Below are 143338 nucleotides of genomic sequence, written 5' to 3'. Positions count from 1 at the left end.
CGCTGTAGAACGAAAACGTCGTAATGCGAAAATAAAAAGCCCATTGAAACGCATTGAAACCCCTTCAATGCATTCCAATGGGCTGGAAACCCACCGTCCAGCGAAGATCCTCCATAGGGCAGCCACTTTCGGTGCCTGTGCAGCGAGGAATCCGTCCCAGAAAACAGCGGGGAGCCATTTTATTTACCCGGCAGCCATTTTGAAACCACCAATCAGCTGGAGGAAAATCGTCGTTTTGTGAAGAATCGGTTCCCAAAGCAGGGAACCGATCATCGCAAAGCGAAAAAAAACCCATTCAGACCATCGTTTTGTGATCGCAATTGCGATCGCAAAAAAGATCGTCGCAATGCAGTTTCGTTGTAATGTGGGGCAATCGTAAAGCGAGGCACCACTGCATGTCCGATGAAGTGGACTTGTCCACAAAACCTCACATTAAAATATAATAGTCTTCAAGGTGCCACATATTTTTGTTTTATTTTGGTTTGGTTTCTTTGGATTTTGCCCAAGACGCTTGCACGGACTAATGCTGCCTCTTCGAAAAATACAAAATGCAGACACTCCCTCTGTTCAATTAAGTGCTCGGTGGCTGATGCCTCTGGCTGAAGAGCCAGAGGCTGGGAATTCGAATCCCCCCACTGTGCCTCTTTGAACAGGGACTGGACTCAAATGATCCACAGGGTCCCTTTCAGCGCCGGAGTTCTCAGATTTATCTGCTCCAAGTTATTCCCCATTTTCCTTGGAATGGACGTGAGAGCGGGCTATAATCAGTGGCTCCCAATAAAGGAGAGGTTGGGCTACAGGGTGTCCGCTCCATTCTTAAAAAATGGAGCCCACCCCCACCAAGGGAGAGGAGGCAAAATGAAAACGAGAACTGGACATGAATGGCAACTAGCTCTGAAGGTGCAAGAAATAGGAAACAGGGAAAGGAAGGAAGGAACGGTTACACTCCTGTCTCACATTTTCTACTTCCAAAAAAGGTCGGCTCTCTAGCGAGGAACCTTCCCGGCCTTTCTAGATCATCGGCCCAAAGCCCAGGGTTATCTTGTTTTCAATAAACCAGACCACTCATTACCTGCCCTCTGGGCATGGGGAAAAAAAACCATCTAGCTTAGTTGCCCAGCTGGAATGGCACAACCTGGAGTAGAGGGAGTGCCCAGAATCTGGGCAAGCCACGCCAGAAGGCCAGTGAACGCCACCTGGATCGGATCAGATCTATAGCCCAAGAAGGGGGATCTACGTGCCGTGACGGGAGGAGGAAGGCAGACACACACACACATGACTTTGTGCAAATAGCATCTTGGGATCTCCTTCCCTGGAAATTTTGATGGCCGCCCGTCAAGGGATCTCCGAGCTGTGCATGTCTGCATCGGCAGGGATGGGATCAACGGCCCCTCGAGATCCACGTCAAACTTTATCATTCCATTCCAGGGGAAGGAAAGAGTTTGCCAAAAATGGAGCCAAATCAACCGTGGATGTGTGTGGCCCACCGGGGGTGACGGTTCAAGGGCAGAGACCACCACCACCACCCCGAGCAGCCTCACCGGAGTTCGTCCAGCTTCTTCCGCGTGATCTCGTTCAGCCGCTCGCTGTGTCGCCGCGCCTCCTCCTTGAGCCGCTTGCTCTCCTCGAAGATGGCCGTGCGCTCCAGGATCTGCTTCTGCTGCTGCTCCCGCACCTGGCGCCGGATCTCGTCGGCGTGGGTCCGCTGGAGAGCCATGCGCCGCTCCAGCTCCTTCCGCTCCTTCTCTATCTGCTCCCGCTGAATCCTGTGGGCGGAGAGGCCGCAGGCGGCGATGCACGCATGGATCAATCATAGGGATTCGCTTGAAATCCATCTGGTGAGGGGAGGTCTAAGATAGATGATCTACAACAGTGATCCCCAACCTTGGGGCCTCCAGATGTTCTTGGACTTCAACTCCCAGAAATCCTGGCCAGCAGAGGTGGTGGGGAAGGCTTCTGGGAGTTGTAGTCCAAGAACATCTGGAGGCCCAGGGTTGGGGACCACACAAGACTCCTACTGACTCTACAAAAAAGGGCTCGCAGAGGACTTTAAAAAGTCAGATACCCTCCTCTTTTGGCCCAATCCTCCCCAACTCTGCCTTCTGCGGTTTAACCTGCGGCGCCACCACGTCCCACAAATTAAACAAAAGGTGGGCTTATTCTGGCTTTACTGCGTCTCCGTGAAAGCACGCCGGGGTTTCAAACACCCAAAGGACCACTGCTGGTATTCCCACCTGACAATTCTTTCGAACTCGGCCCGGTCCCGCTGGACTTGGACAGCCAAGCTGTGCTCTTTCTGGGCCACCTGCTCCAAGCGGCTCTGCTTCAGCATGGCCTCCGTCTGGGCTTTCTTCTGAGCTGCGTCTTTCTCTTTCCGGCGCCATTCCCGCTCCGCCGCTTCCTGGTTCCTCTTGGCCCTCAGAGCATCCTAGAAAGGTCAAAAAGGAAACAGGAAGGGCTTGAGGGATGAGCATATAGTGGGGATGAAGCCGTCGTGTAATACAGTAGGACCCTCTGCGAGTTCAGTATCCACTGATTCATTTATCCACTGATAAATTCAGTATCCACTGATTCATTTATCCACTGATCTCATTTATCCGCTGCCTGAATATACTAAATTAAAAAAAATCCCGCAAACACATATTTTTATGTCGTTCCGGGGTTTATTTACCAGAACTGCCTACTAGAGAGAACCAGAGATAAAGTATAGGGTTCAACTCCTTTTTTTCCAGCATCTGCGGGCTTCATGGGCACATCAGATTGTGCAACAGCAGCTCTGAAGAATGCGGATTTGGAACGACAATTTTTCTCATCTCCTGTGTCTTAAGATCCTGTCTTAGCTATTTGTAAGGGAAAGGTAAAACAAATCATATTTACGACAGCGTGATAGATGACTCTCTAGTGGGGCTCCCCACCTAGCAACAGAGTTCTGTCCTTGAAATAAGAATTGTGTTCGGGGAGCTGCTTTGAAAAAGCTGGTTTGGAAGACGCGGCATGAGATGAACACCCTTGAAAGGAGATGAACACCAGTGAGATGCCCCATGACCCTTTAAGCCAGGTTGGTGTTGCTTTACAGAACTCCGCGCTGAGCGATACCTGCTCAGCTTGGTGATCCCGGGCTTTCTCCTGCAGTGCCCGTAGGCGAGCGGTCTCCATTTCCTTCTCCTTTCGGATCCTCTCCTGCTCTGCCTCAAACTCAGCCTCTCGTTCCTGTACCGGAGAAAAGATCATTAGTGGCTGCGGGGGGAAAATGCTACCTGTCGTTACAGGAGGCCAGTTCTGTCCTCTGTGATAACAAGATCCTAAAAGCAAATGTACTTTGGGTAACTATATACTGTAAAGAACAGTCTAGAGCAGTGGTCCCCAACCTTGGGGCCTCCAGATGTTCTTGGACTACAGCTCCCAGAAGCTTTCATCACCAACTCTGCTGGCCAGGATTTCTGGGAGCTGAAGTCCAAGAACATCTGGAGGCTTGCAGTCGTGGCTGAGAAGAGGCTGGGCTCGTACAGTTGGGAGGGGATTCTGGGCATGCGGATACTTATCATGAGATGTTCATTTGGTATAGCTGATAGAAGAGGCATAAGGCCATGGAGCGATTGTTCCTCCACCTTAAAAGAAGCCGAGTTAGCATATCCAAAAACATTCTTCTGCTTAGTTTTTAATTGTTTTATATTGTATAACATACACACACATACATATAATCAAGGACAGAATTTGTCTCACCTCTTTTGGTGAGGGTTGAATTGGTGTAGTTAACCAAAGAGGGTCTTGTTTTATTGCACGTCAATTAACCACCCCATTTACTGGTGGTGGGACATGTAACTAGAGCTCTAAAGATGAATTTTCAGGTCATTTTATGAACCCTTCCTGGAGGAGATTCCTTTCTTTCCAAACAGCCCAAATGACTCACCATCTTTTTCTGCTGGTACTCCAGCACCCGCCTGTCCGCCATCTTCTCATGCTCCATCATCTCCTCTTTCCGTTTCTGATTCTCATCGTTAATGCGCTTAATCTCTGCCTGGATCCTCAACTGTTCCAGCCGCTTGCGCTCCATTTCCTGGAGAAAGCCCAAGGAGAGAGCTAACTATTGGCCCAATTCCAGGTGTATGTTCTCCCCTCCCCCCCCGTCCAAACTCTGAAGGGTGTTCTTGCTGCTGCTTCCTCCTCCTCACCCTCTCGTCTTCAAACTGGAGTCGCTCCAAATAGTCCAGCATCTCTTGGGCCTCCTGGTCTCGTTGCTCGGCCTTCATGGCCCGCGATTCCTCATTCTTCTCTATCTGCTCCACGATGTGACGCCTCCCCCTGGCAAAATCAGGGAGCAGAAAGGGTCTCCTTGCAGCAAAACCGTGGGTCTGTCCGCACCTGTTGAACTAACTGCTATCCAACTGAGATCTTTTTACGAACGGGCAAGGAACTTCATAATGAATCCACCACTGGTTGACTCCTGATTGAAGCCCGTGGGGGATACACTCTAATTCTGGATTTAATCCCCTTGTGGGCGACAGACAGCCCTATAAACTATGCCCCTCCTCAGTGGACTCTGAACACGTATTGAGAGAGAAGACTAAAAACTCAAAAAACTCAGAGTTACAGTCGTGCCCCGCTTAATGATTGCCCCGCATTACGATGAATCTGCTTTACGACGATGTTTTTGCAATCGCGATTGCGATTGCAAAACGATGGTCTAAATGGGGGAATTTCGCTTAGCGCTGATCGGTTCCCTGCTTCGGGAACCGATTTTCACTTTACGACGATCAAAAACAGCTGATCGCGGGTTTTCAAAATGGCTGCCGGGTGCTTAAAATGGCTCCCTGCTGTGCTTAGGGACGGATTCCTCGCTATACAGGCACCGAAAATGGTCACTGTATGGAGGATCTTCGCTGGACGGTGAGTTTTTAGCCCACTGGAACGCATTAAACGGTTTTCAATGCGTTTCAATGGTTTCTGAAATTTCGCTTTTTGACGTTTTCACTTAACAGCGATTTTCCTGGAACAGATTATCATTGTTAAGTGAGGCACCACTGTATAAGAATTCTGTCAGACCATGGAACAGGACAGAATTTAAACCAGTTTCTAGTCCCCTGTGGATATGAAGAAAACTCAAGTTTACCATGCCCTGGGACAGACATGGGTTTGAAATTAACCAAGCTTGGAATTCCATCATGTTAACACTCGAGATCAAAGAGCTTACATCAATTTTTATCAATTTGGCATTTTCCCTGCTGCTCCATAGGATTCAGGGGGTAGGGGGGAAACACCAGGAACCGTAAGATTGGAACTACTACTTTGTTAAAGAAGACGAAAAAAAGTTTCTTTTAGACCCATGTTCTATCGCCACTCCAAAGCACCCAAGCAGAAAGGAAGATTATCTCCCTCCTTCCCTGTGCGTCCCCTTTCCACAAGAGAAAGCCTGCTCTTGAATACAGGACTCTCCTTCGTAGCTATCACAATCAACAGAAGTTTTAAAAAAGTTCTTCTTTAATAATTAAAAAAAACACACAGAACAACTCCAACCAAACTGTTTTTGGGGTGATAGAGAATAATAAAAGTAATATTATTTAACATTTGTATAGAGCCTTTCAGTGTTCGGAGGGCTCCACGTTGTGCGCGCTATCTAGTTCGAATACTTGCAACAGCCCTGCAAAGTCCGAATTAGAGACGGCCACGATCCACCGATTCAGCAGTTGGCCGAGAAACGAACCAGCCCGAACTGGCAGTCGGTGTCCATCTCTAGCCAGAATCACTATCATTCATACCGTGGATGCAGAGCCTTAGGCTGGCAGCAGGAGTGACTGGCTTAAGAGACCGAATGAGGTCAAGATTCAACCGAGAGCATCCTTGTTCTTAGCTCAATTCCGACAGGGTTTCAACATTTGGAGGCCCTACTTATTTTTGGTTTGATTTTGATTTTTTTAAAGGTCTTATTTTGTCAAACTTACAGGCCCTAGTCAGTTTTTCCCCCAATACGTGTTGTTGTGACCGGAGGAGAGAAAAGGAGAATGACACGGCCCAAGGAAGCAATTTATTCTGCTTTACTTCTTTGACATGTATTTGTAGTAACATCTGGAGGCTCACCAAAAACATTTCTGTCGTACGTCTCCTCCTGAACCCCTGCAAGGATTCAGTCCTTCATGGGACTCAAGAAGAGGGTACTAGAGCATGATGGCAGCCACATGAAAATATCTTTTCCTAATAGTTTCAAGCTGAACAAGGTCAAAACGTGGGCACCTTTAAAAGGGTAGCCCAGACAACCTCAGCTGGCACAGGGTCTTCTTACATATGGTGCTTGCGAGGCCAAGGGACAACGCGGCTATCACTTGTCCGAAGACTTAGCCAGCGTGTAGAACAGCCTTCCCCAAAACAGTGCCTTTCAGATACAGTGGTGCCTCGCTTAACGAGCGCACCGTAGAACGAAGAAATCGCATAGCGATCCCTTTTTTGGGATCACTAATGCGATCGCTTACTGATGTCCTGAATGGGTGAAAATCGCTTTGCAAAGATCGGTAAGCGTTTCACTTACCGATCTTCGCAAAACGAAGCCGCACGAAGCTGCGGATCAGCTGTTTGGCAGCTAAAAAATGGCTGCCGGAAGCCCCGAAATGGCCACGCGCAGTGTTTTCGCGCCCTCCCCTCGCTTAACCAGGGCACGAAAATGGCTGCCGGCCATAGGAAGCACCACTGAACGGTGAGTTTTTGGCCCATTTGGAACGCATTAAACGATGTTTAATGCATTCCTATGGGTTTCCCTGTCCTGTTCAGCGATGCTTCGCCATAGCGAAGGTTAATCCGGAACGGATTAACCTCGCTATGCGAGGCACCACTGTATATTTTGCGCTACAACTCCCCTCAGCTCACTACCATGACCAGCAGTCAATGACTGGGAGAGTTGTCGTGCCAAAGAGAAGCTTGCTCTCCGGGTTATGAGACAAGTGTATACCCTTGTAGGCAGGACATGGTGGCGCTGCGGGTTAAACCACAGAAGCCTCTGTGGTGCAGGTTCGAAAGACCAGCTGTCATAAGATCGAATCCACGTGACGGAGGGAGCTCCCGTCGCTTCTCCCAGCTCCTGCCAACCTAGCTGTTCGAAAGCATGTAAAAAAAGGCGAGTCGATAAATAGGTACCACCTCGGTGGGAAGGTCACGGCATTCCGTGTCTAGTCACGCTGGCCACGTGACCACGGAAACAGTCTTTGGACAAACGCTGGCTCTATGGCTTGGAAACGGGGATGAACACCGCGCCCTAGAGCTGGACACGACTGGACTCCATGTCAAGGGGAACCTTTACCTATACCCTTGTAGAAGCTGGATGTCTCGATTTAGGATGCAAGGACACAGCAACGGAAATGCAAAGTCACTTGCTGTGAAGTTGCACAGGGGAATATGAGCTTTCCTGGTCTGTCTGCATTAACTGAACCACAAAAGGAGGACGAAATGAGCTGAACAGCCTTCTTTGCAGCTTGTTAATGTGTGGCTCTTGTAGTCTTGTAGGGGCACAGTTACAGAACTGCCTTAATAAGGCCGTTTAGCCAACTTCCTCCTTTCGTTTCCTCCTCTCATTCTCTTTTCTAATTATTATTATCCGATTGATTCATTGATTGATGGATGGATGTCTACTAGGTGCCCTTGGCACCAAGCTGATTAAAAAACTAGGTGCACTGGCACCAAGCTGATTAAAAAAGTGAAAATAAATGGCATTATTTGCAAAGGTCCAGCACTCTAAGGCTGGCTCTTTACCTCCCTCCCTTGCCTTGCCACATCATCACAACCGACACATCACACACTTTTCTGCATTGGTTCACGCCTCCTGCAGAAAAAAAGAACAGAAGAGGGAAAACTACAGATTCGCGGCTGATTTCCATTTTCTTTTTAACCATCATAAAGCAAAGAAAGAAAGAAAAAGCGGAGTGTGGTTTATAATTTAGTTATGCAGGCAACACTTAGGCCCTCCGCCAGCAAGCTGGATGCTCAATTTGCTGACCTTGGAAGGATGGAAAGCTGAGTGAACCTTGAGCCCCAGATACCTGGGATTGAACCCCAAGCCGTGAGCACAGTTTTGGCTGCAATGCGGCAGCTTAATGACTGCACCACAAAGGGTGTGGTCAATGCAAAAAAAATATGTGAATTCCGATCATGTAGCAATTCCTGCAAATTTTGTCAACGCCGTCTCAGCCTTACCTGAACAACTCCTCTTTCCTCTTCCGTTCTAGTTCCGCTTGCATCTCGTTTGCTTTCTGTCTCTCTACTTCCATCATGTGGGCCAGCCTCTTCTCCTCCTCCCCCAGCTCCTTCTCAATCTGTTTTTTCTCCAGAATCTGGGCATCCCGGATGGCATGGCACTTGGCTTCCAGGATGACCTGGGGGGGGGGAAATATGAGCAGAGGGGGAAAAATGATCACTGGGTGAATATTCATTCCTCACCACTAGTTAGGATGGCTACGGTTGCTTAAATTTGCAGCCCAGACATTTCTTCGCCTCTGATTTAAATATACAGATCCATGGGATCAATGCCCACTGATTCACTTGTTCACTGCCTGAAAATACTAAATAAATAAATAAAAAAAGAAATATCCATCTATATGAATTTCTGGGGTGTTTTTACCAGAACTAGAGGAAGCCACAGACAATGCAATGTATAGCATTCAATACTTCTATGTTTTTGGCGTGGGGGGCACTTGGAATTGATCCCATGTGGATATACCCTGTTTCTCTGAAAATAAGACCTAACCTGAAAATAAGCCCTAGGATGGTTTTTTCGGGATGCTCGTCATATAAGCCCTACCCCAAAAATAAGCCCCAGTGAAGTGAGACCTCTGCTCTCCACCCTTGTGCAGCCACCAGAAGAAGACATGACGGTAACATAAAACATCCCCTGAAAATATGGCAGTGTCCGGGGAGGTGTTCAGAGTACCGCCTAATGTGGCTTTTTGGGTTTAGAATCAACGGTTGCAGATTAATAGGTGTGGAGAAGACACTTAAAGAGGTCTGTCCCCACCTCTCGTCAGCTCAGTCTGAGATCTAGCACGGGCGGTTCCACTGGGTGGGTCCAAATGCCTCATTAGGTCTGGAAGTGCCTAACCACATCAGAAGTGCCAGCACCACATGCTCTCCACAGGAGATCTTCCCTAGATGAGATCACCAAAGGTTTTTGATCAGTCAGCGGAAATGGCGTTTGGATGGCAGAAGGTGCTAGTCGAGGGACAATAAGTTCTCCACCTTTTTTTTTAAAGCCTCCCAAGGTTTGTGCCCCAGAATTGAAATATATCCCTGGAGTAAAGAGGAAACCGTTCCCTTCTAAATACGCCCTTGATGTTTCCAGGTAACAGAACTTGTTTATTAGGTAGAATGGCTCCTGATTTCTGCAAAGAGAATGAAAGGAGACAGGGGGAAAAAAAACCAACTGCAATCTCTTAGCAGGCTAGGGAAAAACCAGCCCTCTCTCAAGATGGACGGGCAGAGGAGAGAGGGTGATTTGTACATTCCTCGGCCAGTTTGCTTCTCCCTTGTGCCACTCTTTCCTCCATAGCTAGTCTGGAAACAAAGCAAACTGGTGAAGGAGGAAGACAGAACGTCCTTGCCCACGGCCCTTCCACGCCGTATACCAGGTAGGTCAAATTGGTCACGCCCAAAGAACTCACAGGCTGCACTCCCTCGATCCTTTTCCTACCTTGTTGAGTGTTTTGATCTCGTCTTCCTGCTCCAGGCGCAGGTCGGCAGCTCTCTCCAGCAGGTACTGCGCCCGTTCCTTGGCCTCCTCTTCTAGATCGTTCAACTTCTCGTTCTTCTTCCGCAAAATCTCCTTGAGCTTCATGGATTTCTTTCGCTCGTTCACAGCAACCTGGCATGGGAAGATAAGAGGGAGGTGCCATGTGTTCATACGGTCATGAGTTCCTTAGTAGTACACTTTGAGTGATAGTTGTTTAGTTGTTAAGTCGTGTGTCCGACTCTTCGTGACCCCCACGGACCAGAGCATGCCAGGCCCTCCTGTCTTCCATGGCTTCCGAAGTTGGGTCAGATTCACGTTGGTCGCTTCGATCCTGCTATATCACCTCCCGCAGTGATACAGCAAGATGAAAAAGCCATGGTTTTATTTATTTGCTCTGAAGATCTATACATTACTATTCAAATAAATACTTCCATTTTAATTTTATTTCTATTTATTTTATTAGAGTTATACCCCGCCCGTCTAGACCTATAGTCAAAACTATGGTTTTTCCTGTAGCGATGTATGGAAGTGAGAGCTGGACCATAAAGAAAGCTGACTGCCGAAGAATGGATGCTTTTGAATTTGTGGTGCTGGAGGAGACCCTTGAGAGTCCCCTGGACTGCAAGGAGAACAAACCTATCCATTCTGAAGGAAATCAACCCTGAGTGCTCACTGGAAGGACAGATCCTGAAACTGAGGCTCCAATACTTTGGCCATCTCATGAGAAAACTCCCTGGAAAAGACCCTGATGTTGGGAAAGTGTGAGGGCAAGAGGAGAAGGGGATGACAGAGGACGAGATGGTTGGACAGCGTCATCGAAGCAACCAACATGACTTTGACCCAACTCCGGGAGGCAGTGGAAGACAGGAGGGCCTGGCGTGCTCTGGTCCATGGGGTCACGAAGAGTCAGACACGACTAAACAACGACGATCCAGACCTGGATCGTTTCTCACAGACATATATCATCAACAGGAAACCTAGTTCTTTGGCAAGACTGGGCTGAGGTTCCCTCTCTCCACCATGCACGGACACCAGAAAAGCTGGAAGTGCTTCATTCATCCACTATTTCCAGCATCCACAGGAGGACCTGGAACTGATCCCACTCAGAGACCATGCTCCTACTGTCAGGATACAGACGGGACTACAGTAACATGCTCCACATGGATACTTCTGCACTCCCAACCAGTGGAGAATACTGCCACTTGTTTACTTATGCGGATTTACTGGCTGATGGTCTCAGGTGAGGACTGGCTCAAATGCTTTAAAGAGCCACTGGGCTACTCTACGTAAGGTAAAGGTTCCCCCTGACATTTAGTCCAGTTGCATTTGCATGCTTCCGAACGGCTAGGTTGGCAGGAGCTGGGACAAGCGACGGGAGCTCACTCCGTTGCATGGATTCGATCTTATGATGGCTGGTCTTCTGACCTTGCAGCACAGAGGCTTCTGTGGTTTAACCCGCAGCGCCACCACATCCCTCCACTCTACGTAAGAGTCAGGTGTAATTTATCTGGTGTAAGAGCGGGGAGATCTAGGTTCCACTTCGATCTCCATTTAGTCATGAAGTCAGTTGGGAGCAAGCATTCTTTCCAGATCTAACCAGCTTACTTCACCAGGTTACTGTGAAGGCAGAACGGGGGGGAGGTAGGGAAAACCAATGGATTACTTCCTTGAGCTCCCTAGGAGACAGGAGGCACAGAACGATAACTACTGCAGAAGTAAATAAGAAAGAATCTCTGCTCTGCAAAGAAGGGAGCATGCATACTATGATGGCTTCTCTCTCTGCCTTAAGGGCCACTTGTTGCGCTTCGCGTTCTTCCTTGGTCAGGATACGGGCTGCGTTCTTGATGCGCTCAAATTCCTCAGGGCTGATGATGAGGGACTCTCCTGACGGATCCACGGCGGGTACTCTGAGGAAGACGGAAGAGAGAAAAAGAGCAGCTCAACATTTCGTGCCTTCCAACTTGCAACGGCAATTAGAGCAGGGCTAGGCTGGAATTCTGCAGAAATGTGGGACAGGATGTGAGATCTCACAAGGGTTCCAATTTGCTTCCAAACTATTAATTATTTTTTAAAAAAGAACTGCATAAGAGACAAATAATTATGGTGAGCCTCAGCCGTCAGAAGGTTCCTAACCACCTCTAAGCCTTCCTCTTCCTCAGCCTAGATTAACCATGAAGCAAAATAAGAGGGTTTTTTTTTCAGTGCCAGATTTGCCATGGACCAGGGCGCAGATGGGGCACCCACCTTAACAAACCACATCCACCCATCCTTCACCCTCGGCTCTCCCTCCCTACCTACCTCAGAAGCCCAAAGAAAACCGCCTCCCTACCTAAAGCAATTGAGTATGAACCAGAAAAAACTAAAAAGTATAAAGACTCATGTTTTGAGTAAAATAATCGATCAGTCATCATCGCTTGGTTTTTTTAAACATTATTATTTCTGTATTAAGGGATGTTTGGTGGGGATAAGGATAAAAAGAGGTGCTGTTCTTTTAGCCCCGTGGTCTCTGCATTTTATGTGCAAGCCAAAGAAATGACAGCCGATGTTAAAAGAACCCCACAAGGAGTTTTAAGGCCTTCTTTGAGCTTTTCCCTTTACAGATTCTGACAAAATCTCTCTATATTAATCAAAGAATGAAAGGGCAAGATTTGGCTGGAAGCCGATCATTTGATTGTACGTATGATTTTTGCATACGATACATGGTTCTTTTTAGCCACAGGTTATACAACTAAATTACTGTATTTGCATGCATGTAATGTGAATTAGGGATGGGGTGGCGCTGCGGGCTAAATCGCAGAAGCCTCTGATCTGCAAGGTTGGAAGACCAACCGTCGTAAGATCGAATCCACGTGACGGAGTGATCTCCCGTTGCTTGTCCCAGCTCCTGCCAACCTAGCGTTTCGAAAGCATGCAAATGCAAGTAGATAAATAGGGACCACCTTGGTGGGAAGGTCACGGCATTCTGTGACTAGTCTCGTTGGCCACGTGACCAGGGAGGCTGTCTTCGGAGAAACGCTGGCTCTATGGCTTGGAAACGGGGATGAGCACCGCGCCCTAGAGTCGGACGCAACTGGACTCAATGTCAAGGGGAACCTTTACCTTTTAATGTGAATTATGTGTTTTTTCCCCCAAAGCTTTGGGACCTGCCACATGTTATATTCATAGGGGGGCACCATAATCTTTTCAGGGCCTCTAATGGTCTTAAGCCGGACCTGCGCTTCCTGGCAGAGATGGGTACAAACTGCAGTTCGGGGATTCGTGCCACTTCAGAGCTTCGGGTGCCCAATCAGAGGCAGCAGTGTCACTTCCCAGAGCTGCCCCCTTAGGCGGGCAACCACTTCGAGGCAGTGGCGTGGGTCGTGTGCCCATCTCTACTTCCTGGGGGCGGAGCAACACCCAGAAGGATGTGCGTGGGTGTCTGTGCATATGAGAAAGACCTACAGAACGGCCTGAAGGATAGCAGAACGGCCGAGGGCTTACACGAGGTCCCGGACGAGGTCTCTCGTGATGATGCGGATTTTCTCCGGCTTGCGGCCCCAACCCAGGGATTTCCCTGCCGTTGCGATATCTTGAAGGACCACAAGGGGACTGCCAGAACGGGACAGTCGGACATTCTGCAAAAAAAACAGGGTAGGGGGAAAAAATCAGAAATGCGTAGGAGTATTTACAATATCACTTCTCTTACGACTCTTCCTCAGCTTCTTCCACTGGGAGTACCCACCCATTGCCACAATCCCCAGCTGGAGAGTTAATAACTGCACTATTAGGATCTGGTCTAAACTTTATTGTTGTGGTGCATCAAGAGGCATCGAGAAGTGTGGCTTTTTTTTTTTTTTTTTTGGAGGTAGCTGTGGGTGGCTGGATGGCCCTTTGGAAAGGCACACCGAATGGTTAAATCAGGCTAGGAACTCTTCCCCTGTGCTTTATTTAGTTCAAGAATGTCGCTGCGGGTCAACGAAGGTGGAAGGGAGAAGCTTGCGGCTGCACACAGAACACTGCCCCCCCCTAGTCCTTGAAAGCCATTTCTGTAAAATGACAGTAGGACCTCCCGTATCTGTGGGAGATCAGTTCCAAGCCTACCTGCAGATGCTGAAAAATGCAGCTTATAGCAAATGCTGTTTTAACACCTACATTGCACGGTCTCTTGCGCCCTCTAGCAGCCAATTCTGATGACTTTATTTTCAGAAATACAGTGGTGTCCCGCATAGCGACGATAATCCGTTCCGGAAAAATCGTCGCTATACGGATTCGTCGCTATGCGGAACAAAAAAGCCCATAGGAATGCATTAAAATACGTTTCATGCATTCCTATGGGCAAAAAACTCACTGTTATGCGAAAATCCTCCATACGGCCGCCATTTTCGCTGCCCGGTAAGCGAGGAAAGGGCGCGAAAACACTGCAGATGGCCCTTTTTTTACCTGGCGGTCATTTTTGAACCGCCGATCAGCTGTTAGAAAAAACATCGCTATGCGAAAATCGGTAAGCGAAACAGCTTACCGATCGTCGCAAAGCGATGTTTTAGCATTTGAAACATCGCAATATGATCGCTTCTGTGATCGCAAAAAAGCCATCGCTATGAGGGTTCTTCGTTAAACGGGGCGCCCGTTATGCGGGGCACCACTGTCCAGTGGCGCCCCGCAAGTCGATGTTAATTCGTTTCGTGAAAATTGCTGTTTTGCGCAAACATCGTCTTGAGAAATGCGGTTCCCCATTGGAATGCATTGAAATCCATTTAATGCGTTCCAATGGGGAAAAATCATCATCGTTTTGCGAAAATCGCCCATACGAAAACCGTTTTGCGAAGCACGGATCAGCTGTCAAAATCGCTGTCTTGCGAAAAACGGTCCTGAAAACATCCGTTTTGCAAGTCGCGGACCTCGCTGTCAAAATCATCATCTTGTGAAAAACGGTACTGAAAAAAACCCCTTCTTGTGAAGCACGGACCGAAACATTGTCCAGCGGAAATCGCCCATAGAAAACACCATTTTGTGAAGTGCTATAGCAATTGCAAAAACTCATCGTCTAGCAAATAAACCGTTTTGCGAGGTAATCCTCTAGCAGGGCACTACTGTATATATTTCTAGGATTTTTCTTTTAATATTTTCAGACCGTGGATAAAGGCGAATCGGCAGATACTGACCTCACGGATAAGGGGGTCCTACTTTAAAATCAACCACAGCTTTCCTTTTTTTTTTCTCACCTTGGCAAGCCCGAAGAGACTTTCATCCACCTCCGATTTGACAGCCTTAGTTCTGTACCGCGGGTGAGAGTGGGAGCGGGAACGGACAGAAGAACCATGTGAGGAACCACCCAGGGACCATGCACTGCCTGGCTGAAAGAAAGGAAGGAAGAAGTCCGATTTATATATGTGGTCAAACAGGAATACTTAGAATCATAGAAAAGTGAAGTTGGAAGGGGACCTACAAGGTCATCCAGTCCAACCCCCTTCTCAAGGCAGGAAGACCATCCAAGCAGATCTGCCAGGGGATGATCTAAGTTTTTCTTGAATGTCTCCAGTTGTTGGAACCCCCTCCCACTCCCGAGGTCACCGGTTCCACAGTCGTACTGCTCTAACAGTTAGGAAGTTTTCCCTGATCTTCAACCAAAATCTGGCTTCCTTTAACTTGAGCCCATTGTTGCGTGTCCTGCACTCTGCGATGATCGAGAACAGATCCTGCCCCTCCTCTGTAGGACAGCCTTTCAAATATTTGAAAAGTGTTATCCTATCACCTCTCAGTCTTCTTTTCTAAAGGCTAAATGCATCAAGTTAGTTGATGATTCTGTACATTAACTATGATTTCAGCTAGAAAGACTGCTCTCATTTTGCTTTCAACTGAGGCTTTATCTTGAATGTTACTGAAAGAGGCAAGGGTTTCTATAATTCACAAAATGGTGAGGAACTACCAGGCTTGGTCCTCCCCATAGGACATCCAATAAAGTAGAAGTCAGCGCCATTAGAAGATCAACTTTAGGGCATCTCCAAACGTGATTTTTTTTAATGTGTGTGCATGTGGGTCTGGTCTCTGTGTGACTTTTGCTGTATGTATATACCATGTATAGACTTACAATGACAATAAATTACAGTGGTGCCTCGCTAGACGATGATAATCCATTCCACTGAAATCGCTGTTTAGCGAAATCATTGTCTAGCGAAAAGCATTTCCCCATTGGAATGCACTGAAACCTGTTTAATGCGTTCCAATGGGGAAGAATCGTCGTTGTCTAGCGAAGATTGGCCATAGGAAAGCCGCTTTGCGAACCGCCGATCAGCTGTTTAAATAGCTGTCTTGTGAAGCTTAGGTCCCGAAAACACCCGTTTTGCGAGCGCGGAGGGAGCTGTCAAAATCATCATCTGGCGAAAATTGGTTTGCGAAGCAGGGACCCAACATCGTCCAGCGAAATTCCCCCATAGGAATCACTGTTTTGCGAATCACTGTAGCGATCGCAACAAGCCAATGTCTAGCGAAAAAACTGTCATGCGGGGTAACTGTCTAGCGAGGCACGACTGTACTTTGAATTTGAAATGGGGGACGTGGGGGCCAGACCACCGCGAAAGGTTATTTTTCACTGAGTTCAGCAAGTCTCATCTCCAGGTCTCGACCTTTAAATAAAAATAAATGGCAAACAACCCCCTCCAAAAAAAGTTTGGTCTTGGGTGGCAGTTTAAATATTGTTAAATGGTTAATTGTTAGGTGTGTGATGGCAATAGGACTGAACTAGCTGTAGGATAGCTTTGTGTCTTTTGTTCACTGTGACCTCCATGAGATGAGGATAGTTTTTGTATCTTCGCCGTGGTTCGCTTTAAATATTGCATTTTAAGCTTCTGAGCCGCCCTTGAGTCCTCTTTTGGAAGGAGAAAGGACAAATATTTGAAAATAAAGAAATAAGCCATTAAATATTTTAGCGGAGGATGCCCCTCAAACCTTGTTATTCGCGTCCATCAAAAACAAGGAAAGACTGGTTTTGTCTGTTTGCTTTGTACTGTTTTTTGGAAAATAAATAAATAAAAAAGTTGCAGCAGAAATAAATGCATTAAAATGGTAAAACATAACAAAAAAAATTGAAATACTCCCTATTAACAGTAACGGGGGGGAAGAGATTTTTTTAAACTGGGGAAACAAACAGGAGGATTTTAAATATACCTCTTATGTATTAGATCTCAATTGGGCTTTTTACAACAGCTGTTTATTTATTTTTTTAAAAAGCCCTGCAAAAGAACACATTAAATCCATTCATACATTCAACACTCCGCCCAATGTGCTTTTAAAAAAAAAAATTACAAAGTTTGTTTTGTGGAAAGAGGAGAAGCCTCTCCAGCAAAAATAATAAAAACAATATGAAAAAAGCACAAGAAAAATACAGAATAAAATGCTCCCCCCCACCTTTTAAAATCAGTGACACCCAATGGAGAAGGAGGGGGGAGGGTTTCCAGTTAATTAAATCAAAAGAGCCTCCCCATTACATGGAAAAAGGCTAATAATGTTGTGGTTTATTTATTTATTTATTTATTTATTTATTTATTTATTTATTTATTTATTTAATATTATTTATTTGATGAGGAGGATGGTCTTTGCCTCTTCGCCGTGGTTGGGCTTTAAATACTGCATTTTTAATCCTGTGAGCCGCCCTTGAGTCCTCTTTTGGAAGGAAAAAAAAGGACAAATATTTGAAAATAAGTAAATAAATAAGCCATTAAATAATTACCATCCACCCATCGGAACCAGGGCTCACCATTTTGGACGCCTCCGCCGGCCCGTTTACCCGTCGCTATAGCAACAGAGGACGCGCCCCCCTTCCCCGCCGTCATGGCGACGGAGGACACGCCCCCTCTCCGCCATCTTGGCAGCGGAGGACGCGCCCCACCTCGCCGCCGCCATGGCGACGGAGGACACGCCCCCTCTCCGCCATCTTGGCAGCAGAGGACGCCCCCCACCTCCCCGCCGCCATGGCGACGGAGGACACCCCCCCTCTCCGCCATCTTGTCAACAGAGGACTCGCCCCACCTCCCCGCCGCCATGGCAACGGAGGACACGCCCCCACCCTCTGGCGCGAGCGTTCTCCTGAAGGGCGGGGGGAGGGGGAAAGAGAAAAAGAGACAGGAAGTAACGGGCGGCGTTACTAACTCAGAGGCGGGGAACGCGAGGAACGGCCGCCAAAAAGCTTTCCTGGCGTGCCTTCCATGGACCTTAGCGCACTCTCTCGTGACCCTGTAGTAGCCATGGGTTTTTCTCCCCCACAGGAAAAAAATTACAATAATAACGTAATTAGGAAAACGGAAGTATTTTTCCCCCACCCAGTAACGAATTGCAAGGCCGCATGCGTGCACACATGATGACCCTATAGGGAGGAAATCCTAATTCTCCGCCTTGTGACGTTTGCCTGTCTATAAAGGTCATTTCCCCCCCCCCCGGAGATTGGAAGAGACGTTACATACTTCCGTTACCACGGCGTGGGTTGCGTTACTCAGGAATGGACCGAGGAGGGGAGGCTGCGGCCCCAAATCCTTGCTCGACCCTGGAAAGTGACGGGGGGGGAGGGAGTGGGGCTGATCAAACCACTCCTCAAATCTCTCACATACTTTACTTGTTTCCTTTAAATTAAAATCTTCATCTGCTCCCTTTTCTGCCAAAAGTGGTTTACAATCTGAAAAGAAGCCACTAGTAAAAGCCAAATAATAAATAACACACGGTTCCAATATCTAAAAAGCCTTAAACAAGGGGCATATGAAAAGTCATATAATAAAAGCAACGTGAAAAGCACAAGGAAAACACAGAATAAACCAGCCATTTGAAGCAAAGCCAGGAAGGTTGAATTCCACTGCAACAAAATAATCAAGGATTTTAATAAATACCTCCTTCCATTAACAGAACCGTCACTAAAAAGCGATTTGGGAAATATGTTAATAGAGCAAGTTATCAAAACTCACATACACCACTGAATAATTGTGATTACTTATAATCCCACACCTTGGAAATCTTAATAAAAATAATAATAATGATAGATAGATAGATAGATAGATAGACAGACAGACAGACAGACAGACAGACAGACAGACATGATTACTTATACAGTAATCCCATACCTTGGAAAGTGTAAATAATAATAATAATGATAGATAGATAGATAATGTGCCATCAAGACAGTTCTGAATTATGGCAACCCTTTTCAGGGTTTAATTAGATTAATTAGGTAAATACTCTGATGCTTTTAATATGTAAGATAATTTGGAGAATTGCAATAACTGTTTCTGCATGAGGGCATGTTCGGTCAGAACTGATTTATAGCCACCCTAATAGAGCTTTCAAGGTGAATTAGATATTTAGTGAGTGGATTTACCAGTTCAACTCCTACAGTGAATTTTCCATGGCTGAGATTCGAACCCTGTGCTCCAGAGTCCTCAATTCACCATTCTCTCCACTACAACTTGCTGAGAGTCCTGTTTATACAGAAGATCTGAAAGGGCATTTTAAAGGGACCCGCACTCCCAGCCAGAGGCAGGCCGAAAGCACTTCTGTTCCTGAAGCACAGCATGGTCGGGATTCGAACTCTGAACCTAAATCACCGAGCAGCGTCAGTCATCACTATGCCTCATAAAGGACCTGAGGTCCGTTTTGACCTCTCTTGACCGGTGGCCATTGTGCCACACATTACTAAAAATCCCAGGGGACGGAGAACGGTGAGGTTTTCATAAAGAGATGTTTTTACCAGCAATTATTTTTATTTTTCAAAGCATTGTTTTTCTTTTTCACACTTTATATCATTCAATGAATATGAAATACTTCTTGTGGGTTTCTGTTTATCCCCTATCCGAAATGACAAGAGCAGTGGGCAAAATCGCGTTGGCATAAAATCAATCAGATCCAGCATGGGAAATAATGAGTTCCGATTCATTTAAAACTTGCTATTTCCCCCACCCCTGTTAAGGGTCCGAACCTCCCAAAAAAAAAACCCCCAAGAAACCCTTTTCAGGACAAAAAGGGGGATTAATAGGACGCCGCAGAACCTGAAGTGAAGGAGGTGGAACAGGAAACTTTCCATGACTTTCAGATGATTGTTTCTTACACTGGCTACTGTTTACGTCATCATAACTTTCTGCAACAGCCTGTTCTTTTCTTCGAAGCGGTTGAAAGAACTTGAGTTTATCAAAACAGGGGCGTTCTATAAAACGTTTCTTCATTAGAAGCCATAGATAGACAATATGGGGACTCAATAATAATAATAATAATAATAATAATAATAATAATAATAATAATAATAATAATAATAATAATAATAATAATAATAATATACATTTATTATGTCATTGACCAGCAAAAAGATGGGCACTGTAAAGGCCCCGTCATCCAGCAAGAAGTATCCTCCTACCACCTTTGGGGAGAATTCAAATGGAATTTCTTGAACTCTCACAAGAAATCTATACAAATTAAAAATATCAGCACCCTCTGGATTAATTCTCTCCACCTCTCCGCCTATTGCGCATGTGTGTTGCAATTCCGGCTAGCCATGGGAAGCCAAAGCTGTTCCCCACATTTTATTTTTATTTATTTTATTTATTTCATTTATACTCCGCCTATCTAGTCAATTGTGACCACTCTAGGCGGCTTACAACATGCACTTAAAAAATAAACATATAACATATAACATCCTGGCGGTACGTTGCCCCCTTAACCCTGCTGTGAGAGTGGCTTTATCCAGAAAATAAAACATAACACAATTGCTTTCAGGAATTCAGGGGAAAGTTTGAACTGGAACTGAAGCATCTGTATTTAGTGGCCAAGCCCAATCTGCAAAGGTGTGCAAGAAAGAAAGAAAGAAAGAAAGAAAGAAAGAAAGAAAGAAAGAAAGAAAGAAAGAAAGAAAGAAAGAAAGAAAGAAAGAAAGAAAGAAAGAAAGAAAGAAGGAAAGAAAGAAAGAAAGAAAGAAAGAAAGAAAGAAAGAAAGAAAGAAAAGAGAGTGCCAGAGATCATGTGCAGAGTGACCCTCACTCTTAGTATTTATTTATTTTATTTACTGTATTTACGGTATATCCCACCCATCGGGTCCATTGACCACTCTGGGCGGCTAACAAGAGATTAAAAATAAAACAATTTAAAATATAACAATATGCTCTCGTCTGTTCCCGTAACTTTTGAAACTTGCCTGAAGTTTTGCTTCCTTGACGTTTTTCACCCGCTTTAATAAAAAATATTAACTTTCACAACTCTTGGGTCGTTTGGGACGAAGAGAGTCGGCCTTCCTCGAAACGAGGCCTTCTTTGATCATCTGTTGGGAACTGGTGTATTTGTGGGTTTTTTTTTTAATAGACCTACCTTGCAGGTTTGGCGTAAGCATTAAAGTGCTCAACCTTGCAGGGTTTTTTCCCCGTAACCCCCTGGAAGCACTGGTTGGTCAGAGAGTACTAAAGTGTTAGGAGGTCTGAGGCAGGAAGATTTCCCCAAGCCAGCCATCATCCTATTAGGTCCTCACGGATTTTACCCACACCAGGAATTCAGTGCAACCATAGGAACAGGGAATACCCCTTTATTGGACCATGAAGAAAATAAAAATTTAAAAAATGAAGTGAGCTTTCGATGATGATCATCTTCCTCAGGCTGTGCACCAAGTTCTTGCAGGTAGCTCGAAAAGGATATGTTTATAATAAAGTCCCAAAGTTTAATGGCTGCTTTTCGGGGCCAGATGTAGCTTCTTCCCATCTCCAGCCAGTGGTTTGGAATTGATCACCCATCCAGTACAATGACATAGGTGGACTTACCCCAAATTTCTTCTGAACCAGGAAATTCCGGGTAGTATTGCTGAGTGGTTAGTGTGGACCTCTCTGATCTAGCATCATCTTGGCATGTGTGCTTAATTTTTCCTATGAGCAGCTTCTGCTCTGGCGCAATGTTGGTGAGGAATGCAGTCCGTAGCATGCAGTTTTTTTTGGGGGGGGGGGTGGCTCTACGTATTGCTGTTGCTTTTTCACTCACTTTTCAACACCATGGATGGTTTGTCTGGATTAGGCTAGGACACAACAATATATTTATCCCAACTAAAGGATCTTGATCCCCAAGTCCAACAGTACTACAAATATCAGCCAGTCCTTCAAGGATGGAGAGCTTTTTAATTAGAAATATTTGTATTGCCACTGAGCATGTACAGAACATTTTATGAGCCACTCAAACAACTATGGCCTCCACCTTTATGGAGACAGGAGGGGTCCCCAATTCAAGGGATCAGGTAACCCCAGAATCCTATACCGACTTTTCGTTGCTCTTTGTTTTCTTAGAAAGTGGGCAGTAAGCGTCACAAGTTCAGCCAATTAGTCTGGTATTTTCTCTTTGATAGCAGCACAGAATACTGTACAGTGGTGCCTCGCTTTATGAGGATAATTCGTTCCACTGAAATCGCTGTTAAGCGAAATCCTTGTCAAGCGAAACGAAAAAGCCCATTGAAATGCACTGAAAACCGGTTCAATGTGTTCCAATGGGCTAAATACCTCAGCGTCCAGCGAGGATCCTCTATAGGGGCGGCCATTTTTGGTGCCTGTAAAGCAAGGAATCCGTCCTAAAGCACAGCGGGGAGCCATTTTGCACAGCAGGCAGCCATTTTAGAGCCGCCGATCAGTTGTTTTAAAATCATCATCTAGAGAAAAATCGGTTCCCAAAGCAGGGAACCGATCATCGTCAAGCGAAATTTCCCTATCTAAACATCATTTTGCAATCGCTATTGCGATTGCAAAAACCTCATCATAAAGCAGATTTGTCGTTTAACGAGGTAATCGTTAAGCGAGGCACCACTATAAATGAATTTGAAAGGGTCCTATTAAAGCCACTGAGTCCAACCATCTACTGAAGGCAAGAATCCTAATCAAAGCAGAGAATTGTCCAATTTTCTCTTTAATGCCTCCATCGTTGGAAGCCCTCGCCACCTCCTGAGGTCATGGGTTCCCTTGTCGTACTGCTCTAACAGTTAGGAAATTTTTCTTGGTCTTCAGCCTAAATCTGGCTTCCTGCAGCTAGAGCCCATTCTTATGTGTCCTGCATTCTGGGATGATCGAGAACAGCTCCCGCCCATCCTCTGTAGGACTACCTTTCAAGTATTTGAAAAGTGTTATCCTGTCTCCCTTCTGTCTTCTTTTCTCAAGGCTAAACATGCCCAATTCTTTCTGTCATCCTCCTAGGGCTTGGTTTCCAGTTCGCTAATCCTCCTTGTTGCCCTCACACAAATTAGCCTTCAGTTCCTCATTGCTAAAATGGATGCTGTACCTTGGAATATAAAAAATATAAGGCAATAGAATAATAAAATAACAAAAGGAAAAGGTGCATTCGTGGAAATCTTAGCTTAAAAGAAGGGGAACGTGCAATCCTAGGATGTAGAAAAGATGCAGTAGTACCTCGGTTTACGAATGCCTCGGTTAACGTAATTTTCCGTTTACGAACGAAAATCCATTGAAAATAATGCCTTGGTTTACGTTTTTCCCCACAATACGAAGGAAGTTTCCCAGGATGCATTGGGCCTGGAGGTTTATAGTGCCGCCCCTCCGTTCCTATGGCAAACTGCATTTCGGTTTACGAATTTTTCTAATTACATAATGTCCCGTAGAATGCATTAAATTCGTAAAGCGAGGTGCCAGTGTTAATGTTCTTCATTTCAGTGTAAAATGCCCAACGCGTTTCAGCCCATCAGCCTTCTTCAAGGGCGTGTTTATCAAACTCTTAACAAGCTCTTCCTCCGTTTATTTGGTCCGCAACCGGTTCCATTAAACCAAATTGACCCTGGAATAGCCAGAAAGCTTGCACTGGAGACCGTGTCACATTCTATATTCGCGACCAAGAATATCTCAGAGGAAAGAGGGCTGAGAGCAACCCATCCATGGCTTCAGCAGACCTAGCCCTACCATTAGGGAGAATGAAGCAAAGGGCTCCGCCAGCAGATGCAGAGGGAAACAGCCGCCAACGGTCCCCTGGCTCATTTCCCTCTTTTGGAGAACCGAACCAGCAGCCCTCGAACGCCCTGGAAAGTACCGTGAGGGATGCTATCCCGTTGGCAGTCTCGGAAAAAAAAGAGCCACATCGCCCCAGTCCGATCATCTCCTGCACGTAGAAGGCAATCCTTTATCATTTGGGTCATGCTGATATAGCTTTTAAGCTTGCAACCTACACATTCCCTTTTGCTACCCATTCCTCAACTTCCAGGGTCTTCCTGGTGTGGGAGGAAGTACAGGGTCAGTCACCCCCACCCCGGCGTGCTCCATCTCCCTATACCCCAAATTCAGACACAAGAGGCAGGATTAGAAACAAAGAATTGTGCAACGTTTATTTCTTATCAGTGAAACCGGGGCAGGATATATATTCCACACCTTCTTTAAGACATCCGGTTGAGAGCTGGTCCTTTAACCCAAAATAAGAAAAGACTTTAGGAAGCACAGCTTTCAGCCAGGCTGAGCCAGGAAGCAGTAAAACTCATAGCAAAGGCCAACAAAGCATTTTCCCGCATCACGATTTCTCAGGATTTGCCCAGAGCACCGAGCAACGCCAAGCACGAAGCTCGTTCGAGTAACCGAGGCTCCCGTTTCGACAATCAACCTCACCCTGAAAAAAAACAGCAACCTAAGGAAAGAGTAGGATTTGAGGGACTCTATTTGCAATCTTCCTGGTAGGTGCGTGGGGATGTGCATAGATTGGCGGAAGGATGACTGAAAGTCAAAGATACCGTCAAAGAACGGAGAGTCTAAAGCTATCGGTTCGCCCCTTCACAGGAAAGCTACCTGGAAAAACAGCGAAGAGAAGCGGGGTCTATTTTGGTCCAAAAGAAGCTGCCATTAAAAGGAAAGCTCAAGCAATGCTCTAGATAGTGGAATGTAAACTGTTTTTTAAAGGTGCCTCGGGACTAAGCCTTCGGAATTTGGTCACTGGAACCATGTTTTGGCACAATCCGTGGAGAGTCAAAGGAGTGTGTGTGTGAGAGAGAGAGAAAGGAAAGTTGCTTTGCTTTCTTGATCCCTGTATTATTAGATGTGTTTGATCCATATGATAAACGACAGCATCCCCTAAGTTGGAAGAGGCTTTTGAAATGGTAGGGGGGAGGGGGGGGAGGTCTAGAAAATTCTCGATTAAAAAAAAGAGCAGCCAAAGGAGAGCATCCTGACAAGGACAGTCATAGGGAAGAGAGAGGCTAAACGGGGCAGCAGTGGCTCCACCCGAGCGCCTAACCCTTTAAGGTTTCCGGTAGTAGCACAATTTTGGAGAGATTCTCTTCGGTAAGGCGCCGGGAACAAAAGACGGGATTCCGAGCGTCGCCGGGCTCAAAGGATCTGGCGTGGCATACCATAACCCGTCATGCCCGCCTGAGACGCACCCCGATTTGTGCCCATCTGCAGCCCGATGACGCTTTGGCCCTCCTTGAGCTTGTCCTCTGAAAAGGCACGACGATTCTCCTGGGATTTCCTGGAAGGGGGGAGAGGGGGGGAAAAAGGATGAAGAGAAAGTGAGAAAAGATACAATCATAAAATTTTGGAACGGCAGAGCTGGAAGAGATTCGGTGGATCACGTCAAGGAGGTCCAGCGGGAAATCAAAGCCCCATCGTCCGGCTTTGCAGCCAAAGTGAGCTAAACCAGCAGGCTTAAGTTAGGAACAGCCGCAGGAAGGTCCCCTCTCGTTTTCCCATCACATGTACCTGTGAAAGGAGTGGGACTGCAAGGAAAGTCTCCCCAAAAGATCTGAGAAGCTAAGAAGGTTCGCGTGGGGAGATGTGGTCCTTTACATGCCCGTCTTGCTTGAAGGTTCACCGAACCATACTGATTTTAACCAACTATTTTACTTTTTAGTGGGTGGAACTGTGTTGCTGATTGCAATTAGTCACACTAGAGACAGTAGAGTAGGCCCATTTGACTCAAGGGAATTTACAGGGACATAACTAGGTCATTCTGGGAGCTGTAGTACCAGAAAATTAGCTGGGAGTGGTAGTCTTCTTACCACGAAGAATCTCAACAATTCTCTATCTTCTGTATTCTGTATCCCTTAATTTTTTTTATTTTGGTGCAGTGTTTTCAAAAGAATCCATCTGAGTAGCCACTGCGAATATCAGCCTATCATTTTTATTGGCTGTATGTTTTTAAAATGTCAACTTAATATTAACTTCACTTTTAATAACATTTATGTTTTATGTTACTGTCAGTGTTGTAACACCATGCAAAAGGACCATCGGTCAGATGGGTGGTCCAGAAATGGAAGAAATACAGTGGTGCCTCGCTTGGCGAGGATAATCCGTTCCAGCGAAATCGCTGTAGAGCAAAATCCTCGTCAAGTGAAATAAAAAAAGCCCATTAAAACGCATTGAAAACCGTTCAATGCGTTCCAATGGGTGAAATACCTGTTCGTCCAGCGAAGATCCTCCATAGGGCGGCCATTTTCGGGTGCCTGTGCAGCGAAAAATGCCTCCTAAAAACAGCGGGGAGCCATTTTGAGCAGCCGGCGGCCATTTTGAAAACACGACAATCAGCTGTTTTGATCGTCGTAATGCGAAGAATCGGTTCCCGAAGCAGGGAACTGATTGTCGGGAAGCAAAAAAAAGCCCATTAAAACATCATTTTGCGATCGCAATTGTGATTGCAAAAACATCGTTGTGAAGCGGATCCATCGTCAAGCGGGGTAATCGTTAAGCGGGGCACCACTGTAAAATAAAATAAATAGTATTCTACCCCTGCCACCTTACGTACACCGCACTAACATTTGGAGAAATGAATCTTGCAGCGGGGTGCATTCTTGTGCCAAGAAAGACTGAAAAACTTTGCAAGACACGTCGTCCTCCTTCTGGGAATCAGACTGCACAAGGCCATGCCACATATGAACAAACACACACATTCTCCTTGACTTACTTCGGGAACCAGTTGGGGTCCCCAGTGAAGAATTCGTCTCCCCGAGAGACAGCCAAACCTCCCAGATTCATCAAGGTCCTCTGTACGCAGGCCATGTTTTTACCTGTGTGGGAGAGAAATTTAGAAGCCAAAGAATAACAATGATGCACCGTCCAATCAATTCAGACCCAGGGTGACCCTTTCCAGGATTTTCTTCATAGAGGGTGGTCAGAAGGGGGTTGACCGTTCCTTCCTTCTAGTCCTTGGGATTGCCGCTTTGCTGGGGAAAAAAATCTATACAGGTGTCTCTTCACCTGGAAGACGCCATGGGGAGTTACATTTGAGTAACACTGCAGATCACAAAGCCTAATATCATTCACAGGTGGCATTTAGGGTCACTGGGCTGGGCATAGTCCACCTGGCACGGGAAACAATAATGTACAAAAAAAAGGAAAGGAAAAAAAGGCATATAGTTCTTGCACGCAATCAAAAAATAAGGTGGTTTGATACCTTTATTACACCACTAAAATCTAAAAGAGAAGACTCCCTGGAAAAGCCCCTGATGTTGGGAAAGAGTGAAGGTAAGAGGAGAAGGGGACGACAGAGGATGATGAGATGGTTGGAGAGGGTCACCGAAGCGACTGACATGAATTTGACCCAACTCCGGGAGGCCGTGGAAGACAGGAGGGCCTGGCGTGCTCTGGTCCGTGGGGTCACGAAGAATCGGACATGACTTAACGACTAAACAACGACAACAAAATCTCACAAGCAGGCAAGCTTCGATTCTACCCTTCAATCCCTGCCTTTGATTCACACGTCTCATCCCCACACTTCAATACAGAGAGAGGAATTTTAAAAAATTACGGGACGATGCTTATGCATAGAAGGCAGTGACTGACGGGTTTGTGAGTTATTACCATAGGTGTTGGCAAAGGTATCACCTATAGATTTTAGCAATAGCATCTGCCGCTTTATTTTTTTTGATCGTGTGCAAGCGATGGCTTTCCTCCCTAATTTTGGCTGCTGCTATTGTACATTTACAGCGAGAAACCCTTTACAAAGCACTAGAAACGATGCAAGACGTGAGTCAAGGCTCCCAAATACGGTAATTCGCTCACCACCAGGAAAAAAATGTTTTTGTGAAAAAACTGGGGTGGTCGTTCATTTTAAGGGCATTTTTTTTCCTTCCCACCTTTTAAAGGCCTGAATGACACTTTTTCCTCCCCAAAAACTTTAAGGAGGCCTTTCCCTGACCATTTATATTTGCTTGTTTCACCCTCCGCCTTCACTGCCCAAGCGTTTTGTACCTTCCCAGAGGTCGACGGTTTGGAATATGTCTGTGGCCAGAATCCCATAGTTCTCTGCCGCCTGCAAAAATTTTGAGATCTGCTCCATCTGTTTGAAGGCCATACTGGAAGCTTGGATCTTATCCACCGGCCCTTTTCCTGGGGGGTAAAGGCTGTTGATCAGCTTGGACAGCACCTAAGGAAGACGAGCGACAAGGATAGTGAAACTAAAAATCCCGTAACGGCCTAGCCCTCGTCTCTCTCCGATTTTTTCGTATCAGCTTCAAATAAAGATCATTTTATTTTCGCAAACTCTTTTTCACAAAAGAGCAGAAATAAGTCCTCCCCGCTCTTCCCCTTTTCTCAGGCCATTTCTGCCCCTTAAAAGGTGAATCAGGGATACTGGATTGGCTGTTGCCACACAAAATAATTCATATACAGTGGTGCCCCGTTTAACGACGAATTCACATAGCGACGCGTCGCGATGTTCTCAATGGCCAAAAATCGCATTGCGATGATCAGTAAGTGTTTCGCTTACTGATCTTCGCATTGTGATGTTTTAAAAACAGCTGATCGGCGGTTCCAAAATGGCCGCCTCCCAGCGTTTTCGCGCAGTTTCCCTCGCATACCGGGCGGCGAAAATGCCAGCCGTATGGAAGATTTCCGCATAGCGGTGAGTTTTTCCGCCATAAGAACGCATTAAACGTGTTTTGATGCGTTCCTATGGGGTTTTTAGTCCCACATAGCGACGAATCCGGATAGCGATGATTTTTTCAGAACGGATTATCGTCGCTATGCGGGGCACTACTGTAATATCTTTTAAGAACACAGTGACAGAAGTTTGATGTCACTTGAATTGCAGAGTTTCAATCTATGGAATTCTGGGGTTCGTAATTTATTAAGGAGATCCTTAGAATTTTTTGGTTGGAACCTCCAGGAAAAGACAGAGAATCCTTGGTAAAGGTAAAGGTAAAGGTAAAGGTAAAGGTTCCCCTTGACATTTAGTCCAGTCGTGTCCGACTCTAGGGCGTGGTGCTCATCCCTGTTTCCAACCCACGGAGCTAGAGTTTTTGTCCGAAGACAATCTTCCGTGGTCACATGGCCAGCGCAACTAGACACGGAACGCCGTGACCTTCCCACCGAGGTGGTACCTATTTATCTACTCGCATTTTTGCATTTTGCATGCTTTTGAACCGCTAGGTGGGCAGGAGCTGGGACAAGCGACGGGAGGTCACCCCATCAAATGGATTCGATCTTATGACTGCAGGTCTTCTGACTTTGCAGCACAGAGGCTTCTGCAGTTTAATCACGTCCCCGGGTAACCTTGGGACCTCAGCAAATACGTTATCAGATGGTTACACCAATGTTCTTACACCAATAAGCAACTGGAATTATTACTTTTTAATTACCTTTCTTAAAACATACATGAAAAGGCATAAACTAGTAGGGGCCACCTATCCCCCACTCTGTAAAATGAATTTTAAAAGTTACAGCCATCTTACAAGAGGCATGAACTTCTACTGAATTCTTCTCTTTTTAAAATCATAATGTAAATGAGCTAACTTTTAGTTTTTTGGGGGAGGGAATGGGGGAGAGAATTAAAGACAACTGACTCATTTGCAACAAGAAACTCTGAAGTTCTGTAGGAGGATAGATTGAGTTACAAGAAGGGTATATTGAGGGTTGGGGGGGGGGCAGAATTGGCTGTTTTTGGAAACCTACACAGCCCCTCCCAAGTCTAGAGAAGAGCAAAACGATGATCCACCGAAGTTGCCAACTCCATCACTTAGTGCACGAGGCAAAACGCTTGTCCTTCTTAAGTCAAAGGAGTGCCTTACCGTGCCGTCTTTTAGCCACTTCTGAAAGTTGTCCTTCCCAGGCTGGGGTTGCCCAACCTCTGGGCCACACTGGGCCACGATCCACTGGATGAGAATCTGCTCCAGTTCAGGGTCATACTGCCGGTCAATCTTCTGTTGAACCTCCCGGCTCAGTCCATAAGCAGGCCCCCGGTTTGCCATGACGTCGAGGCTGTGTTCTCCTGTGGACAGCAGGCAGAAGAAGCGTTGATTAAAAGAGACAGAAGATGAGCATCAATTAAGCAGCACAGAACTCCTGAAAAAATTAAAAACACATACAGTGGTGCCTTGCTTAACGACGTTAATTCATTCCAGCGAAATCGCTGTAGAGTGAAAACGTCATAAAGCAAAATAAAAAAGCCAACTGAAATGCATTGAAAACCGTTCAACGCGTTCCAATGGGATGAAAAACTCATCGTCCAGCGAAGACCTTCCATAGGGGCGGCCATTTTCGGTGCCTGTAGAGCAAGGAATTTGTCCAAAAACACAGCGGGGAGCCATTTTGAGCACCCGGTGGCCATTTTGAAAACCCGACGATCAGCTGTTTTGATCGTCATAATGTGAAGAATTGGTTCCCGAAGCAAAGCGAAATTCCCCCATTTAGACCATCGTTTTGTGATCGCAATTGCGATCGCAAAAACATCGTTGTGAAGTGCACTCGTCGTTATACGGGGTGATCGTTAAGCGGGGCACGACTGTATTCCCTTTACTCCCTACGTCAGACCGTTTGTGGTCCTCCCAATGTTGAGAAGGTAATTCCCATCAACCCTAGCTAGATACGACAGAGGGATCGTAGGAGTTGCAGTTCATAACATCTGGAGGGCAAGATGCCCCCCCTTCCCGCACTGTATATTAAGCAAAACTCTGAAGTCACAACAGCAAAATACACGGAGACGAGGAGACTATGTTTTGTCCTCCAGGACGACAAACATTCCAATGTTATTTTCAAAAAGTAATTGTGTTGATTACATTTGGAAAACGAGAAAGTAAAGAATTACTGTAAAGCACAACATCTGTGGTCTTGATCATGCAATGGTAACTAATTATTTTTATGTGCTACTCCTGTCCTATAAAGATGCCGGCCACAGAGGCTGGCGAAGCGTTAGGAAAAACAACCTTCAGAACACGGCCAAAGAGCCCGAAAAACCCACAACAACAGTTTTAGGAGGAATTCATCTTTAGTTCTGTCTAATTCAGACAACGTGGCAGGGTATCTGACTGAACAGAGCAAGACTGAGAGTCAAACTATATGTGAGAGAAAGAACATCAATAGATCTGTGAAGGACATGAGTGTTTCAGGGACACTATCCATGTTTGAGCAGTCAGAATTACAAATAAAGTCCATGTTTACTCATGATAACCAGTCACGAATACAGAAGGAGGCAGAACAAAAGGATCGAAATTACATTTCATCACATTGTGAGCATATTGTAACATACTCATACCTCAGTTAAGACAAAAAGGGGGGAAATGCAAGGTGTTTAATTACAAATATCTCAAACGGCAGGCTTGAGAATATGTTGTTATTCAGATACAGAACTATACAGAGTTCACTATTATCCATGGTTTTCATTATCCATATAGCTCTCTCTCTCTCTCTCTCTCTCTCTCTCTCTGTGTGTGTGTGTGTGTTAATGCATGTGAAAAACCAGAATTTTTTTTTCACATGCATTAACAGACTTGGCCACTAGATGGTCCCAGAGACAATGCTATGTGGAATGTATTCTTCACTAACTGGTATTCATAGCACAGTCTATGGCTCCCTCTAATGGCCAGTTCTGGTAATACATGTGAAAATACTTTTCCTGGTTTTTAAAAATATATATTTTGAATATTTTTCAGACCATGGACAAGTGAAACTGCAGATTATGATCCCATGGATACAGGGGTCCTACTGTAATGCTCTTGTCATTACATGCCTTCACGTTACTATGCAACTATGAATTAATGACCTCCAAAGAATCCTATCGTCAACAATCCTGCACGAGTCTTGCAAACTCCTTTTATGGACGTAATAACCTTTATTGGCATCTGGAAAGAAACATATAACACTATTGTCTCATGTTTTCACAAAGCACAAACTTATTTCCTTCTCCAGTAAGACAGTGTATTTGCCATAAGATCTCTACTGCCATTTCCTGTTCTGAACACAGCTGGAGCTTCTCATTTGCCACCCCATGTATTCTAGAAGGCTTTGTTGCAAAATCTTGAGTATTGCTTTACTTATATGAAAAGATAATACAATGGTTCCAGAGCTGTCATCTTTGGGACTACACATTTCATGTTTCCAGTCTGCTTTGTTGTCCCTTTGTTTGGCATACTCTTGTTAGATTTGCATACTCTTGTTAGTTCTCAGGAGCTTACATATTTGTAACAGTATCTCCCCTCTTCCTGGCAATTTATTTCTTCTAATTGCTGAATCACTCTACTTTTTAAAATTGCAGGTTCTTCCTTATTAGAATATTCTTCTTTAAATGAATATATCATTATCATTGCATCTATTCTGTATAGATGCAGAATATTGTTTCCATCGTTCCTTTAGCCTGACAGGATAAGACATTCTTCTGCTGATCCTTCAAGCATCCCTAATCACAACTTAAAATTTTCTTTGCTTTCTTATATATACAGTGGTGCCCCGCATAGTGATGATAATCCGTTCCAGATAAATTGTTGCTATCTGGAAACGTCACTATACGGGGCAAAAAAACCCCATAGGAATGCATTAAACCCTGTTTAATGCATTCCTATGGGGACAAAACTCACCGTTATGCGAAGATTCCCCATACGGCTGCCATTTTCGCTGCCTCGGTAAGCGAGGGCAGGGCGTGAAAACGCTGCGGCCAGCCATTTTCTTCATCCGGCGGCCATTTTGGAACCGCCGATCAGCTGTTCTGCAAACATCACAATGCGAAGATCAGTAAGCGAAACGCTTACTGATCATCGCAATGCGATTTTTGCCCATTGGAATCATCGCAATGTGATCACTTTTGCGATCGCTAAATCCGCATCGCTATGCGGATTCGTCGTTAAACGGGGTGCTCGCTATGCGAGGCACCACTGTAATGGAATAAATCTCATGTCTTCTCTCCCCCCCACCCAATTTTTGGTTGTTCTTTATTTATTTGAAATAATTATTATTAGAGCTCTGTTTTGTCCAAACAGGCAAATCACCAAATGCCCAGGTATACAATTTTGTGGTGGACCCCTTCGCGCATGGCAGGAGAGGAAGCTGAACACGTTCCATGTGCATTGTCTCCGATGCATTCTTGGGATCACCTGGCAGGACCAAGTTCCAAATAGAGTAGTCCTAGAACGAGCTGGAATTTTAGCATGTACACATTACTGAAACAGCAACGTCTACGTTGGCTTGGGCATGTCGTGAGAATGACAGTGAAGCAGAGAAGCTAATTTTCCCTGCCAAGGTCTCTATCATCTATAGACACTGTATTGTTGCTATTGTTGTTGTTGTTATAGCATCTTTTTCCTTTGAGAAGCAAACCACACAAAAAAAGAGTCATCACGGAACTGATGGGCGGATCAAGAAGGAAACCAACCCTACAGCACTCCTGATCCTTAAAGTGTCTGTGCAAATAAAGCAGCCGCCGCAAGAGTTTGTGCAACTGTAGTTCAAGACCTCTCGAGCGTGCCAAGGAACATCCTGTACTCTCAAATAAAGAGAGAAGAAATATTTTGCAGGGTTTCGTACTTGCATACAACGGCGGACACCCTTAATCGTTATTCTTCAGGAACAACAGATTGTGAAGTCGTGTCCCCGAATTGCCAGACTGTTCCAAACTGACCTCCCATATTTTTCTTGCACGGGGCCGTGTGTTCCATCGAGAAACTCCCGAGGGGGAGCATAACTCTATCAAGACCAGCGGGCAGCTTTTGGCTCCGTCAGCCCAGCCCTCGGTAAGCAAGCCACTCAAGCAAAGCTTCCGGTGGAGGAGCTTATCGGCAAGCCTAGACATTTCCTCGCAAAGGTTTCGCCAAGTTGCACGGCGGTCACGAGGAAAATGTGGTTGCTTCTAGCTGCTGCCCCACCCAACAGAACAGCATGCTGTCTATCCCACAGACTGCCCCAGAACACAGACAGAGTTCTGACTCCTGTCCTCTGAAGAGGCCGGCCACAGAGACTGGCGAAACGTTAGGAAGAACAACCTCCGGATCGTAGCCAAAACAGCCCAAAAAACCTACAACAACCATCGGATCCTGGCTGTGAAAGCCTTCGAGAATACAGCATGTTGTCTCGTTTTCGCAGTGAAAGCTCAGAACCCTACTGGAGCAGAGGGTGGAAGCAATGTGGCCCCAAGATCTCCCCCTGAACCTCTCTTGCAGCTGCTAGAATTGTGACACAACATTGTAGGTGAACACACTAGCTGTAACACTATAGGCCAAACCCTGTTCCATGTCGGTGCAACATGACGTTATCCCTGAACAAACAGGCCAGGCGTATGCCAAGGCAACAAGGAATTGTACCATTACAGTCGTGCCCCGCTTAACGAGCGCCCCGTATAATGACGAATCTGCATTACGTTGACTTTTTGCGATGTTTTAATTGGTTTTTTTCGCTTAGTGACGATCGGTTCCCTGCTTCAGGAACCGATTTTTCGCTTTATGACAATCAAAACAGCTGATTGTCAGGTTTTCAAAATGGCCGGTGGCTGCTCAAAATGGCTCCCGCTGTTTTTAGGAGCCATTTTTCACTATACAGGCACCCGAAAATGGCCGCCCCTATGGAGGATCTTCGCTGGACGGTGAGTTTTCAGCCCATTGGAACGCATTGAGGGGTTTTCAATGCGTTTCAATGGAGTTTTTTCCCGTTTCGTTTCACGTTTTAACTCTACAGCGATTTCGCTGGAACGAATTAACATCGTCAAGCGAGGAACCACCGTAAATAGTCACACGTCCCAGACACGAGAAACCGCGCAATGCGCTGCGGCAGAAGTGTTTCAGCAACAGAAGTTCCTCTTTGGCTCTATTGGAACTGCTGCTATTGGGGGAATTTTTTATATATACAACAGCCTTATAATCAAGTGTCATTTTGGGTCACTTTTCTTGTTAAGTACTTTCCAAAAACGATTAAAAGGAGCATGTCAACATACTAAGCTGTCGTGATGTTCTGTACTAGTTTACAAGTCATTTTTTAAAAAGATAGTAAAATAAACACCCAGCTCTGTTCTGGAAAGAGGCCCTTACTTAAAACGCCGATCACAGTGTGTCTCTGCCAGCCGTAGCAACCACAACACAACCCAGAAGAATCTGGGAACGATCTCATTCTATTTTCCTATACTGCCCCATGCAATGTTACTCCAAGGTATTGCAAGAAACACAACGGCTGGCTCGGAGGCTCAACTACCTAATGGTAGGGTCGGAGCCGACAGTAACGACAACCTAACAACCGCAATAACAAGTCGTCTACTAAATTCTATGGCAGCCAGAATGGCCGAACTTTTGCTCATAGGTCTGGCAAGAGTTTGGCCCCCCAATGGAGGGACTCAACAAGCATTCATGATCAAAGACATATGTGAACCCAATGGATGGCCTTATGGGCCCCCTTCCAACTTCATCATTCTATGGAGGGCCTGCAAAACCAGGTCTCTCTCCACTTTACTTGCGTGGATGATGACAAAGGGTCAAAACCGTTCCCTCAAAAAACAAGACGAGGCTGCACAGGCCTCGCTTAGTGATTGCCTTGTTAAACGACAAAACCACTTGATGACGAAGTTTTTAACGATTGCTTTTGGGATTGCAAAATGATGTTCCTATGGGGAAAATTCGCTTAACGATTATCGGTCCCCTGCTTCGGGAACCGATTTTTCGCTAAACGACGATTTAGAAACAGCTGATCGGCGGTTCTAAAATGGCTCCCCGCTGTGTTTTCAGGACAGATTCCCTGCTTTACAGGCAGCGAGAACGGCCGCCCCTATGGAGGATCTTCGCTGGACGGTGAGTTTTCAGCCCACTGGAACGCATTGAACCGGATTCAATGCATTTCAATGGGCTTTTTCATTTTGCAAGACGATGTTTTCGTAAGACAGCGATTTTCGCGGAACGAATTAACATCGTCTTGCGAGGCACCACTGTACACTGAACCAAAAACTTCTTAGTATGGTGACTGAAGCTTCTGTGTAGGGTCAGAGACTGACTATTAAACTCTATTTTCATGGAGCTCAGAGAATTCCCTTTGAACGGATCCCATTTACAAGCCGATGAGGAAACCACAGAGAAGGCCAAGCCTTCTCTCTGTTCAGGCGGCTGAAAGAATTTATGCATGTCTGATCAGTTATGCCCGTCTCGTAAACACGTATTCACCTTGAGCAACTCAAGTTGCCTTCAAGCAATAGAAACAGAAAACCTATTAAAAAAAATTTTTTTAGCCGTTCTCCTGTTCCATGGAAAACTTTGGGGGTTTTCTTAATGGCTCCTTCTCTCCAACCAGCCATCAAGGACTTGCCGAGTAGGGCAGGAGACGCTCTACAGCGGTGGCTCCCAACGTTAGGTCCCCAGACTTTGAAATCAAAGAGACCCTTGAACTTTGCAAATTCTGCAACCAACTTCAGCATTGATGAGGTTTCCAAGGATTTGGGGGCCCAAATTATAGCATTTGGTTGAGATAATGTTTCGTCTTGTCTGTTATATAAATGCAAATAGGAAGAGGCGTGTTTTGTGAAATGGTATTTGCAAGATTCCTCAAGAGCAGTGGTTCCCCAACCTTGGGCCCTCCAGATGTTCTTGGACTACAACTACCAGAAGCCTTCACCACCACCTCTGTTGGCCAGGATTTCTGGGAGTTGAAGACCAAGAACATCTGGAGGCCCCAAGATTGGGGACCACTGCTCAAGAGGAAGCAAACGGCCTCTGAAAACTTTAAAGGGTTACACTACGGCAGTTGTGGCTTGCTATTTGATGGACTGGAATATACTTGAAAGCGGATCTGCATCTTCTAGCTATTTCATTAAAACAACTAGAATTTTCAGTGACATTTGCAAGCCTCCTGTTCAGTTTCTTTCAAGACAATTGTATTTTTCTCTCTCTTTCTCCTCGTTTATATCTTTGCCTCCCCATTGCTCAACAGTTCTCATTCTGTAGCAAAACATGAGGAGTCCTTATTTAGCTGTGTACCTTCTCCAGGTTCCCCCCCCCCCGCCTATTTTTATAACGATCCCCGAGGTGGTTCTTTCTACGCTTTTCAGAGAAAAGAGTCCAGGGAAAGCCATACCCTCTGTGAGAACTGAAATACAGTAGTGCCTTGCTTGACGAGGATAATTCATTCCGTTGAAATTGCTGTTAAGCGAAATCCTCGTCAAGCGAAACGAAAAAGCCCATTGAAATGCATTGAAAACTGGTTCAATGCGTGCCAATGGGCTAAATACCTCAGGGTCCAGCGAAGATCCTCCATGGGGCGGCCATTTTCAGTGCCTATAAAGTGAGGAATCCGTCCTAAAGCACAGCGGAGAGCCATTTTGCACAGCGGGTGGCCATTTTAGAGCCGCTGATCAGCTGTTTTAAAATCATCATCTAGCAAAAAATCGGTTCCCGAAGCAGGGAACCGATCATCGTCAAGGGAAATTTCCCTATCTAAACATGGTTTTGCGGTCGCTACTGCGATTGCAAAAACCTCATCGTAAAGCGGATTCGTCGTTTAACGAGGTAATCCTTAAGCGAGGCACCACTGTAGGTTTGGTGAGCAAGTATACAGTAATACCTAGCTTAAGGGGACGAGTCTTGCACCAACATTAGGTGGGGAGCAGAAAGAATTTTATTTATTTATTTATTTATTTATTTATTTATTTATTTATTTATTTATTTATTTATTTATTTATTTATTTATTTGATTTATATCCCGCCCATCTGGTATATTTATACCAATAGTATCTCACAATACTATTGAGAGATAATATGTAGAAATCACTTTCCCAGCTTAATCTCCCTTTTAGTTCCTTTTCAGGTATAAGACACACCTAAAATAACTTTGAACACAAGAATTTTCATTTTAAATAAAAGTGAAAAACTGATCCCCCCCCATTTCTTTCCAATGGCACAAATTTCTTTTGCCAATATTAGCAATGTACTCTTTTCCCCCCCTTTCACAAAAAAAGATTCTCAGCTTCTTCTCTGATGGCAGACCCCCACAATTCTCTAAAGAAACCACCGCCTGCCGTGTCTATTGTCTGAGGCTCTCCGGTCCAGACAACAGTGCGAATCATTGTCTCCCTTCCAGACCTCCCCCTCCCCTTCCCACCATCTGGGAAAGGGGATAAAAGAAAGCATCCACTGTTTTTCAAGAAGATAAAAAGTGGGAAAGGTTGTTTAAACAGCCTCCTCAAGCCCGGGAATGCTCCATCTATCCTGTTTCCCCGAAAATAAGACCTAACCAGCTAAAACTACGCAACAAATAAGTTTTAATATGCCATATACATACCATATTAAAAACCAATGAGATCTATATTAAGATTAAAACCGTGATTCAAAATATTTCAAAACCTCTAATAAAGCATTTCCTTTTTTTTTAAAGAGAGGAGATTTCGCCTTGAGCACCTGCATTATACAGACTGCATGGCCACATCTCATTTCTTTAAAACTACGGAAAGGCAAGTCATTTTGAAATATTTATTTCAAATATTTTTATCCCGCCTTTCTCCTGAAAAGGACCCGAGGCTGCCAGTTACGTCTTGGGTCCTTTTTAAGGAGAAAGGCGGGATAAAAAAGAAATACTTGAAATAAATAATACATGAATAAACGAAGGCGATTTGCTTAGGACGAACACGCCTGATCTTTCCAGACTAGCTGAAAAAAACTCAAGACACAACGCATGTGAAATTTAGCAGTGTAGCGACACCCTATGATTCCAGGAAAGGGAACGTGGTGGCGCTGCGGGTTAAACCGCAGAAGCCTCTGTGCTGCAAGGTCAGAAGACCAAGCAGTTGTAAGATCAAATCCATGCAACGGAGGGAGTTCCCATCGCTCGTCCCAGCTCCTGCCAACCCAGCAGTTTGAAAAGCATGTAAAAATGCGAGTAGATAAATAGGTACCACCTCGGTGGGAAGGTCACGGCGTCCTGTGTATAGCCGCGCTGGCCACGTGACCATGGAAACTGTCTACGGACAAACGCTGGCTCTACGGCTTGGAGACGGGGATGAGCATCGTGCCCTAGAGTCGGACGCGACTGGACTCAATGTCAAGGGGAACGTCTACCTTAAGATTCCAGGTCCTTCTGATTCCAAGCCAAAAGCGTGAGAATGCATGGTTGATTTAAACAAGGAAAAAGGGTACGATCTTATCCCACCGCAAACCTCTTGGTCCACCTAGTTCAGTTCTGTCTGCACCAGAACTGTACGAAGGGAAGTCACATCTGGATTACAGTTCTTACAGTCCTCGGACATCCGTTCCGTTGACTCAAGCTGTTGTGGTCTATAAGTTTGAAGAGCTATACTAGCTTCCTTCCTGATTTATGGTCTATAGCAGTGGTCCCCAACCTTGGGCCTCCAGATGTTCTTGGACTACAACTCCCAGAAGCCTTCACCACCACTTCTGCTGGCCAGGATTTCTGGGAGTTGAAGTCCAAGAACATCTGGAGGCCTGAGGTTGAGGACCACTGGTCTATAGTGAGTGACAATAGCTATTCCAGCCCATGTTTGTTTGAGCGTTTTGGACAATTTGTGCTATCCCTACAAGGCTCCAGACTGCCCATTCTGCTGTATCCTTTCTTTTCCAAGATTCCCATCAAAAAGCAATAGTTCTTTCTCCTGAGATCATTGCTCACTGGCCTTCCTCCCTTCTTCCCCCCCTTGAAATTGCTGGGGATGCGCAATAGCTGGGCGTCATCATCCAACATGATCCAGAGAGATGGATGGGAGTGGCAGTCCAGCTATGGGAACTGGATGGTGCCAGGCTAAAGGCAGCTGGCTTTTAGCAATGATTTGGTCTTTTCTCCCTCTGTAAAGCCTGACTCTTCTACAAATTGTCCCTTTCATCCCGCTCGCTGGCTCGCTCCCTCGCTTCCAGACTGTCGGCTTAAAGTCTTGCTTCCCTTTTCCCGGAGAAGCTTCTGTTTGGCCTTTGGAGGGAGGTTTCACGCAGAATGGCACTGGGCGATGAAGCGGAAGGATGGGAAATCCGGCACAAACTGGGGAAGGGCCTTTTAAAAAAAAATCTACCAGGGCTAAGTAAACTATGGAGATGTTGGAACATTTTCCTATGTCAAATCCAGAAGGCAAACGGCACGGTTAAGAACGCAGCAAAGAGCGAAGAACAGATTTTTTTACAGCAAACTATTCAACCTCTCCAAACCACATAAATTTGGGAGTTAATCTCCAAACCAAGAAGCAGGAGAGAGAGAGTAAAAAAAAAATTTTTTTTTCAAGCCCTCCAGGCATCTGGAAGAAGCACAAAGGTGCAACCGCTAAGGATTTTATTGGCCATTTACACACTGATGGAGACCCATCATTTCCTTGCAAAGCAGTCCGGGATCCCTATAAAACGCTGCTGGGGCTTGGACCTTGGCTTGCCTGCACAGCAGATTAACAGACTGCAACAGGAAAAAAAACGAAAGAAAAAGACTTTCTAGCTGTCAAGATGAGCCAAGGACAGTGTAGCTGCCAATAGTTTTAAAAACCAGAAGTCATGGAGAAGAAAAAAAGGTTATTCCTAGTTTGGTGCGGCCGCAGCCTAGCCTGGATGAGCCAAAGATAAGAAAAGCTCAAGAATCAAATCCTGCACGGGTAGCCAGTTATTTTCGTTCTTTCAAGGGCCGCTTCCCTTAATGGTAATCTCTTGGGGACACACGCAGGCGACGGTGGAGGCTGAAGTCAGCAAACATACGCATCGAGCTAAAAGCAACGGCCACTCCCTTGCTTCTCCCCCCACCAGGCCCTTCGCGCCTCTCCAACTAGTAGGCTACTGAAGGAAGAACAGGTTACCGTATTTTTCCGGGTATAAAATGACACTTTCCCCTAAAACAATTAGAGGAAAAACTGTGGGTCGTTTTATACACGGTAGTAAGGAGGGGGGAGGGATCAAAGCGCTTCGATCCCTGCTTTCCCCCTCCACTTTTTGCAAAGAAAGTAGATGGGAGAAAGCAGCTTTTTGTAAAGAAAGTGGAGGGGGGAATCGCTTTCCTCGCAAGAAAATGGAGGGGGAAAGCAGGAATCAAAGCACGTTGATCCCTGCCTTCCACCTCCACTTTCTTGCAAAGAAAGAAATTTTGGGTTAGAAAAGAGGGGTGTTTTATACATGGGAGCGTCTTATACACAGAAAAAAATACGGTATTCTAGCAGAGATCTGAAGTGACAGCCTGCAAAGCCCTTTCGGAATGACAACATGGGCCACAGAAGAGCAATCTGAGGGATGCAGGTTGCTCGCTTCTGTACTACTGATATGTGCTGTCAAACTTTCTCATTTACAATGACACTATCAACTGACAACTGCCAGAAAGTCATGAACTTGCGAACTAACAGCCATGGTTTCAATCTATTTCCTATTTGATCTCCTTTTCCTTCCCCCTCCCCATTTTCTTAGCATAATTGCATTTTCCGGTGAATCTTGTATTTTCATATAATGTCCAAAGTATGATAAACACATACAGTAATTCATTTTAACTTCTAGCATCCATTCATCCATCCATCTCTCTCTCTCTCTTTCCATCCATCCATCCATGCATCCATCCATCCATGCATCCATCCATCCATCCATCCATCGACTAACCCATCCATCCATCCATCCATCCATCCATCCATCCATCCATCCATCCATCCATCCATCCATCCATTGACTAACCCATCCATCCATCCATCCATCCATCCATCCATCCATCCATCCATCCATCCATCCATCCATCCATCCATCCATCCATTGACTAACCCATCCATCCATCCATCCATCCATCCATCCATCCATCCATCCATCCATCCATCCATCCATCCATCCATCCATCCATCCATCCATCCATCCATCCATCCATCCATCCATCCATCCATCCATCCATCCATCCATCTTTATAGCTCAAGTAATCCTACCACTTGAAACAGTTGGGCTGGTGGGAAATGACTCCGTAGAGACTAGATCTTTGATCTTCTCCTCCTATAGTCTTCTTAACCAAAAAGCCCCAACACACGGCCTTTTGCTTTTTGCTCAAGAACCCAAAACTCCTGCAGGCCCAAGAGAGAAGGTGCCCTGGCAGCAGTAGTGTGGCGTGAAGGCTATTTGGCACGTATCGTTTTATTAGCTCCTTTTTGCTTTTTTTTTTTTTTTACCCCAAGGGCCTGGCAGATCACAAAGAGATGAGAAGCACCGACATGTCTCAACCACTACCTTGAAGATTTCTCTGCCATCATGCCAAGGAACCACCGCTTTTCCTTTTAAGTGTAACAGAATCGGGAAGAACAAGCGTTTTTAGAGCATGAAGTAACGCACAAAACCCTGAGCAATTCTTTTTTTTTGCCATTCACAGTAGCTGTCTGCCAGCCAAAGAGGCAGAACTAATCTGAAGGGGAAAGAGCAGGGAGTGGGAAATTGCCAGAGCTGGAAGCTGCGGCTAATGGGGAGGGCGAGGTTCCTGGTTCTACAAAACACAAGGTATTGTTGTAGCAACACAATCTGTTCTTTGCACTCCTCCCGCAGAAGGAATTTGGTCAGAGTAGACCAAAGGGCTGCCTGATTTAACAATCCCTGGTTACCTCTGCGCAGTATGCCAGGTGCAACGGCTGGAATAGTCACCCGTTGACCATGGGCAAGGCAATCTAATCTTTGGTACCTGGCAAAGATAGATTTTTCTTGAACACAGACGTTCTATCCAGATTTGGTGCATAAGCAGGTAGACTGAACGATACAATAGGTAGCTAATAAGTGCCAACGTGATGCAAATATTACAATGTCAGCCTAGAAAAGGAGATACAGTATCTGGGTTCTAATCCCCACAGAGGCCCGGACGTCACCAGTCACTCTGAACCTTACTGTTGTGAGGATAATACAGTGGGGCCTCGCTTAACGACGATAATCCGTTCCAGGAAAATCACCGTTAAGCGAAAACATCGTAAAGTGAAATTAAAAACCCCATTGAAACGCACTGAAACCCGTTCAATGCGTTCCAATGGGGTAAAAACTCACCGTCCAGCGAAGATCCTCCATACGGCGGCCATTTTCGCTGCCTGTATAGCGAGGAATCCGTCCCTAAGCACAGCGGGGAACCATTTTAAGCACCCGGCAGTCATTCTGAAAACCTGATGATCAGCTGTTTTTGATCGTCATAAAGCGAAAATCGGTTCCCAAAGCAGGGAACTGATCATCGCTAAGTGAAATTCCCCCATTTAGACCATCGTTTTGCGATCGCAATTGCAATCACAAAAAGATTGTCGTAAAGCGGATTTGTCATAATGCGGGGCAATAGTTAAGCAAGGCACCACTGTAGTGGGGAGAAAGCCACATACACTACTCTATGTGCATCTGGAAAAAAATGCATTTATTTCATTTCATCAATAGCATCCTTCAGTCTTGAGAGACGATGGACACGTGCTCTGAATAGAGGTCTTGGAACAGCATCTCGTGTGGCTGAGAAGGCCAATTCGAGAGTGACCATCCCTTCCACACTGAAGACAGATACAATCTGTCCCCTGTCCAGCTCCCTGATTTTGCTGGTTTAGGGACTGCCTCTTGGCCTCGGCCTCTTCATTTACAGCCTGTATTTATCCTAATCCAGGTATCCAAGACAGGTTACAAAACGGTACAGAAGTGGAGAACACATTAATATACGAAAAAGGCTAGGAACCATATAATATTAAACTACCACCAAACGAAAGAAATTCAAAAATAAAGAGCAGCAACGAAGGCATATTAATGTGGAGGGGAAAAAAAAAACACCACAAGAGTTTTAAAGAAAAAAAGGAAAGCATCTAGTTTTGAAAACTCACACCATGCCCCTCACCTTGAGTTATCTTAACTATTGCAGATGGAAAGGTTAGGGGTTGGAAATAAACGAATTCTGCATTTGCTCTGTGCGAATACGTCTGGGAACCAGGAAATGTACTCCACACCTTCAGCAAAGACAAAGCATTCGCTACCTCCACCAGCTTTGTTGAATTGCGGTTGGCACATAAACACCCAAGACAAACTAAAGGAACCACACCTTAATGCTGATAAGGAGCTGCCGACAGAAACAGGAAGGACCGAGACTCGCATTTAAAGACTCCCCAAAGCCACCGATTTATCTCTTTTTTGGGGAAAAATCAGGGCTTGCGTAGAAGCCACGCGTAAGGAGACCGGGAGAGATCGCACTGCACAAAAACAAGCACAAAAAAAATCGAGGGGCATGGATCTCAAAGGAATAGAAGTACAAAGGCCATCTATTCCATCACTCTGTTTCCCACCATAGGCAACCAGCTGCCTCTTTTCATGCTCATCAGCATAATACAAGCACAGCAGCATCCACCCACTCAAATTCCTCCGCAGCTGCTGTTTTGTTTAAGAGGTTCCCTTCCCAACTATCATACTTAAGAACTATCCGTCCGAAGGCCTGTCCCGTCCGCCGTTCTCTTGCTGCTGCGTCTGATGACAGACCTCTGGAAAGTCCCGAAGCAGGACACCGAGGCAGTGTGATAGAATCAGCATTATAGAGTCACGGGGTTGGAAGGGACCTATAAGGCCACGGCGTCCTAACCCTTGCTCAAGGAAGGAAGAAATCCAAATCTTCCACCTAGGAAGGAACAGCTTAGTGGTGGTGACCACCGAGAGATACACCGTGTGGCATGCATTTCTTGGGTTAGAATAAGAGTATATATTCCTGCTGGAGGAGACTCTTAAAGAGTCCCCTGGACTGCAAGGAGATCAGACCTATCCGTTTTGAAGGAAATCAACCCTCTCACTGCAAGGACAGATCCTGAAGCTGAGGCTCCAATCCTTTGGCCATCTCATGAGAAGAGAAGACTCCCTGGAAAAGACCCTGATGTTGGGGAAGTGTGAGGGCAAGAGGAGAAGAGGACGACAGAGGATGATGAGATGGTTGGACAGGGTCATCGAAATGACCAACATGAATTTGACCCAACTCCGGGAGGCAGTGGAAGATGGGAGGGCCTGGCGTGCTCTGGTCCATGGGGTCACAAAGAGTCGGACACAACTTAATGACTCAACAACAACAAAATATATTCCTGTTTTCTTCGCCCAACCAGGATGATTTCAGAGCAACTGTTTTTTAGGATGTTGGGGTGGGGGGTCCATTTGCTGAAATCAATAACACAGAATCAAGGTATCATGCATGCCAGAGTTTATCCTCAAGGCTGTGTAGAAGGATTTCCATGCAGTGCAACTCCCCTAAGCCCCAGCCACCACTGCCCAAGATAAGGACGATGGGAAATCGCAATCCTGGGAGTCTCTCTGAAGGCTACCTTCAAACGTGTCGCTTTTCAAACACCAACCCAGTGCAAGCTCTAAAACCCGCTGCCTCAACTTGTAATTTGAACCCCCACCTTGTTCAGAATAGTTCATCCCTAGAAAGATGTGGCTTTTAAATGCAGTGGTTAAGATCTTGGATAAAAATTGGGAAATCCAGTTCGAACTTCTCACAGCCGTAAAATCTCACGGTACAGTTTAAGACCATGGCCGTCTTTTGTTGCCCAATCTATCACACTATTAGGAGGGTGTGTGTCATGTAGGGCAGTGGTCCCCAACCTTGGGTCTCCAGATGTTTTTGGACCACAACTCCCAGAAGCCTTTTCACCACCACTTCTGCTGGCCAAGATATCTGGGAGTTGAAGTCCAAAAACATCTGGAGGCCCAAGGTTGGGGACCACTGATGTAGGGCTTTATCAAGAATTGGGGTGTGTGTGTTTAACTTTGTGTAGGCTGAGGGCCCCAAAATTAAAATAGCTATTCTCCAAAACCCTGTTGCTTGTAAATCACGCTAGAACAGGCGCACTGGTTCAATGGGGTTTAATAAGTCAGCTTCTCCGTTAAGTTCCATTGATTCAAATGGCCCTGGGCTAATTGTGACTTACTTTAAGTAGTAAGATTAGCGTAGTAAGCTGCAGTTAGAGTAGGCCGATTTGAATCCATTTATACAGAAGACTCGACTCGCCAAATCTCCACTGGGGTCTCCTTTAGTGCAGTTTACTAGGCTAAGCCACCGGATTTTGGCCACGAGGTATGAAAGCTGAGGTTTTATCAGTTCTACCGTCTACAACCCTATTTCAATTGAGATTTATTGTAATATTATTTTAAAAAGTAAAAAAGAATTCCAGTTTTTACTTCCACGAAAAAGTATGAACTCAGTTTGAACTTCCTTCTTGCAGCGGAGTGGGAAATATTGCGTAACCAGTTCTGATTTTAATAGTCGAGTCAGTGTTTAGAAGAGTGAGCTTGCTGGTTGAAAATTTCCCATGAATTGCAAACCAATATCTTCAAGCGCCTCCTCAAAGTAGACTCTCACGGGTTGAAACTGGCAGAGTAGCTGGAATCACCATCTGCAGATGTTTGATTTTAAAGTGGGTCACCACTTTCTTTGGCTTCCAATGCCTCTTTTATCTTTTAAAAACTGTTTGGCACGTGTTTATCCAAACTTGCAATTCTGTTTCAAAAACTGAATCCCCCACCACCACCACCAATTCAGTATAGATATTTAAAAATGCTGTGCCAAAGACTGAGATTTGGCGCTTTCGCAAAAGCATGTGTGACCTTCTCTTATTTCTTCCCAAATGTCTGAATTCTAATTTAAATATTTTACAGCACTGATTGGGGTATTTGGCGAGTCAACTCCTCCCTAAGTCCCTTTGGTTCAAATGGGTCTACTCTAAGGGAGACTTACTTTCATATAGCAAGTTGCGGTTTGAGTAGGCCTATTTAAGTCAAGAAAACTTGCGAAGAACTTGACTCACCAATATTCTCAGTTGGAGAATACCGTTCTGACTCACATCCTGAATGTCTTTTTCTACATTTTTGAAGGCTGTATCTCATAGAGCCATTGAATCATAGAGTAGGACAGGGCATATAAGGTCACCAAGTACTGGCTTAGTACAGAAACCCAAATCCAAGTAGATCTGACAGAGGGTTGACCAATTTTCCTTTGAATGCCTCCATTGGAGGTACAGTGGTGCCTCGCTTAACGAGTGCACTGTATAACGATGAACTCGCATAGCGATCCCTTTTTTGGGATCGCTAACGTGAAGGCATCCCAACCACCGCAATGGGCAAAACTCGCATTGCGACTATCGGTAAGCGTTTTGCTTACCAATCTTCGCATTGCGACGCCCGCGGATCAGCTGTTCGGCGGTTTCAAAATGGGCGCCGGACGCCCAAAATGGCCGCGCACAGTGTTTTCGCACCCTGCCCTCGCTTACCGAGGGCGCGAAAATGGCTGCAGATGGGGAAAACTTCACTTAACTGTGAGTACAGAAGCCATTGGAACACATTAAACTAAGTTTAATGCGTTCCAATGGCATTTTCCATCCTGTTTAGCGATGTTTTCTTATAGCGATGGTTAATCCGGGACGGATTAACCTCGCTATGCGGGGCACCACTGTAATTGGTTCCATTGTCATGCTGCTCTAACAGTTAAGAAGTTTTTCCTGATATTCAACCTAAATCTGTCTTCCTGTAGCTTGAGCCCAGAGTCAGACACGACTAAACGACTAAACAAGGAAGAATAATTTCCTTGATTTTTTCCCTGGGTCTTCCAGCCCACGAGCATCAAAGTGTTAAGTGTCTCTAAAGGCTGCTTCTTGCTGTCCACAAAAGATTGTGTTTCCACAATTAATACTATTTTTCTGCAGTTCTCTAAAACAATTCATTGTCTCTCTGAACCCACCGAGAAGAGCACGCCGGCTTGTTTGTCTTCCACGATTTTAAGATTTTTTTCCCCCAGCAAAAATCTGGGATTTTTGCATTGAGCATCAGAATGATTCCTACCTCAAGTTTCTTGAAACGTTCTTTAGCATGTTTCCAGGCCATGTATTCCTTTGTGACCAAAGTTCCTTATATTTGGCCACCTAATCGAACTGCTTCTGTATGCTTTGCTCAGGCAGAACCCACTTTAAAACATTTTTACGTCCAGCTTCAGAGTTTTCTATATCTATATTCTCCTCCAAGCCTCTCGCAGCTTCTTATTTGCATGTACTGTTTCATTTTTGACTTTTAAAAAAAAAATATTTAGAGGGGTTGCTACTTTCCCGAGAAAAACCAAAGGAAATTTGTCAGAAGTAAAGGAAAGTCAAGGAAACTGTGACTAAGATATATTTGAGTAGGGGTTTTTTGTTTGTTTGTTTTTGTATATTGCTGCAACAGAATATTTTTCTGGCAACTGGCGAAGTGACGTAGATGCAACTTAATGACCTCCTTTCCCTTCTCTAGACTTCCTCAATTCCACCTCGGTTGCTCCAGCAGATTGCAAGGTTAGCCTGTCGAATTTACGAAACAAAGCTAGTTTAACAGCTGGATAGCTCAGAGTTTTAGGTCTCTGGCTATGGAACCAGACGTTGGGTCTCTTCCAGATCTGCAGATTATTATTAAATGTTTAGGGCAACAAACTCCAAACATGTAACTATTTTAATCCCTATATGCTAATATTATTCATAAACAGACAAACATGGGCTAGGATCACGCTCATGTATGGAGTGGAAGCTTTATTTCCTGCTAAAGAAAGAAACACGTGGGTCCCCCAAGGTTCAGTCCTGGCGCCCTGTTCTCTTTGACATTTTTATTAACTTGGACTTGGGAGTGCAGGCAATACTGATCAGATTTGCAGACGACACAAAATGGGGCAGAATAGCCAATTCCTTGAAGACAGGAACACATTTCAAAAAGATCTTGAAGGGGCTTGAGCACTGGGCTCGGAACAACAGGACAAAATTTAACAGGGAGAAGCGCAACGTTCTGCACTTAGAGGGAAAAACCCAAATGTACATTTACAAGATTGGGGGGGGGGGAATACTTAGCTCAGTAATACTATGAGTGAGAAGGATCTTGCAATGGTTGTAGATCAAAAGCTGGAGATGAGCCAGCCGTGTGATGTGGCTGCAAACAAAGGCAAATGCAATTTTAGGATGCATTAAGCGAAGTATAGTCTCCAGATCCCAGTCCCCCTGTATTCCCTACTGGTTAGGCCTCATCTAGAATATTGTGCCCAGTTCTGGACACCACACTTCAAGAAGGATGCCAACAAACTGGAGCAAGTTTAGAGGAGGGGGTTCAATGCGTTTCAATGGGCTTTTTATTTTCGCATTACGACGTTTTCGTTCTGCAGTGATTTCGCTGGAACGAATTAACGTCATAATGCGAGGCACCACTGTATTATAAAACAATGACGGGCAGACAATTACGGCCTTCTAGATGCCACGGGACTGCAGCAGCTGTTCATTTTAGCCAGCACAACCAGCGAGGAACAGACGAGGTCAGTTTCCAATGAACAAGCCCTGATTTTCGCTTTACTACGATCAGCAAACAGCTGATTGTCGGGTTTCAAAATGGCCACCACCTGCGTATTTCCCGAAAATAAACCACACTCCAGGTTGTCTTGTCTTTTCGTCTGTTCCTGCACTGAAACGGCCTCTCCCTAAGATCAACTTCCTAGGCCACTTGCACCTCTAAGGCAATCAACGCTGTGGGGTGGCCACCCTGATGGAGGAAGTCTACGACGAGGTGCCGGGCCTTCTCGGTGGTGGCCACCTCTTTCTGGAACACTCTACTTGTGGAGGCGACACAGGCCTCTTCCCTCCTAATATGCAGGAAGCACATAAAAACGCTGCGTCGTCTGGGCACAAAATATAGGACGTAACATTGATCAATGATTGCAAATATGGCAAAATAATATAAAGCTCACAAAATCAGTTAATTTCAAGGAGAATATATATAAGATGTTTTACAGGTGGCATATAACTCTGGAAAAACTATCAGAGATTTATACAGATGTGTCAAATGTTTGCTGGAAGAGTGAAGCAGATGAGGGAAGTTTTTACCATATGTGGTGGACTTGTAGAGTAGCGAAGCAATTTTGGATAGGTGTACAGTCGTGCCCTGCTGGACGATTACCCTGCTCTACGACGAATCCGCTCTACGTTGACGGTTTTGTGATCACTTTTGCAATCGCGAAACAATGTTTTAAATGTTTTTTTTTTTGCTGCACGATGATCGGTCCCCTGCTTTGGGAACTGATTTTCGCTTTACTACGATCAGCAAACAGCTGATCGTCGGGTTTCAAAATGGCCACCAGCTGAAGAAAATGGCCCCCCGCTATTTTCTAGGACAGATTCCTCGCTTTACAGGCACAAACAATGGTTGCCGTATGGATGATTGTCGCTGGACAAGCAGGTATTCAGCCCATTGGAATGCATTGAACGGTTTTCAATGCGTTTCAGTGGGTTTTTAAATTTCGTTTTATGATGTTTTCGCTCTACAGTGATTTCGCTGGAATGAATTAACGTCGTCAAGTGAGGCACCTCTGTACATACTCTGTTACAAAAAATATTGCTTTGTAAGGTTCCACTAACCCCAGAAATGTTTCTACTGCGTATTATAACAGACAATATAGGTAAGACAAAGAACTACTTAGTTATATATATAGCCACTGCAGCCCGAATTCTTTCTGTCAAGAATTGGAAGAAATCGGTGATACCGAAACAAGGGGAACTTACTGAGAAGATACGGGAAGTGGCAGAAATGGGTATCTTACCCGAAGCGTTGAAAGACTGTCCAATACAAAAGGCAACTGAACGATGGGATTTATTATATGAATGGCTTGAGCCACCAAATAGTACTTGAATAACATAGATTAAAACTAGGATGGAAATGTAAATTAAAACCTGGAGGTCAATCAAATAGAAGAAAAGCGGAAAGTCGGGTTGATATGGTCGCATGAATAGATTGGATGTCACTACATCTCTCCCTCCTGTTTTCCGCCCTCATATCCCTCTTTACCTTCTGTACCCCTGATCTTATCCCAAGTTGTTAAAAAAAAAACAAAAAAAAAAACGTTGCTTGGTCATTTGGTTCCATTTTGACCATTTACACCCTGTATCCTTTATCTTGTCCTTTGCCATCGTCTTGATTTTTAGGTACTGTCGTTTTATATATATTTTTTGGTTTGGGTGGGATCCGGCGGTTCTTGGCATGTTTATTTTACTGCTGGAAACCGCCCAGAGTACAGTGGCCGGACCACTAGATGGTGTGCTATAAATAGATCATAAATAAATAAACCGGCCCAAGGCTAACAAAGGAATTTCTTCTTGAGCTGGACAGGGAGAAGTGCCGGGCTCCAGAACAAAGTGGAGCAGAAAGAGGTTGCTTTCTGTGTTGCTTAAAATGAACAAGGTAAATCAAATGCCACGGTCACTCCATCATATTCAACCCCTGCCTTCTATTCTTAAGCATGGCGTTGGGCGAAAGCATTGCAAATTCCAAAAGCAACACATTTTAGCAAAGACGATTCTGGCATGATTCAAATCCAACGGTTTTGTAGCCATGGGGTAAACTAAACGCCAGCTTGGATTGCAGGGGCTTATAAATTTCTGTTCCCTCTTAAACTGCTTGCCTTGATCCAAGCTTACAGTGCTGCCCTGATGGTTATGGGATTCTTCTGGACCACGCGGGTATTCTTTTCTGGACGATTTAAATACAGTGGTGCCCCGCATAGCGACAATAATCCGTTCCAGATAAATCGTCGCTATCCGGAATCGTCGCTATCCGGGGCAAAAAAACCCCATAGGAACGCATTAAACCCTGTTTAATGCATTCCTGTGGGGGGAAACTCACCGTTATGCGAAGATCCTCCATATGGCCGCCATTTTCGCCGCCCCAGTAAGTGAGGAAACCGCGCGAAAACGCTGCGGGTGGCCATTTTCTTCACCCAGCAGCCATTTTGGAACAGCCGATCAGCTGTTTAAAGAACATCGCAATGCGAAGATCGGTAAGCGAAACGCTTACCGATCATCGCAATGCGATGTTTGCCCATTGAGAACATCGCAATGCGATCGCTTTTGCGATCGCAAAATCCGCATCACTATGCGGATTTGTCGTTAAACGGGGCGCTCGTTATGTGTGGCACCACTGTAGATTGTCTTGGTACTGGCATGCAAACACAGTGAGAGTGTTTGCTGCTGATTGTATTGACACGCAATGAGTTGTTTTGTTACTGTCTGTTAGCACATATCTAGAACCTCTCTCTGAAGTTGCAACACAAATCATGCTTTTCTTATCTTGGCTGCTCTCTGTCCATCAACTTCACTCTTGGCCTTCCCCTCCTCTGCTTATTTTACCTGACAATCCTTCTTAAACATTCATGTTTTCACTCCATGCTGTCTTAAGTTTTGGTTTTTGTGGGTTTTTTGGGCTGTTCTGGAGGTTTTTCTTCCTAACGTTTCGCCCGTCTCTGTGGCCGGCATCTTCAGAGGACAGGAGTCAGAACTCTGTCTGTGCTCTGGGGCAGTCTGTGGGAGTCCTGACTCCTGTCCTCCGAAGGGGCTGGCCACAGAGACAGGCGAAACTTTAGGAAGAAAAACCTCCAGAACACAGCCAAACAGCCCGAAAAACCTACAACCACCATCGGATCACGGCCGCGAAAGCCTTCGAGAATACATTGTCTAGGTTTTATTTTAGTTTTAACCTCCGGACTATGGTGGAAAAGTTCTAACGCACAGAAGAATTATTACAGGGTAGAACACAGGAACAGCTAATGTCCCAGGAAAAGTAAACAGGAGCCGAATTAAGACATGGAACAGTGGAGATTCACAAGCAGAAATACGCTCATAAAGAAACATAATTAAATAGTACAATCGCACAAAGCGCACAAATTGGGATGTATTAACACTGTACTGGGGTCCACATCCAGCCGTGGTGTTCAAAAACCCCTCAAAGCACACGTTTTTTGTCCTGCTTCGTCTCGGCTGACCCATGTGGATGCCGGGATGTCATACCAGGAGCGCAGTGCGAGTAAAACCAAACACCCACGTTGGATGGGCTGGCTCTCAAAGAAGGAACTGGAAACCAGTTCCCCAGATTGTGGGGCCAGGTGGGCACAAGGTTGCCCTTTTGGGTGGCGCACAAGTAGGCCTGTTAGCCTACTCGTTCAGTCTTCTGAACGAGTAACAAAACCAACAGCGGAAGAGATTTCTCACTTCCTGGGTTTGGCCACTCAAAACGCTTGGGGAGGGGAGGGAATAAATGAGAGAGGATTTTTTTTTTTTTTGATGTAACGATTGAATCGGTTCTTTTTAAAGTCAAAATCCAAGTTGCTGAGAAATAGAAGCCGGAGAGGACGGAGGTCCCAGAGTCCCCACGGAAGGAGCAGAAGCTTGGGCAACACAGCCCTTTGCTCTGACCCCGCTGGGCTGCTTCGTTGGGTCGGGTTTAATGATTTAAAAAATTGATCCTTGGCTCTCCTAGAACTTTACAAAGGCCCTGTTTTGAAAACAGCAGGATCGGTTCCCCACTTCGTGGGGGGAGGAGGGGGAACCAGACACGCTTGCCCAAAGCGAGTAACAGCGTGGATTCGAACGGGCAGCTTCCACAATCACAGCATCGCCAGCCACACATTGCACATGGGTCCTCGAATCCTCACCACCATCCTCCTTGTGGCTGCAAATTGCAGGAGTGGGTGACTCAGAGAGGTGGCGTGCATCCTGACACAACCAAGAGCAACCGAGGACGTGACACCACCGTATGTACGTACGTACGTTGGGGAGAAGACAAAAGGTCTAGAGGGCATTCAACACTCCCTCCTTTTAAAAAACGAACAAACCCAGAAATATACAGACAAGATGCTCATCCAGACCTTATTCTTTCCAAGCGGTTTTACTTTTCTCTCTCTCACACACACACACACAAAGTTAAACCACATATTGACTATCCTCCCCCCCCCTTAACTCTGGCATAAAACTATGAGCATAAAAACAAGTCTCCATCTCCGACTGAATTGCATGGGGTAGCAGTGGTGGCAGATAAGGAAAAATAGCAGGGCTATTATTATTATTATTTTTAAAGTGTCTACAGAACTTTTGACAAGTCCTGGATTGGGCCCCAAGTTCAAGAAACCTCCAAGGCGAGGAGGTCCTACCTCCCAATGGGAATGCCAGCGGTACCTCTCCTATTTCATGCTTACCTGCAGTTTGCTGTAATTTAATTTGTCCATTTATATCAGTATCTATTCATTTTTTTTAAAAAAATGCTTAATTCATGAGGTTTTTAAATTCCGTCTTTTTAATCTTGTGAGCCGCCTCCCCTGACTGGGACAAAGCTGGCCTCTAAAAATCAATATGGGGAAACCTCAGGGCCCGTGGGGGGGGGGCGATGGGAGTTGTAGTCCGCCAGCTGCCAGCTTTCCCCCCTTGAAATTGGGGACACGGAGCCTGCTTCCCAAACGGGAAGGGCTGGTGCTTCCCAACTTTGGATAACCCCCCCCCCCAAAAAAAACTGGTGTTCTTGCACCAACATCTGGCCAGAGGTGCTTTGGGGGAACCCATGGATGGCACGCAGCTGGGGCTTCCTCCCCCCCACACACACACACCTTGGGTAACCCCCGTGTTGCCTGGGTGGGAAGGTTAGAGGGAGGGGCGGGTCTTGGGATGCAGGAAGGGGGCTCTGGGTTCAAGTCCCCGTTAGACCAGTTTTTTTTGGGGGGGGGGAAGACCCACGGGGTTAGAGCCTTCCAAGCGCCTTCATTGCTGGCTGGGCTTCCTGGGGGGGGGGGAGAAGAAAGAGTCCAGGTCTTCCCGGGGAGGGCTACTTCGCGAGCTTTTTTTTTTTCTCCCCGTGCGGTGCGAGAACTTCCTTGCGCACCGAGGAGGAGAAAGAGGAGGAAGAAGATCGGCAGGGAGAGGAGGGTCCGGGGAGGGGGCATTTCTCATTCCCACGCCCGCACACACACCCCAATCCCCATCCCCACGCCCGCCTTACCTGGCGCCCGCCCGCGATCCTTCCCCCGGGAGAGCAGCGCCGGTGCTGCGCCGGATCCTGTGCAAATCCCTTCCCACGCCCGGGCGCGCGGAGCTTTTTCAAGGCTGATGTCAGCCGCTGGCAGGAGGGAGGGAAGGAGGGCGGGGAGCGCTCCGGGCGCGGCCTTAAAGGAGCTGCCGCCGTCCCCCCCCCTCCGTCCAGCTGCGCCCAGCCCCGGGGGGGGGGGAGGAAAAGGCGAGCAAGCCTCCTCCCCTCCGCTTTTGCCCCCCTGCAAGCCGGTTTAGGAGGGGGCAGCCTGGGATCCTGAGTGGGTGGGAGGGACGCCCGCCCGGGTCTTAGGATGCAGGAGGGGGCTCTGGGTTCAAATTCCCCTTAGCCCCAGTGAGAAGCATCCCCCCCTCCACGTCTTCAAAGCCGGTAGATTGTCCCCCCCCTTTTTTTGCCAAGTCGGAAAGAGACTCCTCTTTCAACGTGAGACGGGCCAGGATTGGGGATCGGTCGCAGCTGGACTCCTCTCCCGAAAACGAGGGACGCGATCCCTGGAGGAGGCGAAGCTCGGGCTTCTTCTAGTGGCCAGGTGTGGTAAAGACACCTCGGAAGGGCGGGCGAATACTGTATTTCTGGGAGGTTTTATTTTTCATGCGGCCCTGGGTAAGTGAAGCCGCGGATACGGAGTTCCGCGGATAAGGGGGTCTGGCGGTATTTAAGGAGTGGTTTGGCCAGTTCCGTTCCCCCCAGTCGGTTTCCATGGTGGAGTGGGATTCGAACCTTGTATTCCGGAGCCATTCTTATCCACAATGACACCGCTCTGGGCTCACCTGAGGACAGGTGACGTTTCTGGGAAGAAATGCAGAGAAGGAGGGTTTTCCGTCTGTTCTGCCCAAACCAGTGGCACCCCTAAGACCGTCCAGTTCAGGAGGAAGTGGCACACAATTTGCACTCAGTTCCAGGAGAGCAACAAAGGGTCCCACGAGAGGCGTCTCGAGTTCCTGCAATGGCTCCTTCAAACCAAGTGCTCTTCAGTGGTAGGTACGCTGCTTGTAAACATGGATAGGTGCCCTCCACCGGCCTCCTGGTTTTCCTTCCTGGCATTTGCAGAATACTTTGGAAGAATTCGGAAAAACGAAGCCGACGCTCCGATTCCCCCCCCCCCCGAAAGAGAGAGATTCCGGATGTCCAAGCTGGTAAGACTAGCAAGTTGTGTTCAGCAAGGCTGTCAAACCGGCTCTAGTCATTCCCATCCCCATCTGGAGGGGGTCTCTTGGAAAGGCCAAGGTAAAAAAAGGGGCTACTGGTCCTCCTCCAAGCTTTCAGATTGAGGTCTCTACTAGCGCTGGCCCATCTCATTGTTTGTTCCCCTTTACTGGGCTGGCCAAAGTGACTAAATTGTGCTCAGTAGGAATTCATTGAGCTACAGAACCCCCTTATCCGCGGGATCGGTATCCGCTGATATGCTTATCGACTGTTGGGAAATATTTTTAAAAATTAAAAGAAAAATCCTAGAAAGACGTATTTCTAAAGGTGAATTTGGTAGCGCAGGCCACTAGAGGGAGACAGAGACCATGCTATATAGAGCATTTGGCAACTGACATAGTGTTCACTCTAATCCACATTTTTCAGCATCCACAGAAGGAAGCTTGGAATGAATCCCCTGCTGCGTATGTGCCCAGAAGTGGTACCAGGCTTTGTGTTGCACACCTTAATGCCCATCTCTTAATGTCATCATCACCGGCATTCCCCCCTGTGACAATTTGGGAATTTCTTCCAAAATAGTTCTTTCTCCTACCTCTACTGTTTGTTATAAGTTCGCGGCCCTGACTTTTTCCTCCAGTGTGTGTGTGTGGGGGGTCTTCTCTTTCTCCTTGATCTCCACAACCACCCAATTAGGCAAGCGGATTGTGTGTGAGGTCCAAAACCATCCGGTACCTTTCATGGCCCAGGGGCGACTGAATCTGTCAGATTCCAAGGAACGGATGCAAAACCGAGAGGTTGGGAGTTCGAATCCCCCACCCCACTGGGCCTCTTTGACAGGGGCTGGACTGGATGACCCAAGGGGTCCCTTCCGGCTCTGCCGTTCTAAGGTGGTTATTATCCAAAAATTAAAAACCACCAGGCACAGTCAATTAAAATGATAAAAACATTGCCTGGCATTATAGAACAGGTACGAGTTTTAATCCAAAAACTTGTCTCTGTTGAATATCGGCACAGTATATAGATGCTGCTCCTAATATTGCCTTTTTTTTTAAGCTCTGATGTTGTGGTTTCAGAGATCACCAACGGCTTATAACACTGTGTAAAATTTCTTGATATTGTTCCTGAAGCCCCAAGGACGACGCGGACCAGTGAAGTGTGTTTCATCCATAAATGAGATGTTTCAATGGCCAGATCTCTACTACTGTTATTATTGTATTGTTGCTGTTAGTTATGATCATCTGCCCACCCTTTCCTGCCTTCTTTCAGAAATACTCCTCGTTTTCCTTTCTCCGGACAAAATGCAGATCCCCGTCGGCCAGTTATTCAGCTAAAATTCCAGAAGGTTCACGGATTACGGTCAATGTGGTTGTGAAGTCACCCATCCCTTCCTGCTCCCATTGTTCCTGTCCTTTGCTCGGGGACTCTTCTTCTGGAGCCTTCGGGGAGGCCCCCCTGGGGACCATGTGACTTGCTTTAAAAAAGACCAAATTTGGGAAAAGAGGAAGCTAGCTTTTCCTCCGGCCGGCACCGGTCATTCTTAACCCTAGATGGTCTGCCTGCCGGCTGGTTTCAAGGAATGAGAAGGTGGGGCTGCCTCTGGGCCACTCCACCGATTGAGCCGATTTGTCCCTTTTCAGCAAATTGGGGAGGTGGTGGTTTGGTTTACCTCCCGGCTAGAAGCCCTTCAGAGTACAGAACAAGTTTTAAAAAAACAACACACACACATATCACCCTAGCTATCCAGCTTTGGAGGGTTTTCTGCACGTCACTGCATTCCTTTGGAAGATGTCAGCGGTAAACTATGCACATTCCCTCTGACACAATAAAATCTTTTGTATCCCTCCTTCCACCGTGTCATCTCCCCCCCCTTTCTAATCCCCTCCCTCTGTAAGCTCCCAACTTTTAACATTGTGCTGGGCGAGAGGACAATATTTCCCCCCCCACACACAAAATATGTGTATTTTGACAAGCCTCTGTACTTTTTCCGTCACCTAGCAAGATTGGAATCCGTGTTGTGCCAACTCAGCCGCGGGTGGCTGCGGATATATGTGGACGTCTTGGCTTTACAGTGGCGCCTCGCTAGGCAGTTACCCCGCATGACCGTTTTTTCGCTAGACATTGGCTTTTTGCCATCGCTATAGCGATTCGCAAAACAGTGATTCCTATGGGGGAATTTCGATGGAAAATGTTTGGTCCCTGCTTCGCAAACCGATTTTCGCTAGACGACGATTCTGACAGCTCCCTCCCCACTTGCAAAACAGGTGTTTTCGGGACCTAAGCTTCGCAAGACAGCGATTTAAACAGCTGATCGGCGGTTCATAAAGCGGCTTTCCTATGGCCGATCTTCGCTAGACAACGACGATTCTTTCCCATTGGAACGCCTTAAACAGGTGTCAATGCATTCCAAATGCTTTTCGCTAGACGATGATTTCGCTAAACAGTGATTTCAGTGGAAGGGATTATTATCGTCTAGCGAGGCACCACTGTATTTTTCTGTCCCACTTTTCCACACGGTAAAGACTGCAGGACAGCTGCTTGACTCTGGAGCTGTGACGGGCCTACACGCTTTCTGACACAGCTTATGACCATTAAGAGTTGGAAATCTGCAGTTTTAGAAAAGAAAAAGCCAGCTGGGACTCTGAGCAAGTGGAAATGCTTGCCCCACGCATGGATTTTTTGAACACAAGATGAGAAACACTTTTAAGGTCAGGGTGTTTCGAAGGTATTCAGGTATGCGTGCTTGGTGCCACAGCCAGACATCGTGTTCCAGCCGAAGCCTATCTGGTATGGACTAAAACAGAATGATGTGTTGGACATGGGCTGTAATGAATGTGTGTGGAGAACGATGGCTTTTGGAGGACATGGAAGAATTTTTCTCCAGCTCGAATGGGGGTTTTCTGAGCAAGCAAGCAAGCAAGCTGAAGGAGTCTTAAGGCTGGCGGTGGGACAGTTTTGCACAGACAAATAACAGGAACTCGGGAGGGAGTTCAAGACGAAAGGTTACGGCGACGTACTTTAAGGGACAATAAGCTCTCCTGAGAAACAAGGCGGAAAGTAGATAGCCGGAAGCTGAGGGGCTTCCACAGATAAGACCCCGTTTCAGTCCTAGTTTCGAAGGAAAGGCAAAAGGGGATTCCAAATGCACAGGAGAGATCGGGTCCAGCGTCTCCAAACCAGCTCATCGCCTCTAATCTTGCCAGTCCAGAGTTCAGATGTGAATCGTGCCGGACAGCCTTGGAAAAAGCGCCAAGCGAAGCAGCGAAGTGGTTCCTCATCTGCCTCACAGGTATACTGCTCCTGACCTCACAGGTTCTGTTGACTTACCATGTTTCTAGCAGGAGCAGTGAATCTGTATCTCAATCATCTATCTTGCAAAGAAAGTCTGTCCTTCGTTCTTCTTTCCCCTTCGCCCAAAGGTCTCACGGATGGGAAAGCCGTAGCTATCCTAATGTCGGGGGACTGAAACTCCCATTATGTCTAATCCCTGACCCAGCTGGCTGTGGATAATGGGATTTGGAATCCAGAAACATTTAGAAGGTGGAAGTAGTGTAAGAAATGAAGCCTTTTCTCTCCCTGTCTTGTTTGCAATTTTATAAACTTTTATCTAGTCCCTATCTTAGTACAGTTGTGCCCCGCATAGTGACGATAATCCGTTCTGAAAAAATTGTCGCTATCCGGATTCGTCGCTAGCAGGATTAAAACCTCATAGGGACGCATTAAAACATGTTTAATGCGTTCGTATGGGGAAAAAATCACCGCTATGGGGAAAATCCTCCATCCGGCCGCCATTTTCGCTGCCCGGTAACCGAGGGCAGGGCACGAAAATGCTGCGGGCGGCCATTTTCTTCACCCGGTGGCCATTTTGGAATCGCTGATCAGCTGTTTGTAAAACATCGCAATGCGAAGATCGGTAAGCGTTTGCAATGCGATTTTTAGTCATTGAGAACGTCGTTATGCAATCGAAAAAACGATCACAAAAAACGCATCACTATGCGGATTTGTCGTTAAACGGTGCGCTCGCTATGCGGGGCACCACTGTACTTTCTTTTCTAAAACAGAGGATGTTCCCAGATGCTTAATCCAGCCACTTCCAAGCTGGCACATCCCGGCAGGTGTGCTGAATTGCCGCTTCTATCAGCGTGGCCATCCAGGGAGTTAAGAGCTGAACACCCATGGAGGGCATCAAGTTGAGGAAGGTGCCCTTGCCAAGTTCAAAAAAACGGTACCCCAAAATTGTGGGCTGTCCCCTCATTTACACTCCAGTTCACACAACATCAAGTTTAGTACAACGTCTTTCATTTTCATCAAAGACTCGGTATACGAAACAAGACCCTTTACCCCCTACCCAATTAACAGGAGGCTTAAAAAATAAACCACATAGCCAATCCTTTTAACCCATTTTCTCCCAGCCTAAGATGCTCTTCATCCACCCTTTTGTAGAAAACTTCCCCGAATCACTTAAGAATCCCACACTCCATCCAGAATGCAGTTCCCTTGTGTCGTTCTGGTGGGCTCCCATCACAAGACAACTCGACAGTTGTGGAGAGACCCCACTGCGTCACGGACGACAACGTGACCAGGCTGGTTTTTGGGGAGGCAGAAGACTCCTCACAGCAAAGTCGCCTGCTCGAATCGCTCATTCCCCCGGCTGTGACCGGAGGCCAGCTTCTGGCGGCGTTGCTGGGTGGCCTCTCGACGCCGGCGGTACGCCAAAAATTCTTCGCGGAGGGCCGCACAGCGTTCCTCAGGACAGGACAGAGGAGAGATGGACCCCTCTAAGGCACCCACAGATCGGGAATTTGAGGGCGAGCCACTGGTTTCACTGGAGGTCTTTGAACCTGCAAAGGGAAAGGAGAAATGGGTAAGGGTTACTGAAGTGTTTTAGCATTCTCCAATGAATGGAGAGAAGCAGTGTGGTATAGTAGTTAGAGTGTTGGAGAGGACTTGGAGGAACCAGGATCTTGTCTCCCTAGCTAGATATACAATTCAACATCACAAGATTGCTGTAGATATGAAGTGAGGGGGAAGAAAGTCAGAATACAGTGGTGCCTCGCTAGACAATGATAATCCGTTACACTGAAATCGCTGTCTAGCAAATTAATTGTCGTCTAGCGAAAATTGGTTTGCAAAGCAGGGAAATTCCCCCATAGGAATACTGTTTTGCAAATCGCTATAGCGATCGCAAAAAGTCAATGTCTAGCGAAAAAACTGTCATGCGGGGGTAACTGTCTAGTGAAGCGCCACTGTATAAATATAAGAAATCTCTCTCTCTCTGTGCATGCGCGTGTGTGCATGCATGCAGGCGGAGAGATATTCCAAATTAACAATGAGCTGGAAAAAAAATCTTGAACAAGCCCATTACTGAATTTGAAATAAAGGAACTTCTCAGAACTCTAAAAGCAGGTGACTCCCCAGATGCAGAGAGGCTACTGGGTATATTTTACCAGACCTTTAGCGAGGTTCTGGATCCCCTGTACCACACAACCCTAAGGCGACGAAATACGTTGGATTCTCGGTCAACAGCGAGAACCATCGTGATTCTTAAGGCAGGGAGTGGAGACGCTTACATTATCTTTGGGGCGCACATCATCCCACATCCCTTCTCGACTGAGGTTTTAAAAGACTCTCTTCCCTATTTAGATGGTGTCTTATCTCCTTTATCACTCACTTTTTTTTCCAAAATGACCAGGCTGGCTTTACACCAAATAAGCCAAATCATTGATTACCTCCAGAAGAATCCTAAATAAAGTTCATTAGCGAAACACAACCGAAGAGCTGTTTTTCCCCTCCACTCTCTCGAGATGCGGCTGAAAGCTTTTGATGGCTCCAGCCGGTGACGAGATTCCAGCTGGTAAACAACCCTCCGCCTTAAAATTAGGGTGCGGGGGACCCCAATATAGAGCGCAATCCCATCAGCCAGACGTTTGCCTCCTCCCACATGCTACAAAGGCTTACTCTGTTTCTCCAGCTCCTGCACGGCGATGGTGGAAACAGGCCTTTTGGGGTTCTCAATGCGGTACAGATGCAGGGCGTCCAGTAGTTCGGACTCCAGGGTGAACTCCGAGTCCCATTCATAGTTCTCATCCACAGACGTGTTCCTCCTGGAAGCAAGGGAGGGGCATAAATCCGCACAGGGTGAGAAAACGGAGATGTGAACAGGGCTGAGTTTAGAACAAGCCCCCCTCTTATGGGTTCTCTGAATCACCTTCTATTTCCATGGCTCTTTTGAGTAGCGAAACCACCCCCACCCCACTGTAACTCGTTTGCTGGAACGGATGGGCTTCTAGACTTCTGCAAGTGTGTTTGGGTCGCGAGGAAGGGATGAACAGAGCATGGATGTACAAAACTGGCACGGTTATAATAGAGCCTTATAACAGGTATGCTTTGTCGTGGTGGCCATGTGCCGCCCAGTTGCGTCCAATTCACGGGGACCCTGTGCAGGAACAGTCCCCCCCAAATGTCCTCAATGGCCCTCTTGAGCTGAGCAAGTTGATCCATCTCATAAATTGTTTTCCTCTTCTCCTGTTGGCTTTCCACCCTTTGGCGTTGGCTTCAGCCAAGGCAAAAGAGCGGCTCCGTTCATTTGACCGGGCTAGGCTCTTCTTTTAGGCAACACAGGAGGTCTGGTTATAACCAGATCGGACCATTCGCTCATCGAACTGATCTAGGAGTTTGATTCCCCGGTGTGTCTCCTTAACACATTCGACTGGATGATACATAGGGCCCCATACAGCTCTGCATTTCTATGATTACAGTGGTGCCTCGCTTTACGACTGCCCCGCATTATGACGAATCCGCTTTACGACAATCTTTTTGCGATCGCAATTGGTCGAAATGGGGGAACTTTGCTTTGCCATGATCGGTTCCCTGCTTCGGGAACCAATTCTTCGCAAAACGATGTTTTTCAAACAGCTGATCGGCGGTTTCAAAATGGCCGCCGGGTAATTAAAATGGCTCCCCCCTGTGTTTAGGGAAGGATTCCTCGCTATACAGGCAGTGAAAATGGCCACCCTATGGAGGATTTTCGCTGGACGGTGAGTTTTTACCCCATTGGAATGCATTGAACGGGTTTCAATGCGTTTCAATGGGGTTTTTTATTTCGCTTTACGATGTTTTCGCTTAACGGCAATTTTCCTGGAACAGATTATCGTCGTTAAGCGAGGCACCACTGTATTAGGATGTCAAAAGGCACAGAACTCGGCCTCACTTTCGCAGCTAAAAATGAGTTAAATACCAAACATGGATCACACAAAGTTCCCTTAAATTTTTTTTTAAAGAAAAAAAATATTTTCATAATTTACATCTCACCCACACACCTGCATGTCTCCGATCTCTTGAAAATGTCTTTGTTTCTCAATCTGCCTTTCATCAATTGTGACCTCCGCATTTCTAAGTTCCAGGCAAGTTCACAATCGGAAGAACTAGAATCCTGCTTTTTTTTTTTTTTTTGGTCTCTTCTCTGCAGGGCCTTCTGGAACCTAGAACTGTTTATTCGGAGTTCCTGAACCCAAGAAAACTTTCCCAAGAAAGTGTGTGCTTTCTTTTCGCTCGACCCGCCACCCACCGCCTCACCTTTTACTGACCGCAGGAGCCAGAGCGTTCGAGGGTTGCTCGACCTCCTCCTCCTCCACACAGTTGCTTTGCCAGCCCACCACTTCCCCAAAGGGGGAACTGAGGTAGCTGCCCACCAAGGACGGCGCCACCGAAGGGGGTCTCAGAAAGGACACGCTGCCTCGGCCGCTGCTTTGGCTGGCCAGGCTGCCCCTCAAGAACTTCTCGGCGGCCACAGCAGCCGGGAATTTGTGTCTCTCGGGAGGGAGAGACTCAACCGGGGGTAGATCGGCCACCCGCAGCCAGTCGTGTTCCACAGGGACGGCCGCGTGCGCTGTCTCAGTCTGGCTACGGCCTGGGAGGGGCGCCCGCAACCGAGGGTCCCGCTCCTTGCACCCTTCCGAAACAGAGCCCAGGGAATTTGAGCAAACCGAGGTCCCGGGCAAGGCGGCTTTCGCCGGGCCGGTGTTGGGTTGAGGGAGACTCAGAAGAGATTTGGCCAGGGCTGGTTCAGAGTCCGAGTAGATTTGGACATCCATATAGTCCGGACAAAGGATTCTGTCCTCATTGCCTAAGACAGTTCGCTTGAGGCTGGCTGAATCTTCAAGGAAAGCAGGGGCGAACATTTCCTTCCCTTCCTCCTCTTCCTCCTCCTCTTCGTCTCCATCCACATTCATCTCTTTGAAGAACGGGAGGCTCAGGTACTGGAGAATCCCACTTTGGTCCGAGGTATTGGCTTGGCGTTGGCTACTCGGAGTCCGACCGTAGGTGGGTAAGGAAGGACTCTTTGACCGGCCAGGAGAGGAGGAAGCGTCCGCAACTTCCGCGGGCCCTTCGGAGCCCTGGCTAGCCCATGCCGGCTGCTTCGTGGCCCCATAGGGCATGGTTGTCACTGGGCTGATATTCGCGATACACAAGGGCTTCGCTTCCTCCGTCGGGCTGCTGCTGTTGTGGTCAAAGTAGTGGCCCTGGCAGTAGCCAGAGGCCTTGGCTTTACGGCGAGCCACGCTTGCGTTCTTGGGCCTCAGGCGGATGCTTTTCTGCCACACCAGCTCCTCCGGTCTTGCGGGAGAGTACAGCTGCAGGTAAGGCTCCGGTTGGCTGTCCGAGGAAGCCGGAGAGAGGGAATATCGCTCCGTCGCGGCTGCCGAGCGTTCGTGAGGCGGCCCTTCCTCCTTCTGGACCACAAATCGCCCGTCGGGGCCACGGCGGATGTGCTCCAAGGGGAGGGGTTCCCCGACGTGGCTTTCGTAGAGGACGAATTTGGAGCCATTCCCCGAGTCGCTGCCAAAGATGTCGAGACCCGGATCGGTGCCGGCCTTCTCTCCCCACAGCAAGCTGCGGCGAAGGCTCTGGTAGGGGGACGTTTGGAATTTCACTTTTACAATGCTGTCTGGGCTAGCAGAGCCTGTAGAATTTCTGTGAGAAGATAAAAAAATCAAGTGAAATACACTTTTTTTTGGGGGGGGGGTGTGTCAGCGGACAGAAGACTCATTTTTTGAGTCGTGCTTGCTCTGTTTCAAGTATGTCCTTGTATGCAAAAAAAAAACAAAAACCCACAACTAATGGGATAGGGAAGAGGGACTAGAATCCTTTTTCTTAACAACCTCAAATACTAGGGTTGGGATGTACAGTGGTGCCCCGCTACACGTTTACCTCGCAGAATGACGAAACCGCAGGACAGTGACAAAATGATGTTTCCAATGGGATCTTTTTCGCTGGACGTGGAATAGGTCTGTGCTTCACAAACCGTTTGTTCGCAATACGATTTTTACGATATCGCAAAATGGCTCCCCGCTGTTTTCCGACCCATGTTTCGGAAGACAGCCATTAAAAACAGCTGATCAGCGCTCAGAAAATGGCTTCCCTACGGAGGATCTTCGCTGGACAATGAGGTAATTTCCTATTGGAACGCATTAACCAGTTTTCAATGCATTTCAATGGGGATTTTTTTTTTCATGTGACGATGATTTCACTGCACAGCGATTTCAATGGAACGAATTATCATCGTCATGCGGGGCACCACTGTATGTTTTTTTTATCTTTTCAATTTTTTCCCCTGGCTCACTTCCAGAAGATTCCAAAAAGCCAAGCCAGATGTGGTATGGGTAGGCAGAACATTCAGATGGCCCTTCACCAATTTGACCAGGTGACCTTTGACCCTTCCTGACACTAGATGAATAGACTTTAAGAAGGACACTTGAGAAATCACCAGTAATAAATAGTATGCTGGGGTGGGTGGGTTCTACTATGGTAATGAAAAGGAGTAAATGCTAGTTCTCGAGACCCCCATATAAGCCAAGGCGGGGGACACAGGGTGATGCTGATGGGATACTGGGTGCAATATTCAGCTCCCTGAGAACTGAAGTTTTAAAGTTTCTAGATCTTAATGTTTGGAAAAATTTTGTACGATGGGTGGCAAAACCTAGGGGGGAACCTCTGAAGCCAAATCAGCGGGTAGTCATCTTGTAATTAAGATATTGCTCTCTCTCTCTCTCTCTGCGCATGTGTGCATGCGCGCCATCTAATCCAGCATCCTGTTCTCCAACAGATGGTATTCAGTTGCTTTAATACACTCTGAATAGTGTAAAGACTCACTCATTCCCACCAGCCATACTGATAGGGAGAATCCACAAATCCAGGCAGCTCCATTGATCCACATGGACGGACCAGCTGTAGCTGTTTTCATCTTAAGTAAGAGCAGGTCTTTTACGAAGCTAATGGCCTTAAGTGCCCCTTCAGGACCAGGCCCTCTCTCAAAACATCTTGGCCAAAATCTTTGTTTGTTTTCAGGCAGCTGGAAGGCAGAAAGTGTTTAGCATTCACTGGCTTCCAGGCGGCAATTAAAAAGTCCCTGCTGGGATGCTCAAGTTCCCATTGGGAATTGAAGTGGTGACTCTTTAATTGCCGGCTGGAGGCATGTGAAAGTTAACCCCGTCTGTCTTCCACCTCAGGATTCCGGCCTTTGCATTGCAACCGAGATGGGTCACAACAACGACCGGTTGTTAGGAAAAAGTCCTTTTTTCTCTCACCTTCCCCCAGCCATCCTGAGGCCTATCAAGGCCGGGAGAGAACTGCATTTCTGTGGCTCTTGAGGAGAGTTGAAAAAAGAAAGTTGGGTCATATCTTGATTAGGTCATCAAAATATCCTTAAAAGGTTGAGTTTTGGAGCCCTGCTAGAGACTCTTGATTCAGCTAAGCATGAAAGAATTTGGAAGAAGAGAAAACGAAGGGGGTCCCGGTGGGAAGAGACGGCTCTAGAGCCTCACCGGCGTCTAGGGGAGCAGCAGAAGGCCTCACAACCCTGCCAAATGGCCTGTTGAGGGTAGGATTTGAGGTACCCATCCGACAGCAGGACTAGTAGAAGCCACATCGGACCCTCCAGATGTTTGGGCTGCGACAGCCCATCTTCTCGGCTGCATGGCGGCCAACGGTGGCTGCAGTCCCAGATACGTTTGGAGGTCTCCGAGGGAAAAATAAGCACAAAAGATCGATACAGCAGTTGGTGCTAGTTTGTTTACTGCCGCGACAAGTGCTGAATTTGACCCAACTCCGGGAGGCCGTGGGAGGGCCTGGAGTGCTCTGGTCCGTGGGGTCACAAAGAGTCGGACACGCTTCACGACTAAACAATAACAACACCTTTTACTTTTAGAGAACAGATATAACACCTGAGCTATATTGCTCAGCTGCACTAGAAATCCCAGAGTTAGTATTATGTGATTCCTGAATGCATTGGGCTAGCTAAGTTGGGGGACTGAGTGCTGGATTAGAGAGAGAGAACGTTGACATGGCTCAGTTTTAGGGCTTTTCTTCATTGGCACAATTAAGAATGGGACCTCTATGTTCTGAAAAAGTTTACCTCTAAATGCCAGTTCGTGGGTAACCGAAATGTGAGGGTGCTATTACTGCTTCCCATCGCAGAATCGTGGCGTTGGAAGGGACCTATAAGGCCATAAAGTCCAAGCCACTGCTCATGGCGGGAATCCAAATCAAAGCAGATCTGAATTTTCTTGAAGGCCTCCAGCGTTGGAGCGCTCACCACCTCCCGGGGTCATTGTCGTACTGCTCTAACAGTTAAGAAGTTTTTCCTGATACAGTGGTGTCCCGCATAGCAAGCACCCTGTTTAACGACAAATCCGCATAGTGATGCAGATTTTGCAATCGCAAAAGCGATCGCATTGCGATGTTTTAGATGGGTGAAAACCGCATTGTGATTATTGGTAAGCGTTTTGCTTACCGATCTTTGCATTGTGATGTTTTAAAAATGGTTGATCGGCGGTTCCAAAATGGCCACCGGGTAAACAAAATGGCCACGCGCAGCATTTACGCACGATTTCTTCACTTACCGGGTGGCGAAAATGGCAGCCGGATGGAGGATTTCCGCACAGCAGTGAGTTTTTCCCCCATAGGGACGCATTAAAGGTGTTTTAATGCGTTCCTATGGGGTTTTTTGCCCCGCATAGCGAGGAATCCGATAGCGCCGGGTTTTTTTTTTTGAATGGATTAACGTCGCTATGCGGGGCACCACTGTATGTGCTTCCTGAACACATTGGGCTAGCTAAGTTGGGGGACTGAGTGCTGCTCTAACAGTTAAGAAGTTTTTCCTGATATCTGTCCTAAATGCCCTCCGGATGTTTGTCCCTACAATGCCCATTAGACCCAGCCAGGTGATCGGAACGGTGCTCCCCAAACTTGGAAAGGTGGCAGCATTGTGGGAAGGCTGCAACAGACACCTTGTGCCCCCCCTTCCCTGCAGCCTGTTTAAAAACAAAAACAAAATACTGTACCTGGATGGATAGAACAGGGAGAGAAGCAAAAAGGGAAGGGCAGGGTGTTGTCATGAGCGGAGAGGGGGGGGAAGAAGAGCGATGGCATGCAATGGTGCGACTTACTGTGATGGCAGAAGCTTCTTGTTGGGGGAGAACACAATTGGTGGATCTGGAAGTTCATGAGAACACAAAGGGGAAATCACATGGAGAGCAACTGAAAAAAGCGATGAAAGGGGGACAGGCAGCGGGTACGTTGTGGCCCCCCAGACAGACAGACACACATGCTCATAACCCCCATGCCAGTTTCAGTCTCTCCCTCTTCCCCATTCTTTCCCCTGCGGGAATATTGCCTCCTGCAATTTCTTGCACGCAACGTCAGCCATGCCGTTTTGCGTGCAAAAAGCAGAGCCGCGTGTTAATTGGAGATCGCTCGAACAGCTCCCCCCCCCCCAAAAAAAACCCCAGGCCTCTTTGAGAATTTCAACTTTTCTTAAAAGAAAGCAGAGCGCTGTTCGTCCTCAAACGTACAAAAACATCACTGAAGATTTGTGACTTTATCCTGGGAGAAGTTTCAATCGTTCGTTGCCAAGAAAAGAAAAAAGGCTTCCTGAAGCTTGAATACAGTTTCTGGCGCCCTCCCCTCAAACAAACAAACAAACAAATAAAAGCGGGCGTCTGCACAGAATAGGCTAGGAAAGACAAAGTTGCTGAACTAATACGGAATGAAGAATTCTCTGGAAAAATTTGAGAAAAACAGAGCTTAGGATGCAGAATTTTTTTACTTCCCTTCCCTTATTCATAGCACTGGAGAGAAAACTCCGTCATGCGGCCAAAAGACTAACATCACTCGTCGGTCCGGAGCCCCTGCGTGTTTAAGGGGGCCTGTTGAGCCCCCGAATCGAGCTCAGCTCTGTCTGCTACTTTTCCAGCTCCCGGGTTAACCCAGGAGAGGTTCAGGAGGAAATAAGTGGATCGATGCACTAGCCACAGAAAAACGTTCTTCTGTCTCACTGGACGACCCTGATCTTTCCTAAGGACTCCAATCCCTGACATTCTTCACCATCTGTCGGGCGCTGATGGAGGCCGGAGTCCAGGAGCCACTGGAGGGGTGTGTGTGTGTTTTTGTGTGTGTGTTTTACTGGGCGGTGTGGCAAGGTGGGGCAAAGGTGCTGTGAATCACACAAACCGATTATGCTCGTCAGAAAGACAGGGATGAAGCAAAAAGGAGGTTTTTTTATTATTGTTGTTTTTTTTTAAATTATTAAATGCCTGTACTGAAGGGCGAAGTTAATGTTAATTGGAAAGGCGTTCCCTGCGGAGCCACCACTGATAATGCTTGCCAGCCTAAACAGTTGGTGTAGCGTGTGGGATAGTGTGGGATGACTCAACCATCCCACACACTACACCAGAACACAGACAGAGTTCCGACTCCTGTCCTCTGAAGATGCCGGCCACAGAGACGGGTGAAACATCAGGAACAAAAACCTTAGGAACACGGCCAAAGAGCCCGAAAAACCTACAACAACCATCAGATCCTAGCCGTGAACACCTTTGAGAATATATATGTGCCCTTTTAAGATCCCCAGGAGGTTGGACTCGTACAGTACCAGATTTAGACTGCACTGGGCCACAACCATTCGGCGGAATTCCTCCCAGAAAACTGAGCCTACAGCCTTTTGGCGTCCTCCTGAAACCTGGCATTTGAGCAAGAATTTGCTCCAAGTTTTTTTTCTCCTGCCTTTCCTCTCAAAGGGAATAAACTGGGAACACATATACCAGTTTCGGAGACGCGGAGATCCTGCGATTTCTGTGGAGGACTCTTTTGACAATGTTTTTTTTTTCAAGCATGGATCCCTTTCCAGTCACTCCGCTCTCAGATCATCCTGCCTCTGAACTCTGAACCGTCGGGAGACCGCCCTCCGCGCCAAAGCTCCCGACGGCCCCAACCGCCCATCTGTTTACCTTGCCTGCGTTTCCGGAGACGGGAGGCTCGCCGGTGGTTCATGATGCAAGCCGCCATGGTGCTGAAGATGACGGCGGTGCTGAGGAAACAGACGCCTCCGATCACGCCAGCCAGCACAGGCTGTGGAAGGAGCTCCGGGAGCTGAGTTCGAGACGGGTACACTTCCATGCCTGATGGGAAGAGTGGGGTGGATTGGAAAAGAAGGGAGCCCGGTGGAGTGGCTACAACGTTGGGCCAAGATATAGGACAGTCTGGTCCTCCACTGAATCATGGAACTCCCAAGGTTTCAGACTCCACAAGAACCCTGGTTATGTGGAATTCAGGGCTACTGCCCGGCCCTCCATCTTTGGGCCTTACCTGTCGTGGAAACATTGACTACGTTGCTGGGGTCACTGATGTAACTGCCCGCAAAGGCCACCAGGCGGAACTCATAGAAGGCATCCTGTATGGGAAGGGGTGGAGGAGAAAGCAGAGGGACGTTAGGGCAACCCTCTACCGACACCGCCGTCTTCCCACCGTTGGTGTAACGGCACACTTGCAGACATCTCTGCTGTCACAAACTTGAGAAGCATCATTTTGAGTACAGTGGTGCCTCGCTTAACGAGCGCACCGTATAACGACAAATCCGCATAACGATCCCTTTTTCGGGATCGCTAATGCAGAGGCATAGCGTTGGCCCCAATGGGCAAAACTCGCATAGCGAAGGTCGGTAAGCATTTCGCTTACCGATCTTCGCTTTGCGACGCCTGCAGATCAGCTGTTCGGCGGTTTCAAAATGGCTGCCGGATGCCCAAAATGGCCATGCGCAGCGTTTTCGCGCTCTCCCCTCGCTTACCGAGGGTGCGAAAATGGCTGCCGGACCCTGGAAACTTCGCTAAACGGTGAGTTTTGTGCCCAATGGGCTTCCCCGTTCCATTTAGCGAAGTTTTCACATAGCGAAGGTTAATCCGGAACGGATTAACCTCGCTAAGCGGGGCACCACTGTAATTAGGAGATGCCCCTAACCACACTAAGAAAATCGGTCTGTTACGACGTTCATGGTGGTGGTTGCATTCTACGAAGTCTTGGAAGTTGTAGTTTGGTGGGAGGGCTGAAAAACGTCCTTGCTGTAGTTCAGAGTAGGGCACCAGAGTTTCCTGGCAGAAAGTTCCAAGTCTCTCGCAAAAAATGCAATCAGACAGGAGGGCACCATGCCAGTTAGGTAAAAGTTCCCCTTGATGTTTAGTCCAGTTGTCTCCAACTCTAGGACGTGGTGCTCATCCCCGTTTCCAAGCTATAGAGCCGGCATTTGTCTGAAGACCCTTCCCGTGTTCACGTGGCCAGCGTGACTAGACACAGAACGCTGTTACCTTCCCACCAAGGTGATACCTATTTATCTACTTGCATTTACATGCTTTCGAACGGCTAGGTTGGCAGGAGCTGGGACAAGCGACAGGCGCTTACTCCGTCGCGTGGATTCGATCTTACGACGGCTGGTCTTCCGACCTTGCAGCCCAGAGGCTTCTGCGGTTTAACCTGCAGTGCCAGTTAAGGCGGCATCAAACTGCATCTTCCAGAAACACGCATTCTTCTAATTTCGGGTATCATGCTTGGAAAATGTGATTGTACATCTCGATATGTGTACACACACCCGTGTGTTAAGATGGGAAGGGCTGGAATGTGATATTTGCACAGGGAAGCATTCTGCCTGGCATCAGCCTGATAGCTAGATCAATTAGGAGTCTCTCACACAGAATCATGGAATCACAAAATAATTGAGTTGGAAGGGGGGCCCATAAGGTCATCGAGTCCACCCCCCTCTGCTCAAGGCATGAATCTAAGTCAAAACAGATCTGAAAGATGGCGGTCCAATTTTCTCTTGAACGCCTCCAGCGTTGGGACGCTCACCACCTTCCGAGTTCATTGGTTCCATTGTCGTACTGCTCTAACAGTTAGGAAGTTTTTCCTCCTATTCAGCGTAAATCTGGCTCCCTGTGTTTTGAGGCCATTAATACATATCCTGCGCTTTGGGATGGTTCAAGAACAGATCCTATCCTTCCTCTGTATTTGAAAAGTATTATCAAATCTCCCCTCAGTCTTCTTTTCTCAAGGCTAAACATACCCAGTTCCTTCAGTTTTTCCTCACAGGGCTCGGTTTCCAACGCCCTCATCATCCTTGTCGCCCTCCTCTGAACTTGTTCCAATTTGTTAGAATCCTTCTTGAACTGCAGTGTCCAGAATTAGACACAGCACTCTAGAGGAGACCTAACCAGTGCTGAATAGAGGGGAACTAGTACCTCGCAGAATTAGTCCCTCTCTTAATCGATTCTAAAAATAAAGAGTCAAATATGTGATAGGATATAATTTTTGTCACATAGGGATGATAGCTTTAGCTGTTAAATTAGAGTAACTACGTCTGTCAAGTTTAAGGATGAAATACTAACATAACTAAGTCAAGTACAAGTTCATATATAAAACAAGAAATGGCCAAAGCATTATAACTTTGTTCTATTCTTACGTGTGTTTAAACAGTAAAACTTCTTTAATGTTTTTAACAAAGACCAAGTGATGACTTTATTTACTTTCAACGGCTGGAACGTGAACACACAAAGGAAAATACCAATTTTTATTCTCTCTCTCTCTGTGTATGTGTGTGTTTTATCCTAAGTCTTGAAATTCCTGTGTGGAAACTCTGTGAGTTACATTTTATACAGTGGTGCCCCGCATAGCGATATTAATCCGTTCCAGGATTAACGTCGCTATGTGGATTTGTCGCTATGCAGGGGGGGAACCCCATAGGAACGCATTAAAACGGGGTTAAATGCGTTCCTATTGGGGCGAAAACTCACCGCTATGCGGGGAATCCTTGATCCAGCCACCATTTTCACTGCCCGGTAAGCAAGGGCAGGGCACGAAAACGCTGCAGGTGGCCATTTTGCAGATGTGGTGGCCATTTTGGAACCACCGATCAGCTGTTTAAAAAACATCGCAATGCGAAGATTGGTAAGCGAAACGCTTACCGATCATCGCAATGCGATGTTTTCCCTATTAAAACATCGCAATGCGATCGCAAAAAACGCGTCGCTATGCGAATTCGTCATTAAACGGTGTGCTCGTTAAGTGAAGCACCACTGTATTTTTAAAAAACCAAAGCAATGATCATGAAAGGAGCCAGACATTGCCACCGAAGCCAACCTGGGCTGTACATCATACATCCCCTCCCTATGAACTAAGTTCCAAAGTGTCAAATTTTTGTTCATTGCCGGATCCCTTTCCAACTCACCTTAATTAGGCCAGGCACCAGGAGTTGAGTTTCAGAACTGGGGATGGACCCATCGAGTACCTCCCAGCCCCCCTGGTCCAGCCGCAGCTCCAGCGCGTAGCCGGTCAGAGCCACAGAGTAATGGAAAGGTGGTTCCCAGAGGAGCAGAACCCCCCGCGTGGTCTCGTTGGCCATCAGAGATTGAGGAGGGGACAGAAAGATCTGTGAGGGAGTCCCCGGGGAAGTGGGCGGCGGCATGGTGCTCATTGGATAACCTGAAAAGCAAACAGTAACAGTAACAGTAACAGTAACAGTAACAGTAACAGTAACAGTAACAACAACAACAACAACAACAACAACAACAACAACAACAACAACAACAACAACAACAACAACAACAACAACAACAATGGTTGTTGTGGGTTTTTGGGCACTTTGGCCGTGGTCTGAAGGTTTTTCTTCCTAATGTTTTGCCCGTCTCTGTGGCCGGTCTCTTCAGAGGACAGGAATCAGGACTCCCACAGACTGCCCCAGAGCACAGACAGAGTTCGGACTCCTGTCCTCTGAAGAGGCCGGCCACAGAGATTGGCGAAACATTAGGAAGAACAACCTTCAGAACACGGCCAAAGAGCCCAAAAAACCCACAACCACCATCAGATCCCGGCCGTGCAAGCCTTCGCGAATACAATAATAATAACAACGACAATAACAACAAGAGATGGGAATCCATTAAAAGCTCTCCTTGGGGAATTTTCCCCAGTCGAATTGAAAAATTCTGAACTCCCTGTCTGCCCATCTCCCATGGTGGACCCTTTTTCTAATTAAAGCCCCTTCAGAAGCATTTTTAAACTCCACACACGTTTTATTTGCGTTGTCTTTGCCGAACGTTGGCACATTTTCGTGGGCTCCTGCCTCAGAAACGCATCACCATGTCTGTTAGCTTCTGATGAGCTTCTGAGGAGGATCAGCGTTTATAGTTTGAATGGGATGATGGCTGGGGTCGGACCATGGTTCCATTTCCCCTCACAGATGCTGACCACAGGGAGGACTAATGGCCGGAGGGGCTCTCCACCATTATTTGGAGGCTGTTTTGACACCTGAATAAGACTTTGACCACTTTTGCATGGATTGTGGAGCACTGTAACGGTTTCTTTGGCTTCTAAAGTTTTTTTTGTTGCTCTGTGAGTGTATCTTTATTTTGCTTTCTGGTCCTGTGCTTGATTGTTCCGTTACCTTAACTTATTCGATGCAATATTGTGCGTCACTGCTCTTGTTATTTTTGATTTCTTAACTGTTACATAGGAATTGTCTGATGCACAGCCGTCACTAGAGATCCTTCTGGCTTTAAGGTTCGTTAGCGACATCGGAAAGGGGATTTGCTCAACTATGCAAATCTTCATCTAAGGCTGTTTTTTCTCTCTCTCCTTTAAACAGTGACTCTTTCAGCTCTGGACCATTGTCTATTCTGACCTTTGTTTTTCAATCTAATGGGGCCACCCTGATCCTGGATAGATCCTGTACGCATTTGCTAGATCTCTGCACTTGCTTTCACCCTAATTCCGAAACTCCCTGACCAGGGGCGGCACGCGGCCTCTGGGGCCAGCTCGCCTGCGGGCAGATCAGACAGAAGGCGATGCAAGAGCAGATGAGATCCAGAGAAAAGCAGCACAGAAAGCAGCTACGAGTTTTTTTTTAAAGATTCCCAGCCACCTTGTTGCCCACTCAAATTCTCAGAGAAATATTTCCCCCTCACCCAACTGCAACAACATGGAGCTGTCTTCACCTAGCGGCACGGTGGTGACAATCTCGCTGAAGGGCCCACTCCCCAGTTTGTTCTGCGCCAGGACGCTGAATTGGTAGCCGGTGTCTGACTGCAAGTTCTCCACCAGGACGTGCGAGGCACCGACAGGCACGGGAAGCGAGACCCAGTCGTGGTGAGGCCGATGGAGGTGCTTCAGCCTGTGGGAGACGCCGGGAGGAAAAAGGCCATGAATTTGAAACCGTTGATCATGTTCAGTTATTCTGTACCGTTTTAGCGCTATGCGCAAGAAATAAAATAATAAGGAACTCCAAATATATAGGTAAAGGTTCCCCTTGACATTTAGTCCAGTCGTGTCCGACCCTAGGGCGCGGTGCTCATCCCCGTCTCCAAGCCGTAGAGCCAGCGTTTGTCCGAAGCCTGTTTCCGTGGTCACGTGGCCAGCACGACTGGACACAGAACGCCGTGACCTTCCCACCGAGGTGGCGCCTATTTATCTACTCGCATTTTTAAATGCTTTCCAACTGCTAGGTTGGCAGATGCTGGGATTCCTGCCCATCTCGACTCCCTCGTCTATAAAGACATGGAGATCTACAAAGTACAGGCGCTCTGTGGAGGGAACTCCGTTCCAGATGACCCTCAGCAGGCCACAAGCAAGACCTCCACCATTTCCAGAGGCTTGCAGGTGGGGCAGGCAAGGTGTGTGTGCTTCCAAAAACAGAAGGCAGAAGAAAACCATCTAAATCAGTGGTTCCCCAACCTTGGGGCCTCCAGATGTTCTTGGACTTCAACTGCCAGATATCTTGGCCAGCAGAGGTGGTGGTGAAAGCTTCTGGGAGTTGTAGTCCGAGAACATCTGGAGGCCCAAGGTTGGGGACCACTGACTAGATAATGTCCGGAAACAAGATCTGGCCCAAGGCCTCCCCATCCTACTACAGGAACAGAAGCAGATTTTATTGTCAGCTGAACCTTCCTGCAACACAGGCAAAGTTATATTAGATTTAGATTAGGCCTCCTTCCGTCTCGAGAGACTATGGTATCGTGCTCTGTATGGAGGACTTGGAACAGCGTCTAGTGTGGCTGAGAAGGCCTATTCAAGAGTGACAGTCCCTTCCACACAGAAGACAAATAAAATCTGTCCCTTGTCCAGTTCCCTGGTTTTGCTGCTTTTGTGACTTCCTCTTTGCCTCAGCCTGCTGGATGAGGGTCTCTTCAAATTGGGAGAGGCCGTGATGCAATGCCTGCCTCCAGGCTGAACGCTCAGAGGTCAGGGTTTCCCATCTGTTGAGGTCCATTCCTATAAGAGTGCAGCAGACTAGTCTAGGGAGCGAGAAGAGGATAAATGCAACACACAGGTTTCTCTCTCCCTGGCGTTAGCTGCCTGAATAAGCTGCATCACTTTGCTTAACGGAAGTTAAGCATCATTTTCTTAGAGAGAGAGAGAGAGAGAGAGAGAGAGAGAACATGGCACAGCATGCAAACATTTGAGGACTCACAGTGGTGTGTACCAGATGCTGAACCTCTGGAAGTAACCCCCATCAAAACCTGGTTCCCAGGTGACATTCGCGGCCTGCTGGAGTGGCAGCACAGAGACATTAGCCACAGCATGAGGACTGGTGCCTAGAATACACAAGAGGAAGGGGAGGGGAAACTGCATCAGCATGACTTGATCTGAGATGAGACAGCTGGAAGGGATTTTAAGGGCATCTAGACTTGCATAACTAGCAGAGTTCTTCAAGTATATACTCGAGTATAAGCCTACCCGAATATAAGCCGAGGCACCCAATTTCACCACAAAAAACTGGGAAAACCCTATTCAGACCATCCTGGGAAGCCCCATGGGATGAGCCCAATTAGACCAAGGATGAGACAAAACTCGGGCAAGAGAGTATGGGAATTCCAGGTGGGCTGTCTTTTCCACCCTCCCTGAGAACGTCAGCTGCAGGTGTACCCACTCGATCGGGCATCCCACAGAGGTGGCATTGCAGAGACGTGAGTTCCACCCCTATGCAATTAGAGGGGGATTCATTAAAGTTCAATTGAGAAAGGAAAAAGTTGCAACATCCCTGAAGCAAGAAACAGAGCCTGTTGCTCATGTTGAACTGAGCAAGTTGTCAAAGAATAAAGGATTTTTGTTAGAAATTTTCTGGTGTCCCCGAATCATCCCTCCATCAAGATTTGGATAAAGGAGAAAAGGGAATTACACCAGGTCACAGAGTTGCAGTGAAAAAACATGAAAGGTCTGACAGCTTTACGTATCTACAGGTATTTGGAAGTCAGAAAATGAAACATCTTAGCTATCCCGTCCTTAGAAGCAGAACTGGCTTGCCTCGTGGCATGAAGAAAGCATCTGTCTCACTTTGGAACAACACGAATACAGTCCCTCCGTTGCCGAAGGAAATGCATTCACGTTCCAAACCTCCGAGCCATCAGACCCTCTCCAACAAGCTGGCATATTAGACCCTCTCATGACAGAGCGTCCTCGGAGCTTGCCAACGGCTAAGAGTAATGAGCTTTATCAATTCCTGCAGATATACAGAATAAAAAAAGTACCCACTGCAGCCGGCACAGGGCCTCCTTAAGAAAGCTGAAGCTTCTCAGTGTGTTTCTATAGTCTTTAGCTGATCTCATCATTGGGATTCTAGTACAGTGGTGCCTCGCTTAACGACGATAATCCGTTCCAGGAAAATCGCCGTTAAGCAAAAACATCGTAAAACGAAATTAAAAACTCCATTGAAACGCATTGAAAACTGTTTAATGCGTTCCAATGGGGCAAAAACTCACAGTCCAGCAAAGATCCTCCATATGGCGGCCATTTTCGCTGCCTGTATAGCAAGGAATCCATTCCTAAACACAGCGGGGAGCCATTTTAAGCACCCGGCGGCCATTTTGAAAACCTGACGATCAGCTGTTTTGATCGTCATAATGCGAAGAATTGGTTCCCAAAGTAGGGAACCGATCTTCGCAAAGCAAAAAAACCCATTTAGACCATCGTTTTGCAATTGCAATTGCGATTGCAAAAAGATAATCATACAGTGATTTTGTCGTAATACGGGGCAATCGTTAAGCGAGGCACCACTGTAATTTGCATCGTATGCCTTTGGGAGGTAGTGGCCGTTGGTTCCCTCTCTACCTCAGATTCCTTTTCCCACTTTTTTTCTTTCTTCCCATGTCAGCGAGAGTCTGCTTAGCAATGTCTGTGTTGTGTGTGTGCTCGTTTTTGTCAGTTATGTAGTCAGCAGTCAGAGTGTTACCCCTCAGCTAGTCAAAATAATGAAGTTCACCAGCTGCCATTTCAAACGAAATAACAAGCGAATATGTTTGTTTGCCTTCTGACAATATATGAAGCAAAGTAAAAGTGAGTAAAAGAGAAACATTTTTAAATTCTTTCTCAACACTGTGATTAAATCCATTGAGACTATTGCCAGTTGAGGTAAACCAAAACAAACAATACAGTAAGGGGTGGCATATCTGTTGGAGATTTGTAATTATAATAATCCGCGCCGTAAGTCCCTATTTGGATTTTTCTCTTCTGGATGTTTTAAGCCAACGGTTTCCGCACTCTGCCAATATTCTGAACAAGGTACCAACCCAATACGTAGACAGTGGTTATGGCGCTGACCCGGGCGACACCATTGTTAGCAGTACATTCCCATAGGCCGTGCTGTTCCTTGGTCAACGGGTGTAAAACCAGGCTGTTGTTCCGGTCAACCTGGGCATTGGCCAGGCCTTTGCTGCTCATCTGCAGGACGGAAAAACAGACAACAGAACCGTACAATTGGAGTCCAACCCCTTGCTGAAGTCAGAAATTCCAATTTGGACAGATGGCCACCCAGCCTATGTTGAGTGGAAACGTCCTTTCTTAGTATTTGAATCCACTGGTTTGGATCATACTCTCTGGCACCACACAAAACAAGCTTGTTCTAGCTGCCACATAGCAGCCCTTCATATACCGTATTTTTCAGTGTATAAGACTATACTTTTGTCTAAAATTTTTAGACTAAAAATTGAGGGTCGTCTTATACACGGAAGTAAGTGAGGAGAGAACAAAAACAAGTGGAGGGGAAAGCAGGGATCAAAGCGATCCTGCAGCACTTTGATCCCTTTCCCCCTGCACTTGCTAAGCCCCACTTATTTTTCTTAATTTTGGATTAGAAAAGTGGGTGTGGCGTCTTATACATGGGGGTGTCCTATACACGGAAAAATACAGTAGTGTGGGCTAGAGTTGTTGAACTAGGACCTGGAATATAGGACATGGTCCCGATCAACCCAGGTTAGCTCACTGAGTGACCTCAGGCCAATCCCACTCTTTCAGCTTGATCTACTTCATAAGGGCGTTGTGAAAAGAGTAAAGTATGCCACCTTGCGCTGACTGAGGAAAAGGAAGATATAAGTGGAACCACCTACCCACCCTCCAACCATCCAACCATCCAACCATCCATCCATCCATCCATCCATCCATCCATCCATCCATCCATCCATCCAACCAACCAACCAACCAACCAACCAACCAACCAACCAACCAACCAACCAACCAACCAACCAACCAACCAACCAACCAACCAAACCAACCAAACCAACCAACCAACCAACCAAACCAACCAACCAAACCAACCAAACCAACCAAACCAACCAAACCAACCAAACCAACCAACCAACCAAACCAACCAAACCACCAACCAACCAACCAACCAACCAACCAACCAACCAACCAACCAACCAACCAACCAACCAACCAACCAACCAACCAACCAACCAACCAACCAACCAACCAACCAACCAACCAACCAACCAACCAACCAAAAGAAACAAATACTGGGGGAACTCATACACACATCATATAACCTTCATCAAGCCCATTTACAACCTGCAAAGCCCTGGTTGAAGGAAAACCCAATAAGCCCCTGATCAAAGCAGGTGTAGGCAGTGGGGAGGACATGTATGGAGGTGGGGAGGGCCATCTGGACAGGTATTCTTCATGCTCTAACCTTCTTGGAGGAACCATAAAATGAAAACTTAAACCACGAAGAAACATTTAAAATGTTTGCTTAAGGAAGACCACCCCCTGTCTTCAAGCCACTGATATTTCTGGAAAGGCTACTTCGTTTATATTGGTCATCTACCAAAAAAATTAAAAGCTGGGTCACCTTAGTCCAAGAAATGTTGGGTGCAGGGTCACCTCGGGCAGCGCAAGGGATGAGCAGCTCCCGCCCCACCTCCTGGAAATATTCTTCCTTGGGGCGCAGAGTGAACATAGGCGGATCCTAGGGCATAAAGAGAAGATTATTTCGTTATTAGCCTGCCCTATCTGAAAGTTCATAGTGGGTGGCAGTAAATAATAGGGATCTAAATCTTGCTGGGATATAAATCTTCTCATGCACAACGGGAAAGTGCATCTTTCCCCTTAGCCTTCGAAGGAGTGCAATATTTTCTGCTCTTCTTCGAAAAAAGGTCTGTGCAAATAACTGCTCAAAATTATAATAGTTATCACCTTGTCACAGGGACTTATTGGCTGGATGTGTCATTTATGTTTTTCAATAATCAGCCAATGCTTCTGTGTTTGCTGCGTGCGCGGGGAGTCTGTGTGTGTTTACATGCTTTGGCTTATCGAAGAGAAAGAGCACCGGCTTTCTGCAAGAGATTCTGCATCAATCGCCCACAGGTGCTCTCATGCTAGAGATCAGAAATACAGTGGTGCCTCACTTAACGATTACCTCGTTAAACGACAAATCCGCTTTATGATGGTTTTTTTGCGATTGCTATTGCGATCGCAAAACAATGTTCCTATGGGGAAAATTCGCTTCACAACGATCGGTTCACTGCTTCAGGAACCGATTCTTTACATTACGACAATCTAAAAACAGCTGTCCGTCAGGGTTCAAAATGGCTCCTCGCTGTGCAAAATGGCTCCCCGCTGTGTTAAGGACGGATTCCTCGCTATACAGGCACCAGAAAATGGCCGCCCTATGGAGGATCTTCACTGCACGATGCAAGTATTTCGCCCATTGGAACACACTGAACGGTTTTCAATGCATTTCAGTGGGTTTTTAAATTTTGCTTGACGACGATTTCACTTAACGGCGATTTTAACGGAACGCAAGTAAGTATCCCTGGGTCGTCAAAAGGTTCACAACATTGCGGGGCCAATTCTTTGTCCAGCTCACTTGGGTTGTTGGAGAGAAGAAGAATCTACTCCATATTTTACACTCCTCCAGTTATGGATGTCGAGGGGCGACTCGGACTGGCACTCAAGATGCACAGATGTACATAAACATATACAGTGTCCATCGCTCACCTTCAAGAGGACTCGGGTGGGTGCTGAAGAACCAGCCGTGCCATAGATGTTATACGGGGTGCAAGCATAGACGCCGAGGGCATCGTCATTGCTGGTGGTGATCAGGATGGCACCGTCAGCCCTCATGGTCCAACCTGGAAACTACACGAGAAGGCGCAGGGAGTGCAAAACAACGTGTTCAGAACAGAATGGTTAAAAAAATGACAAGCAACGTAAGATTTTAGAATCATGGAGTGGGAAGGGGCCTCTAAAGGCCATCCAGTCCATCCTCAGGAATCCCAGCCAAAGCAGATCGGACAGAGGGTGGTCCCAATTTTCTCCTGACGGCCTCCAGGGTCGGAGGGCTCACCACCTCCCGAGGTCAACGGGTTCCACTGTTCTACTTCTTGACTAGTTAAAAGCTTTTCTCCTGACATTCAGCCCAAATCTGGCCCCCCTATAGTTTGAGCCCATTATGATGTGTCCTGCCCTCTGTATTTTGCAAACACTACCTATAGAGGGTATTGCTGGGCATTCCAGGAAGTACCTTGCCTAACTCCAAGGGTTCCCCATCCTTGGTCCAGTTGATGAAGAGCAGCGGCGGGTTGGCCTTATTGGGGCAGCTGATTATTCCTTGCATTCCTATTGGCAGGAGCGTCTCCGGGGGCATGTCGGTCGCTTGTGCTGGATCTGCAGAAGTGCGAGACAGGACTTCAGACAACAGTGGAGCAAAGATACAGGGGGGTGGAAAATAAAACTGGAGGGGGAAACAGTTTAAAGGGTAGCAGAATAAAAGAAATAAAAAAACCCTGTAAGGTTGGAATAGTCCCCCAGGGCTATCCAGTCCATATGACTACAGTGGTGCCTCGCTTTACGATTGCCCCGCATTACGACGAATCCACTTTACAACGATCTTTGCGATCGCAAAACGATGGTCTAAATGGGGGGATTTCGCTTTGCAAAACGATGTTTTTTAAACAGCTGATTGCCGGTTTCAAAATGGCCGCCGGGTAAATAAAATGGCTCCTCGCTGTGTCTAGGGACAGATTCCTTGCTATACAGGCAGTGAAAAGGGCCGCCGTATGGAGGATCTTTGCTGGATGGTGAGTTTTAAGCCCATTGGAATGCACTGAAAGGTTTTCAATACATTTCAATGGGCTTTTTATTTTTGCTTTATGACATTTTCGCTTAACGGCGATTTTGCTGGAACGGATTATCGCCGTTCAGCGAGGCACCACTGTAGTTATTTCTCATGAGTTATTTCCAAGTTCTGGGTTTATGTCCATCGTCCCTTAGTTCTTAAACCACAAGATGGAGGACCAGAGATGGCCGCCAACTGGAGATTTGTGCTGGAGGTTTATCCTTTGGCCAAACAGATTCGCCACTTCCGAGCCCCTGCCTCCTCCAGCGGGCACCGACTCAAGAGTCAGCATCCTGGCTTCCTTGTCTCGCCTCACCTGGGTGCTCCCTCTGAGTGGGTGCCCACCTGTTCAGAAAAACAAAACCAGCGCGAACTGCCGGCTCCACCGTCCATGCCCAACTCTCTTGCAAACTAACATCTGAAGAATGCCGGAAGATATGCTTCCAACGGAGGTTAATTTGAACATGCCCCACAAAGATCAGGAATTTTCATTTTTTTTCATGCTGCCCGTTTCTAGCGGAACTTCTCTTCCCCCTTATTTCACTCCTACTGAGTGATCTGGATCGCTAGGAGCGTGGAAACATAATGCCTACACAGGACGGTAAGGAACGCCGAGGCAGACGGTGATCTCTTCAGCCCGTTGCTGGGGACGCAGGTGTAACGCCCCGAATCCTCTGGAGTCGTTTTCTGGATTAAGAGGCTTCCATCGACTAAGATTCGAATTCGAGACTGGAGGTGGCTGAAGAAGAGAAGGCAGAGGTTGAAGAGATCAGAGGACAAGAGGACGGATATTTTTTTTGCAATTTGCCAAATATCTCTGGAATGAACTCCCAGGACTCTTTTTTTAAATTTTTTTTGCACCTCCACCACGATCTCTTCGTACCTGAGGTGAAAAACATTCGTATTCCCCTGGAACCAGCTATAAGTGAGGTTGACCGGATAGGCCTCAGCTTGGCAGGTCAAAAAGGCATCTTGGGTGAGATTGACGGTGACGTTCCGTGGGGGCATCACAATGACCGGCGGCCCTAAGAGGAAGAGAAGAGAGGAAGCAGGTACTAAGGTGCGGAGCTGATCCTGGAACCACCTTTCGGTCCTACAAATAGGACGTATTTGTAGATGGCTTTCTCTTTCTTTCTTAAAACAAGATCCAAAAGCAAGTGAGGAGAAAGGGGCTCTTTTTTTGAGACTCTGGAGGATTACTGGCAGTTAGAACAGGCAAACCTGGTCAAAAGGGATTTTGTATAAAGCAGAGATGGAAAACGTGGAGGGGTTTGTGTTTTTTTGGATCACAGCTTATCTATCTATCTATCTATCTATCTATCTATCTATCTATCTATCTATCTATCTATCTATCTATCTATCTATCTATCTATCTATCTATCTATCTATCTATCTATCTATCTATCTATCTATCTATCTATCTACAGTGGTGCCTCGCATAACAAGCGCACCGTTTAACAACGAATCCGCATAGCGATGCGGATTTTGCGATCGCAAAAGCGATCGCATTGCAACATTTTAATAGGCAAAACATCGCATTGCGATAATTGGTAAGCGTTTCGCTTACCGATCTTCACATTGCGATGTTTTGGGAACAGCTGATCGGCAGTTCCAAAATGGCCACCGGATGAAGAAAATGGTCACCTGCAGCGTTTTCGCGCCCTGCCCTCACTTACCAAGACAGTGAAAGTGGCGGCTGGATGGGGAATATTCGCTTACCGGTGAGTTTTTCCCCCAACTCTGTTTAATGCGTTCCTATGGGGTTTTCTGCCCCGTATAGCAATGATATATCCGGCTCAGATTATCGTCGCTATGCGGGGCACCACTGTATCTATCTATCTATCTATCTATCTATCTATCTATCTATCTATCTATCTATCTATCTATCTATCTATCTATCTATCTATCTATCTATCTATCTATCTATCTATCTATCTATCTATCTATCTATCTATCTATCTATCTATCTATCTATCTATCTAGATTTATACCTCACCCATCTAGACCAAAAGTCTACTCCAATCCCGTAGCCAGCATGGCCACCAGTGGCTACGCCATTTTGAGAATTGTAGCAAAAATCAATAAAGACACAAATAAATAAAACATTTCCCATCTTGGGCAGCTTTTGGTATATTCCCTCTAAGAGGGTGTCATACTAGAATGTACGTCTGGCAAGCGGAACGTTCACGTCCAGCCTCTACCCAATCAAATATTTAAAGGGTCACGTGGGAAACGATGGGAAATACTTTTTTTCGGCTTCAGATCCTGGGGATACCACAGAACAGACAATGGCAAATGAGCCGAGACGATGATTTAATCTGGCATTCTGCAGCTTTTTATATTAAGTTGTGGATCAGTCTTTGAAAATATTGTGCCTTCTTCGGGTTACCTTGGACCAGCAGGCGGGTCGTATGGGTGACGGTGCCCTCCTTGCTCGTGGCTTGGCAAGTGTATGCCCCGGCACTGGCCCGCTCCACACTGGCAAAGACCAGAGACCCGTTCTTCACCTGGTGAAAAAAAAAGCAGAACAGTTTAGGCAACGCTTCGACTCACAGATGCAGGAACTTATGCCATTAGCACGGCCCTATCCACACAGAAGATAGTAGGCATCAGCAGTGGGCAGGGGGGAAAAATCATACAAAAAAATCCATAAATTTTAAATAGAAAATTATGAAACCTCCTACACTTGGGCTGGCAGGATCTGAGGCATTCGAGAACCCCTCTGCCTGACTTCCGTGAGCCCAGACAAACACTAGCAACCCCTGTATCTTGTCCCAGCACAAAACAATGACACTTTTCGGAAAAGGCTTCATGATCTATGGACCAGTGATCACTGCACACAAAAGATTAGCTAACAAAGCCCATCAACCACAGTGACAGATCATCTCCCCCCTTATCACAACAAGACACCCATTAAAAAAAAAAACACCCTGATCACCCTAATCACCCAATCTCCTGAAAAGGACAGAAAGCTGATCCCACAGCTACGAGTATTCACACACTACACCAGAACACAGACAGAATTCTGTCCTCTGAAGATGGTAGAAATGACAATTAAAAAGCAACAACACAATAGAAGAACTCTAGAGAAGGAGAGATTTGTAGTGAATACAAAGACCAGTTTTTGGAAAGGTTTTTAAGGTGGGGGGAGGGATTAAATAATGCAAGTTTTCCAAGAAACTAAGGATTTAAAGAAACCAATCAGAGTCATTTAAAAGGGCATAGAAATACTCAGAGTGCAAGGGAGCAAAAACCGTATGCTTCCAAAATTTATTTATTTACTTTATACGCCACTTTTCTCCTCATAAGGGAAGCCAAGGCTGCTCATAATATTAAAAAGAACAGAATTAAAAACCTAGCAAGTTAAACATGAAAAAAGCAACTAAACTATATGCTAATTAAAATATAAATGAAAACAGTGGTGCCTCGCTAGACAATGATAATCCATTCCATTTAAATCGCTGTTTAGCGAAATCATCGTCTAGCGAAAAACAATTCCCCATTGGAATGCATTGAAACCTGTTTAATGCGTTCCAATGGGGAAGAATCGTCGTTGTCTAGCGAAGATCGGCCATAGGAAAGCCGCTTTGCGAACCGCCGATCAGCTGTTTAAATCGCTGTCTTGCGAAGCTTAGGTCCCGAAAACACCTATTTTACGAGCGCGGAGGGAGCTGTCAAAATCATCGTCTAGCAAAAATCGGTTTGCGAAGCAGGGGCCAAATATTGTCCAGTGAAATTCCCCCATAGGAATCGCTGTTTTGCGAATTGCTATAGCGATGGCAAAAAGCCAATGTCTAGCGAAAAAACTGTCCTGCAGGGTCACTGTCTAGCGAGGCACCATTGTAATTAAAAGCAAGTAAGCGTTAACTTTAAAAAGGCATTCAGGGAGCCGATCATAATTGTTAAAAGCCTGCCTGAAAAGATGGGTCTTCAGCTCTTGAGGGGAATACCACACCTGTACTTTGTCTCCACTTTCAATGGTCTGGTTGCCCCTCTGCCAGGTGACCACCGGCTGCGGGTTGCCAGCTGCCAAACAGGTGAGCGTGAGAGGCTTCTGGTTCTGCACTTCGAGGAACGCTGGCGGGACCTCTTGGAAAGTAGGGGGAGCTGAAAGACAAGATTTTAGGGGAAGAATGTCTGAAGCTGGCTTTGAATCCTCCCACACACTTTGTTTTCCTTTCTAGTTCCTCCAAGCCTGTTCTTGTCCCCCGCCCCTCGCCTTCCACCTCTCTTCTGGCTTCGCATCATTTTCAAAAATTATACAACCTAAGAAGAAGTAAACAGCCGCACTGCACAAACACAATGAACCACCGAGCGAAGGAGAAAACGAAGAAAGGGTGGAAATGATCATTAGCGGCAATCCTAGTGTCCCAACCAGAAGATACAGAGATTAATATATATTTTTTTGGACTACAACTCCCAGAATCCCGAGTCAGCATTGGCCACCACTTTGCTTTTGGGGAACTCTGGGAGCTGAAGTCCAAAAAAAGAGAGGAACTTTTCCAAACGCCAGTCAAATTCTCCACTGTTGCTAAGTAGAGATGGACAAGGACAGCCGGTTTGGAAGTTCATGACGATCCCTTTATCAGCTGAAAAGATATTTGGCATTTCCGACCCCTGCCTCCTACAGCAGGGACCCACTCAGAGGGAGTGCCCCAGCTTTCCTGACGTGCCTCCTTTGGGCACTGCCCTTCTTGGGCGCCTGCCAGAGGAGGCAGACCTGAAAAGCACTGAAAACCTGTTCAGCCGATAAACGACTGATATTTAGTACGTTCTAGTGCTAAATATCAGACCAACCCCCTATTCCAGGATGGAATTCTCTGAAGCTACTGGGATGAGAAGCAAAACGTTTCCACCTAATAAGAAAGAAGTCCAGTCTGCCATGACTCAACGTCCAGATCACCTCACCTCTATGACTGAGAGTCTTCACAGATATATTTCCCTGGTATACTTATTTTGCATGCAGTTTTCCTGGTAGGTACATCCATTTTTGTACGTGGTTCTTCCTAATACCTGCATTTTTGTAAGCACTGTCCCATAACACCACCCCATTTCCTTTAATATACACATTTTAGGTAAAGGTAAAGGTTCCCCTTGACATTTAGTCCAGTCGTGTCCGACTTTAGGGCGCGGTGCTCATCCCCGTCTCCAAGCCATAGAGCCTGCGTTTATCCATAGACCGTTTCCGTGGTCACGTGGCCAGCGCGACTAGAAACGGAACACCGTGACCTTCCCACCGTGGCGGTGCCTATTTATCGACTCACATTTTTATATGCTTTCAAACTGCTAGGTTGGCAGTGAACACGGACATAACTTTAAATATTAACAATCATAACTAAAAAGACAACAATATTAAAAATGACTAAAACTTAATTTTGAAACGTTTTCTTTTTTTTAAAAAAAAGGGTGAGTAAAAAGATGTGTGTATGAGGCAAAACATGGCATTAAAATGTAGTTATTAGCAAAATTTATATGCAGAAAACTATAAACACTTCTAATGTAAAAAAAAATATCTGTGTTCAGGATGGCTGAATGTAAGTGATAAAAACAGCAAACTGAAGTTGACAGATTTCCCCACCGCTCCATCCCAAATTCCCCACCAATGCCTGCCCCAATTTCCTCTTTCATTTCACCGTCTCAGTGGCTAGGGAGGATGATGGTCTGTTCAGAGAAACAGCAATTGCTTAGAAAGTGAAGCAAAGATGAATAAGCCGGATTATAGGTGGGGGGACCAGGGTCTAGAAGGAAGCGGAGCAGATGGGCCGGGAGATCAAGGTGATCCCACACCAGAAAGGGATTGAGGCGTGGGCCGTGCACCAGATACTCCTGGCCTCCGACATATGGCAGATCCATTATCGCTGCCATGGCGGATCTCACCTCCTCTAATTTGTCTGATCATTCCCTTGGCACAGGGCTGGCCCCCGTCAACAGCCAGACTGAGGCGACTGGCCGAGGCAGCAAATACCGAGAGGGGCCGAGAGGACGAAGCCGGGGGTGCCCCAGAACCATTAACCCTCATCTACCTCCTGAGAAATCTATACGTGGGAGAGGAAGCAACAGTTAGAACAACCGATGGGTTCAAAATTGGGAAAGGAGTACGACAAGGCTGTATATTGTCCCCCTGCTTATTCAACTTATATGCAGAATACATCATGCGGAAGGCTGGACTGGAGGAATCCCAAACCAGAATTAAGAATGCCAGAAGAAATATCAACAACCTCCGATATGCAGATGATACCACTCTGATGGCAGAAAGTGAGGAGGAATTAAAGAAACTTGTAATGAGGTTGAAAGAGGAGAGTACAAAAAAGGGCCTGAAACTCAACATCAAAAAAACTAAGATCATGGCCACTGGTCCCATCACCTCCTGGGAAATAGAAGGGGAAGATATGGAGGCAGTGACAGATTTTACTTTCTTGGGCTCCATGATCACTGCAGATGGGGACAGCAGCCACAAAATTAAAAGACGCCTGCTTCTTGGGAGGAAAGCGATGACAAACCTTGACAGCATCTTAAAAAGCAGAGACATCACCTTGCCAACAAAGGGCCACATAATCATAGCTATGGTTTTTCCAGTAGCGATGTATGGAAGTGAGAGCTGGACCCGCCGAAGGATGGATGCTTTTGAATTGTGATGCTGGAGGAGACCCTTGAGAATCCCCTGGACTGCAAGGAGAACAAACCTATCCATTCTGAAGGAAATCAATCCTGAGTGCTCCCTGGAAGGACAGATCCTGAAGCTGAGGCTCCAATCCTTTGGCCATCTGATGAGAAGAGAAGACTCCCTGGAAAAGACCCTGATGTTGGGAAAGTGTGAAGGCAAGAGGAGAAGGGGACGACAGAGGACGAGGTGGCTGGACAGGGTCATTGAAGTGACCAACATGAATCTGACCCAACTCCGGGAGGCAGTGGAACACAGGAGGGCCTGGCGGGCTCTGGTCCATGGGGTCACAAAGAGTCGACTTAAGGACTAAACAACAACAAAAAGGAGGAGGTCCCTTTGCAAGAGTCTCATGGTGCAGTGTTAAATCACTGTACTGCAGCCAAAACTGTACTCAAGATCTGGGGTTCAATGCCAGGTAGCCGGCTCAAGGTTGACTAAGCCTTTCTATCGTTCCGAGGTGGGTTAAATGAGTCCCCAGCTTGCTGGGGGGGGGGGCAATGCATAGCCTGCATAATTAACTTGTAAACTGCCCAGAGAGTGCTTGAAGCGCTATGGGGTGGTATATAAGCAGCACGCTTTGCTTTTTCTTTTTTGCTTTGCTTTTGCAAGCGATGGAAGCCACGTTCAACCACTAGCCCAACGTAAGTGAAAGAAAGGCAAAATCGGAAGGCGCCACCTCACTCATTGCAGATCTTGGGAATATTGCTTTGTTATGGTTGCCTACAGAACGGTGGGAGCTATAGCGCTATGCACTCTGGTCCATTCCCTGCAACAGAATGTTGAAACAGGTAACAGAACTGAAAACAACACACAGCGCACACCGTTGACGGTGAGGTGGATCCAGGTTCCGTTCTGGAACTCATCTTCACTGCTAGGACGGTCCAGAAAGAGTACACGGCACTCATACCAGCCCTGGTCTTCTGCACGCAGTCGCTCAATCCGAAGAGAGGCACCTTCCTGAATCCATACACGACCTGTGTGGGAAAGAACAATGAAGGAATTTATTCGCAAAGCTTTCACGGCTGGGATCTAAGGGTTGTTGTGGGTTTTTCGGGCTCTTTGGCCGTGTTCTGAAGGTTGTTCTTCCTAACGTTTCGCCCGTCTCTGTGGCCGGCCCCTACGGAGGACAGGAGTCGGGACTCCCACAGACTGCCCCAGAGCACAGACAGAGTTCCTAGTCCAATCCTCTGAAGGACACAGCTACAAATATTCAACCATCCCACAGACTACACCAGAACACAGACAGAGTTCTGACTCCGGAGTTGTGGTCCAACAATATCTGCAGGATGACATCTTCCCCAACCCTATGGCTTTAATGAATATGAGTTTCCGTATCTGCATTTTCTTGTTTCATTTTCCATCTCATTTTCCTCTATGGTATTGCTTAAATCCTAATTCCTACACATTATTTATTATTTACATTTACAGTGTGTCTCTCTTGCAATAAGCCTGAAATAATATACCTATCTTTCTCCTTACTCACTTTATTTTGGAATCCTAGAATCATTGAGTCGGAAGGAGGCTTACAAGGCCATCGCATCCAACTCTTTGCTCAGTGGATCCAAATCAAAGCAGATCTGATAGACTCCTGTTCCATTTTCTCTTGAATGCCTCCAGTGTTGGAGCGTTCACCACCTCCAAAGGTCATGAGTTCCACTGTTGTACATTGAATATAGGGGAACTAGTCCTTCACAGGATTTGTAAACTATACAGTGGTGCCTCGCTTAACGAGCGCTTCGTTTAACGATGAATTTGCTTAGCGATGGCTTTTTCGGAGCGATCTTGCACTCCGTTTAACGATGTTCCCTATGGGCGATTTTTGCATAGCGATGTTTGGGACCATGCTTTGCATAGCGATGACAGTTTTGGTCCCCCTGTTTCGCTTAACGAAGGTTTTGACAGCCTCATGTTGGCCGTTTTTTATATGTTTAAAAATGTTTAAAAATGTTTAGAATGCTTGAAATCATAAGTGCACTTAATAAACCCTTTGTTAAACTAATTTGACTTTGTTCCGACTCTTTTTTAATTTGTTGTAATTTCCCCCCCCCCCCCGTTGAGATGCATTGAATAGGTTTCAATGCATTTCAATTGGGGAACCGTGTTTCGCTTAGCAATGTTTCCTATGGCGATTTTTTCTTAAGGATGGCAATCCGTTCCCACTGGAACGGATTATCCGGTTTTCAATGCATTTCTATGGGAAACTGCATTTCGCTTAGCGATGTTTTCCCATAGCGATGATTTTTTTGGAACCAATTAAAATCGTTAAGCGAGGCACCACTGTACTTCTGTTAAAGGAAGCCTAAAATAGCATTTGCAATTTTGGCAGCCACAATTCACAACAATCCTGTGAGGTAGACCAGACGGAACGTTAGTGACCAGCCCAAGGTCACCCAACGAGTTTTATGACTCAGCAGGATTAGAATCTGGCTCATACTCTAAATTCTATGCCACGCTGGCTTTCCACAGACACTGTTTAACTACTCCTTTAGGGTTACGCTGGGACTGATAAAGTGGACTTTAGCCCATAGTAGCTGACACTACAATTCATGGGTCATCTTAAAAGCCGTCCTCTCTCAATGTCTCCTCTTCTCTGATATGTTAGACTACATCTCCCAGCAGCCATGCTAGCTGCGGGAGATGGGAATCATGGTGCCATAAGCCAAGAATGAAGCAGGCTGGAGAAAGCTGCTCCAAGGCTTATGTCCCCCGCTCATCTACGGGCTCCTGCAGCCTCTGTGGGCGGTCCGATGACCCCGGTTCACTGCATTTCCACTTCCAGGACATTCCCCTCCTCCTCCTCCTGCATATTCTATGTACCCACCTTCCTCCTCCCACCTTCCTCCTCCATCCTCCGTCTCCCTCCATCTTGTTACGCAGCAGTAGAGCAGTAGATAAGCGTAGCATCCGGTATGAGTCCTCCCTCCGCAGGCAGTGAAGTGTTTCTTGCAGCTCAGTATCTTCAAGAACATTTAACCTACTGATGCCTCAATTAATGTAATTTTATTGGCATCTATTTTTATTTTCGAAATTTACCCGTAGCTGCTGCATTTTCCACCCTCGGCTTATACTCGAGTCAATAAGTTCTCCCAGTTTTTTGTGGTAGAATTGGGTGCCTCGGCTTATATTCGGGTCGGCTTATACTCGAGTATATACAGTATTATCTTAAATACGATTTGAGCCGAGCAGCCCTTCAAACACACCCAATGCCTGGACACACTTCAAAGAGAGGAAGAAGCCACTTGCATGTCCTACCACCTGCTAAGTCAACCTTGCTACCTCTGCTGCAGTGTAGAAGAACCTCCCATTGTCAGGACTGAAATATGATCTAAATGCTAGCCCCGGGGGCTCTGATACTTGACCATGGGCGTGGACTGGTCCCATGTCTTTGACAGCGACATGTCTACACTTTTGGAAATTTGCTCCGGCTTTATTTCCGAAGCCATGTGAGAATGAAAATGCAATTATTCGTCAAAATCTGCACTTCTATGTGATGTGGACATCCGACTTGAAAATGTATGCAAAAACAAGGAAACCGTGCAATAAGTATATATTGTCAACACAGTTTTTAAAATATGCATTTAGATGAGAATCATGGAATAACTGGGTGTTTTTAAAACCCAATTAAAAACATGGTTATACATCCAGGCCTTCCCTCCAGTCAATTCCTGAATCCTTTTTCTAATTTTCCTTATATTAATTTCCTTATTTCACTGTGATTGTAATTGTTATTCCATGCCTATGCACATTTTTGTATTTTAATTGTATTTATATTTTTATTTTATACTGGAAGCCACCTAGAGTGGTCTGGTAGTCCAGATAGGCAGGGTACAAATCAAATAAATAATAAAATAATAATAATAATAACTGAGTTGGATAGGGCTTCTAAGGCCATCGCGTCCAACCCTCTGCTCAAATCAAAGCAAATCTGACAGACAGCTGTCCAATTTTCTCTTCCCATGCCTCCAGCATTGAAAGGGAGGTGCTTGCAAGAACACAACAACTTTGTAAAATAAATATCTGGAGGAACCTGCATGAAAATGTATACACACTTTTAAAAAGTTGATTGCCAAAAATGTCAAGCCGAAAAGAAAATTGGGGGGGGGGGAACTGAATTTAAGGAAATTATAAGGAAAAATCCAAAATGTTGAAGACTGAGGATATTTTGAGCTGAAGACCGGAAGAATGGGAAACAAAGAATTAAATTAGACACATCCAGCCAGCCATTCCCTGACCTCAATACTGTCGGACGCAAGCGAGGGTTTGCACACGGAGAGCCTGCAGTCAGACAACTTTCATGCCTGACAACCCTGCACACGAGGAATTATCAATGCATGGAGAGCAAAGAGACGCAGACGCTGCCTCCATGACCCTTTTCCATGCATTGATCATAGTGATTTTACAAATGCATGCGCACATGGCTATGGGACCTCTGAAACCACATTTCTGCTTCTGGCTTTATTGGAAAAAATAAATTGGAGGGGGAAACTTGTCTTCCAAATGTTGACAACCTACTATTCCCGCCATTAGCAAGGCTGTCAAAGACTGATGGGAACGTGAGTTCAGAAACAGCCTCTGGAGGGTCCTAGGTTGAGCAACCCTCAGTGGTGCCTTGCTAGACGATGATAATCCGTTCCACTGAAATTGCTGTTTAGCGAAATCATTGTCTAGCGAAAAGCATTTCCCCATTGGAATGCATTGAAACCTGTTTAAAGTGTTCCAATGGGGAAGAATCGTCATTGTCTAGCGAAGATCTGCCATAGGAAAGCCGCTTTGCGAACTGTCGATCAGCTGTTTAAATCGCTGTCTTGCGAAGCGTAGGTCCCGAAAACACCCGTTTTGCGAGCGTGGAGGGAGCTGTCAAAATCGTCGTCTAGCGAAAATCGGTTTGCGAAGCAGGGACCAAACATTGTCCAGCAAAATTCCCCCATAGGAATCACTGTTTTGCGAATCGCTATAGCGATCGCAAAAAGTCAATGTCTAGTGAAAAAACTGTCAAAACTAGCGAGGCACCACTGTAAATAGCTTGTTTCTGCTTTTATTTTTTAAGAGCAAGTTTATTTCACAGTTATGGCTTGCATGGGGTTCTTGGGCTTATATCTTCCCAGTTGCATACAAATGAGTTTTCACAGCATTGGTTCATATTTCTGACCTCTCCCTTCTGTCTTTTCTTCCCTCCTTTGTTTACTCACGTTATCTATTTCAGCCCCCGCCCACACTAAGAAGTTGTTCAATTCTCCAGTATTGCATCTGTAATTCTGGAACTGAATCCCAGTGTCCACACATGACGAGGCTAACATAATGTCAACAGAGTCAAAACAAAGGGGAGGAAACTTGATTTCCCGGAGGGGATTTTTTTTTTTTTTTTTTTTTTTGCTTTCGTTCTGCATTACTCCAGTTTTAATCTAGTGCAGGATCTTACTGCATGTACCCCAGTGGTGCCCCGCATAATGAGTGCTTCATTTAATGACGAATCTGCATAGCGATTAAGTTTTTGCGATCGTTTTTGCGATCACATAACGATGTTTTAAATGGTAAAACATCGCTTACCGATTATCGCATAATGATGTTTTTCCAACAGTTGATCGGCGGTTCCAAAATGGCCACCGGGTAAAGAAAATGGTCGCCTGCTGTGTTTTTGTGCCCTTTCCTCACTTACCGGGCAGCGAAAATGGTGGCCGTATGGAGGATTTTCACATAACTGTGAGTTTTTTGCCCATAGGAACACATTAAACACATAGCTACGAATCTGTATAGTGATGATTTTTTCGTCGCTATGCGGGGCACCACTATATTTGTCATTTTCTGCTGGTCAATATCTAGGTCTCTGTGCTTTACTGCAACCTGTGCTAAGATATTTTTTTAGGATATCAGATGTTCTTGCATTCTCTCTTTTTTTAAAAAAATATATTACCACTTTCGTAACATACAGCAAAATGGAAAATTAAGTTCTTTTTTCCAAAGGGTTTCAGAATGCAGAGGGGAAGAATGAATGAAACAGGCAGGCACAAAAGCGGAAAATAAACTTTAAAAATTCAGTTAGAAAGCATGGCAGGGAGGTGAAGGGCTGGGAATACAGAAGGGCACAGATTCAGAGGTTTGTTTATCCAGCTGGTGTTTGGCGCTTCTCAGCCCCGCCTCCTCTGTCAGGTGCCCACTCAGAGGCAGCACCCTGGCTTCCCTGCCCTGCCTCCTCAGGGCGCTGCCTCTGAAGGGGCGCCCAACAGAGGAGGCAGGGCTGAGAAATGCCAAACTCCTGTTTGGCTAATAAACAAACCGGCACGAACTGCCAAACCAGTGGTTTCTCCCAATCTCCAGTTGGGAATTGTGGGTGGCGATGACAAATCTCGACAGCATCTTAAAAAGCAGAGACATCACCTTGCCAACAAAGGTCCGCATCGTCAAAGCTATTTTTTTTCCAGTAGCGTTGTATGGAAGTGAGAGCTGGACCATAAAGGAGGCTGACCACCGAAGGATGGATGCTTTTGAATTGTGGTGCTGGAGGAGGCTCTTGAGAGTCCCCTGGACTGCAAGGTGATCAAACCTATCCGTTCTGAAGGAAATCAACCCTGAGTGCTCCCTGGAAGGACAGATCCTGAAGATGAGGCTCCAATACTTTGGCCATCTCATGAGAAGAGAAGACTCCCTGGAAAAGACCCTGATGTTGGGAAAGAGCGAAGGCAGGAGGAGAAACCTTCAAATTATTTAGGTTGTTCCTGCAAAAACAACACAGACTTGTGCCAACTTAATTAGTAACACACGTATTAGAGCATCAGCTTCTGTGTTTTAGAGTTCGCCAGATCCATAAAATATTTTCCAACACAGAATCCATGTTTTTGGGGAATTGTCAATGTCAGTTTTGTACAGGTGTTGTTGTTGACCCTTCCTGTTCTCCCCGTGCATTCAGGGGCCCACTGAGATGAAGCGCAGGGAGTCCAAACGGCAATGTTTGCACAATGACGGATAAGGGGCCAAAGGAAGTGGAGATCACAATCAGCCTAATCCTGCCTGAGGGCTATTATCAGACCTGTAATCGGATCAGCAACCTTACAGCCGGTTGGCCCACAATCAATCTACACTGAGCGCATGCACATATCATATAACGAAGGCCGAAGTCCCTCAAGAGGTCAGCCAACCTGACCCCTTATCCTGCAGTAAAAAACAGCCAACTTGCACCTAATTCTGATACGAATAATCCCAAGGGGAAGGCAAGGTGACCCCCCTTCCCCCAGTGTAAGCATCTCAGCCATACCTCCGTCCTCCCAATCTTTAGAAAGGTTTACAAGGCCAATCAATCCCTTGATTTCTCACAAAGCTCTGGATGTTTCACCCGTCTGGAGAATTACACGGGAGAAGAACGGCAGCCGCCATTTTGTTTTTCCATCATGCGCTGGCTGATTATGCTGGAGCTAGCACAGGAATGAGCAAACTGCGCAGCTGCGTTCATCAGCCCTTAACAGCATGGCCAGCATGCACCATGTCATCCAGAAACATCTGGAAGCCCAGATCAAGATTCTAGAAGCCTCAAACTGAGACCAGGTATCCCTGGTCACAATCTCTAAAATGAGCCTTACTCAACGGTCAGAATGAAAAGGAGATTACTTTTAATTCAGCAGTGAATACGTGCATCGGCTTTCCCTCATTATACAGTGGTGCCTCGCTTTATGATTACCCCGCATTACAACAAATCCGCTTAATGATGATCTTTTTGCGATCACAATTGCGATCGCAAAAGGATGGTCTAAATGGGGGAATTTCGCTTTGTGATGATCGGTTCCCTGTTTCGGGAACCAATTCTTCGCAAAACGACGTTTTTCTTACAGCTGATTGGCGGTTTCAAAATGGCTGCCGGGTAATTAAAATGGCTCCCCGCTGTGTTTAGGGACAGATTCCTCACTATACAGGCAGCGAAAATGGCCGCCGTACGGAGGATCTTCGCTGGACGGTGAGTTTTTACCCCACTGGAACGCATTGAACGGGTCGCAATGGGTTTTTTCCGCTTTACAATGTTTTTGCTTAACGGCGATTTTCCTGGAACGGATTACTGTCGTTAAGCGAGGCACCACTGTACACATAAAAATCCTGTCTTGTTGGGGTCTGATCTGAAAAAGTACCCTTTTCAAATCTGTAAAACCATCTGAATTTTGACATGGAAGAGGCTATTTATCATGGGATGACTTTTCCCGTCCTCTTTTCCGGGTACCAATCCTGCCAATGTAGGAAACTCAAACCTTTAAGAAGAGAAAAAAGGAGAGGGGATAACACATTGGTTGGTTGGGACTCTCGCAGCAAACCCTTCCACCTTAACCCAAGCCAATGGGTCTCTGTCTGCGGAACAAAGAGGCTTTGGAGACAATAGATTAAACACAGTTGACAGAGTTTAATTAGAGAGAGACGACCGTTACCCCTCCCTTCTGTCCTTCTGTCTCTCCCTGTTATCTTCTTGCCTGCCTATCTAAACCTTTGCTTGTCATCATCCTTTGCTGGAGGAAGATCTTTTCCAGGAACACAAAAAACCCATCAAATGACCTTAGCAACAAGCAACCTCCCACAGCAACCACCTTTTCAAACCACCCAGGAACAAGAAACCTTTCATCATCAGCATCCCTCCCACCCAGCCACCCACCCCATAATGACCACCGGTTCAACGGGGAGGCATGAAGAAGCAGCAGGAGGGAGGGACATGATTTAGGAAAAGGAGGAGCAAATTAACAAGGCAAGAAAGGAAGAGGGATGTTTTGAAGGAAGGAGCAGGGGGAACATTTTCCAAACCGACACTCCAACGGCCCCTAGATGGCAAAAATGCTCCTTATATTGTCCTTGTTTCCAAATTTTAGGGGAAAACGTTTGTGGGATGAGGCATATTGCAATTGCGCATGCAAACATGCAAACCCAGCACTTCGGCGATGGTTTCCCTCCTTTGCGCGAGAAGGTCACACGTCAATCCTGGACGCCCTTCTCTTGAATGCCTACAACGTTGGAGTGCTCAACAACTTCTGAGGTCACTGGTTCCACTGTCGTACTGCTTCTAACAGTTAGGAAGTTTTTCCTGATATTCAGCCAAAATCTGCTTTCCTGCAGTTTGAGCCCATTATGACGTATCCTTTGGGATGACTGAAGCCTATCCTACTCCTCCTCTGTATGACAACCTTTCAAATATTTGAAAAGTACTATCCTATCATCCTTCAGTCTCCTTTTTTCTCAAGGCTAAACACGCCCAATTCTTTTAGGGCCACAAGAAACAAAAAGTCGCGCCTTAAAACTAACCGCTTTTATTTGGTATAAATATCCCTGGACTGACACTGATTTTTTTTTAAATTTTCCTGTTAGCCACCAGCACATGGATAATCATCCTCCTACCTTTCCCCCTATTTTGGGACCATAGAATTCTGGGGTTGGGAAGAATGTACGAGGTTCCCTCCCCGTGACACAGAAATTCTGCGACTACAGCTTCTGTGGGCACCCAGTTTCTGATTCAGAACCTCTAACAGAATACGCAACTTCGACTTCCAAGGTTACCCATTCAAGGGTCAAAGAGATCCGGTCCATAGCTTGTTCGTCCCAAAGTTTCTCTGAAATCTCCTTTCTTGGAATTCGAAACGTTCAGTTCAGAAACCAAGCACATTGTCGTCATCTTTGCATATCGCACTCTGAGCGGTCCATGATGGATCAAGAAAAAGATCTGGGTGTGGACAGCTCGGTGGAAAGGTCAACCCCGTGCCCGGCGGCAGCGAAGAAAGACCAATTCCACGCTAGGAATCATTAAAAAGAGGGATTGAAAATAAAACAGCCAGCATGATAATGCCATGGTACAAAATGGCCTAGGTGCCTTCAAAAGGGGACGGGACAGATCCCTGGAGGAAAAGTCGATCGCAGGTGACAAGCCGTGATGATGGGGATGTACAATCTCCAGGCTTCGAAGGGAAGGTCCCTCCACATGCCAGATGCAGGGGAGGGGGATCAGGAGACAAGGATCTCGTGGCCTCGTTTGCTCCCAGAGGCATCTAGCGAGGCCACCATGAGATGCAGGAAGCTGGACGAGATGGGCCCTTGGCATGATCCAGCACAGGGCCCTTCCTAGGTTCTTATGATAAGAGAGGAGTACTATATCTGAAGATGGCTGTAATATCACCTCCTGATCATCTGTTCTCCTTCAACCTTCACATAGAGCAGTGGTTCCCCAACCTTGGGGCCTCCAGATGTTCTTGGACTTCAACTCCCAGAAATCCTGGCCAGCAGAGGTAGTGGTGAAGGCTTCTGGGAGTTGTAGTCCAAGAACATCTGGAGGGCCCAAGGATGGGGACCACTGCTCTTGAGGAATCCATTTCCAGGTCCCTGAATCTCTTTTGGAAACCTCTAGACATGCCCCAGTTGGCCAATCACCATCTTGAATGGTAACTTCTCAAAGAAGACACCATAAAACTTTCCAGTACTCTGGATTTACCTAATTGCCATTATAGTGGCTGCTTTCAAGGAGGATGACTTCTTTTTTTTTTTTTCATTATTTCAAAGTAACCAGAATGGTTTATCTTTCTAAATGCACCCAGGTACTGAGGCCATCACACCCCTCTGCAAACTGTATAAGGAATGAAAATGTTACAGGCCTATAGTTAAAGAAAAGAAGATACCGTATTTTTCGCACCATAAGACACACTTTTCCCCCCACAAAACAGGGGGTGTGTGGAAAGTCTGTGCATCTTATGGAGCGAAGAAAACAGATTATATTTTCCGGTTTTCTTCTCCTAAAAAATTGGTGCGTCTTATGGAAAGGTGTGTCTTATGGAGTGAAAAATATGGTATATCTTGTTACATGATGCTTACAACCTTAAAGTAGCTAGGTTTCAGATGCTGAAAAAAATGAATTAGTTTTGATTTATTATTTGTAACTTGTACCTTATTTCTAAGCTCTGAGTAACATCTTGGACAAAGTCTATGTTTAAAAAAAGTATTATCATTTTTGATTTTAGGCTGGACTAAGGTTACCCAGAAATCAGCCCCGAGTGCTCACTGGAAGGACAGATCCTGATGCTGAGGCTCCAATCCTTTGGCCATCTCATGAGAAGAGAAGACTCCCTGGAAAAGACCCTGATGTTGGGAAAGTGTGAAGGCAAGAGGAGGAGAAGGGGACGACACAGGACGAGATGGTTGGAAAGGGTCATCGAAGCAACCAACATGACTTTGACCCAACTCCGGGAGGCGGTGGAAGACGGGAGGGCCTGGCGTGCTCTGGTCCATGGGGTCACGAAGAGTCGGACACGACTTAATGACTAAACAGCAGCAAGGTTACCTGGCTACTAGTTCCCACCCAGCTAAAAATATTATGGGTGATCTTATTTACTAGTTCCAGTTATAAACTGCTTTTCTTCTTATGATCTGAAGGCAGCACATATGGTTCTGCTCCTCATTGACTGACACTCACAAAAATCAGAAAAAAGCGATATGTCAGAGATCCATCGATGGGCTCCATGGGTCATTGGGGAGAACAAAAATCATTTCAGAAGTTCTCACGCAACACTCTGAACACAGGGATTCTCAATAATAAACAAGTAATAAAATCAAATTATGTGTGCAAGAAAAAAAAAAGCCAGAAGCCAGAACACCACATAAAAAAGACACACTCGAGTCTTAAAAAAATTGGCATCTCACGTTGAGGGAATCCAGCTTGACTTCCAAGAAGTCAATTTTCTATATCGGCCACACACTGATTCACTCACTTCCTCCCTCCATCAATTTACCTTACTTCACAGGTCGGTCATGAGCGCAAAAAGGAATACAGTACATTTTTGAGGAAGGGTAGTTTTTAATCATTTAAATTATTATTAAATTTAAACAAACCGAAACACACACAGGTTATTTGCAAAGTAAGATTTCTAGCTACAGGCTCACAATAAGCACTAATCTGGATTCTCAAGCCTCTTCAACTACAGTGGTGCCTCGCATAACGAGCACACCATTTAACGACGAATCCGCATAGCGATGTCGCTTTTGCAATCGCAAAAGTAATCGCATTGCAATGTTTACATAGGCAAAAACTCGCATTGCGATGATCGGTAAGCGTTTCGCTTACTGATCTTCGCATTGCGATGTTTTTTAAACAGCTGATTGGCGGTTCCAAAATGGCCGCCGGGTGCCCAAAATGGCCGCTGCAAGTGTTTTCGCGCCCTGCCCTCACTTACCGAGGCGTGGAAATGGCGGTGCTATGGAGGAACTTCGCTGAACGGTGAGTTTGGGCCCCACAGGAATGCATTAAACCAAGTTTAATGTGTTACTATGGTTTTTTCCGATCCGTTTAGCGATGTTTCTGCATAGCGACGATTAATCCGTAACGATTAATGTCACTATGCGGGGCACCACTGTACCTGCAAATTGTAAATTTGTTTTCTTCAACAAGAGTTTACGAGTGTTCCCTTGCAGAGGCAACTTTACGTATTTTTCCAACTGAACACAGACAGGCATCAGCAAAAAAAACAACAAACCGAAATAAGCCAATGGTTCTCAGCGGGAAGCTGCAACAAACAATAAGGATTTCCATCACCGGCTGTTCAGTGAGAAAAGTGTTCAAAAAAGCAGCTAGACAGTCAGGCAGAGACATTTCTCCTAAAAGTTGGTGACCCGGAAAATGAAAAGGGGGGAAAAAAAGACAAGGGAAGGAAGAAAAGATGGAAGGAAGGAAGGGGGTCACGCATTTGTCACAGTAGCCACCCAAGACGTTCGCTCAAACGGGCCTCAGGAAAGACAAAACTTCCTTCTCCCATCAGTTTCATAGACATCTTCAAGCTGAAAAAGGGTCACTGGCCCGTCAGTTCAAGAGAGGGCCCCTAATCAAGTCCAGGGTTATTTTCCCACTGCCTTGACTCAACCCAAGAATGTGTGAACAGAAGCCCAGCAAGCTAAGTTTGGTACTTTAACCCAGATGCTCTTGGAAACCCCAGGAGCCATGACCGCAAACAAGGGGTACCTTCTCTAACCACCCCCTAAATAATGCAACGTTGACAAAAACAGCAGAAAACTTTCATCCACCTTCAATCTAATTTGTTCTGTGTTTCTAAAGACATTTTTTTGGGGAGGAGACACTTGCTGGGTTGGGGTCAGGAATCTGCGTGCTCTGGTCCGTGGGGTCACGAAGAGTCGGACACGACTTAATGACGAAACAACAATTCCAGGACAAGTGATTTGCTTATTTAGACTAATCCTCTCATGCATAGTGCCTACATATTTTTAGTTATTGGACCATTCATGATCCCCAGGCAAGACATGGAGTGCAAGCCAACTGGTCTCCCCCTCCATTTCATACCAGCAACGACCAGCAATCTCAGCATGGCCAGTGATGGGGGATGATGGAAGTTCTTATCCAGAAATCCGGAATGGACCAAGTTACCTGGTCCTCTCTCCCTGGGGGTCCCTGCCGCTGTGATCGGCACCTTCGGAGCTCTCAAAGGGCTTCCTCCGATGTCGGGCGGAAAGCCCTTTGAGAGCTCGGAAGGCAAAAAGGCAAAGAGAAAAGGCTGGAAATTCAAATTTCCAGCCCTTCCTCCCTTCCCTTTTTGCAGGGAGCCATTTATGAACGGCTCCATTCACCCCCCAAAAATTGGCATTGGCTTGCAAACGGAGCTCATTTGTACGCCGAGGCTCCGTTCGCAAGTCGAGACCAATTTTTGCGAACGGAACCGTTCGTAAATCGAAAAGTTCGCATGTGGGGACGTTCGTAAGTCGAGGATTGACTGTATGTTTATAATCAATGCTTTCCAAGGTGTAGAAGATAAGATCTTGATTCAACCACTCCTTTCAGGGTTCAATGAAAAGTGAAAGCAAGCAGAGGCCAAGCTGGAGGAGTTACTATATCATTCCCCGCAGCAGGTAATGCAATAACTTTTTTAAAAAATACTCCCGACATGTAAAAACAGTTCCCCTGACGGACAGGTGGGCTTCAGTTGAGCATGTGCTCCAATAACTCTTCTGCAGAGATCTCTAGTTGAATGGGAAATTCTACCATTCTACATCTATCAATCACCGGAGGTTTTCCAGCAGGGCTCCGCAGGTGCGCGCTTGAGATCCTTTTTATTTGTTGGCTTTGCATGAAAGCAAGCGCCCATCCCCAATGAACCTTGGCCCCTGCTTTCCAAACGAACTGATTTAACAAGTCTGTGAGCTGGGCAGGGCCACCCCAGGCTGCAGGCAGCAACAGCTCACGTTGCCGAGTTTTGAATTTCTCATAAAATGTTCTCTTTTTTTCCTGCACAGAAGTACAGGGAGGCCCACAGCGGAGAATAGCGGCATGTTCCTCAGATCGACGCCCCTTTCTAATTAACTAGCACTTAAAGTGCCAATAACTCGCTCTGAGACATTTGTAGGAGAAAGAATTTAAAAATCTTTCTTTACTTACAGAGTCTTGAAATGACAAACTTGTGTACAGTGGTGCCTCGCTTAACGATTACCTCGTTAAATGACGAAACCGCTTCACGATGAAGTTTTTGCGATTGCAAAACAATGTTTTAATGGTAAAAATTCGCTTAACGATGATCAGTTCCCTGCTTCAGGAACTGATTTTTCGCTCAACGACAATTTTGAAACAGCTGATCGGCGGCTCTAAAATAGCCCCCCGCTGTGCAAAATGGCTCCCCGCTGTGTTTTCAGGACGGATTCCTCGCTTTACAGGCACTGAAAATGGCCACCCTATGGAGGATCTTCGCTGGACGCTGAGGTATTTAACCCATTGGAACGCACTGAACCGGTTTCAATGCATTTCAATGGGCTTTTTCGTTTTGCTTGACGAGGATTTTGCTTAACAGCGATTTCAACGGAATAAATTATCCTCGTCAAGCGAGGCACCACTGTATAGTGCTTTCTTTACTGCATACATGCTAGCCACCAACCCAACAGACCAACAGCGACAAACCATGGCCACCAACTGACAAAAGAGGAGGAGAGAAGATTCAGCAGAGAGACAGGGCTCTCTTTATAATTCCCAAAGCTGGAAAGAACAACTGGCCAGTGCCGGATAGATAGAAAATCACCCCGGCCCAGAAGAATCCCCTCTCGGTCACTCAAACTACAGACAGCACACAAACTTGTAAATAAAATCCGATAGCTCAAGCATTCACAAGGCCCAGAGTGAGAAACAACCTACTATATGATCTAGAGCAGTGATCAACCTTGGGCCTCCAGATGTTCATGGACTTCGTTCATTCATTTAGTCGTTAAGTCATGTCTGACTCTTTGTGACCCCATGGACCCGAGCACGCCAGGCCCTCCTATCTTCCACTGCCTCCCGGAGTTGGGTCAAATTCATGCTGGCAGCTTCGAAGACACTGTTCTTGGACTACAACTCCCAGAAGCCTTCACCACCACCTCCGCTGGCCAGGATTTCTGGGAGTTGAAGTCCAAGAACATCTGGAGGCCCCAAGGTTGGGGACCCCTGCTGTAAACTATGCTTCTGCATCCAGGTGAAGCGAAGGATTCAGTCCAGTTGGCTAGCACTGAAGGAAAAAAAATTCAATTGCTAGCCCAGGTAGCTTCTCTATACTTGCAATGGGGGGTGGCATTGGGAGGAGGAGATATAATTTGGTTCTTTGCAAAAGATGTCGAGATAGCTCTGTGTTCGAGCATTCCCTCTCAGAAACATACAAAAACGGCGATGCAAAAGTCTTTGCCCTGTTTGGAGGTTTTAAACCGTGGTGGTGGGGAGCCATTTCAAATATACTGTACAGTGGTGCCTCGCATAACGAGCGCACCGTATAACGACGAATCCGCATAGCGATCCCTTCTCCAGGATCGCTAATGCGGAGGCATAGCGTTGGTCCCTATGGAAAAAACTCACTTACCGAAGACGGGCCAAAGACGGGTGCCAGGAAGGAGCCGCCGCCGCTGCGAGAGTGATGCGGGGCCGTGCTGGCCAGGGAGGAACGCAGGCGGGCGGGCAGGCAGATGGAGGGAGGGAAACGGCGCTCGCTCGCCCGCCACCCCCCGCTTTCTCTCTTCCTCCTCATCCTTCTCCTGACGCCCCCAGGGAGGAAGGCAGCGAGGCAGGCAGGCGAAGGGAGGGAAGCCGCGCGCTCACGCATTCTCCCCCCCACTTTCCCTCTTCTCCTCTTGCCGCCGCCCCCCCAAGCCTCCCACAGAGTCGGGCGATCAGCTGTTCAGCGGTTCTAAAATGGCCGCCGGACGCCCCAAATGGCCGCGTGCAGTGTTTTCGCTTCCTCCCCTCGCTTACTGAGAGTGCGAAAATGGCTGCTGCTATGGAGGAAGCTTCGCTGAACGGTAAGTTTAGGGCCCATTGGAACGCATTAAACGATGTTTAATGCGTTCCAGTGGGCTTTTACATTCCGTTTAGCGACGATTTCACATAGCGAGGGTTAATCCGGAACGGACTAACCTCGCTATGCGGGACACCACTGTATCATGTATTGTTAGCAGGGAGGAAAGATTTTACAACAGTTTCTTGGAGGTGAGTCCTCCTCCGTAGTTTTAGCGTCATAGCTGCTTTTTTGGCTGAAATTCGGAGCGGAGGAGGAGTTGTATTTTTTTTTTTTTTAAAAGTCTTTGTCCTCGTAGAAAAATTTCGGCTCACCTCTAGCCAGAGAAAATACGGGGCAGGTTTGCAAGCAAGAGGAGCATCTCCCTTCTCAACAGTCAGCAAGGCAAAAAGGAATAAAACATGGGACAGAGAAGCATGAAAGGATGTGGCAGAGACTATGACCATATCGGAGGGTCCCGAGGGTATAGTGATCAGTGACCGAAAAATGTTTCCCACCAGTGCTCTTCCACACTCACAACATCCGATCATCTCTTGCGTCCCTAATATGTCTATCCTTTCTTAATCCGCCAGGAAGTGCATGGAAATCTGATGTTCACACTTCATAGAATTGCTGTGTTACAAATCCTGACTCTGCTCTCGGGAACTAGCTGAACAAACAGTATATACGGCTCCAAAAACAGCTACACCAGCAATTCCCACTTCAGAATAATAATGGAAATCACCAGAGAGAGAAACCATTTAAAGGTCTCAATGTATTCTCGAAGGCTTTCACGGCCGGGATCTGATGGTTGTTGTGGGTTTTTCGGGCTCTTTGGTTGTGTTCTGAAGGTTGTTCTTCCTGACGTTTCACCCGTCTCTGTGGCCATGGGCATCTTCAGAGGACTGGAGTAGGAACTCTGTCCATGCTCTGTTGCTGTTTGTTGGTTCATTGAGTATTTATAACTGCGGGAACAGCTTTTGTCTTTTTTTCAGGAGACAGGATGATCAGCGTCTTTTTTTGTTGTGATAAGAGGGGAGAGATTATCTGTTACTGTGTTTGATGGGTGTCATTAGCTGTTCTTTTTTGTGCCATGATCCCTGGTCCTTGTGGCTGGGTGGAGTTCATGGACCTTTTGTACTCTGTGTTTTTGAGAGCTGGGAGCCAGGTTTTGTTGAGTTTCAAACTTTCCTCCTTCCTGTTGAAGTTCTGCTGGTGCTTGTGGATTTCAATGGCTCCCCTGTGCAGTCTGACATAATGATCGCTGGTGTTGCCCGGTACTTCAGTATTTTGAAATAGAATTTCATGTCCAGTTTGTTTCAGGGCATGTTCAGCTACTGCCGATTTTTCCGGTTGTTTTCGTCTGCAGTGTCTCTCATGTTCTTTGATTCCGGCGTGGATGCTGCGTTTTGTGGTTCCAATATATACCTGGCCACAACTGCAAGGTATCCGGTATACTCCTGCAGTGGTGAGGGGGGTCCCTTTTGTCCTTTGCTGACCGTAACATTCGTTGTATTTTTGTGGTGGGTCTGAATACTGTTTGTAGGTTGTGTTTTTTTCTAAAGTTTCCCCATGCGGTCCGTGACCCCTTTGAGGTATGGCAGAACGAACTCTACCCAGCCACAAGGGAGAAGCTCTCTGGAAAAGGGGCAACGTCAGGAAGCGGCTCAGCTGAATCTTTCTGTGCCACCAAAGGGCCAAACTGCTGCTCTTGTCATTCTCACAGGAAACCGCAGATGTTCAGAGCTATTGTAAGAGTGTGTGTGTGCCCCATATTTCAAATTCAAATAAATGTATTGTCATTGTAAGTATATACATAGTATACCCATACAACGAAATTCCGAAATATTCACAGACCATCTCCCTTTTGAGAATAAGAGGGTTCAGTGCGCCCTCAAACCCTGTTTATTGTTGTTGTTGTGTAGTCCTTAAGTCGTGTCCGACTCTTTGTGACCCCATGGACCAGAGCAGGCCAGGCCCTCCTGTCTTCCACCGCCTCCCGGAGTTTGATCATATTCATGTTGGTCGCTTCGGTGACCCTGTCCAACCATCTCATCCTCGGTCGTCCCCTTCTCCTCTTGCCCTCACACTTTCCCAACATCAAGGTCTTTTCCAGGGAGTCTTCTCTCTTCTCATGAGATGGCCAAAGTATTGGAGCCTCAGCTTCAGGATCTGTCCTTCCAGGGAGCACTCAGGATTGATTTCCTTCAAAATGGATAGGTTTCTTCTCCTTGCAGTCCAGGGGACTCTCAAGAGTCTCCTCCAGCACCGCAATTCAAAAGCATCCATTCTTCGGCGGCCAGCCTTCTTTATGGTCCAGCTCTCACTTCCATACATTGTTACATAACAGCACTGATGTTACCTGTCTGTCATGGGTTTGGAGGGAAAGTTCCATCCTATGGGGAGTGGAAGGCGGGACATCAGGAGGAGGGGCTGTACTGTATAAATATGTGATGCGTGTGTGGAGATGCAGAGAGACACTGTGAGACACTGGGATGTGACGAAGCAGCAGCTGGGAAGAAGAAGCTGTTGTGGGAGTCTGTGTGTCAGACAGGGTACTACTGTGTGTCAGAGTACCAACCTGATAGGTTCAGGTGTCTGTTGGTTAGCCAGAACTGATAGGTTCAGGGTCTGTGCTTTAAGTTAAGGGTTCTGTGGGAACCAAACTGTATGCTTGTATGAGTGAGAAAAAGCCACGTTACTTTATTTTATTCACCTAATCATTTTATTATCTCTGTGTGTATTTAAATAAACCTTATTCGTTTTATTGTTTAAAAATCCATCCCTGGTCTGTGTGACTTCTTACAGGGAATGGTTGGTGGCAGCTTAGTGTAACTGTGTGACATATCCCAGTAGGTCTGGGTTTGTCACATTGATTGGTGTCCAGCGTGTGGGATACGACTGGTCCAGTTGTCCAGCGGTCCAGCAAAGCCTTGGCAGGTGTGCCCAGAGCAAGGGGGGTCTAGTCAGGGACAGTCTGAGGCGCGTAGGTAATCTTCTAGGTGTACCTCACGGGGAGGTGCGCTAGTAGAAGAACGTGCCAACTGGGGAGACTTAGATTAGGGTGCTCTGAGGTAGCCTAGTTTTGGCGGGAAAAAGCTGAGGCAAAACTGCGTAGCAACAGTGAGCTAGCTTGCCAGCTGAGAGGCCCAGCAGAGGGGGGTAGGCTCTGACTCGATACTGTTGCAACTTTAGTGCTGAAGAACAGCAGCAGTCTCTAGGGCAAGCTGGTTCTGAGGCAAGAAGGAAAAAAGTGGTCGTTTTATTTTGAGGCTTGACTTTTTAAAGCAGCCTGTTCTGAGGGGGGATTATGCCCTTGACTCGAAGCCAGATAGCAGACATGAGTGAAGTGAAAGACCCCCAGATTGACCAAGGTTCTGAGGATGAATTTGGCTCAGTGCAGGGTGACAGCACAGGAGAGCAGAACCCAGAACTCAGAAAATTGATCCTAGTCCAACAGCATGAACTGAGGATGAGGCAATTTGAAATGGAGGAAAGGGAGAGGCAGGAAAGATTGGAGAGAGAGAGAATGGCGTTTGAATTAAAGAGATTGGAACTGATGAACCAGAACAATAATAATAATAGGGATTCTGAGGGAGGCCAACTGTCTAAAGCTGACCTGAAGAAATTCCCGGTGTACCACAAGGGAGATTGTCCTGAGGTGTTCTTTTCCTTAGTGGAAAGAGCGTTTGTGGACTTCTCAGTGAGGGAAACTGAGAAGATGACCATCATGCGGTCTTTAATCAGTGGTAGCCTGGCTGAGGTTTATGCCGAGATGCCTGAGGAACTGATGAAAGATTTTGCAGAGTTTAAGAAACTGGTGTTTGCAAGACATGGGATAAATGCAGAGCAGCTGAGACAAAGATTCAGGTCCCTAACCAAGAAACCAGAACAAACTTTTACCCAAGTGGGGGCCCAATTGGTGAGGCTGCTTGAGAAATGGCTATCGCAGGAGGGAATAGAGACCTATGAGCAGCTTAAAGATTTGATAGCGCTGGAACAGTTCTATTCAGTCCTGCATGGGGAATTGAAATTCCAGGTGAGGGAAAGGAAACCGAGGTCTGTGGCAGAAGCCGCAGAGATCGCAGATTTTATTTCCCAAATAAGAAAGCCCTTGGGTGAGGGGAAATCTGTGGGTAAACCCAAAGAAACCTACAGCAAGTACTCTCAGGGACCAGGGAAAAGCCAGCAAGGGGGAGGGGCCCATGGTGAAGGGAAGCCCTCAGACATGAAACTAAGACCTCAGATTTTGGAGGGAAAACCAAAACAAGATGAGAGAGAATCAAAATACACCAGAAAATGTTATTTCTGTCAGGGAAAGGGTCATCTAATCTCAGAGTGTCAGAAATTAAAGCAGCTAAAAGGAATGGTGCCTCAGGAGTCTAGTGGAACCAAGCCAAAAGCTGTGTTCTGTGTCCAGAAAGAGCAAGGCTCAGTCTCACTGAGGGAGCCTGTTACCATGGTTACTCAGTCTGGAACAGCTACCGCTGCTGATCAGGCTGAGGAAAATGGTCCTCTTGTGGAAGTAAAGCGCTGCTTGCTCGTGAAAACAGATTCTCAGTTGTTTGAGACAGCAGGGGTGGACGTAGGAATACTTGACCGTCAGTATAGGGGGCTGCGGGACACTTGTTCCCAGGTAACCCTGTGCCATCCAGATATTATTCCTAGGGAGTTTATAATCCCAAATGAGAGCATAAAGGTGGCAGGGATTGAGGGGCAGGTAATCTCTCTGCCAGTAGCAGAGGTACCTGTCCACTTTCAAGGCTGGAGGGGAGATTGGCGGCTAGCGATTTTATCGACTCTGCCAGCAGCCGTGCTCGTGGGAAATGACCTGGCTGAACATGTGAAACGGGTGCTAGTGATTACACGCTCACAAGCCACCACAGGGACAGTTCAGGGGGGTAATGATGAGCCAGAGACGGAAGCAGAGGGGAGTTCAGAAGCTGTGGTGGAAACCTTAACCACAGACAGCAGATTTGGACAGGAGCAAAAGGCAGACGCCACTCTCCAAAGGTGTTTTGAACAGGTGACTGACGCCCAGCTAACACCTGAAACCCCAGTGAGATTTCTGGAGAAAAAGGGGATTTTATATAGAGAAACCCTGAGGAATATCTCAAAAGGGGGAGATGGGATCAGAAGTCAGCTGGTGGTACCTGAAAAGTATCGCCCCATGATCTTACAAAGGGGTCACTCTGACATGTTTGCTGCACACTTAGGGGTGAAAGGGCCCCTTGATTGGATCAAACAAATTTGGGAGCAAATCACCCAGGATGACCCACAAGACGTTGTGACATACATAGACACCTTGATGAATGACCTAAGGAGAAATCTAGAGCTGGCAGCAGAAAACCTGCAAGCTCAGAAGGTCAGACAGAAAACATGGTATGACCACAAAGCTAGAGAGAGGCACTTTGACCCAGGGGAGGAAGTGCTTTGGCTTAGGCCCTGCAGAGAGAATAAACTGCAGCTCAAATGGGCAGGACCATATAGGGTCATTTCCAAGATGTCAGACCTGAACTACCTTATAGAGCAGGAGGAGAACCAAGCAAGGAGGGTGGTTCATGTGAATGCCCTAAAACCCTACTACAGAGGGGAACAGAGGGTTTTATTCGCGATAAAAGCAGCTGAGAGTGAGGAAGCGGAATTACCCTTCTGGGAGGGTAGAGGGGAAGTAAAATACAACCCAGAGGAGGTAAAGATCAGTCCTGCACTCACCCAAGACCAGCAGCAAGAACTGAAAATGCTGCTCAGTAAATATCAACAGGTGTTTTCCAACAAGCCGGGGATAGTGAAGGGAGTGATGCATCGGATCCACACAGGGGATGCACCCCCGCAGGCAGTATCCCCATACCGAGTAACGGGACCCTATAGGGACAAGGTGCGGAAGGAGCTGGACGAGATGCTGAGGGAGAACATAATCGTCCCCTCTTCTAGTCCTTGGTCCTCTCCGATAGTCCTTGTGGACAAGCCTGATGGGAGCATTAGGTTTTGTGTTGATTACAGGAAATTAAACCGTGTAACCACTCCTGATGCCTACCCAATGCCCAGGCTAGACAACCTGATTGAAACCATAGGGGGTTGTCGGTTCATCTCATCATTGGACCTGGTAAAGGGATATTGGCAATTAAGAATTGATCCCAGGGATCAAGAAAAGACTGCCTTTTGCAGCCCTTTTGGTCTCTATGAGTTTCGAGTCCTGAGCTTTGGTCTCAGAAATGCACCAGCCACATTCCAAAGGCTGATGGACCAGACCTTGGCAGGGCTCAGTGACTTTACAGTGGCCTACATTGACGACATAGGGATCTTCAGTAATACCTGGGAAGATCACCTGATACACCTGGAGTTAGTGCTGCAGAGGTTAAGTGCAGCAGGGCTAACAGTAAAGGCCAGCAAGTGTCAGCTGGGTAGCCCAGAAATAAAATACTTGGGTCACATGGTAGGGGGAGGAGTGATAAAACCCCTGGAGGCCAAAATAGAAGCTGTTCGTGATTGGCCTAGACCCAACACCAAGAAAAAAGTCAAATCATTTCTTGGGTTGGTGGGCTACTACAGAAAGTTCATCCCGAGGTTTAGCGAGATTGCGGCTCCGCTGACCGATCTGACGAGGAAGACGGCTGATGACCGCATCCCGTGGACCAGCGACTGTGAGGCGGCGTTCCAGAGGTTGAAGGAGGCGTTAATCAACTATCCTGTGCTGCGCGCTCCAGACTTCGACCGGGAGTTCATCATCTACACCGATGCGTCTAACAGCGGCGTAGGAGCAGTTCTGTGCCAGGAGGATGAGAATGGTGACCAACATCCAGTGTCCTACCTGAGTAGGAAACTTCAAAAAGGTGAGAGACATTTGGCAACCGTGGAGAAGGAGTGTTTGGCCATAGTCTACGCGATCCAGAAGGCCAAGCCTTACATCTGGGGAAGACATTTTATTCTGTGTACTGACCATTCACCATTGCAATGGTTAAAGACAATGAAAACCCACAATAGCAAACTTATGAGGTGGGCTTTAAACCTACAGGACTATGACTTTGAAGTGAAGGTGGTCAGAGGGTCAGTGAACTGTGTTGCTGACGCCTTATCAAGAAGACCTGAAGAATGAAGACGGCGAAAGAACATGGACTATGTGTATATAGTGATGACAAAAAGTAAAATGTACCTGGTTTTGAATTGGTTTGTATGAATAAAGGTAAATTGATGTAATGTATATGGTAAATGTTTAAATGCTTAATTGCTATGGTTAACTTAGAATGTAAGTATGAGTAAGTATAATATGGTATGTATAACTGTTGTTGTGTGTTTTATCAAGGTTGTTTTTTGGTGAAAAGCACCTTAGCTTTCCCCCTACAAAACAACTTATAAAGAGGGGAGGTGTTACATAACAGCACTGATGTTACCTGTCTGTCATGGGTTTGGAGGGAAAGTTCCATCCTATGGGGAGTGGAAGGCGGGACATCAGGAGGAGGGGCTGTACTGTATAAATATGTGATGCGTGTGTGGAGATGCAGAGAGACACTGTGAGACACTGGGATGTGACGAAGCAGCAGCTGGGAAGAAGAAGCTGTTGTGGGAGTCTGTGTGTCAGACAGGGTACTACTGTGTGTCAGAGTACCAACCTGATAGGTTCAGGTGTCTGTTGGTTAGCCAGAACTGATAGGTTCAGGGTCTGTGCTTTAAGTTAAGGGTTCTGTGGGAACCAAACTGTATGCTTGTATGAGTGAGAAAAAGCCACGTTACTTTATTTTATTCACCTAATCATTTTATTATCTCTGTGTGTATTTAAATAAACCTTATTCGTTTTATTGTTTAAAAATCCATCCCTGGTCTGTGTGACTTCTTACAGGGAATGGTTGGTGGCAGCTTAGTGTAACTGTGTGACATATCCCAGTAGGTCTCCTCTTGCCCTCACACTTTCCCAACATCAAGGTCTTTTCCAGGGAGTCTTCTCTCTTCTCATGAGATGGCCAAAGTATTGGAGCCTCAGCTTCAGGATCTGTCCTTCCAGGGAGCACTCAGGATTGATTTCCTTCAAAATGGATAGGTTTCTTCTCCTTGCAGTCCAGGGGACTCTCAAGAGTCTCCTCCAGCACCGCAATTCAAAAGCATCCATTCTTCGGCGGCCAGCCTTCTTTATGGTCCAGCTCTCACTTCCATACATCACTACAGGAAAAACCATAGCTTTGAAGATGCGGACCTTTGTCGGCAAGGTGATGTCTCTATTATTTTTTGTAATAGATGTCTTTATTAATAATCGTTGCTTATTAGTTATCTTTATATCCCACCTGAGCTAACAAGATAGCTCAGTTGTTTAGGGATGCCAGAGGTCGGGAGTTTGACTCTCCACTTGACCTCCTGCGAGTAGAACCAGCCTGTGCAGTCATGGACAAGTTGCACAGTCCCAGAAGAAGGGAATTGTCAACTGCTTCTGAGTATTCTCTACTTAGAAAAGACTGGCAAGGGTCTCCATAGGTCAGAGTTGACATGATGGTACACAATTATTATAATGATCTCCCACCTTTCCTAAAACAAAACCAAGACAACGTATTTGTTTCCTCTCCTCTCTCCCCTATCTTCACAACAACTGAGGCTGATCACACTACAAAATAATGAGTGACCCAAGATCACTCACAAAGCTTTGTCTCTTGGTAGTGGAAAACCAGGAAGGACAGATCCTGAAGCTGAGGCTCCAGTCCTTTGGCCATCTCATGAGAAGAGAAGACTCCCCGGAAAAGACCCTGATGTTGGGAAAGTGTGATGGCAAGAGGAGAAGGGGACGACAGAGGATGAGATGGTTGGACAATGTCATCGAAGCTACCAGAATGAATTTGACCCAACTCCGGGAGGCGGTGGAAGACAGGAGGGCCCGGCGTGCTCTGGTCCATGGGGTCACAAAGAGTCGGACACGACTTAACGACTAAACAACAACAAAGTAGAAAAACGCTAGAGCTGTAATTTCTGTAAGGTCCTTCAGAATGTGAGATATCACATATACATATGCTACTACAAAAACTCCCTGTAGTCCTTATGAAAAATCCTGGAAAGAAAGGTGCAGTACCTCCCAACAGAGACAAGGCTATGAGTGAGAAAATGGGGCTTTTGCCTAGTGAGTTTTGTGAAGGACGAAAATGTTAAATTTAAATCTTCCCATGTTGTTGCATTGCCTCAGCAACAACACAACAGCAAGCCACCTTCCTACACAGAACTGTTCTAGGTAAAGGAATATTTCCTCACATGCAGGACAGAGACATGTTGGAGGTGCATGGGGGAGGCGCATACAACGTTGCTAAAACAAGAAATAATTCACATTTCATACATGTGTATGTATATGTATGAGCCCTGCTGAAGACCAAAATACAGTCGTGCCTGCTTAATGATTGTCCCGCATTATGAAGAATCCGCTTTACGATGATGTTTTTGCGATCGCAAAATGATGGTCTGAATGGGGGAATTTCGCTTAGCGATGATTGGTTCCCTGCTGCGGAAACCGATTTTCGCTTTACAATGATCAAAAACAGCGGATCGTCGGGTTTTCAAAATGGCTGCCGGGTGCTTAAAATGGCTCCCCGCTGTGCTTAGGAACAGATTGTTCATTATACAGGCACCAGAAATGGCCGCCGTATGGAGGATCTTCGCTGGACGGTGAGTTTTTAGCCCACTGGAACCCACTGAATGGTTTTCAATGCGTCTCAATGGGTTTTTTAATTTTGCTTTACGACGTTTTCGCTTAGCAGCAATTTTCCTGGAACTTATTATCATCGTTAAGCGAGGCACCACTGTACTTGGGACTCTTTGAGAGAAGGGCCGGACCACAAAATATAATATATAATTAAAAGTATTAAAATAAACAATAAAATAAAATAAAAAATTTGGTGGTAGGTAGTGGTGGACTGATCACAGCATGCTGAATTTGTAGTTTCATTGATGAAGCGGTCTATTGTGAGTGTGACTTTTTACATGGAAATCTTTCCCAGCCATACTTTCTTCAATTCAAGATAAAGGGACTGATGATGGTTGTTTTGGGCCCAAACTTAAATCGAAAGCACTCTCTACGTGCCAAGAAGCACTCCTTGGAGACCGATTCCTGAAAAACATTTCAGAAGGTCCCTTTCACGCCTACATGCGCTTATCTCAACCTGGGACAGAAAATTGGAGAAGACGCCCTGTTCTGACCAAGATAGACTCAAGAGAGAGATTCCAGCATCTCGTGTCAAAACAAGCCTCGATCATCCTGGGGCTGAAGGCAAGGTCCAGGGTTGGATCTTTCTTATGCATGCAATTTTAAATTTTGGTCTCGAGAGTTTTGCTAGGGCCTCCCTGGACGTCTCCTGCTAGCAAGGCTGCAAAAACCTTTGATAAATACCTCTCCCAGGGACCTTGGCAACCTTTCTGCTGACTTCACAAATGAAAGGGGAAAACTGGGTGGGAGAGGGGCTGCTATGACAGGCAGAGAATATGCCCATGAACGTACTACTATACTGTTGCCGAATAACAGATCTGTGTTTCTCCTTCGGCCCCTGACTGCCTTCCACCCAGTCTCTGGGGAGTGGCGGAGGCGATGGGAACCCGCCAACGACCATCTCATGCCTTACAGACCCACCTACCTCTGCTTCTTCGAAAGGCGTCTTGAAGAGACGACCGTATTTTTCTGTGTATAAGACGCCCCCATGTATAAGACGCCCCCCCCCCACTTTTCTAATCCAAAATTAAGAAATCTAAGTGGGGATCAGCAAGTGCAGGGGGAAAGGGATCAAAGCGCTGCAGGATCGCTTTGATCCCTGCTTTCCCCTCCACTTGTTTTCGTTCTCTCCCCAGCTTACTTCTGTGTATAAGACGCCCCTCAATTTTTGGTCTAAAGGTTTTAGACAAAAGTATAGTCTTATACACGGGGAAAAAATACGGTATCATGATCTCTGGCACTATCCCATCACCCTCAGTACTATTTGTATGCAACAGTGGTGTAGGTGTAACAAATTTACACTGAATAAAGACCAATAAATGGATGATTATGCACTTCATTCCCCCAACAATTCTATCAGGTACATTTGGGGGGGGGGAGCCAGTGGCATTCATCCCATCAGTCACACAGTTCAATGGAGAACGGATAGATATCCCAGCACTCCAACAACTATCCCACACTCCGGCCCTTCAATATTTGCATCCTAAAATGCAGAACAACCTGACTACTTTTCAGGCGCCTCCTTGATTTGCATTTATTTTCTGCCTCTGTTGCCCTTCTGTTTCAAATAACAGTAAGCTCCCCTCCAGGGACTAGGAAAATTTGCTGTGAACTGTAAACCTGAATGTCGTGTTTGTCAAAATCCGGGAATGCGTACAATGCTAACTTTTTGTCTCGGCTACACACATCTATATATTTACTACAAGGTCTTGTGGATTATAGCCAGTTTGCTCAGATGCATCTGAAAAATGCGGTTGCAGTCAACAAAAGCTAACCTGCTAGTATTTGAAACATCAGTGGTTTTGTCATGACAGCTTGCAGATTAACACAGCTTCCCGGCAGGAAATTTTAATGAGGGCATGGAAATGAAGATCAGAAGGCAGGAGAAAAGTATATTATGCATTGTGACATACAAGAGTCTGTGGTTTTATTCTTTCCCTAGCTTAGCAAAATATTGCAACCGCCTGTTAGTCCGACAGTCTACAGCAGCATTTCCCCTATAATGTTGTGCATGCTTCTCTTCTGGCTACTTCACCACGAGTAAGATACTACATATCAGCAACCTCCGATATGCAGATGACACCACTCTGATGGCAGAAAGTGAGGAGGAATTAAAGAACCTCTTAATGAGGGTGAAAGAGGAGAGCGCAAAAAAGGGTTTGAAGATCAACATAAAAAAAACTAAGATCATGGCCACTGGTCTCGTCACCTCCTGCCAAATAGAAGGGGAAGAGATGGAGGCAGTGACAGATTTTACTTTCTTGGGCTCCGTGATCACTGCAGATGGTGACAGCAGCCACGAAATTAAAAGACGCCTGCTTCTTGGGAGGAAAGCGATGACAAATCTTGACAGCATCTTAAAAAGCAGAGACATCACCTTGCCGACAAAAGTCCGAATAGTCAAAGCTATGGTTTTTTCCAGTAGTGATGTATGGAAGCGAGAGCTGGACCATAAAGAAGGCTGAACAGCCGAAGAATTGATGCTTTCGAATTATGGTGCTGGAGGGGGCTCTTGAGAGTCCCCTGGACTGCAAGGAGAACAAACCTATCCATTCTGAAGGAAATCAATCCTGAGTGCTCCCTGGAAGGACAGATCCTGAAGCTGAGGCTCCAGTACTTTGGCCATCTCATGAGAAGAGAAGACTCCTTGGAAAAGACCCTGATGTTGGGAAAGTGTGAAGGCAAGAGGAGAAGGGGACGACAGAGGATGAGATGGTCGGACAGTGTCATCAAAGTGACCAACATGAATTTGACCCAACTCTGGGAGGACGTGGAAGACAGGAGGGCCTGGCGTGCTCTGGTCCTTGGGGCCACGAAGAATCGGACATGATTTAATGACTAAACAACCACAAGAAGATGCTACATGCACGCCCTCCATCTCTCTGAGACATGTCTCCCATCTTCTAATTAAAACCGAGAAGATCCTCTGCCCACGCCATCGCTTTGGTTAAGGCCAGTGGCCCACTTTGAATAGCCAATCAGAGAACATCCCCTCCTACGCGGGAGAGCCTGCTCCTGCACTGAGTCCCATCTCTAAATCCCCAGGGCCACCAACCCAAGCACTGGACTCAAAATCCCTTCCGAGGGAACAACCTTGAAATGACCCACCAGCCGGGAGGATGGACTCAGGACCACATCGAAAGACAGAATGCACATTGAAAACAATCCAGGCTCTGCGGAGCGCCAAGCTTTCAGAGTCTATGGTATTGCACTCTCATCATCCTGTATTGTTTACGATCGCTGGTCAGCTATTGCAACGCACGCCAAATGAACCGGACACGAAGGCAAGAAATCCGTAGCAATGTTGCGTCCAGAGGGACAAGCGTCCTCATGGGAAGCGCTGACTTGCTGGGCGAGAGTTATGTTTTTAACGAAGCAAGTTACAAGATTTCAAGGTGTCTTTTAAAAGTGGTTTAGACAATAATATTGAAGAAAATGAGTTTTTTTTTAAAAAAAAATTGAGCTTTTGAAGGAAAGCACGGTTTATTGCAGTACAATGGGATGGGAGGAAAATCATGGTTGTTACTTCGTCTAAATTGAAGCATAGAAATTCAAATCAAGAGATGGCCAAAATCAAGGTTTTTTCACTTTGTATCAGTCCACCCCACCCTAGCAACTGGATGTTTTGAAAGCATATGTTTTCACAGCCTGTGAACTGAAGCAGGCAACTGCACAACCTGGCAGCTAAGACAGAAGAGGCCGCAGCGAAGCATCAGAACTAGAGATGGGGGTATTCGTATTTGTATACGAATATCGCCAAACAGGTGGCGTTCACGAGGGTCCATTCGCCGATCTGCTGCGGACGGCGCAATTCTACCCATGGCTGCGCAGCGCACGATCGGCTCGCCACTCCTGGCAGGAGGCGGGAGGACAAACCGCATGCAAGGTCGAAGAGTGGCGACCGGATCATGCGCTGCGGCGCCACGGGTAGAATCGCGCCGTCCGTGTCCGTGGTGGTGAGTGGACCGTCTGGCCCCAGGGGGCCGGACAATCAACGCCACCTGTGTGGGGGGGATATTCACATATGAATACCCCCATCTCTAATCAGAACACCTGTTTTTGCACATACAGTGGTGCCCTGCTGGACGATTACCCTGCTTGACGACGAATCCGCTTAATGTTGAAGTTTTTGCGACAAAAAAAAAAAAAAACAATCTTGCAAGTGCAAAATCTCTTACAGCTGCTTCCAGCAAATATGTATCTCCCAGTCGCCCAGCGAGGCACAGAGCAAAGAATGGGGTCTACATAGCTTTCGTTCAGGTCTCGGTTTCGCCTCCCTCCAAAGACCCCCCTCCCACACTTCCCCACCCAGCAGGAGCTGCTAAGAAGCCCCAGCTTCAAGGCTGGGATTAGTGGATTAGAGAGAAACAAAGGTCCTCCAGACACCATCAATCCTAGACTCTGCTCCTGCCAAGAAAAAAAAGGTCTTTTGTGGGAGAGCTCAGCCTCTTCCTTCTGGCAGCAAAAGGGGCGGCTTCTTTCAGCCCTCCGTCTTGGGCCTCTTGACCTGCATTTTCCCATTATGGGAAATCGGGGGTGGGTGGGTGCCAGGCGGCGTTACTCGATCAGATAATAACTGGCCGTGAGATAAGGAAGCGGCTGTTTTTGATGCCAGACAAATCTAGTAAAGCATCTATTCAGGAATGAGTCCCGGGATAAATCGGAGCTGACATCTATGGGCCAGCTCCCTGGACCGAAAACGAGGTTATCTACGCCTCCATGGCGGCTGCCCTGGGGTTTAAATAACCTCTGACCTTTCGTTTCCAATCATCATGCAGATGATGCAGAAGAAGAAACCTGTAGGGTGGACTGGGAGCATCCACCAGCCGAATGCCCCCCCCCACCCCGCAGACATTCCCTCTTTCTAATCTAAGACCAATGTTCTCAGTAGCAAAATCTTTCTTTCCCGGTCACCCGGATCAGATCCTCTTTTAACTGCTGCCAACGGGACTTGAACCTGGGATCTTCGGATGCAAAGCCAGGCGCCCTACCTCCAAGCCATGGTCTCTCCCTTGAGAAAGGAAGGGACGACTTTCGGTTTTCAAAATCTCTCCCAAACGCATCGCCATCCCCCAAAATATCACGCGCACATTCGGAAAGAAGAACGCCACTTCACTCAGTTGCCGAGAAAGAAGAGGCGCGCAAGCTACAACCTACCTGTTTGTTCAATTAGAAGTAATACAATTAAAATGATTATAAACACATTAGGCTACCTGTATTTATGTTTTAGCTATTCTGCAGGGACGTCTTGTGCCATAAGAACTCACTGCCACCATATTTCTGCCTACAGCTCATCGTTCCCCGTGCTTTTGGATGGGGGTGTTAGGCAACTGGAACTCCCCAGATATTTTTGGACTGCCACACCCATAATCTCTTATTATTGGCTATACTGGTAGATGGCAGCTAAAGTTCAAAAGCATGTGAAGGGCCACAGCGGCCCCTTCCAAAAACCTAGGAAAGAACAAATGAAATTAGTGACCCACATATACACCACAGAGTGACCAGGAACAAAACATGCAAACTACTGTATATACTCGAATATAAGCCTAGTTTTTCAGCACAATTTTTTGTACTGAAAGTGCACCCCCTCGGCTTATACTCGAGTCAGTGTCAAAATTACATGTTCTCCCCCTGCAGTGCAGGTGTTCTCTAGACTCCCCCGTTCATTTACGGTCGCCCACACACTCTGTGGGTGGTCCGATACCCCGGGTTAAGTGCACTGCTTCCAGGACACTCCCATCCTCCTCTTCCTGCATATTCTATGTACCCACCTTCCTCCTCCCACCTTCCTCCTCCATCCTCTGTCTCTGCTTATACTGCTGCATTTTCCACCCTCGGCTTATACTCGAGTCAATGAGTTTTCCCAGGTTTTTTTTTTTTTTGTAAAATCGGGTTCCTCGGCTTATATTTGTGTCAGCTTATACTCGAGTATATGCGGTTTTTGATTATCATCCACATGCACAGAGACATTTACAAATGTACACACACAACACACATACACACAGGGCCACACATGGGGAGCCTATATGACAATCAACCAGTGTTTCACCTGTCGGGCAAGAATGTTATCCCCTCCTCAAGTACTATGTATTGGGAGTGTGGAAAGCCAATAATGCCTTCTAGATATTTTACATCAGAATTCCCATCATTCCTAATTACTGGTTGTCCTGGCTGAGGCTTTGGGGATGCAAACCAGCTGAGTACTTAGGCCTCACTCTGAAACCAATGAAAGCTCTAGAAGAATTCAACCCTTTTTCAAAAATCCCCACCAATGAGTTTATAACCTTAACCCAGATGCTACTGTATCATGGAAGAGTGGAATATCTCAATTCAGTTCAGCTTGGTAGAAACACAAGAGATAGAAATCTGCTTCCTTGAATCCATTTTTGCACAAAACCCCTCTTGTTAATATTCAAGCACTTTCATGGGCTGAGACAGAAAAACAAACGATGAAACAAAACTCAACAGAAGTCGGTAGATTTCTTAGGACATATTTGGGAGGAACAGCAGCTCCTTTTTTGCCTTCAAAAAGAATATTCTGTACTGGCAATTAAATGTTCTTCCTTAAAAGTGATTTTGTTTGGTTCTAAATATTACCCTGTAAACTCAGGGATCAGCTGAAATAATGTTGATCAGCCAGGTACATGTCCTATGTAAAAAGAAAAGTACCGAGTTACAAGGACTGGTGATTACTGCACACAATAGACTAGCTAACTTTATTTTATTTAGACTTATACTCTGCCCCTCTAGACAAAGTCTACTCGGGGCAGCTAACAACACCCATCAATCACAGTGACGGACCATCTCCCCTTTATCACAACAAAACAGCCATAACAGAAAACACCCTGATCACCCTAATCACCCAATCTCCTGAAAAGGACAAAAAGCTGATCCCACAGCTACAAATATTCAACTATCCCACACACTACACCAGAACACAGACAGAGTTCTGACTCCTGTCCTCTGAAGAGGCTAGCCACAGAGACTGGCGAAACGTTAGGAAGAAAAACCTCCAAACAGCCCGGAAAACCTACAACAACCAAAAAAATACTATCCTTAACCAACATGGCCATTAGTAATGCTAACTGGGAAACGGCAGATTGGAGGAAGTTATGCTGGCCCAGAAAGACTATGCATTAAGTTGACTCTCTAATGGAAAGTGACCAGAGAGACAAGAAAATAGATTTCACCCCCAACCCTGGCCAAGAAAATGGAACCTGCTGATTTGCCACAATCATGTCTAGTCTGGGAGGAAGGAAAACCAGACTAGGACAAGACTTAGCACAATTAATTACAGTCACACCACGCTTAACTATTGCCCCACATTACGATGAATCCGCTTTACGACGATCTTTTTGTGATCGCAATTGCGATTGCAAAACGATGGTCTAAATGGGGGGATTTCGCTTGCCGATGATCGGTTCCCTGCTTCTGGAACCGATTTTCGCTTTAAGACGATCAAAACCAGCTGATTGTCGGTTTTCAAAATGGCCACCGGGTGCTTAAAATGGCTCCCCGCTGTGCTTAGGGAAGGATTCCTCGCTATACAGGCAGCGAAAACGGCCGTCGTATGGAGGATCTTTGCTGGACGGTGAGTTTTTACCCCATTGGAATGCATTGGACGGGTTTCAATGCGTTTCAATGGGGTTTTTAATTTCGCTTTACGATGTTTTCGCTTAACGGCAATTTTCCTGGAATGGATTGTTGTCGTTAAGCGAGGCACCACTGTATTTGTCTCAGCCAAAGTCTGTCAACAAGATGTAACAAGGTGCATTAGGTAAAACCGAGAAGTGCATGAAACATCCTGCTCTGACTGAGTGTACATTTTCTGTCTGACATACAGTGGGTAGGGAAGGATTGTCCTGTTCACCTCCCACTCCTCACCAGCCACTGCCACCACCAGCTCATCAACGGGTTTGAGTGTGCGGCAGTGGTGGGGACAAATCACTGCGCTTGGGGCGCTTCCTCTCCCGACTGAGTGGATGTCCACTGATGCATGCAAAATCTCTTTTCCAAAAGGCCGCTGGCGCCTCTGCTCCACCCCCACTGTACACTCATTACTACTGCTCTTTCCATGACCTGGAGCATCGGGAGGTGCCAATGCATCCTCTCTCTTCGATCAGATCAGACAGGGCAGGCGGAGTAACTCTGATCCAGGCAGGATCTCTCCATCTCCAAGACCAAGAAGCCAAGCCCACCATCAAGGAGCCGTCAGACCTGCCAGAGGACCCACCCACACTGAGATGGGGGGGAGTAAACCCATAAAGAGTCATCGAGTTGCAGCGTGGAATAAGGCTAAGGGTAGCCCAGAAGTGTGAGATTTTGGGGGGCACCCGTGACAATACAGTGGGGAGACCCGTCATCCGGGAAGAACACTCCACACCAAGCTTCTAACATCGGAGTGATTCAGAATCCCCCATGCCTGGGTCCCAATGCGTTGGTTCATCATATTTCGATTCAGCAAACACACCCGTAGTTCTAATTAAGGAAGGCGACACAGAGTTCCTTGAGCAATGTTATCGCTTTTGTGATTCAAGACTTCAAACGCCAAATATCACATAAGACAGCGATGCAGCATCCCCTACCCCAGTAGGGTTTCCTTTCATTCTCTTAAGCTGCCTTTTTTTCCAACCCAGTGCCCTGAAATGGGGTTGACTATACCCGCTCGTGATTCAGACAGCTTATATTCCCAACCAACAAGCTGCCTGGGGACGATGGGATGTATAATTCAGACTATCCAGAGGGCACCAGTCAGAAGAAGGCTGCTTTACAGAAAGCAAGACATGGGTCCTATGCACATTCCCCTGAGACCATGAAACACAATGAGACTTACAGTGGTGCCCCGCTGGACGATTACCCCGCTTGACGACGAATCCGCTTAATGTTGAAGTTTTTGTGATCGCTTTTGCAATCGCAAAACGATGTTTAGATGGGGGAATTTCGCTTAACATTGATCGGTTCCCTGCTTCGGGAACCAATTTTCGCTTTGCGAGGATCAGCAAACAGCTGATTGTCAGGATTCAAAATGGTCGCCGTATTTTTCCATGTATAAGACTATAATTTTGTCTAAAATCTTTAGACTAAAAATTGAGGGTCGTCTTATAGACGGAAATAAGCTGAGGATAGAAAAACAAGTGGAAGGGAAAGCGGGGATCGAAGCGATCCTGCAGCACTTTGATCCCTTTCCCCCTACACTTGCTAAGCCCCTCTTAGATTTCTTAATTTTGGATTAGAAAAGTGGGGGCGTCTTATACATGGGGGTGTCTTATACATGGAAAAATACGGTAATCTCCTCTCGAGTTATTTTGTGGGTGCATTTGTTGCCGTACTAACTGAAAACTTCTGATCACTATGTTCTGACTGTGAAAATGAACTCAATGGCAAGCACCATAGCAATAAATTTCGCACCCTGACCCTCTCTGTCCTTCAAGGAGGTCATCATGAGACCATTGCTGAAAAAGCCATTATCTTCCCCAAAGAGCAGCCTTGAAACTTTGATGGAGGAGGCATAATTTGCCCGGTTAAGCCCAGAGGGATCAAAGAGAGCTGTTGCCTCCAAAGGACCACATAAGCACCTTCTCGATTCCCACCGTAGAAGCAGGAAGGATGGTTAAGATTGTATCTTCGGAATTAAAATCAATCAATCAATAAAAATCACACCCTCCATAACAGGTTTCTCTTGTTGGCCGATTGATCTATTCCCCACCCCTCCAGTAGATATGCATGTACAGGAACACGAAGCAAAGTGGCCACATGGACTTACCTACATATTCTGGATCCACACGGGGGGAATAAAGGCCAAATTTGATGAAGATGGGCAGGAGGAAGCCAAAACGGACCCACTCGATGACGTAAAGGGGGGGACTTGCGTCAGCTGGCTTGAGTAAGTCGCAGCCCAAAATGGCACTCTCTCCTATTCGGCCAATCACAGCGCGGGGCTGTTCTTCACGTTCACCTGCTGGTGAGGAATGTTTAGAAAGTATGATCAACGACACAGAACCTAGACATTTTTCTGCCTATCCTCTTCCAAAAAAAGCTGCCAATGTTTTGGTCCGCGCAAAGCCCAAGCTGATAACACGGCTAGACCTTTGAAATGACCTCATCAAGCTTTTGCTTTGCTGTGGATTTTGGAAATTCACTTTAAATACGGACATCTCAAGCTGATGATGATCAAACTTATAATGGCTGCCGGAAAGGAACTGATCGAGTGGGTAGGTGGAGTGGCGAATGCCTCGTTCCAACAGGGTAGGATCCTGACATACTTAAAGGAGGTAATAATGAGACCATGGCTGAAAAAGCCCTCCTTGGATCCCACAATACAGTGGTGCCTCGCAAGACGACGACCCCGCTGAACGACGAATCCGCATTACGATGACTTTTTGCAATCGCTATAGCGATTCGCAAAACTCATTCCAATGGGGGATTTTCGCTTGACGTCGATTAGGTCCGTGCTTCGCGAACTGTTTGTTCGCAAGACGACGATTTTTCCGGCTCCGCAAAATGGCTGCCCTGTGTTTTCCGGACCCATGCTTTGCAGGTCAGCCATTTTTACAGCTGATTGGCGCTTCGCAAAATGGGCGATTTTCACTGGACAACGAGGTATTTTCCCCATTGGAACGCATTAAACGGGTTTCAATGCATTCCAATGGGGAAACGGATTTCGCACGACGACGATTTCGCTAAACAGCGGTTTTCCCCGGAACGGATTATCGTTGTCCTGCGGGGCACCACTGTACTGAACAATTCCCGGCCAGTCTGTAATATCCCATTCTTGGGCAAGACGTTGGGAGTGGGTTGTAATTTCTCAGCTCCAGGGGTTCCTGGAGGAGACGGACGATCGTGATCCATTTCAATCTGGCTTCAGACCTGGTGATGACACGGAGACCGCTCTGGCTGCCTTGGTGGATGACCTACGCCAGGAACTGGTCCGTGTTTTGTACTGGATTTTTCAGCAGCTTTCGAGACCATTGACTACAGTGTCCTTCTGGGCCATCTCTCTGGGATGGGACTTGGGAGCCCTGTTCTACGGTGGCTCTAGTTGTGGAGGGACAACTCATAAGGTAGTGCTCGGGGATTCTTGGCCAATGACCGGGGTGTGTGTGTGTGTCCCTTGGGGTTCTATTTTGCCCCCTATGCTATTTAACATCTGCATGAAACTGCTGGGAGAGGTTCAAGAGTTTTGGGGAGTCACCAGTATGTACACAACTCTGTCTTCCTTTCCATCTAAATCCGAGGAAGCTGTTTCAGCCCCAGATCGGTGTCTGGTGTCAGTAACCGATTGGATGAGGGGGAATCCACTGGAACTTAATCCAGGTAAGAACAGAGGTGCGCCTGGTCAGACGAAAGATAGGGATGCAGCCTGCGATGGATGGTGTTCTAGTTCCTCCAAAAAAAAAACGTAGGTGTGCAGCTTGGATTCGTCTCCGAGCCTGGATGCCCGACGTTTCAGCAGTGCATCTGCACCGCTAAGATGAGTGTGCCAGCTGCGCCCGTTCTTGGAGAAGCATCTCCACCGGCTGCTTGCCAATACATTTCCGGGCACAATTCAAAGTGCTACGAAGCCCTAAACCACTTGGTTCCGAGATATCTCAAGGCCCGGCTGGTCCCATCGCTGCCGTTCTTCTGCACGCAGACAAAGGCGTTTCTCCTCAAGCAGGCTTTCCCTCGAGGACTGCTTGTCTGCGAGGGTTGTTTGTTTGTTTAAATAAATAGAGTGTTTCAGCCTGTTTTTGGCGTTGATTTTGTTCACCATTTTTTGTGTGGTGGTGTTTTTTGTTTCTTTTTGTATTCTTACTCTTTTTCATTTTTAACCTATGATCTTTTAAAGATGGGCCGGTCCTTTTGAAGGATAAAGCTGTGGTAAAAATATTTTAAATAAATGAAATAAATAAATAAACATATCTGTACCAGAGTGTGTCTTTGAGAGACAAGGCACATTCCCTTGAAAGGGGAAATCATGTCCAATTGACCCAGATATATACCGTATTTTTTGCACCATAAGACGCACTTTTTCCCCACAAAACAGGGGGGTGGAAAGTATGTGCGTCTTATGGAGCGAAAAATACGGTATATATATTTTCTAATGGTGTCACTTTGACATTGATGAAGTATCCCTGCCGTGAGGGGAAAGGTGGCTTTCGATCAGTGGGCAGCAGATTCTGAGCACTTTTAAGGGCACTGAGGAGTTTAAAACTGTGGAACATAACCCACTAGAGCAGTGGTTCTTAACCTTTGTTACTCAGGTGTTTTTGAACTGCAACTCCCAGAAACCCCAGCCAGCAGAGCTGATGGTGAAGGCTTCTGGGAGTTGCAGTCCAAAAAAACCTGAGTAACAAAGGTTAAGAACAACTGCACTAGAGCAGAGCCTGGGCCCTCCAGATGTTCTTGGACTACAACTCCCAGAAGCCTTCACCACCACCACCTCTGCCGGCCAGGATTTCTGGGAGTTGAAGTCCAAGAACATCTGGAGGCCCCAAGGTTGGGGAACCACTGCACCAGGGTATTTTTAGCAAAAGAAACCGAAGGTTGCAAGACAGCTAACCTGCTTTGTCTGAAAAAAAAAATAAAAGGGTCCCTTTTCAAAAAAGGGATAAAAAAAATAAAATAAAATCTAGAGCAGGACGGACAGAATCCCACCCACCATGGTAGAAAGAAAGGGCAGGTGAGGTGACCAGATAGACGTCAGGCAAAGTCAATAAACTTTGAGGTCAGTATCCTCATCCAGTATTAGCAGAGCATTGCACTCTACCTGTGCTACTCTGGACAATCTCTGACTGGTTGTTCTGCAAGCTGGAAATTGCTCCGTAGCCAAAAAATAAAATAAAATGGGGTGAGGCTTGCAAAAAATGTCACCAACTACCAGCAAGAGCAAACTGAGCAAAGCAGATTCTAGCCTTATTTAGTTGGTTCTAATTTTTAACCCTGCAGCTGAAGTGAGGGAGGAGCCATACATCACAGGCTTGCTTTAGATGAAGGTTAGAGAAGATGTTGCTCTTCTGGTGGCCTTGGGTAAAAGGTAAAGGTTCCCCTTGACAATTTTCGTCCTGTCGTCTCCGGCTCTAGGGGGTGGTGCTCATCCCCGTTTCCAAGCCGTAGAGCCAGCGTTTTGTCCGAAAATAATCTTCCGTGGTCACGTGGCCAGCGCGACTTAGACATGGAATACTGTTACCTTCCCACCGAGGTGGTCCCTATTTATCTACTCACATTTTCATGCTTTCGAACCGCTAGGTTGGCGGGAGCTGGGACAAGCGACTATGGTCACATGCTCCTCTTTGCCTCGGCCTGCTGGACAAGGAACCCTTCAAATTGGGAGAGGCCACAATGCAACGCCTGCCTCCAGGCTGAACGCTCAGAGGTCAAGGTTTCCCATCTGTTGAGGTCCATTCCTAAGGCCTTCAGATCCCGCTTGCAGATGTCCTTGTATCGCAGCTGTAGTCTTCCCTCTGGGGCGATTTCCGTGCACTCATTCTCCATCCAGGAGATCTTTTGGAATCCAACCATCAGCCATTCTCACGACGTGCCCAAGCCAATGTAGAGGGAATCAACTTATAGTGACCCTACTAAGGCTTTCAAGGTAAGGAGGTCATTTAAGGAGTGGTTTTACTGGTTCCATTCCCCCAAGTGAGGTTTCCATAGCCAAGTAGGAATTCAAACCATGTTCTCCAAAGCCCTCCTCCGTCACTTTATCCACATTGGGAAACACCCCCCCCAAAAAATCTGCCCACCCCGAGAGAAAATAAGAGACGCTCCTTACCGTCAGCGAAGCTGCTCCAGACCAGGATGATACAGGCAATCGATAAACACCAATTCATAGCACAGATGCCGCGGCCAGATGCCCTGCAGCACCGCCGGAACGGCCTTCTTGCCAAAACGTCAAGCTGCCAAGAGGACCAACGTTGTGTTGTTCAAGAGGTGGGGGAATGAAAAAACTTCTCAGGCTGCCCTTGCGTGTCAGAACAGCGGCCGTTCGGGGGACGCCACTGGACAATTTGGAGAACAGCCTTGGATTCTCATCCCCGCAGTCTCCCTCTCTCTCAGTAGCGTTGACCTCCGGTCTTTGAGTGAGAACGCAATCTCCGAGGCCAAAGAGACCAAGTATGGTAACGTCCCTCCAAGGAATTCCTCAGCATAGACGTACACCTGTCGGAGCAAAATTCCAGTCAGGTTCAAAATTAATTTCGGAAACCTGGTTTTTGACCCTAACCAAGAAAAACTTGGGGGGGAGGTCGAGTTGAATCTCAGAGTCGTCCTGCTGGATTATCAGACCAAAGCCGCCTGAGATGGTAGGTCAGGCTTTATCATTGGGGTGTGTGTGTTATAAGGATGTTGTAAGTCTACAGTCTATGCAAGCTGTCCAGAATAGCAGCTGATGATAACTAATTAAGATAATGGGCCACAGGTTGCGGTAACCCTTGAAATGGTACAAGCGACACATACAACAGTCTCTTTTTCCCCAAGAGCAGGAAAGCCGGCATTAGAACAGCCGGATAGCTCAGTCGGTGGTTTAGGTACAGCGGTGCCTCGCTTAACAACGATAATCCGTTCCAGGAAAATCGCCGTTAAGCGAAAACATCGTAAACCGAAATTAGAAACCCCATTGAAAAGCACTGAAACCTGTTCAATGTGTTCCAATGGGGTAAAAACTCACCGTCCAGCAAAGATCCTCCATACGGCGGCCATTTTCGCTGCCTGTATAGCGAGGAATCCGTCCCTAAACACAGCGGGGAGCCATTTTAATTACCCAGCGGCCATTTTGAAACCACCAATCAGCTGATTAGAAAACATCGTTTTGCGAAGAATCGGTTCCCGAAGCAGGGAACCGATCATCGCAAAGCGAAAAAACCCTATTTAGACCATCGTTTTGCGATCGCAAAAACGTTGCCGTGAAGCGGATTCGTCATAATGCGGGGTAATTGTAAAGCGGGGCACGACTGTATTTGGCTGCAGGCCCAAAGACTGGGAGTTCAATTCCACCACCGAGCCTTCTCGATAGGAGCTAGGCCTGACGGTTCAAAGGGTCCCTTTCCCGCTCTGTAGTTCTAAGAAGACATTTTTCCATACCTTCCTCTTCTGATGTGTTTCCAAACCTTCCCCTCCTTCGCTTTTCTCTTCCCTCCTTTTCAACCTCATTCCTCTCGGTCAATACCTCTTTCCTCCTGTTCTCGCCTGCCATCTGTACAGCAGCTATAAGCAGGTTCATAGTCCATTGTACCTTCCCTGCATATAAAATCTCCCTAACCCGTTCACCTCTGTTTATTATCCACAAAGCTGCAGAAAGGGTAAGGGTAAGAGAGAGAACAAGAGGGAGGGAGGGAGAATGAGAACACACCTCTCCCCAGAATCTCTGCCCTTTGCTTTTCCATCGTTTCCCTTGTCAGATCCAATTTTTTCAAGTTGGGCAAATTAAAAAAATCTGGTGCTTAACGTGGAAGCACTTCATCCTTCCAGCACCTCTGACTAGCAGCACAATTTCCCCCCTGCTTCACATTTTCTGATGGGATGTACGTAAAACTCAACCGACAGATGGGCTCTGAAGTTTTATTTTAATGTTCCCTCTCCCCCTGCCCTAAAAAAACAAAACCTATTGGTTTTGGATCAAAGGGGAGCAAGTCAATTCCGGGGAAATAAGTGAAAGAACTGGACATGGACCAAAAATGAACCAAAAAAGGCAAGCCGAGAAGAAAAGTCACAAGATATCAGAATCATAGTCATAGAATCATGGAGTTTTAAGGGTCCTCTTAAGGTCATCTAGTCTAACCCCCTGCTCAAGGCAGGAATCCAAAGCAAAGCAGATCTAACTAAGGATGGTCCCATTTTCTCTTGAATGCCTCCAGAATTATTAACAACAACAACGAATTGAGTTTGTTTCCCAATTAAAAAAAATATAGGACCCTACATTTGGTCCCTGGGTCACTGGTTCCCAAACCAAGAAATGGAGAAATTCGAAGGACAGCACAAGATTTTGGTATTTCTTACTCGCTGTTTTTTTTTAAATCACTTTAAAAAATGTATCATTACAACAAGACAAGATTCCTCCAGAAATATTACGGTAGTTTTTTTTTCAATTAAGTTTTTGTGTAAGTTTTATTTTTAAATAATTTATGTTTCTGTAACGCAATCATAGTAAAGGAGGAGCTTCAAGAATTTCTCCAAAATAAAAAAAAAATGTCGAAAATGTTGGGAACCACGATGCTAAACGCAGCCAGAAAGACATTAAATGGCCATGATTCTAGTTGACAAAATAGCTGCAGGGTCAGCTTTATAATTGGGGATAGTAAGCTGTACAGTGGGGTGGGTGGGTGTTGTTGTTTTTTTGTCGAAAAAGGATGACCACAGTCTCTGTGGCCGGCATCTTCAGAGGACAGGAGTCCGAACTCTGTCCGTGCTCTGGGGCAGTCTGTGGGAGTCCTGATTCCTGTCCTCTGAAGGGGCCGGCCACGGAGACTGGCGACACGTTAGGAAGAAAAACCTCAAGGACAGGGCCAAACAGCCCGAAAAACCCACAACAACCAGACGTTATCATATGTTTTCAGTCATGGCATGTGAAATATTCTATTCTGTCTTTCTCCATTAAGCTCAAGAGGACTGTATGCTGCTCTCCTCTACAAACTAGTAAGGAATGACAGACTCCAGATTATCCTATGAATTTCATGGCTGCGGGGCGGGGGCTCTGCTTGGATTTGGACAAGACGACTTTGTTGGGCCAGTGTTGGCAGAGCGGTAGAGTGCTGAAAGGCCACATGGGACACCACAACCATCACCGGTCAACAATCTAGACAAGCCATTCTCAAGGGGAGTCCTATAACAGGGGGAGTGGGTGGGTTTGGCACATTTGAAGGGGGCCCACAGACTGAAAAACGTTCTACTTTTCTGTTCATCTGTGTCGTATTCGTGTTTGACAAGAGGTTATGGAACCTGAGAAGAGCTCCTAAAAGGACCATGGTAAATATATATAAATTTATATAAATATATACAGTGGTGCCTCGCTTAACGACATTAATTCGTTCCAGCAAAATCGCTGTAGAGCGAAAACCTTGTAAAGCGAAAATAAAAAACCCATCGAAACGCATTGAAACCCAGTTAATGTATTCCAATGGGCTAAAAACTCACCATCCAGCGAAGATCCTCCATACGGCGGCCATTTTCGCTGCCTGCATAGCGAGGAATCCGTCCCTAAGCACAGCGGGGAGCCATTTTAAGCCCTGGGTGGCCATTTTGAAAACCTGACGATCAGATGTTTAGATCATCGTAAAGCGAAAATCAGTTCCCGAAGCAGGGAACCAATCATCGGCAAGCGAAATTCCCCCATTTAGATCATTGTTTTGCGATCGCAAAAAGAACATCGTAAAGCGGATTTGTTGTAATGCGGGGCAATCATTAAGCGAGGCACCACTGCAAAAAGGGGGGAAGGACTATAGAAGGTCCTCAAGATATGGCCCAATTCTCCCCCGCCAGGGGTGTTTCTAAGCCAAAAAGTTATTTTTTTAAAAAAAAATGATATATAGGATATTGCCCACTGCTGGAATACTGTCCACCCCTACTCTAGGAAATTGCATGGAAAAGAATTTCCCATTTGTAAACTGCTTGGCCCGCTTAACTGGAGAGGCTGGTCAGTTGAAGAAGTAGCCAAATCCTCATCAGCAAAAGTGTTTCCGGGAGAAGGGCACTTTGCTTTCAAATGATGGACATGCGTTTCATGGAAGATCTCAAAAGAGATGCTCTTCTTACCTTTAGAGCACCGATATCATATGATCTATATATGGTATAGGCACATTTTGTTTTAAAACATCTGTCTCCTAACAAACTGCTTGCAGTCTGCAACTTTTGTTAAGCATTTATGTATCATTTATTATTAATTGATTGATTTCATTTATATCCCGCCCATCTGGTCAATGACGACCACTCTAGGCGGCTTACAACCTAAAATACACAGATAAATACAAAAAGAATTATTACGTAATAATTGATTTAATGCAGTGTATTGATCACCCATCCGTCAATAAAGGAGCTCAGCTAAGAGATATTATGGCTGCTCTCTATTTCATTCAAAATAACCCTGCGGTGTAGGACTGTTGTTTTGCTATAGAGAGATATATCTTATTTTATATATTTGGTTTGGGTGAGATTGGGCTTTTCTTTGTTTATTCTACTGCTGGAATCCGGCCAGAGTAGTGGCTGGACCACTCGATGGAGTGGTATAAAACTAAAATACAGTGCTGCCTCACACAACGAGTGCACCGTAGAACAACGAATCCGCACAACGGGGCCATTCTAGCGATCACAAATGCGATTGCACACCGACGGCCCCTATGGCTCAAAATCACAGAGCGAAGGTCGGTAAGCGGTTCGCTTACCGACCTTCGCTTTGCGACCCGCCGATCAGCTGTTCGGCGGCTTCAAAATGGCTGCCGGAAGCCCCAAAATGGCCACGTGCAGCATTTTCGCACCCTCGTTAAGCGAGGGGAGGGCGCGAAAATGGCTGCCGGCCATCAGAGAAACATCGCTGTATGGTGAGTAAAGCTGCTATTGGAACGCATTAAACTAAGTTTAATGCGTTCCAATGGCTTTTTTTGATCCGTACAGCGATGTTTTCACACAGCAAGGGTTAATCCGGAACGGATTAACCTCGCTGTGCGAGGCACCACTAAATAAATAAAAATAGACCAGCGACTAGCTCAAGAGCATCCCATGAGCTTTTTTGGAGATTTGAACCCAATTCTAAAATTATAACTCATCCTCCCTCAACTAAGGACAACAAAGTTTGGAAACTCTGGGTACCCCTAGGTGTGTTGGATGACAGTCCCAACATCCAGCATTGTGGATGATGGGACTGCCATCCAACACCTGGGGGTACCAAGCAGAGAGAGTGTGTGTATCTCAGAGGCTGCTCTATCTGAAAGAAGCTTCTATCGAAATTCAAGTTATCCAACAGACAGCCCACCTGTGATACCTGGAGATTTCAAATCCCTTTCCTGGCGAAACAGAACAAAGCCGTTTCTTCAATGGATTGTCGCACCTTACTGTTTTGAAAGTGCATTGGAGCTGCTTCTGGATTTTTTTATTTCTTTATTTTTGCATTCATTGATCCTTTTAGGATTGCGTACTCACTGTTGCTAACTTCAACACTGTCCTTTCAAAGTTGTAAAAAAAATAATATCCTGGGTACTTTTTTTAAGGAGAAAGGTGGAGTTTTAAAAAACACACACATTTAAAATAAATAATGAATATGGTGGTTGTAGGTTTTTCCAGGCTGTTTGACCCTGTTCAGAACATGGTCAAAGAGCCTGGGGGGGGGACCTACAACCACCCCCAGATCCTCATCCTGAAAGCCTTCGAGAATAAAATAATAAATATATATATTTAACATGATCCTTTTAGGAGCTCTTCTAAAATAAGAAATAAATAAAGGATCGTCTAAAATGTGCTCTAAAAGAGCTGGATTCAATCTGAAGATCCTAAAGCTGTAGATCTACTGAAGTTTCTCCAAACCTGGTCAGTTTCAGCATCGGATCACCCTCCCACCTTCCTCCCTGCTTAAAAGAGTGAAGAGCTCAGCCACCGAAGCTGGGGGGCGGGGGGGGGGGGGAAGAGACCCAGGCTTTGGTGTTCATTCAGGATGCGCCCTTTCCACCTCTCCCTCCAGACAGGGCTCTGGCCACTAGTCTCCCTCCTTCATCCATCCATCCATCCATCCATCCATCCATCCATCCATCCATCCATCATCTGTCTCTCTTTCCATCCATCCATCCATCCATCCATCCATCCATCCATCCATCCATCCATCCATCCATCCATCCATCCCTCTCTCTCTCTCTCTTTCCATCCATCCATCCATCCATCCATCCATCCATCCATCCATCCATCCATCCATCATCTGTCTCTCTTTCCATCCATCCATCCATCCATCCATCCATCCATCCATCCATCCATCCATCCATCATCTGTCTCTCTTTCCATCCATCCATCCATCCATCCATCCATCCATCCATCCATCCATCTCTCTCTCTTTCCATCCATCCATTGACTAACTCATCCATCCATCCATTCATAAATTCATTCATAAATTCATTCATAAATTCCTTCCTCCTCCCGCTGCGCCCGAGCGCACAAGAGACGCGCGCCCAGAAGCGCTCCTTGCGCTTTCTTTTGGCCCCCCCGCCCGATCCGCCGAGCAAGGGACCCAGGCGTCCGAGCGACCCCCCCTCCTTTTATCTCACCCCCCCTCCCGAAGGGATCCGGCGTGTCCTGGGACTGGAATGGGGGTCCCGCACGGCGACGCATCCAGACCCCCCCCCATCCCCACCGAGCCCCTATTTTCCTAGACCTGGGCGATCCAAAACCCCACCGTGCCTCCGAGCTGGGGGGGGGCAGAGAACCAGCACCCCCCCCCGTGGATCGTGCCCTCCCTCTCTTCCTACCCCCCCTTCCTGGAGGAGAGGAACCCAGGCATCCGAGCCGGGGGGGGGGGGCGCGACGTGCTCTCTACCTGCGCTGGCCCGATCCTCTGGCTGCTGCTGCTGCTCCTCCTGCCGGCGCCATCCAACACGCCTCTCGACCCCCCCGCGCGCAACTCCTCCCGACACAAGAGTTGCAGGATCCCCCCCCGCCCTGGATTCCCCGGATCCTCTCTCTCTCTCAGAGCAAGAAGAGAGATCCTCCTCTTGCGCGCCCCCCTTCCTCCTCCACTTCAGCGCTCTCTGGATCCCTCCCTGCGCCGCGCAGGACGCACGGGATCGCGCCCAAGGGGGGGAAGCCCACGGGAGGCGCGCGCGCTCCGCCGGCCAGAACTTGCGCGCTTACACAATGGGGGGGGGAGTTCCCCTGTCTTTTCTTTTCTCTCTCTCCCCCCCCCCTCCCCAGCCTCAGGGACAGCCAATGGGACGCCCAGGAGCGCCTCGGGCAGCTTCCAAACTGACCAATCGCCGTCGATGACCACTACCCCCCCCCCCGCGCGCCCAAGGCTGGGCTTTAAATGGTTTGGATGGACAGGTGTCCCTTTTCGGCCAGCGGAGCATCCTGGGAGATGTAGTTTCTCCAACGAGGTCGAGGGTTTCTTTTTTTTTCCTTATTTAAAATATTTATATTTTTTTTACCTCGCCCTGCAAGGGGGCTTGCAACGCTTGCAATTAATTTTTAAAAGTCAGCTTAGCAATGTTTTTTTTTTTTTAATCAAGGAATCAAATGGGAATAACCCATAATATCAATATTAAAAAACACTTTTAAAAGCACAATCCATTTAACCGCCGGCCTCCCCCCCAGATAGAGACAGTCCCTAAGAGAAAGCCGGCCTGAAGAGGAAGGTCATTGTTTGCTTGTGGAAGGGCAGTCCAGGCTGGCCTTCCAGTGGCAGGGAGTTCCAAAGTCTCCAGTGGCAGGGAGTTCCAAAGCCGCCGAGAAGATGGAGCGACGTACCTGTTGAATCTAAGTGCTCAACCTTGCATGGAGAGAAATCGCCAATGGCTGGGATTCCTCAAACACGCACAGAGTATTTCTTTCTCCTTTGCCGAACGGCAGACGTTGCTGGTCTGTTGCTGCCAACCCCGTCTTGTGGGGCTTTAAATAGACAAAAAAAAAATGTGGATTATACAGCATTCATGTTTGTGGCCCGTGTGGCACCCCTCTCTATTCAGAGCACATTTACCATCGTCCCTCAAGACTGAAGGATGCTTACGCTGTGCGACATCATTTTTTTCAGGAACGTGAAATGTGTCAATGGAATCGATTTGCGATTGTTTCTTCAATTTATTTATTATTATTCCTTCACTTTTTATATACCGCCCCCGTTCGTGCTGAGGCACTGCGAAAAGTATAATGCAGAACCAAAAATAAACACACACACACATACACACACAATTAGTAAATCACCATTTTAAAAAAAGATGGATGAAAAAGAATGGATGATTTATGCTGTAACAAATGGCTACTAGGGCTGTAAGGAGCTCCAAGACTATCTCCCCCCCCCCAATTTATTATTGCAGTGTTAAATATCTTATTTTAAAAACTTGGGGGGAAAGTGCATTTTATGTATTATGTTTTCATATAACCCTTCCCCTGCACTAACATCCAGGGAATCACTCTGACTTGTACAATCTTTTCACAAAGATTACAATTTCGCCACTTTACCGTCTGTCGTCTGAAGCTATTGCATATTCTACCGTAAAGTTTGCCGTCTTATTCAAATCTAGGAGAATAATGGTGGTTTTTGGAGGACTTAAACGGTTCTGTCTCTCTCAGCCAGTAGGTTTGCAGTCGCTCTGAACTGTAGCTGCAAGGTATTTTGCTCTTAGATTGTTGCGTTTTCTTATATGTGTGAATTGTTGGTTGTTGTGGGCTTTTCGGGCTCTTTGGCCATGTTCTGAAGGTTGTTCTTCCTAACGTTTCACCAGTCTCTGTGGCCGGCTTCTTCAGAGGACAGCACTCTGTGCTCTGGTGTAGTTTGCTTGGGAGTGCAGTACAGTGGTGCCTCGCTTAACGACAATAATCCGTTCCAGGAAAATCAGTGTTAAGCAAAAACATCATAAAGTGAAATTAAAAAACCCATTGAAACGCATTGAAAACCATTCAATGCATTCCAATGGGGTAAAAACTCACTGTTCAGCGAAGATCCTCCATACAGCAGCCATTTTCACTGCCTGTATAGCGAGGACTCCGTCCCTAAGCACAGCAGAGAGCCATTTTAATCACCCGGCAGCCATTTTGAATACCTGACGAACAATTGTTTTTGATCGTTGTAAAGCGAAAATCGGTTTCTGAAGCAGGGAACCGATCATCGCTAAGCGAAATTCCCCCATTTAGACCACAGTTTTGCGATCGCAATTGCGATCGCAAAAACATCGTCATAAAGCGGATTTGTTGTAATGCAGGGGAATCGTTAAGCGAGGCACAGCTGTATTGAATTGTTGAATATTATTGAATTGTGCTATGTGTTGTTTTTGGGTGTTATCGGAGAGAAAGAACACCCTATAAAGGAAATAATAATAATAAAAATAATTTCAGAACAACTCGGTGGTTTGGCGGTGGGAGACTTCTTTGACTTTGAAATAAAATGATGACCGGAGATGTTACTTAAAAGGACACTTGTGAAAGCTTTGCTGGTGTCGTCTTCACAGGGGATGAATTTAAACACATCGTGTGGAGTGAGTTAAAAAGAGTTTTCCATCATGGCCCCTGATCACTCAAACCTGACTCCCCTTTCATTCTTCCCTCTTCAGGTTCGCCTCCCGCCCTTTGGCTACCTGCCGGAGAGGGTGGATCTGACAGCAGGTAGATTCTCCCTCTTTCTAATCATTACCTTGAAGGGCTATGAATGAAGAGATGTTGTTTGAAGTTCCCTTTCGTCTAATCCAGGTACGGGCATGAGAGAGACACCTGATCGCAGGCATGCGGTGGCTGAGCTCGAAATACCTGTCTGGGCTTGAAAATAACCAAGCCTCCCACCTTGTCTTCACAAAGGGTTCTTTTGTTCCACCGCTCTGCGGCAGGAATCATATCACTCCACCCTCCCTGCCTTTAAGAAGAAGGGATGGGCACCCCATGTTTGTAGGAGATGCCCCCCCCCCCATTTAAAGGGCTTAACTAGAGGACCGATGCCTGGCTGCTTCAGAGGCTATATCCTTTGGTATCTGCTTTGACACCCCCCCCCCCCAACGGCTACCCCAGACAAAAGAATCTAAAGGGACTCATAAAGTACAAGGTTAGACTTTTCTGTAGGCTCAAGGGGGGGGGGGCTTAAGTTGCATTTCACGGATCCCTATTTATTTATTTTTTCATAACTTTCCAGCCCAAATAGGCATGCCGAAACAAGTGCCCAATTTTATGCTCTTTCATTCCTAGATGGCAGTTTTATTCTCTCCCTCCAAGGGAAGCTCGTCCTTGGAAGGAGAATCTTATAAGAAAAAGAAAAGCAGAGGGTAAAAAAAATAATGGATACTGTACAGTTAGGAAGGCAGAAAGAAAGAAAGAAAGAAAGAAAGAAAGAAAGAAAGAAAGAAAGAAAGAAAGAAAGAAAGAAAGAAAGAAAGAAAGAAAGAAAGAAAGAAAGAAAGAAAGAAAGAAAGAAAGAGAAAGATCAGAACATAGGAAGGAAGGAAGGAAGGAAGGAAGGAAGGAAGGAAGGAAGGAAGGAAGGAAGGAAGGAAGGAAGGAAGGAAGGAAGGAAGGAAGGAAGGAAAGAAAAGAAAGAAATATTAGAACATATGGGTGGTGTTGCTGTGTTTTCTCGCTGACGGTAATGTGGCTGAAGTCACTTGTACAGTTGTGCCCCACTTAACAATTACCCCGCTTTAGGACAAATCTGCTTCACGACAATGTTTTTGCGATCGCAATTGTGATCACAAAATGATGATTGTGATCGCAAAACGATGATTTAAATGGAGGAATTTCGCTGTGCAATGATCGGTTGGTTCCCTGCTTCGGGAACTGATTCTTCGCATTACGATGATCAAAACAGCTGATTGCTGGGTGTTCAAAATGGCCACCAAGTGCTCAAAATGGCTCCTTGCTGTGCTTAGGGATGGATTCCTCACTATACAGGCACAAAAAATGGCCGCCGTATGGAGGATCTTCGCTGGACTGTGAGTTTTAGCCCACTGGAACGCATTAACCGGGTTTTAATGCGTTTCACTGGGTTTTTTATTTTTGCTTTACAACGTTTTCATTTTATAGCAATTTCGCTGGAACGAATTACCGTCGTTAAGTGAGGCACCACTGTATTATATGTTTACGGACTGCATTTATCTTCCGCCTTTCTTCTAGTGCTCTCAAAGCAGGTTGGATGGCCGTCTTCTACTTTTCAAAACCTAAACCTCTGTTAGGCAGGTCAGACGGAAAGTGCCCCTCATCTGGTCAAATCCATGGCCAAGTGAGGATTTGAACCCGGGTTCCCTGAATCCAAGATGAACATATGAACCACTCACTATCCTGGCCTGGCTAATTTTTTCGCCATGACTCGAGACAGCCAATGTAGCGCGGCTGTTAGGGAAATGGAGTGAGCCATGAAACTCACTGAATGAGCATGCTTTAAGCCCAACCAACCTAAAAGGGTTGTTCTGAGAAGGAGACTTATACTGTATTTTTCCGTGTATAAGACGCCCCCATGTATAAGACGCTCCCCTTTTTTAATCCAAAATTAAGAAATCTAAGTGGGGTTTAGCAAGTGCAGGGGGGAAGGGATCAAAGTGCTGCAGGATCGCTTTGATCCCTGCTTTCCCTTCCACTTGTTTTTGTTTCCTCCTCAACTTACTTCCGTGTATAAGACGACCCTCATTTTTTAGCCTAAAAAATTTAGACAAAAGTATAGTCTTATATACGGGAAAAATACGGTATATGTTTTGAGCTCCTTGGAGGAACTGGGGTTATATAATTGTAACAGATAACTAGTAACTAATAGCTCAATTCCTACAGGACCGGACGGTTCAGTTCTCTAAAGTGAGATTTAGAGGCCTCCTCAGTCCATCGAGTGACCTTGTTGCAAACGCCAGCCATGGAAGCGTAATGCGCAGCCTTCTGACCCCTGTCACCTTTGCCGTGGGCGGGAAAGCCTGGCCTCTGGATGTCACACAGCCTCTGCCAGGTGCCCTCCCGGCTCAGAGCTGGCTGAGGACACAGCTAAAGTAAGAAGAGTTAAGAGTAAATAATAGGGGAGTGAGCTAAGCTGCTTTTTTGTATCCCTCAACAACCACGTCAATCAAACGCCCGTTCTCTTTGTCAAAGGAATTTCGCGGCTGGAGTCTCTCGCTCCTTCCTTGTCGGCGGCCGGGCGTTTCTTTGGATCTTCTAGCCGTCAGCGCCACCATGATTTCCACCTTCTGCCTTCGACAATGCCGGGGTTAGGGGACCCCCGTGTCGTTCAAGATCTGTGCAGAACTCTTAGGGTTATTGCTCCAGAAAACCTAACTACAAAACATAAACCGTTAGCACTCACGAACACGGACGTACAGAACAGTCTAAGGAGGTTCTCTTCCATAGCGTTGGCGGTCTTTTCCGTAGAGTGCGACAAACCTTAAAGGTCCTTAAGACGCCCTGATCTAAAGGATGAATTAAAGATGTTCTTTTTTTGGGAGGGGCAAGTAGACCACTTTGACACCTTGAGTTTTGAACTCATGGCCCTAGTTCTGGGTGGCCGGGGGCACATTATTTATTGATTTATTCATTGAATATTTATTTACTTATTGAAATATTTATTTATTGAAAAAAATATCTGTGTATAAGCAAAAAAGCGCTGCGCAGACCTGTGCAGTTTAAGGGAGACGTGTACATTTATTCGCACCCTTTTCTAAATGACCTCAAGTCGGTGCATGGGGATCACAACAGTCCTGTGAGATAAGTCAGGAGAAGCAAAAGGGACTCTGGCCCAAGGTGGCTCTCATGGCTCAGTAGTGCCTCGCTTAATGATAGTCGTAAAGCAGATTTATCGTAATGCGGGGCAATCGTTAAGCGAGGCACCACTGCACCTTGGAAGACAGGGAGAACATTTTAAAACATCTTGACCGGCTTGAGCACTGGGCTGAAAAGAACAAAATGAAATTTAATAGGGAGACGGGTAGAGTTCTACACCGGAGGGGGGGGGGTGGAAGTGAAAGCACAGTTACAAGATGGAGGATACTTGGTTCAGGAATACTGCATGCAAGGAGGATTTTGGAATTGTGGATCACAAGCTGAATGTGAGCCAAGAGTGTGATGTGGCTGCAAAAAAGACAAATGTGATTTGGGGATGCATTAACTGAAGTATACAAATCCCATGTGGTATTAGTCCCTCTCTATTCTGCACACTTGAAGAAGGATGCTGACAAACTGGAGCAAGATCAGAGGGGGGAAAACAAGGATAACCAGGGGACTGGAAGCCAAGCCCTATAAAGAGGAAAGATGGAAAGAACTGGGCATGTTTAGCCTTGAGAAAAGAGGAATTCAATTATTTTTTGATTCTGTGCTACTCAAATGTGGAATTCTTGAGTTCAGTCCAACGGTCTAAGGACAAACCACACGGACCCTCAACATTCCCCATCTTGCTATTCGATCTAACCGCTCTACGTGGCACTTAAAACGAGGGCCAGAAGGTTTGTGACGTTTCCGGCATTGTTTACCAAAAAAATACATTTTGCCTCATCCTCAACGAGTCGTGGAGTCTTTCAGGTGCCCAAGTGGAAAGCTGCAAAAGCAAATTAGGATGAAAATTAATGAGCCGTCTCAGCTTCCCAGTGGCTTTTGCAACAGGTAAGTGATTTTGGAATTTCAAAAATCAGACCTTTTGTCTTCACGCTACATGCAGAGGAGTGAGTGCATTTCAGGAGATCCTTACAAGTCAGTTCCAACTTGACAGCCCAGCATACACAAGGGGACCTAGAATTTTCAGCCTTGCTTAAGATTCATAAATTCCAAGCCGTGGTTTCAGTTATTAAGTTAATCCATTTTATATTCCGCCTTTCCCTTTTTTTTCCCTGCTCTCTTCCACTTTCCCAGAATTACAACCAAACCATGGAGGGCTTTGTACATAAGAGTCTAGACCTTGAATTCCGCAGGTAACCAGCGGAGGCAAGCCAGGATGGAGGTGATGCTGTCATATCTGCTTGTGCCAACCCGGAGTCTGGCTGCTGCATGCTGGATCTGCCGGATGAGTCTTCAAGGGAAGCCCCACGTAGAGAGTATGGTAGTCGTTGATCCGGGAAATGTTCCATGCCTGCACCAAGATCTTGAGGGAGCTGTCGTCCAGGTAGGGGTGGAGTTGGGCGATCTGCTTAAGCAGGTTAGACACAACTGCAATCTGGGCATCACAAGAAAAAGTTGTACAGTGGTGCCTCGTTTGACTATGTTAATTCATTCCAGCAAAATCGCTGTAGAGCAAAAACATCGTCAAACCAAATAAAAAACCCATTTAAACGCATTGAAAACCATTCAATGCGCTCCAATGGGCTGAATATCTGCTCGTCCAGCAAAGATCCACCATACGGCGGCCATTTTCGGTGCCTGTAAAGCGAGGAGGAATCCGTCCTAGAAAACAGCAGGGGGCCATTTTCTTCAGCCGGCAGCCATTTTGAAACCCAATGACCAGCTGTTTGCTGATCCTCGTAAAGCGAAAATTGGTTCCCGAAGCAGGGAACCAATCACTGCACAGCGAAAAAAACCCATTTAAACCATCATTTTGCGATCGCAAAAACCTAATTGTACAGCGATTTCCTCATTAAGCGAGGCAATCATTAAGTGAGGCACCACTGTAATTCCAAACTTGGTCTCTCCGTGGGAGGACAATGCCATCCAGCCTAGGGACCCCCCTCAACTCTTTGACCGACCTCTCCCCGAAAACACAACTTTTATCTTGCCCTGGTTGAGGACGAGAACCTG

At 46.5% G+C, this 143338-nt stretch overlaps 3 protein-coding genes across 10 annotated transcripts in view; all 3 read right to left on the bottom strand.

The window, feature by feature from the left end:
* Positions 1-17557, bottom strand: part of CFAP45 (cilia and flagella associated protein 45) — an 18677-nt gene extending 1120 nt beyond the window's left edge. Inside the window, exons 1-11 of one of the 2 annotated variants that reach the window (XM_020802437.3) lie at positions 17436-17556; positions 14905-15036; positions 13184-13317; positions 11466-11610; positions 9665-9835; positions 8176-8354; positions 4173-4302; positions 3911-4057; positions 3097-3210; positions 2235-2428; positions 1542-1766 (exon numbers count right to left, since the gene is read on the bottom strand). In XM_020802437.3, coding sequence (XP_020658096.3) covers positions 1542-1766; positions 2235-2428; positions 3097-3210; positions 3911-4057; positions 4173-4302; positions 8176-8354; positions 9665-9835; positions 11466-11610; positions 13184-13317; positions 14905-15036; positions 17436-17438 — 1574 coding nt within the window. In that variant the 5' untranslated portion in view covers positions 17439-17556. Of the gene's footprint in view, positions 1-1541; positions 1836-2234; positions 2429-3096; positions 3211-3910; positions 4058-4172; positions 4303-8175; positions 8355-9664; positions 9836-11465; positions 11611-13183; positions 13318-14904; positions 15037-17435 lie in introns of those variants that run through there. The other variant, XM_072983937.2, reaches the window with a different exon arrangement.
* A 6416-nt stretch (positions 17558-23973) lies between these two features.
* On the bottom strand, positions 23974-54704 carry TAGLN2 (transgelin 2). Of its 2 annotated transcripts, none has more exons than XM_072984406.2 (5): positions 54549-54704; positions 29664-29863; positions 27847-28021; positions 26561-26663; positions 23974-25129 (listed from the first exon to the last, which is right to left on the bottom strand). In XM_072984406.2, exons 2-5 carry the CDS (start codon positions 29841-29843, stop codon positions 24988-24990), a joined length of 600 nt encoding a protein of 199 aa, XP_072840507.1. In that variant the 5' UTR covers positions 29844-29863; positions 54549-54704; the 3' UTR covers positions 23974-24987. The 2 variants fall into 2 exon arrangements, with proteins under 2 accessions (XP_072840507.1, XP_020658116.1); XM_020802457.3 differs by lacking the exon at positions 54549-54704 and adding an exon at positions 44168-47267.
* Positions 54705-60021: 5317 nt separating this feature from the next.
* IGSF9 (immunoglobulin superfamily member 9) lies at positions 60022-135853 on the bottom strand. Of its 6 annotated transcripts, none has more exons than XM_072984460.2 (21): positions 135489-135853; positions 128757-129142; positions 124767-124961; positions 89926-90078; positions 86396-86547; positions 84830-84947; positions 83324-83465; positions 83034-83179; positions 81847-81989; positions 81321-81461; positions 80173-80289; positions 78617-78767; positions 76522-76645; positions 75020-75225; positions 73288-73541; positions 70383-70467; positions 70025-70195; positions 68186-68276; positions 63315-64712; positions 61698-61843; positions 60022-60580 (listed from the first exon to the last, which is right to left on the bottom strand). In XM_072984460.2, the coding sequence occupies exons 2-21, from the start codon at positions 128812-128814 to the stop codon at positions 60351-60353; spliced, it is 4221 nt and encodes a 1406-aa protein (XP_072840561.2). In that variant the 5' UTR covers positions 128815-129142; positions 135489-135853; the 3' UTR covers positions 60022-60350. The 6 variants fall into 6 exon arrangements, with proteins under 6 accessions (XP_072840561.2, XP_072840565.2, XP_072840564.2 ...); XM_072984464.2 differs by having other exon boundaries at positions 68186-68231; positions 135489-135852; XM_072984463.2 differs by having other exon boundaries at positions 75050-75225; positions 135489-135852.
* Between the last annotated feature and the right edge of the window lie 7485 nt (positions 135854-143338).

Source organism: Pogona vitticeps, chromosome 15, assembly GCF_051106095.1.
Source record: "Pogona vitticeps strain Pit_001003342236 chromosome 15, PviZW2.1, whole genome shotgun sequence".
Lineage (NCBI taxonomy): Eukaryota > Metazoa > Chordata > Lepidosauria > Squamata > Agamidae > Pogona > Pogona vitticeps.
The sequence above is the reverse complement of the archived record's forward strand: the minus strand, read 5'-3'. Positions and strand labels throughout refer to the sequence as shown.

What these genes read in the sequence shown, in the direction of transcription:
- TAGLN2 (XM_072984406.2), bottom strand. Translation starts at nt 29,843, where the DNA reads ATGGCAAACCGGGGGCCTGCTTATGGACTGAGCCGGGAGGTTCAACAG. An exon ending in AGTGGCTAAAAGACGGCACG is followed by an intron (nt 28,022 to 29,663) that starts GTAAGGCACTCC and finishes CGTCTTCCTTAG; the next exon opens with GTGCTGTCCAAGCTGATCAA. An exon ending in GACCCCAACTGGTTCCCGAA is followed by an intron (nt 25,130 to 26,560) that starts GTAAGTCAAGGA and finishes CCCCCCTTCCAG; the next exon opens with GAAATCCCAGGAGAATCGTC.
- IGSF9 (XM_072984460.2), bottom strand. Translation starts at nt 128,814, where the DNA reads ATGAATTGGTGTTTATCGATTGCCTGTATCATCCTGGTCTGGAGCAGC. An exon ending in CTGGAGCAGCTTCGCTGACG is followed by an intron (nt 124,962 to 128,756) that starts GTAAGGAGCGTC and finishes ATTCCTCACCAG; the next exon opens with CAGGTGAACGTGAAGAACAG. An exon ending in GCAGGAGCTGGAGAAACAGA is followed by an intron (nt 60,581 to 61,697) that starts GTAAGCCTTTGT and finishes TTCCCTTTGCAG; the next exon opens with GTTCAAAGACCTCCAGTGAA.